The 144,179-nt window shown below is 50.6% G+C and overlaps 1 protein-coding gene across 1 annotated transcript; it reads left to right on the forward strand.

Annotated features, from left to right (window-relative positions):
- Positions 1-6,511: 6,511 nt before the first annotated feature.
- On the forward strand, positions 6,512-7,018 carry PRR23E (PRR23 family member E). The gene has a single exon (XM_057312008.1). It carries the CDS (start codon positions 6,512-6,514, stop codon positions 7,016-7,018), a length of 507 nt encoding a protein of 168 aa, XP_057167991.1.
- Positions 7,019-144,179: the final 137,161 nt, after the last annotated feature.

Genomic DNA, 144,179 nt, shown 5'->3' on the forward strand with positions numbered 1-144,179 from the left:
GGTCCTATCATGTCTTTCAGAGTCAAATCAGGTGGCCTGGCCCCGCGCTCCTCACATGACAGGCCGTGGCCCACCTGCCTTTTATAAGCATACCAGATGTAGGGCCAGCTCGCGGGCCGCTGGGAAACCACGAGCTGCAGGTGGGTGTGGCCCCTCCCTCCCTCCTGGTCTGTGAGGAGGTTGGTGCGTTGCCTGGCCTGGGAGGACGGCACCGCCTGGGGGCTCCCAAGACCGCAGGCTTCTCCTCGGAGAGCGGAGAGCGTTTCAGCACTAAATAAACCGGGTGTGTGTGGGTTCTGAGGCTTATGCAGGGGAGAGAGAGAGCAGCTTTTGTCTGGTGGAAGTGGGTCCTTTCCCCTTTGTCTTGTCTGCTGGCCACGGCTAACCTTGTGCGTCCCACCCCCCTCCCCAGCACCGAGGCGCTCTCATCAGTCCCGCCTATTCCCACACCCTCTTGCTCCCTCCCTGCTAATTGGCTCTTTATCTCTGTCACAACCCTCCTCCTCATTCTTCAAACAAAACTCTCCCTCACCCTCCCCGGCTGCCAGCCTACCTGACTGCCCCCTCGGTGTTTCTGAATTGCTCACAGTTAGAGCCCACGGTGGTTTCTCCGTCAGGGAGGAGATCCATCTGGAGCCCAAGACTCTCTTATCCCAGAAGGCTACCGCCTTTCCGTCAGTCTGCCTGCAGATGCCAGCCCCAAATCTCTGTCCCCCCACATCCCTGGAGTGCCTTTCAGGGGTCCCCTTCCTCACACAGCTTCCTCTTCCCTATTCATAATGTACGATTAAGGGAGGGAAGCAATTTGCCTGGGGGTGTGTGTGTGTCACATGTTAAGCTCTGATCACTTGCTGTTAAATGGCCCTGTAAAGAGATCCTGTCCATTTTGCTCCCACTAGGAAAGAATTAGACCAGTTTTCCCACCTTCTCCCCAACACTCAGTACTATCTTTGTACTTTGAAATCAATCTTTTAAACCGTGTCCAGTCTGATGGTGAAAAATGAGAGCCTCCTCTTTTGTTTGGCTCTGCCTGATAATCAATTTCCTACATTTAAGCAAATAGTCTTAAGGAGTTGATGTGGAAAGGAATCTTCCCCATCATTCCCTCTTTCCCAGGGACAATTCCTTGCACCTCTGTTAGCTAATTACTTTGGTACCTACCTCTGTAGTTGCACAGAGCAAGCCAGTACTTGGATTTTCAGTTCTAGGCACTACAGCTGTAGCGGTTTCACGGCCCTGCCCCTCCCACCGCGTCTCCTCAATATGTTCACGCACATCAGGGCTTCTCCCGGTCTCACCTTCCTGAAGCGTTTTCTCCAGGAATCTTCTAGACTGGCTTGGCTCATAGCTGTCCCCCGGGGACCTCTCTGTTTTCCTGGTCTTCCTCTTTCTCAGCAGACTCCCTCATTCTGCTGTAGCGTATCCTCCAGCAGCTTTCTGAGAAAGGCGGCCTCGGAGGTGACCTTTGACCTCTTGCGTGGCTTAGAGTATCATGACTGCATCCTCACCACCTACATTTTACCTAGGTTTAGAACTCTGGGCTAGAACACAACGTTCCGTTAGAATTTTGAAAGCCCTCTTTCCTTCCAGCTTTCAGGACAGGTATGGGAGTGTGAAGCCATTCCAGTTCCAAACCTTGGTATTTGTTTCCTCTGGGGACTGCAGGGTTTCCTTTGTCCCCAGTGTCCCCAAATTTCCCGATCGTATACTTGGCGTAGGTCTGTTTCCACCTACCTGCTGGGCCCTGGGTGGGTCCCGTGCCCTCTAGAAAACCGCCCTTCAGGTCGGGGAAGTTGTCTTGATCCGTGTCCTTGATGACGTCTCCTCCAGTTTTTATTCTGTTTCGAGAATCCCTGTCATTCAGATGTTAGACCTCTAGTGACACTTTCATTTCCTTATTTTCTCTCCCGTTCTGCACTTTAATACTTCTGTTCAGTTTTCTGGGGAGACACCTCCCACTTTATCTTCCAACGCTTACGCTTTTCATCTTAGCTATCCTAGTTAATTTGCAAGCTTCTTGCTCTGAGAGGTTTTTAAAATAGTATCCTGTTTATATTTTAAGAAAACAGTCTTACCTCTCTGAGGATATTAATTTTCTGTGTTTTTTCCCGTCTACATTGTCTTTGTCGTCCAAGTCGCCTTAGTTCTTGATCTTTGAGGTAGCAGAGATATCTGATATTATAGTGTGTAATACATAATATCTCGTGTGTGACAGGCTTTCCTCCGAAGTCTAGTGAAACTTGGCTGCTGGCTCACAGTTAGGAGTGGGCGGCAAAGAGCGGCTTGGAAGTCCTCAGCCTGTGAGTGTGGCTTCCAGTGACGGCTGGGCCTGTCTTTGAGGGACCACCAAAGTTACCACCTCTGGATCCTTCCTTTTGGCCTGGTCATGCTTTCCAGAGAAGGCCCTGCCATTCTCCTGCCCCAAGGGGAAAGGGTGGCATGCAGGGAACTGAGAGAAGGCGAGAACTGGAGTCTGGGCAGAATGCGAGCATCTGTTCACTCCCCGACCTCTGCCTCCATTTTCAGTGCAGAGAAGAAAAGTCTAGTCTCCTTTGCTGGGAGCAGGGGAAATGTCTCCATTCCAACTGCTTGTCAGAGAGTCTTTGAAAACTCAACCAATCTTCTGCTTTTATCCCCTACCTTATCCCACTTCCACACCACCTCCAACCTCACCTGATGCCAGAAACTTGAGGTGCTCTCAGAGGTTCTCCGGTGGCCTTGTGGCTTAGGACTCAGCTCCTTGTCTTCCTCCCCCAGCTGGGGTTCAGTTACTGTGTGGCCCCCTGCTTTCTCACTTCCCAAATCTCATTCCTGCTTCCTCTCTCACGATCATTGTTCTTGCAGGCTGATGCCTTTCCGAAACTCCCTTTATCCTTGTCTGAGTGGGGTGGGGAGAGGGCACTAGCAACTGTATCCATTCAGCCTGCTGTCCAGCTCATTCCTTTCAGTTGCATTATTTCATTACTTATACATTCGAACACCTTTTCAGATGCTATTGTCCTCTTGTCTCCCATCCCACCTCTGCAACTTTTTTTTTAAATACAGCAGTATTAAATCTAGTCACCATGCTGTATATTTCATCCCTAAGACTTACTTATTTTACAACTGGAGATGTGTAACTTTTGACCCCCTTCACCCATTTTACACTCCCCCCCACTCTGCCTCTGGCAACCACCAATCTGTCCCCTGTTTCTGTGAGCTTAGTTTTGTTTGGTGTGGTTTTTATTTTATTTTATTTTTAAAGATTTTATTTATTTATTCGACAGAGATAGAGACAGCCAGCGAGAGAGGGAACACAAGCAGGGGGAGTGGGAGAGGAAGAAGCAGGCTCATAGCAGAGGAGCCTGATGTGGGGCTCGATCCCATAACGCCGGGATCACGCCCTGAGCCGAAGGCAGACGCTTAACCGCTGTGCCACCCAAGTGCCCCTGGTGTGGTTTTTAGATTCCCACATAGAAGTGAGATCATATGGTATTTTTTCTTCCTCTGGCTTATTTCACTTAGCATCATGGCCTCAAAGTCCATCCATGTTGTTGCAAATGGCAAGATTTTATTCTTTTTTTATGGCTGAATAAGGTTCCGTTGTGCATGTATGTGTGTGTGTATATACACACACCACATCTTCTTTGTCCATTCATCCATCAGTGGCCACTTCTAGATCTTGACTATTATAAACAATGCCGCAGTGAACATGGGGGTGCATATGTCTTTTTGAGTCAATGTCTCTGTTTTCCTCAGATGCGCACCCAGAAGTGGAATTGCTGGATCATACAGTAGTTCAAGTTTATAATCCATTTGGAGTTAATTTTTGTGTATGATGTAAGATAGTGGTTTAGTTTCATTCTTTTTATGTGACTGTCCAGTATTCCCAACACTATTTATTGAAGAGACTGTCCCTTCCCCCATTGTATATTCTTGACTCCTTTGCTGTAAATTAATTGATCATTAATGCACAGGCTTATTTCTGGGCTCTCTATTCCATGGATTTATGTGTCTGTTTTTATTCTAATACTGCACTATTTTGATTACTATAGCTTGGTAATACTGTTTGAAATCAGGGAGTGTGATGTCTCCAGCTGTGTTCTTTCTCAAATTTGCTTTGTCTATTTGTCTTTTTTGTGTTTCCATGAAAATTTAAAATTGTTTGTTCTATGAAAAATGCCATTGTACTTTTGCTAGGGCTTGCACTGAATCTGCAGGTTGCTGTAGGTAGCATGGACATTTTACCAATATCAATTTTCCAACCCACAAGCACTTTTTTCAACCCACAAATGGCTTTTGTTTTAGGTTTCCCCATTTCTCAATGGACTTGAATCTTCTTATTCATTACTAAGAATTTTTATTCCCTCCATCACTGGACATCATGTCTATCTGTCCCCATTTTACTTATTGGGGAAAATTTTTCTTAGGTGGTGCAAGCCTGTTCAGAGGTTCCCCATGCTCTGTGCAGTGAAGGCTGAATCCAGGCCAGGTGGGTAGTGAGGCTCACATGTGCACAGCATGTGTGGGTTCATCTGGTCCATTTGCTGCTGGGGCCTCTTCGTTCTGCGCTTCATCACCAGCCCTTATTGCCTCTGGCATCCATGGAAACACCTATTTAAACATCTGCATTCCCACCTGGATCCTGTTCATAGTCTAATTCTGCTCTGCATCTCAACATCAAGTCCTCAGGTGTGCAGGTCGAATCACAGCACATCTCTGCTACCTAGAGAGCAGCTGACTGCTCCCTCTGCCAGGCCCTCTGCCCATTCCCTCCCATGACTGCCTTCATGTCCTTACCGTTCTACCCACTCGGGGGGCAGGGATGAGCACAGCTGTGCTCTTACCTCCAGTATGGCCTGCTGGCTGGTCCCTCAAAATGTGTCCTGGAGGGAAGGGAACAGGATGGAGCACGCTGCTTCTTTACCCTCTGACTTTTTCTTGCGGTCGCCCTTAGAATTTAGTCTGAGGAAGGTAGGAGGGGGAGAAAGTGTGTCAGTCATCTATTGCAAAACAATGCTGTGTAACAATAACAACAGAAGCTTCTCTGTAGCACACAGTAAATGTCTCCTAGCTTACAAACAGCCGGTTCTGCTCCACTTAGCTCTCCTCCCAGCTGGGCTCCAGCAGGCCCTACAGCTCAGCTAGGCCAGTTCTTCCCAGCAGTTAGTGTGCATGAGAATCGCCTGGAGAGTGTGCTCAGCCCCCCAGATTCCAGGCTACACTGCCCAAGATTCAGTGGGACTGAATCCACCTCTCCGGGGCCCACGCACACCTACCGGTCCACTGGCTCTGGGCTGACCCATAACCAGTGGGGTGCTCAGCTCTGTGCTCATTCTCTTACACTCTCTCAGCATGTTCTCACAGCAATCACAGAGGGTCTGGCCGGATTGAAAGAGCCCCTCTGAAACCCTATGTTCACATCATACTTACCCATGTCCCTTGAGCCTGGAGCCCGAGTGGGTCACCTGGGGTGGGGCTATAGGGAGAAGGAAGAATTGAGGCCTTGAATGCCATCAGCTGCCCTGGGAAATGTGGAAGAAAACTGACTCACACAGAACTGGTTGTCCTCCCCTAGCCCATTGTCTCCCCCTGTTCTCGGTGCGTCTGTGGGTCCATCTCTACCCAGGCTCATTCTGGACTCCTTCTTCAACACCTGCTTGCTAAGGACTCCGGTGTGGTCTCCTAAAAGCTGAAGCCCCCCCCCCCCACTTCTCTCCCTGCCCACTGCATCCCCTTAGTTTGAAGGACTGTCACCTCTCCCTTAAGTTGCTGCTACAACCCTTCCCTTCCTTCCAGGCTGATCTCTACCCATCAGCGGGAGTGCATTTCTGAAATATGGCCCTGACCTTGGCACACTTCTGCTTATCACTGACTTGCTGAGGAAGGCTCCAGGAGGGGGGGCGCCTGGTCTAGGGAGGGTGTTGAAAGGGTGGAGGGGTACCTTCTCCCTCTCCAAGGAGAGCCCCTTATTCTGCCCATTTCCATGATGTTTCTGATTTGGAATTTGTCTCATATTTTTCTTCCTTGTACCAACCAACCCAGGTCTCTCTGGAGCCTGACCATTAATCCTCTCAGGTCCCTGTTTTCCACATTGGGGTGGGGGCAGGGGGTTCATAGGGACAGGAAAGGACAATTAAACTCAAAGAAATGCTACATACCCCCAAGCCCCAACTCTACCCAAAACTAGTTTGTGCTGTTGGCCTTCTCCTGACATCCCCGGCCCCTCCCCAGGCTTGCCACACACCCCTTTCCTGCACCTCTTCTTTCTCCTCCAGCTTCTGTCCACCCCACGGGTGGGGAGCAAGGATGGCAAGCTGGCCACATGTAACCAGGCGTGGGCAAGAACAGAAAGGGTCCTGTCCACAATGGGAGGCTGCCCCCATTCAGGAACAAGCTATGCAGAAACATGTGCCCCGGCCTCCCAGCCCTCAAAGGAAATCCACGTACCTCCAGCTGCCTCCGGGGCAGACATGAATCTTCCGTGCCTGTGTGGCACAAACACACAAACCCCCTGTGCTGTTCAGCCTTCATGAGGTACCCAGCCCCTTGGAGTTACAAGTGGGTGCCCTTTGTCAGTCCTTTCTGGATGGGGCTTCCCCCCGCCCCAGTGCCTTCAGTCTGGCCTTGGGGCTTCTCCAGCTTTGATCCCCAAGTGGGGAGCCAGTACCTGGCCACCGTGGCCTCCAGTGTATTTCCTTACCCCATGGAACCCCCACCCCCGTACTCCTCAGTCCCTCCAGCTCTGAGTGGGGACGCCTCTGGCCACTGTCCCCAGGTGGAATGGCAGATTCACACCAGCTCAGCCTTCCCAGCTGCAGCGGGGGGACCGTCCAGAGGAGCTCCTCATTTGGAGAGGTGCCAAGCCCCTCCATCAGAATGGGCCTCCAGGTTTAGCCCTGGGGCACTTGCTCTACCCTGCAGCCCAGAACTCTGCCCTCTGCCCCCTTCCCCCATTGCAGACCCTCAGCCCGATCCCCGCTGTCCCCGCTCCCCTCGGCCACACTGCAGAACCTGCCATCACGTCTTCCAGTGCTAATCAGTCAATCCCCTTGCCACCTGCCCCAACCATGGGAGATGAATTGCATGATGGCTAGTGAGCTGTGGGTCTGCCCAGACTCTTAGATCTGACTTCTAATTTTTTAAAGAATCTCAGATGTAAGTTGTTCACTGTTCTTCAATATATAGCACACTCTTGGTGGCTCCAGCAAGGCCTCTATTTATCATCTCTTTTCACTTCTATTTTCTTTCTCCTTTGCCCTTCAACCTTATTATCTGCACCCTTTCCTCTCCCTGCCTTTGTCATGGGCCCGCACCATCGCGTGTTAGCTGCAGGTCCTCAAATACGTGAGCATGCAGCCTGGTAAAGTGAGTGTTGCTTGCTTGTGTTTAGAAATTGCACAAATGACCTATTATAGTAATTCAAGTTTCTTTGCTCTTTCTCAGTTGACACAATGTTTACAATCCTCCCACCAAGCTATATGCACATTTAGTTCGTGGCTCAAAACTGCTCTGCCGAAGGTCCTAGCAGGGCCCATCGCCCTTGACTGAAAAAATGACCTGGAAAGATGGGAGTTACTAGTTGGAAAAGGAAACGCTCTCCATTTATTGAGGAATGGGTATACTCACGGAAATGATGGGATCTGGGTTTGGCCATGGGAGTGGGTGATTGGGGTAAGGAAGAGATGACTGGCACTGAGAAGGAAAAGAACAGAGAGCTGGCTGGAAGGTCCATCCATGTGGATGTGGGAATTACAAAGAAGTAGAGCAGGAGAGGTGATGAAGAAAGCTGCTCGGTCAGCTGCTGAATCCTAAGACATGAGGAGAGAGGACCGTGGCCAGAGGGAGTAGCAACAGCGTAGTCTGACGTGAACTTCAGAGGACTGTGGCGTGAACTAGCTGTGAGAAGCAAGAAACACCTGAGGACGCACGAAAGAAGATGCTGGAGAGAAGCCAGGTGTCCTTTCCAGTGGGGGTGTGTGCAGGGTCTCAGAAGCATCTGGGGCCTTTCTGATATGTTGGAAGAGTGTTCCTGACTTCCCATGGGCGGGACTCCGGAAGCTAAGTGATTTATACTGTGCGGGGGTCCCTCCCATCAGAGGACTGCCCTTGATCTCCCCACCCTTCACTTGTCCCCCTGGGGGCTCATAGACGTGAGAAACTGAGGGTAGTTATTGACGCCTAGAAACGAACTCATTCTACAGACACGAAGTATGTTTGCACCGTTTTAATGTGCACTCCACACTAGTGACTGTGACCTCCCCTCTCATTTTCCTGTGTTGTTTTAAATGGAGATGGCTCTGATATTATTGCTCAGATCCTGGCTTCTTGATCGTAGTTCGACATCTGATGCCGTCACGTCTTGTAGGAAGGCGTACCCAAGTATCGACATGGTGAGAGACAGATTATTCCTCCTTCATTTACAAGTGTATTGACCATTTAAAATATGTGTAAGTTATAATCTGTGATTTTTTTTTTAATCATGAAATTACAGGTTTCCAGGGAGTTGCAAAGGCTGCGTAAGGAGGTCCCGTGCGCCGTTCACCCGTTTCCCCCCATGGCTGCACCTTGCCTTGCTCCAGGGTAACAGCAAACCGGGCGACGGAAGCTGGGGCCACATGGATATAGTTCTGTGTGATCGTGTCACACGTGTAGCTTTCTGAAACCACCACCTCAATCAAGACACAGAACTACTGTCACGACAAGGATCTCTCTCGTACTAGCCCTTCCCCCGCACCATCCCTGACTCCTGGCAACTGTTTGTACGCTCTCTGTCTCTGTACTTCCAGCATTTCAAGAATGTTGTATAAATAGAATCATACCGTATGTGAGACTATTAGCATTAATGTAATTATTTCTATGTTATGGCTTTAATCTGCTATTTCATTTTTAGTTTTCTACTTGTTCCCTCTGTTTTTCGTTTCTGTTTTCTTTTATCTGCCTTCCCAAGGGTTGCGTGAACATTTATCTATAGTGTCTTGAATCTCTCTCTCTCTCTCTCTCTTTTTTTTTTTTGAGAGAGAGAGAGAGAAAGAGAGAGCACCTGACAGCAGGGGCTGGGGAGAGGGGCAGAGGGAGAGGGAGAGAGAATCTCAAGCAGACCCCACGCCCAGTGAGGAGCCCAACACGGGGCTCGATCTCATGACCCTATCATGACCTGAGCCAAAATCAAGAGTTGGACACTTAACCGACTGAGCTAAATGTATCTCTTTATATAGATTTTTAATGAAGTACATACACATCGTTCGAAGTGTTTTCCTCTTACAGAGTAGATGTCATTTCTCTTTCACCACTTTTAAGACTTCTTTTATCTTTAGTTTTCAGTAGTTGGACTATGATGTATCTTGCTGTAGATTTTTTTAACTTAATTCGTTTGGGATTGCTCAGTTTCTTGAATCTGTAGGTTTCTGTCTTCTGCCAAATTTGGGGAGTTTCCTGCTATTATCTCATTGACTACTTTTTCAGCTCCACCCTCTCTCTCCTTTCCTGGGCCTTCAGTGACCCAAATGTTAGATCTTTTGTTACAGACCCACCTGTCCCTAAGGTTCTGTACATTTTTTTTTCTCACCGTTCAGACCAGGTCATTTTTATCATTCTATCTTGGAGTTTATTAACTCTTCCCGCTGTTCTCTCCACTCTACTTTGAGTCTATCCATTGAGGTTTCTTTTTTTTAATTTCAGTTATTTTTGAGTTCTAAAATTCCCACTTGGTTCTGTTTTATATCTTCCATTTCTTTGCTGATACTTTCTATTTTTGTTCCAAGTGTGTTTTTAATTGCTTTAATTGCAACAAGGTACATTAAATGGAAACCAGAAACAGCAATGACAGGATTGAGCCCTAACAATAATAAAAGATTTCTTATGACGGTGGCTTCAAAGGGTCAGGTAATTTCCACATCCATGTCCTCTTGTGTTTAGTCTGTTGGCTAAATTTTTTCATTGAGATTGAGATTCTTGTTCTTAGCATGACAAGTGATTTTGAGTTGTATCCTGGACATTTTGGGTATTATGCTGAGACTCTGGTCTTCTTTAAAGCTTCTGTTTCAGTGGGCCGCCCCTGACACCAGGCTCCTGGGGGAAAAGGGGGATCGCTTTGTCATGGCCAGGTGTGGAAGGAGGTCCAGGTTCCCCACTTGGCCACTCTTGATGAGCAGGGGTGCCTTGCTCCCCCCAGGGTGGGAACAGGTTAGCATCCTCTAGGCCTCCACAGATATGCCCTTGCTGGGCCCAGGAGGGGCACCTCCTTATAGCTAGGCAAAGGTGGAAGTCCGGGTTTCCCACCTGGCCTTTGCTGATGAGGTGGTGCCATGTTTCTCCCCCATGGTGCTCTGCCGGGGGAGGGCAGTTCTTCACATTTGCAGTCTTCTGAGGCACACCTGTGTTCATTACCTTTGTACGTCCTTGCTCTGTTATGTCTTTCACCTGGATGTAATCCCCCCCTTTCTCCTGTATGAGTTCTCCTTGTATATATCCGATCTGGTTTAGGTGCGGTCACCTCAAGTTCGGTTTTATTTTGCATTTGCCTAGTGCACAGTTGTATGGCTTCATGCTCTTCCTGTCCGAATCCTTTTGTTTTGAATATCCCCCCTTTAGAGGTGTTGCTGAATCGGGGCTTTTTAATGACTTGAAGTCAGTTTACGTTTCTTGTCATTATGTCAGGCCTCAGTCCTGTCGTTGCTCTCCCTGGTTTCCATTTAATGTATCTTGTTGCTTCCTTGTTCTCCTGCTCGCTTTCCCCTGGTTGCATCTACTTTCCTTCTGCTGGTTTGCATGTTATTCTCAGTGTCCAAGGGATAACCAGTAACTCTGAAGACCTAGGTTACGGCGTCTCTCTCCCTGCTAATTTCCTAAGCTTATCAGCAGCTTCTTCACCTGCCCGACGAGACGGTTACTTGAGCGAGCTCTCACCCCCACAGACCGGTAGGCATCTAGACCGCATTGTAGATCTTTATGGATTCAGTGCGGTCTCTCCCTCCCTCTCCGTTTACTCTTTTAGATAAAAGTAAGTGTTACCACGTCATTGACTCACTCCTACCCTGCCCCTGTCTCAGTACTGTCTTGCTTCATTTTTATCTTGCTCTATTCCACCCGTGTGCTTCCCGAGGCGGTCCTTGTGGGGCGGGCCCTCTGCAGCCATGGGCTGCCCTCACGGTCAATAACACTCAGCTGAAAACTCTCAGCCCTTCGAGAATGCAGTGGACCCCTGAGCAACACGGGTTTGAACGGCACGGGTCCACTGAGGCCTGAATTTGGTACAGTATGATGCCGTAAATGTAGTTTCCCTTCCTTGTGATTTTCTTATTTCTTTTCTCTACCTTACTGTATTGTGAATACAGTGTATAATGCATACAACATGCAAACTATGTGTTAATTGACTATCTGGGCTATTGGTGAGGCTTCCTGCAAGGGGGGTTGGTGCCCCTCACCTCACATTATTCAGGGGTCAACTGTGTTTGTCTTTCGTCCCCGTGCCTGCTGGGGTGGTGGTGGAGCCTGGCAGTGCCCCTGTCCTGCTTCTTGTGGGTGGGAGAGTGTTTCTTCCAGGAGCCTCTCGGAGGTGTCTTCCTACTTGAGGGTATTAAATTGCATCACGTATCTGCAGGGTGGGTGTTTCCATTCTCCATTCTTCTGTTTTTCAATCTTTAATTCTAGAAAATTTTGGTCATTGTTTCTTCGAACATTTTTTCTGCTGCATTAACTGTGTGTCTTCTGCTGAGATCCTAACTCTCGGGTGTCGGGGCGTCTACCCTCCACGCCTCTGAACCTCTCTTGGATTTTCCAGCTCTCTTCCTCCCGCCCTTTGAGCGTCTCCCTCTACCTCATCTTCCGGCTCATTAAGTCTGTTTTTCCGATCTATTAAGATCTTCATTGTTTCCATTTATTATATTTCCATTCCGGTATTTTCTTAAGGTCTTCTTTTAAATGCTTGCTCCTGCTTCAGGATAACAACATTCTCTTGTCCCTGGAGGATATTTGTCACAACTCCTTTCATTCCTGATGTGACTGTGGCCAATCCTGGTCCCCATACTCTGGGTTTCCTGCGTTGCTTTTCTTTCATGACCTGCACTTGGCACCTCAACTCTTTCCCTTTGAGCTCCTTACCTCTGGGGACAGTGGCCACCTTCATGGTAGCCCAGGTACTAGCTCATGTCATTCTATGTCACCTCCTCCAACTTGGATCGCAGGGTTCACCACCCCCCATGTGCTGGCCTGTCCCCCAGTATACTTCCCTGGCTGTGATTCCATCCTTCAGGGTCGTTGGGTCTGGGAGGAAATCTCTCTGCACTGGGGTCTTCTTCCCTCCGCAGCAGGGCTCTGGCCTTTTGGGAGGGGACCAGGTCTGCTGTTTCACTGTTGCTCAGAGCAGAGGAACTCTCCTGGAGTTTTGTGATGGTGAATGGCCAAGGCTTTGCCTGGGGCTGGGGAGCCTCCTGGGGACATCCTTAGTAGGAAGTGAGATCATTAGGGAAATCAATGAGAGAGTATGTCAGCCTATGTATAGCGCTGTCGGCCTGCTGCTGTGCCGTATGAGGATGGCGGGATTGACTGGAACATTGGAGGCGTGTTCAGCACTGCCTTGCCTGGGATGTTGGCTCTGTGGCACACGCACTGTTCACAGCCGGCCCTGTGTGGGGTGCCTCGGAGAAGGCGGCACCCTCCAGACCAGCCCACCTTTGGCATAACAGTAATTCAAGACCTAACTGAAAGTCACAGGGATGCCCTGGGCATGATGGAGGCCGGCCTGGTGCTGAGTCCATCCTCCCAGGCTCTGCTCCTCCACGCTGCATCCCCTGGCCTCTCCTGACCCTCTGAGATCCTGGGACACCACATGATGATTACCTGGCATATGCACGTGTCCCTTGTATCCTGCTTTGCTTGCTTATATTCGCGTTTTTTCACTTAAGGTGTTCTTTCAAGAAATAGCTGTGTCATTTGGAGAAACAGAGCTTGTGTCAATTAGCATCACTCATCCTCAATAGAAGATAGTTGCAAAAATGAGCATACTAGAAAACTCTTGTTAAATCCAGATAGAAGCTCTCTCTGGAAGCCCAGCACAGGCTGCAGAGGGCAAAGAAGCCTGTGGCTCACTGAGCTCGCCCCTCAAGCAGGAGGATGGGGAGTCAATGGGGAGTCTGTGGCCGTGTGAGTCAGTGACTTCTAGCACGTGTCTGCACACCACCGAGATGCCTGATGCCCTGGCCTCCCACCCCTGCCAGAGATCAGTCCTGACCTCAACCAGGAAAGTGTCCCCTTTTCGACAAATCAGGGCCCTGGGCTGGGATGGTGGCAGAGGGGTTTGAAGCCCAGATCCGGCACTTGCTGGCTGTGTGACTTGAGCAGATTGTCAACTCTTTCCTGGCCTCCATTTCCTTGTCTGTAGGTTGGGGAAGCTGGTGTGGATTTTATTAGGACCTCCTTTCAGGGCTGGAATAACCCATGTGAAACTCTTACACTGTGTGCCTGATCAAAGCTAGCTGTGACTCTCATTTTCCCAGCTCCTGCCCCCTCCAACACCCACCCCACCCCCACCCACAACTCAGTACCTCGGAGGCAAGTCAGACCTGTGGAGAGCATCCGCCCCCCTCAGCAGAGCCCTGGAGCCATCCCCCCCTTGTTAGTGTTCTCTGTTGCTGAGTTAGCCCACACTGCAGCCACCACCACACAGAGAACCCCCAGCAGGGACTGCATCACTGTGCCCAGCTCTGGACCTGCATCGACCCGTTCAATCCCCCCCACCCCGAGAGCCCTGTCATGTGGATACTGGAGTGAGCCCACTTCCAGATGAGGAGACACCACTAAAGTCACGTGGCGACACCGAGCCTGGGGTTGGACCCCAGGAGCCTGCAGCCAGGTTCCCACCATCCACCACAGACTTCTCCACGTCTCCCCGTGGGTGACCGCCCTGCTCTTTCTGCGGGTGGGAAAGGTGAGGCACACGTGGAAACTGGACCTCACAGGCAAAGAGCCGACTGGGTGCACTGGGTACCTTATCACATTCTGGCCCAAAGTCCTGTCTGCTCATATACAGAGAGCTCTGCACCGGGCCTGCAGGGGCCTGAGCGTGTGGTGGAGGCAGGGCGCCAGGGGCCGTGGTGCAGCCCACCTGGTGCATGCAGATGGTAGCGGGAAGCCCAAGGAGGCACGGCTCCCTCCTGCTGCTCTGGCCAAGCATGGCGCCCAGCAGGATGCCTTAGGCTCAGGCTCTCAGCTCCAGCCTCCCTTATACCAGGTGACAGCAGGCTTTTGACAATTCCCAACCGCAAGTGTTAAGACACAGTGACATCCGAGCTCTCAAAATCCTCACTCACCAGCCCCACCAGCCCAAAGCATTTCACTAATGAATCTTCTTTGGGCTCAAGCCCGGTGGGCAGTACAGTCCTCCATCTGCCCATCCCCCCATCTGACCGGCCCCTCATGCAGTCACTACCAGGCCACCTGCCACCCTAGAAGTGCTGCCTGGGGGAGAGGTGGCCACAGCTAGTTCTCAGCTCCTGGTAGGGCCCCATTCAGCGCTTCTGGGGCCAACCACCTCATGCCTGTCCAGGCTGAGGGGCTCCAGGCAGACCCCCTCAGCTGGTTAGGGGCAGGGGAGCCTCACGAGCATAGTCCAAAGCTCCAGCTGTGTGGACAGGCTGATGGATAGGCTGAGCTCCAGCTGGCCGCTTCCCAGCAGGGGACACCAACTTGTCAACTCTCCCACGGACTCCTGCTCTTGAGACAGCCCTGGGCGCCCTCATGGTGGCCAGCATGAGGGATGCCATGGCGTTGGAACCTGCCTGCTGCCCTGAATCCCCCCTCAGCCCGGCGCACTCCGGCCTATCTTGCAAAGACAGTGTGGTCCTGCCAGCAATCGGATTCTTTTTGGCGACGAACCTGCCTACGTTTGCACAAGCACTGGCAGGCACGCTGACATCCAGCCTCATCACCTGGGTATCCTGAGATACACCAGATTCCTCCTTGCATCCCGAAGCTTAGCAAACAAATATTCTTGAGGAAGACAGCTCCCATGCCCATCTGTGAGCTAGATACAGTGTCTGTGGTGCCGTGGCCGACATCTGGCAGCCAGCATCCTTCCCGTTAGGGCTGGACAGAGAGCGGCTTAAGGGAGGAGAGGGGAAGGGGTCTTTGATATTTGGGGCAATCCACAGACCTTGAGCCCCTGATGCCTTCCCCAGGGACGGGGAGAGCCTGCTTTCAGCATGTTATACAGACTAGGGAGTCACCAGCTCCAACACTGACCACTCACGGCTAACCCTCAGGAAGCCGGTGGAGGAGGCGTAAGTGGCAGCCATTCCGCAGTGCGGCTTTTCTCACAGAAGGATGGCTGCCGGCCAGACCTGAATTCTTAAATAGGCCAACAAGTGCCCCTGAGTCTGGGCTCAGTGTCAGACCATCACCAGCAGTCACCCAGCCCTCCTGTCTCTTAAGGATGCGGCTGTAAGTTGGAGGCCACTGCCTACTGCTTCTGACCCTTCAGCCCAGGCTGGTGCCTGGGAGCGAGACCCCGACGATCTGTCTGGCTGTCCAGCTCAAACTGGCCATCAGAGTCTATGAAGTTACAGCCCTTGTCCCTGCACCTGCTCCCTGCTTCCTGCTCTCACCCCAGCCCGAGGCTGTGGCCTCCAGCAGGCCCTTTTCCTACTCCCATAAACCCCGCCCCTAACAACCTGTCACCTACACTCTGCTCACACCCCGCATGGGGCCCTTGCCTACCCCAGAAACTGCCAGAGCAGCCGGGGAGGTCGACCCAGGAACAGCAGCAGGAGGGTAGGAATCGTGGGGTCGGGGGCAAGGGGACTGCACTTGGGTGAGTGATCAGCACGAGGGCCTCTCTGTGGTGACAACGAAGCCTGTCCTGCAGCGGGAGTGGACTGCAGGCTGCTGGGCCAAGGGGACTTCAAGCATGTAACCACCTTGCGATTTGGCGTCCTCATCTGTGAAATGGCGGTGGAACCCCCACCTCCCCGGCTGGGGTGCAGCCTGCAAGGGCTGATTTGTGCCAACTCAGCACCTGGCACACAGTAGGTTCTCAGCTGATGCCACCATCACCGCTGTTATCACCGTAAAGCTAAGGCGTTCAAGGCAGTGGACACAACACACAGAAGCACAGAACTGAAGAAAGTGGTGCGTCTCAGGGACAGGAGAGTCTGGGGCACCAGGGGTGGGGGGCATGTGACGGTCAGGAGCACAGAATGTGGAGCCAGCCAGCCTGTCACAGAGGCCCAGCTCTGCCACTTTCTAGAGCATGGCCCTGGCTCAGGCCTTAACGTCCTTGTGCCTCAGTTTCTTCATCTGGAAAATGGGGATAATAGTACCAGCCACACGACCAGGGCTGCAGCGAAGGTTAAGTTAGCTGGCACAGATGCTGGCGTTGCTGCCGTCGGTCTGTGGGCCTGGAGAAGGGGCGCCTGAGCTGGGTCCAGCTGGCCATGCAGGGCCTTACCGGGGCTTGAGCAGGGGAAGCCATACTCAGAAATGTCTTATACGATCCCTCTTGAGAGAGGAAAAGGGGCAGCCCCGCCTTCCGGAAGCTGGTCTGGTGCAGCCAGCTGGGCAGTGCTGTTGTCTGTGGGACAAAAACCTCACAGAACACCAACCTCGGTTGAGATCCCTCTGAGACCACCCTTGGACTGAGAAGGCCAAGTCACCCCACAGTCACATCTCCGCCCAGAATAAACACCCACGCCCCCTTCTCTCGGCTAACGTGGATTTCTGTCTCCGTGCTGGTTTCCCCTCCATGTAGATACGATTTATCCAGAAGCCCATCACGGAATTGTCTCTGTGTTCCGGCAATAACCATGCAGTGACCCCTGCTTCCTGAACTCCCCCTCCCAACTACCCAGCCAAAGCCCGAATCCAGTCATGGTTTCTCTCTGATCTCCCCCACTGAGACACCCCGTGGTCTCTGTAACTGGAGATGAGTAAGAAGCCCACCTGTCAGTGGCAGCTGTGCCCCTGGTGGCCTCTGGCAGGATGGTGGCCACACCCTCCAGAGGCTGGCTGTGCAGCTCAGCCCAGTTGTGCTGACTTCTCACTTCCTTGCACGACTTTTTCCCACCCTGACACTCCACGTGCCATAAATACTAACTAGCCACGTAATACTGGGAGAGCAGGAAGGTTCTGGGATTCCCGACCCGGAGTCCCGTACTGCAGCGGGGCTGCCCTGTCCTCCCCCAGTCGGCATCCTGTCTAGGGTGCAGGTCCTCACCCTCCTGCCTCCCCCTTTGCATTTCCATGCAGGGCAGCCGTCTGCCAGGGAATAAGCCCCTGGAAGTCTTATAAACGAAGGGAATGTGTTTCAGAGAACTGGTTTCACAGGTGATGGAAGAGCTGAGAAGACTTATGGGACAGCAAGGCAACAGCCAGAAGCCCCCACTCTCAGGGGAATGATGAGGGGAGCAAGGATGCTACCAGAACCCGGAGCTCGGGGCATCAGAATGGCCTCAGAAGGGGCTGCCCGGGGGAGCTAGAACCTGGGAAGCAGACCGAGCAGGAACAATCCTGGCTTTGTCCCTTCTTCCCTCCCTCTAAGGTCTCCCCAGTGCCTCCCATCAGCTGACCCTGTCAGGGAGCCCTAGTTCTTCGGTGCAGAGCAGAGCAAAAGGACCGGTGCATAAGCCCAGCGTGAGGTTTGCCCACCCTAGCCCCTGCCCCTCCGAGTTGTCCTCACTCGGCCCTTGGGAGATGTGTCATAGGGGAGATGGGGCAGCACAGGCTGGCAGTGACCGTGGGGGAAGCCAGCTTCCCCAGGACTGGCGGGCCAGCACGTCCAAGAAGAAGTAGCTACCAATGAAGGAGGGCATCCTGTTTGCAGGGCTGGGGCCCAGGGCCAGCAGGTAGTGGAGCAGGGCCGGGGAAACCAAGTCAGAAACCTAAGAGGAGGGGAAATAGGGTGAGGAGCTTGTGGCTCCTTTTACAGGCCTGGGAATGCAGCAGAGACTTCCGTTCAACCCCTGCGCCATACCCTGGGCAAAACTGAAACTTTCATGGCGAGTTTGGGGACGCAGAGGCAGATGTGGTCAAGTCCAGATGTCCCCAGTGCAGACTGTCAAAGAATAGTTGGGGATCAGGGACCCACGTGTGACACTGGGAACGCTGTCTACTCTTGAGGGAGAAATCGCTTCCCAGGCCGAGGACCGCACAGGGTGAAGAAACGCTCGCAGCACGTGGATCTTCCACTGAGGAAGAGGCCCGACCATGCTCACCCTGCCACCCCAGCTCAGGTGCTCCGGCCCCGGACCCCCTCCCCTCCACACCCTTCGGAAGCCTGCTCGGTCACCCCACCACAGGCTGGATTTTCCAGGCACCTGCAGATCCCGAGAATAGAGGCACATTCTTCAAGGTGAAGTCCACCTTCTACCCAATCAATTATTTCAAATTCCAGAAACATATTTTTAATGATCTCTCTTTCAGGGTCTGTATAAAAAAACACCGCTACTTATGAGATTTTTAAGTTTTGTTCAAAGTGCTGCTCGATGAAACTAGTTTTCAGGGGAGCCCCCATGCTGTTCGTGGATGAACAACAGGAGCGAACCACGTCCACGTTAATGCGCGAGCTTTCACTGTACTTAGTAGTCTACTGGGACAGCGGCAGGAAACGGAATCGTGATTGGGGTATTCTAGAGACCTGCAAGGGGCATTTAAACCACAGAGAGGATTCTGGTTTGTCTGGAACAACAAGAACAACTTAGTGGTGATTGTTTAAAAAGATACAAAAATACGCATACCACGTATCACTACCGCAGGGTGCACTTAACGTGGTGCATTTAAAGGGACATTTATAGCAGTAAAAATGCATATCAGAAAAGAATGAAAGTGAAAAATGAATTGGGTGTCATCTTTGAGAAACTGCAAAACAAACAAGAAGCTCACGATAAATAAAGACGTGAAGAGACGCTTCGGAAGACACAAGAAGAGAATCGACGAGTCAACAGTAGCTTCTAATAAAACAGACAAACCTGCGGCAAGATTTCCTTCCTTTAGTGGAGGCAATACTGGGAAAGAAAAGTGGGACACAGCAGATAATACAAATTTGAAAACATAAATGAACTGTACTTACACATATACAGGTAAGGCTAGATCTTCAAATATACTAATGTATGAAAAATAAGATACACACTAACATTCATTTACAGTTTAAGAACATAGTCACCATTCAGTAACTTGTACGGTTGGATGCTTTCCTCTATCCGTTACAGCAGGGCAGACGTACAGGCAGAGCACACCATGGCACTCACTGGATCCCACGGGTCCCTAAGTGTTGCAGTGGGTGGCACCCAAGAACACCTGGGAGCTAGAAGAGGCGGCGGCAGGCCTTGCAGTGTGGCCGAGGGGAGCGGGGACAGCGGGGATCGGGCTGAGGGTCTGCAATGGGGGAAGGGGGCAGAGGGCAGAGTTCTGGGCTGCAGGGTAGAGCAGGTGCCCCAGGGCTAAACCTGGAGGCCCATTCTGATGGAGGGGCTTGGCACCTCTCCAAATGAGGAGCTCCTCTGGACGGTCCCCCCGCTGCAGCCGGGGAGGCTGAGCTGGCGTGAATTTGCCATTCCACCTGGGGATAGTGGCCAGAGGCGTCCCCACTCAGAGCTGGAGGGACTGAGGAGTACGGGGGTGGGGGTCCCATGGGGTAAGGAAATACACTGGAGGTCATGGTGGCCAGGGACTGGCTCCCCACTTGGGGATCAAAGCTGGAGAAGCCCCACGGCCAGACTGAAGGCACTGGTGCAGCTGGAGGGGCAAGCCCCATCCAGAAAGGACTGACAAAAGGTGCCCACGTGTAACTCCAAAGGGCTGTATACCTCATCCAGGAGTGGACAGCACAGGGGGCTCCCATGACAGTCCAGAAGGTTGGGTCAGTTGCAGGCTGGACTCCCAGACAGGCACAGAAGCCACAGACAGGGTACACAGGTGCCCAGGGGGTTGGGACAGCTGGAGTCACGCGGTCTTCCTCGGGGATCTGGAATGTGGGGTGGATGCTCTGGTTGGCTGGTTCCGTAGATGCACTCGCTCCCATCTTGGATGAGAACTGCGCTCCAAAGCCAGCCAGCCGGGCGTTTCTCTCCTGGGCTGATAGCACACGGCACCTCCAGGTGGCTCCTTGGTGTCTGTGGGGTGAACAGAGTTAGAGATGGGGCAGGGAGAAGGGTTTGAGGGGGATCGGAGGAGAGGAAAAGTTCCAGGTGAGGGGGTCACAGAGCCATGTTCATCTTGGAGGATGAGGAGAGAGGGACTATCGTGACAGCACTGAGTGACCCTGTGCGAGAGGAGGTGTCTGTGACATCTGCATGGGGCTAGAACTCATGACATCCAATCAGAAGTTCCCAATTCAGTCTTTCATAACCCCCCTCTGTACAGGTCACAGAGAGCAAAGACCGAAAAATACCAATGGCCAAGCTCACTGAGTACCTGGCATGGAGTAAGAATTAGAAAATTAGGTATAGTCTCCAAATTGATTCATAACAGAACAGAAAAATCCGAAATACACAGTAAGCCACCAGACAGTGGGGTCTGCTTAGCAAGTTCCTGAAGAATTCCATCCTTGTCCCCTCTCCCTGCACCTCCTCTCCACAAACCAGGGTCTTCCCCAAACAGTTTCCTCCGAAGGGTGCAAAACATGAGGCCATACTCCCAGTTTTCTGCTGGAATGTTCTGGAATGTTCTGAATGGCACAATCAGCAGCCACATGCAGCACAATGAGGAATTAGTATAAAGGAAGTAAAGAGATAGTCCAGGGGCCCAGCAGGGCCAGGAGAGGACACACTAGCAGTCTCAGCTACTTCTCCATGTAACAAAGTTCCCCCCCCCCCCATGCCCCGAGGAATTTCCTTACAATTTGGAGAAGTTTCTGAAGTAATAACTGGTGCCCAGTCGTTGCTGTGGCCGTCCAGAGTGGCATACAGTGCACAGATGGTCGAGAGGCTGGTAGCTAGGAGGAAACAGCCAGCCCCCAGCACCTCAAGGAGCAAAGGCTGGTGTGGTCCAAGCTCCTGGGGTCCCGAGGGGCCAGAGCAGCTGTAAAGGTGGGTTTAAACACAGCAGAGGAGCGGCACCCAACACACACGAGCTGGCTGCACATGATCCCGCACAAGAAAGAAGCCAGTCAGGTCTCCCCTGCGCTCTCAGCGATGGTGGGAGCCAGCAGCTGAGCACAGCCCAGAGCAGGTGAGGGCTCTGGAAAAGAGGGTGGGCAGACCATGAGGGTCCCCGTGAATGCCTGCCGAGACCCTCCTGCACACAGGACAGCAGGAAAACATGCAGTCTAGAGAGGCGGTATAACCAGCTTCACGTTCCAGAAGCCTCTGTAAATCAGAGAGTGGACCCCAGGCAGGACCTCCAGGCCCAAAGAAGGAAGACAAGCTAGGACAGATTGAGGGATGGTAGTGTTGGAGCTGGAGGAGAGAAGGCAGATGGAGAGAAGCAGGCCCGTCCAAGATGTGTTTGGGAGGCTGGGATGACAGAGCTGGTGGCTTGATGGGGCTAAGGGAGCACCGCTGGGAGGATTCCAGGCTGACGCTCCCGTTCTGGCCCGAGCAACGGTGGACCAAGAACCAGGTCACTGGCACAGGGACACTGGGGTGTTTAGGGAGAAAGGCCGAGTTCAGTTTGGGTGGGCACCATGTGATCAGAGTTACTCCTTCTCTCCCCCACCCGGGGAAGGAGAAGAGTCACTGGGGAAACGAGGTCTGAGAGCTGCCTTCCTCCTCCTTCCTGGTGCCCAGGCTGAAGGACAGATCGGAGGGAAGCAAGGGTCAGTGCTCTTTCCCGGTGGGGCCTGGGAAGCAGGTGTGGCCCTGATGTTATGAGCTGGAATTGCTGGGGAGGGCACGGGGTAGGCTTGTCTCATCATCCCTACTATGTGTGGCTGGGGACGCCTGGGTGGCTCAGTCAGTTGGGCGTCTGCCTTCAGCTCGGGTCATGATCCTGGGGTCCCGGGATGGAGTACCGCATCGGGCTCCCCTCTCAGCAAGGAGTCTGCTTCTCCCTCTGACCCTTCCCCTGCTTTTGCACTCTCTCTCTCAAATAAATAAAATCTTTAAAAGAAAATGTGTGGCTGAAGAAACAACTCATCCCCTCCTGACAAGAAGGGGGTGAGGGGGCCTGGGGCTGAATAGGGGCAGCAGCCCCACAGAGGGTCCTCTTTAGGGATTTAAAGGAGGCAGAGGGACAGCCAGAGACAAGAAGGGAGGTTGATGTGTCCTCCATGCCAGCAGGGACCAGAGGGGGAGGGGCCCAGCCAACGCCAGCTAGGGACCAGCAGACCCGAGCTCCCAGGGCCTTGATGCAAAGCCACCCCCACTCCGGGCCTGAGACGCAGGAGCACCTCCCAGAAAGGGGCCTGAGGAAGCCTGGACTATGTTGGGAAAGTCCCAAGTAACTGGCCAGCCAGCCCTGAGGAGGAGCCCGTTTCTGCAGCTGCCCAATAGAGGGCTCTAGAAGGAAAACAGGTTCGATTCCAGGAAACCATACCGGCTCGTATCCCTGAACTTGTGGGCTCTGACACTGGCATCCCATGCGGGTTCAGAGCAACCTCCATAGAATTAATGCTCAGAAATTCCCAGGAGTGTTCTCAAAAACGGAATATGATGGAGGAGCCATTTCGCATGATACTAAAACCAGAAAATATTTAGATTTGAAAACTAAATATCTAGTTCAAAAATAAAAATCCAAAATTGGTGTGCTCAGAATCAAAATGAACGGGATATTTCCAACATATGGCAGAAAAGGGCCAATAATCTGTCTAACAAAATGCCTCCTAGTCAAGAGTGAGAACATGAAGAACCATCAATAAAAACGGGCAACGGGCAGCTACAAGCCAAGTCACAGAGTAAGTCCCTGCTCGTCATTTATGATGTAAAAATGTCCAGCTTTGCCGGATGTTTAGATGTTTGAAAAGTCAAATTTTGAAAAGAATGAAACTTTGACTTTTATAACTAATTTGATAAAGAATAAAGCCTTGTGATGGTATTTTAAAGGCTATGGAGAAAAGCTCATGCAGTTTTGTTGTCAAAGGAGCACACACTACTCTTCGTGGCGCGATTTGGCGATAACTATCAAAACATAAAACCTGGCTTGCGAGTTCCCCTTCTGTGATCCAGACACACGGGGCGTCCCTCAGGTGGCATTTCCGATTGACCTGATCCAAGCCCACCCCCAGGGTGGGCTGGGGGCAAAGTTCTTAGGATCAAGGTCTCCAGGGAAGAATCTTCAGGGAATCACACCCATTTGGGACTCAACCCCCTTCTCCGAGGCCCAGACTGCAGGAACGATTGACCCTCCTGTACCCCATACCCATCAGGCTAAATTTGCTCTTTATCACAGCACACTCACTTGATTTTCCTAGACTATTTCCTTCCAGCGAAGTCCCTGGAACCCTGATGCTTTGGCAGTAGCAGCTGAAATGGTCTCTGAAGAGGATTTAGGTTCTGCAGGCAGCACTGCGGCCCCAGGTCCCAGGTCCCAGGTCCCAGGTCAGGCTTCCTGTGCTCCGCGGATGTATGGATGCCCTGCCCCAGCTGAGGGCAGGCGGCCCTTCCTGAGCGTTCTCACTCCTGCACACTCTTCTGCTCTTTTATAGAAACATGTGCCATTTGGGGGTGGGCCTGGGCTTCAGGAGATCCTATGAAATGGACTCTCCCCCTGGGATTCAGTCAGGGGAGTGTGAATGCAGTCAAGGGTGGGTTGATTGGATCATTTGCTTACCCCAGAAAGGAAGGCAGAGCTAAACTGAATTAGGGGCAGGGTGTTACCAGGGTGTGAAAATGCCCTCGTCCTAGAGCAGTGATCAGGGGGGTTGTAGCTTTTAGCTGAGTGCGGCGAGCCTCAGCTGCATTGGGGGAGGAAGAGCTGCAGGGACAGGGAACAGAGGATGTGAAGGTCCAGAGGGCCTGCTACAAAGGCTGGAGCAGGCTGGAGCAGGGCCTGCCTTCTGGGGGAAGATGGAGCCAGACAGCAAGCGGCCGCAACTTCCAGGGCCTCGTTCTCGTGGCTGGAGATGTGGGTCTCTCCATGCAACAGCAGTGGGAGCCATTGCAGATTTTTAGTCAGAAGCCATTGTGTGTGGAGCAGGTCCAGTCCTGCCTTTGACCATTTGAATGTTCTGAGTGTGCATGCCTGGTGAGGTATAGTCATTCAAATATATACATCCTAATCCCAAATTTCCAAATTTCCATAATTTCCAAAGTTTAATGAAACCACACTCTGGCAGGCTCTGTTCTAAGCACTTCAAGTGTATTAACTATTGTTAAAAGAAAACCACAGGCCCCAAAATGGCATCACTTAGGCCAAGTCAGCAAACTAAGACTTAAAACGTAACCAAACCGCCGTTTCAACCCCCCAGGAATGTAATCTCTAACTAGTCAGCCAGGGATTTTCTGGTCAGGACCAAAAAGGTAATCTGTCACTTGGGCTCTCCTCATCCCCCAAAGGAAGATGAGGTAGCCCACCTGGGAAAACCCTTTTGTTCACAACCGACGCCGTCCTCACCTGAAATAATCCCTTTTCTGTTTACGGCTTCCTGTTCTACCTTTAAAAAACTTTTCCTTCCTGTAGCTCCTCAGAGCTCACCACTACTCGCTAGATGGGATACTGCTCAATTCAGGAAACATTTAGTAGAGCCCATTAGATCTTCCAATTTACTTGTCCAAATCTTGTGGTTTTTTAAAACGCTCTTTTCATCTTATGTCACCCTGTGAGACCCACCACCGTACAACCATTAGGATCCAGAAAATCCAATTGTTTAAAATGTGAGGCTGCATTTTCTTCTGGGGTTAATATAAATTCCAGAACATCATGAGAAACCCCAAAATAAACATGGCAAAACGTATATAGGACACAAATGATCATCCCAAGTGATCAGAAGCAGTCACTACCTATACTCACCGCACCCACGACTGAGGAGGAGGGCTGGGCATAGCCCAAGTGTACTCTGTTAGGATTGGTGCTAACGCCGGGGTGCTGGCTCCAGCACTTTCCCCATTTTGCAGAGGAGGCCACATCACTAGTAATGGGGTAGAACTGCTCCAACTTCTGTGCTTCTAGTTGCAACAATCCCAGGGCTAGCATGCACACAAAAACTTATATATAAAGCTGAGCTTTTCACATGTCCTATCAAAACCCTTTATATCCTGCACAAAATGTCACAGCTCATATCAGGCAGCCCTCCCTCAGAGCCCTGGCTCCCTGTGGGTACTCATGTCGATGCCCCTTCCCTGCCCTTTCAGACTCAGAAATGGCAAGGACTCCCCACTGTCCATAGTCCCTGGGCACTTTACCATCCCTTCTTGGCTTCCTTACCTCCTCCCAGGCTGCTGAAAATAGTGCACTCATGAAACATTAAATGTTCCTTAATGAACCATTCAAATGTTTCACACCAGAACCTTGACTGATACACTTCCCTTAATTCTTCAGAATGGTTTTTACTTTCATTTTTATTTTGTCTGATACCTCCATTATCATACATGCTTTCACTGTGTCATCAGTATTACCAGCTAGTATTTATCTTTCAATAAATTATCTTATCCATTCATAATTGTTACATTAAATTAGCAAATCAATAACTATGTTCTCCAGCCAAGGATATAAGATTATTTGTACCATTTTTGTATTATTCTTTCATATATCCTAACGTCCTGTATTGATGTTTGGAATCTTAGTTTGATCCTGATATTTAATTTTTTAAATCAATGCTATTTACATTTAACTTTCATCAGCTTTCACCAACAACTCTGTTCACTCCTGCTTTATGACTTCCACAAGTTCTTTCTGGATTCATTTCCTTTTACATTTTTATTTTATAACTTCTATAATATATAATTCACTTAACTGTATGATTTCTGTTCTGTTATTCATTCTATAAGGACCCATACATGGTAAAATTTGGGAAGTTTTTATGTATGAAAGTTTATCTTATTCTCAGTTTTTCTTTAATTTATAGTTTGGCTGGGTATAAAATTCTAGGTCCAGAGTTACTTGGTCTTAGCAATTTGAAAATATTGTTTAATTAACCTCTTGCCTCCACTTTTGCTGCTGAGATTTGCGATTTTTATCAGACTCTCTTTCTTTATAAATAGTGCCTTTCCCCTGCTAATTAATTGTATTGTTTATTCATCTCTTCATGTTTTGGCATGTCATTAGAATGTAATTATGATTCATTTTTGTTTCATGGTGGTTTGCTCGGCTACACACTTGGTGCGATCTTTCTATTTGAAGTTTATTTCTTCAATTTTAAACATCTTTAGCATTCATGATGTTGATTAATGAGCCACCAGTATCACCAAGAAAATCTATTTCTGACACTTCTAGTGGGATTATGCTGGAAATAGCCAAGACAAACTCACATAAGAATAAAGTAGGAGAACTTACACTATCAGGTTTTAAAACCTACTATAAATCTATAGCAAAAAAAAGCCAGCATGGTATTTATGTAAGACTAGACATATAGGTTAATGAAACAAAATATTGAGTCCATAAACAAAACCTCTCATGATTTTCAACAAAAATGCCAATGATTCAATATATACATGAAATACTTTTCAATAAATGGTGCTGGGGCACATGGATATTCATATCAGAAATAGATAATCCATGTATCACACCATACACAAAATTAGTTTGAAAGGAGTCATAGACCTAATCTCAAACATAAAATAATAAAGTTTCTAAAAGAAAAAAAAAAAAGAATGCTTATTTCTTAGTTTTGATAAAGTTACTGTAGTTATATAAGATATTAAAATTAGAGAAAGCTGAGTGAAGAGTTTAGGCAAACTATGTTTTTTGCAACTTTTCTGTAAGTATAAAATTATTTTAAAATAAAAAGTAAAAAACAGGGCATAACTTCATAACTTTGGGGTAGGCAAAGATTACTTAAGTAATAAACAAAAATTACTATTTGAAAAAGAAAGATTGTTAAACTTGACTCCATTGAAATTAAGAACTTATCATCAGAAGACATCATAAAGAGAATGAAGAGACATATTACAGACTGGAGGAAGATGTTCATAATATATATATCCAACCAACAATATGTATGCAGAATTCACAAAAAAACTTCTACAAATCAATAGGAAAAAGACATACAGCTTAATTTAGAAATGGGTTTGACTTGACGAAGAGAATATTCAACTGACCGTTGGGAACACGAATGTGTGATCAACATCATTAGTCATCAGGGAAATGCAACTTAAATAAGATACCACTATACACCCACTGGAATGGCTAACATCAAAAAGACTGACATTATTTGGTGCTGATAGGCACGTGGAGGAACTGGAACTTTAAAAATTGATGGTGGGACTTTAAATTGAAATAACACTTTGGAAAACTTTCTGCCAGTACTCTATAATCCAGAAATCAAAAAATGACTGCATGAGTCCACAAAAGATATCTACAAGAATGTTTATAGTTTATGTTTACAGTTTAAGAATAGTTTATAATTAAGTTTATGGTTTAAGAATATTTACCCACAAAAGATAAAATTGAAAAAACTCAAATATCTATCAATAGTAAAATGCATAAATAAAGCCAGACATAAAGAAGTTCATGCTATATTATTGCAACTATATAAAATTCAAGAACAGGCAAAAGATAATTTATAGTGATAGAAATTAGGATAGAAGTTACTCTCTGTGTGAGGGTGGGTAATTTGATAGGAAGGGGCACATGGGAACCTTCCTAAGGCTGGGGATAATTTACATATTGGTCTGAGCTGTGATTATATGTACATCTAAATATATAAAATTCATTGACATAGGAGTTACTGAGAGAGAGGAGAGCAAAAAAGAAGTAGAAAAAATATCTGAATAATGGTTGAAAACTTAACAAATCTGATGAAAAATAACTTCACATTCAAAAAGTTCAATGAAGGGGTGCCTGAGTGGCACAGCGGTTAAGCGTCTGCCTTCGGCTCAGGGCGTGATCCCGGTGTTACGGGATCGAGCCCCACATCAGGCTCCTCCGCTAGGAGCCTGCTTCTTCCTCTCCTACTCCCCCTGCTTGTGTTCCCTCTCTCGCTGGCTGTCTCTCTCTCTGTCAAATAAATAAATAAAATCTTTAAAAAAAAAAAAGAGTTTCCGGGGAAAATGTGAAAAATGCTTTAAAAAAAAAAAAAAGTTCAATGAAGCCCAAGTAGAATAAATTCAAAGAGATCCACACTTAGCCAGATCATAATCAAACTATTAAAAGCCAAAACCAAAGAGAAAATCTTGAAAGTGGCAAAAGAGAAGTAACGCATTATATACAAGAGATCCTCAATAAGATTAACAGAAATCATGAAAACAATGAGACGGGATATTTAAAGTTCTAGGGTGAAAAAGGACTATAAATCAAGAATTCCATGTCCAGCAAAACTATCCTTCAAAAATGAAGAATAAATTAACAAATGCCGAAATAAAACAACTAATTCATTGCTAGAAGACCTACCCTACAAGAAATACTAAGGAGAGTCCTTCAGGCTGAAATGAAAGGACACTAGATGGTAACTCAAATATGCACAAAGAAATAAATAGCACCAGTAAATATAACTATGTGGGTAAATATAAAAGATAGTACAAATATATTTTTTGTTTATAGCTCTTTCTTTCTGTCATCCATTTTGAAAAACAACTACAGAAAGCAATGCTTATAAATCTCTGTTGATGGGGACATATAAATGTATAATTTCTATGGCAATAATAGCATAAGGGAGGGGGGAGGGAATAGAGCTTTATAGGAGCAAAGTTTTATATATTATTGAAATGACGTCCATATGAATCCAAACTAGATTATTATAATTAAAGGTGTTAATTGTAACCCCTGGGTAACCACTAAGAAAATCACTCCAAAAAAATAGTAAAAGAAATGACAAGGAAATTAAAATGGTACAGTGGAGGATATATATTTAACACAAAGGAAGGCAGTAAGGGAGGACTAGAGGAACAAATAAAACATAAGACATAGAGCAAAATAGCAGACATAAATCCTACCACAATACTGGTTACAATGAATATAAATGGATTAATCATTTCAATTAAAAGGGGAAGGTTGGCAGAATCGATTTTTAAAATTTAAAAACATGATCCAACTATATTCTGTGTACAAGAGATATACTTTAGATTCAGAGACGCAAATAACTTGAAAGTAAATGGGTGGAAAAATATATACCATACAAACAGTAACAAAAGATCGTTGGAACAGCTATACTAATACCAGACAAAAGCCCTTTAAGACATAAATGTTTACTAGAGACAAAGAAGGACATATTATAATGATAGAAGACTCAATCCCTCAAGAAGATACAACAATTATAAACATATATGCCCATAACAACAGAGCCCCAAAATATAGGAAGCAAAACGCGATGGAATTAAAGGGAGAAGTAAACAGTTCAACCATAATAGGAGGCTTTGATACCTCACTTTTAATAATAGAATAACTAGACAGAAGACCAATAAGAGAACAGAAGATGTGAACAAAACTCGTAATCAAGCAGATTTAACAGAAATCTGTAGAACACTCTACACAACAGTAGCAGAGCACACTTTCCTCTCAAGTTCTCCAGGATCAGTCGGTTGTTACACCATGAAACAGATCTCGATTAATTTAAAAAGACTGAAATCATACAGTGCATGTTCTTCAACCACATTGGGCTAAAAGTGGAAATCAACAGCAAAAGGAAATTTGGAAAATTCACAAATATGTGGATATTAAGCAACACACTTCTAAATAACCAGTGAGTCAAAGAAGAAATCACAAGGGAAATTAGAAAATACTTTGAGATGAATGAAAACAAAATGGGTTTTAGTGAAAGCGGTGCTCAGAAGAAAATTTTTACCTGTATGTAGGAGCCAAACTATTAAACTGTTAGAAGAACATATAAGTGTAAATCTGGATGACTTTGGAATTAGACAATGATTTCTGGGATATGACACCTAACACACAAGCAAGCAACGAACAAAAGATAGATTGGACTTCATCAAAATTAAATTGTTTTGTGCTTCAAAGAACACCATCAAGAAAACGAAAAGATCCACAGAGAGAACATATTTATAAATCATGTATCTGCTGAGGGACATTTATCTAGAATAGATTCTTTAAAACTCCTACAGCTCAACGATAAGAAGCAAAAAAACCCAATTTAATAATGGACAAAGGATTTGAATAGACAACCCTTCAAAAAAGATATAAAAGTGGCCAATCACCTTCTAAAAAGATGTTCAACATCATTGGTCCTTCGGGAAATGCAAATGAACCAAAAGCATGTCATAGCCACTCAGGATGGCTATACTAAAAAGACACTAACTAGGGCTGCTAAGGGTGTGGAGAAAGTGGGACCCCCACACATTGCTGGTAGGAATGTAAAATGGTGCAGCTGCTGTGGAAGACAGTTCCCCACTTCCTCACTGAGTTAATTATAGAGTTACCATATGACCCACTAATTCCTCTCCTAGGTTTATACCCAAGAGAAACAAAAACATCTGGCCACACAAAAGCTTGTACATGAATGTTCATTGCAGCATTATTCATAGTAGCTAAAAAGTGAACAACCTAAATGTCTACCAATCATGAGTGGATAAACAAAATACGTCCATACGATAAAATATTGTGCAACCACAAAAAGGAATGAAATCTAATACATGCTACAACATGGACAAACCTTGAAAGTATTACCCTACGTGGAAGAAGCCATGCATTTATATGAAATGTCCAGAGCAGGCAAATCCATAGAAGACAAATTAAATCAGTGGTTTCCAGGGGCTGGGGGCGGGGGGGAAGGGAGAGGGACTGCTAGTGGGTATGCAATTTCTTTTTGTGGTGATGAAAATGTTATGAAATTAGGTAGTGGTGATTCACAAGCACAAGCTTTGAATATAATAAAAAACCATTGAATGGTATAGTCTACAAAGGTGAATTACATGGCATATGAATTAAATCTCAATAAAATGTATTCATTGAGGGGTACACTTAACATTAATGCACTTTATATATGCTATTTTGCAGTAGAAAGTAAAAAGGGGGATATATTTAGACTAATCTAAATTAAAAGAGAATTTAAAAATGCATCTTAGTCCATAGGTATAACAATCAACTGCAATGCATCATTATTGATCGATCCTAGGGTGTTTTTTAATCTGTAAAATGTACTCTGAGGTGATTTATGCAGATCTGAATATGGAGTAAAACAAGTATCGGTGCTGTGATGGAACTGATCACTGTTGCAGGTAAGACAATGGTATGTGTGAATGTGAGAGAGCATCCTGATTTCTTAGAGATGCCTCCTGGTGTATCCCAATATTTTTGTATTTTTCAGTAGTTTAGCGGTGTGTACGTGGATAGAGGGACAGAGAGAGAGAAAGGGAAGGCAAATACGGCAAAACATCAATGCTTGTTGAATTCAGACAATGAAGCACGGATGTTCTTTCTACTTATTCTCATGTTTAGAGGCTCTGTTTTGTTTTGTTTTGTTTTTAAGAGAGAGAGCCCATGTGAGCAGGGGGGAGACGCAAAGGGAGAGGGAGAGAGAGAATCTTAAGCAGAGCCCAGTGTGGAGCCTGATGCAGGGCTCAATCTCAAGACCCTGAGATCATGACCTGCGCTGAAACCAAGAGTTGGACGCTTAACCAACTGAGCCACCCAGACATCCCGTTGAAAGTTTTTTCCTGGTAAAAAATGTTAAAAAGAGAGAGAATAGCTGTGAATGTTTGAGTTCTCCTCCATGACCAGCCCCACAGAGGGTCCCAGTTGTCGTGTGTGGGTTGGATAACAGGCAGAGCACCGGCAGCCTCTCCACCCCGATGGTGCCCGATGGAGCCATGGCTCCACCCTGACCCCTGGGAAGCAGTGGAAGTGTTGGTGAGGCTGCCCCAGACCTGAGGCCTGGGGCTGGGGAGCGGTTATCCTCCTGCCCGCAGCTTTCATCCCTCACGGTCCGCACGTTCACTCAGATGGGCACAGTTGGTTGAAAGCTGACTCCATAAGAGAAAATGCAGTTTTTCTAAAACCTTGTGTCTCTCATTCAGAAATCCTGAATGAACCTGGTGTCTGTTCAAAAATAATATGCCAAACTGGAGTCATCTCTAGCAAATACCGCCCTGGAGAAAGACTCACCAGGAGAATGAAGCTTGGAAGAAAATTATGAGGAGCTGGAGGAGAAACTCAACCCCAATAGAGGAATCCCTCCCCAAGAATGAGAAGTGAGGGGCGCCTGGGTGGCGCAGTCGTTAAGCGTCTGCCTTTGGCTCAGGGCGTGATCCCAGCATTCTGGGCTTCCGCTGGGAGCCTGCTTCTTCCTCTCCCACTCCCCTGCTTCTGTTCCCGTTCTTGCTGACTGTCTGTCCCTCTCTCTCAGATAAATAAATAAATAAAATCTTAAAAAAAAAAAAAAAAGAATGAGAAGTGAGTAGAGATAGCCCAATACTCAGCACGCGCGGAGGGAATGGCCCAAACCGCAAGGATGATCCAGCCACGAAAAGTGACTCGGGGTCCTGTCAGCACAATCATCTCCTCCCCATGGAGCATCGGGCCCCAGGGCCGTCCCCAGCATGGCCCCTCACCAACAGTTTTACTTCCATCTGAAGCAAGAGCTGTCCTCATCCCTCCGCCCCCTCTTCCTGTGGATTTGAGGGAACAGCTCATAAGAAGAGCTTCTGCTCTCTGCCTCCTCCTTAAGAAGGGCCTACAGACCCTGCCTTAAAACCCCCTTTTCAGGCTGGCTGCCCAGCCTCCTTCCTTCATACCCTTAAAATGAAGGTGAGTTCCTTCAGCTTAATTTAAACTTCAGAACCCGGAAGTACACTCACAACACTTTGGGCTCCACTTTTGTTTTATCCTTGTTTTTACAAGGAATCTTGAGCTGTCATTAGTAGTTTAAGATGCAGTCTGGATGTAGTGGCTCAGAGCTGGAGGCACTGAAGAGTATGGGGGTGGGGTCCTATGGGGTAAGGAAATACACCAGAGGCCAAGGGGCCAGGTGCTGGTTTCCCATTCGAGGATCAAAGCTGGAGAAGTCCCAAGGCCAGATTGAAGATACTGGGGCAGCTGGAGGGAGATGCCCCATTAAGAGAAGACTGCCAAAGGGCACCTACATGTGAGTGAGTGGGTATGAGGTGGGCACCTCATGTGGGGTCAGTGACTCAGAAAGCAGCTCCATGACAAAGCTGGTTACATGTTGAATTCCCTGGCAGACCAGAGGTTCGCCATGGCGGCTGGGGCTGCTGCATGCCTGCGGGGTTTTTTCTTTTTTTTTTTTTTTAAGATTTTATTTGTTTATTTGACAGAGAGAGACACAGCCAGCGAGAGAGGGAACACAAGCAGGTGGAGTGGGAGAGGAAGAAGCAGGCTCCCAGCAGAGCAGGGAGCCTGATGCGGGGCTCGATCCCAGGACCCTGGGATCACGCCCTGGGCTGAAGGCAGACACTTAACAACTGAGCCACCCAGGTGCCCCATGCGAGGTTTGTTTGAGGGCTGAGAGGCCATCTAACATATGAAAAGATGTTCTGTTCACTAATAAAGAAAATAAAAGTTTAAGAAGGAGTGGAAGATCGGCTTTAACCAATTAATTTGGTAAATCATAAAAAGTTTGATCTCACTTGTTGTTTCACGAGCTATGGAGATAAATGCTTTTCAGTGCATTGTTGGGGCATAAAGGGGAGCTTGGAGAAAACTTGGCAAAACACCCCAACCCTCAAATTTGTAGACCAGGGTAGAAGGTAGAGAGGCAAGTAGCCAGGATACCAGACCTACCTACACAAGGGCCCCTGAGGGCGTTGAGGACCATTTGTAGGATGGGGTCTCTAGGAAAGGAGTCTTTGTTGTCCTGGTAGAAGCCTGGGTGGGGGCAGATGCAGGGGGGAGAGCTGAGCAGGTAGCCAAGAGGGGGAGGGAATAGAGGGAAGTCTTGTAAGGGGCATGTGGAGAGGGAACTGCTGAGCAAAGGGGAGACACAGCAGGGGATCAGGGCTATGGGAGGGAAAGGTCAGTGGCCCTCTGTCCAGACTAGATTACCCCTTCATCCAAAAAGGATCCCACATCTGAACCCATCAGACAAGATCTGCTCACTACCTGTCTGATGCCTGATGTCCTAGGATGTCCTTTTTGGGCTCTGTGTTTGGAAGGATTGGCCTTGAACATTCCAGGACAGGGAGGTGACCACCACTGGGGCATTGTGAGCTCCGAAGAGTGATGGCCTCTGCCCTACACTGCTGCTCTCACCTAGGGATAGAGGGGCCCAGACATACCAGGCAGGATTGAGACAGGTTGGGGGCCAGGGGGTGGGAAAGGTGCTTTGACCAGGTGTGACTCGAAGGAGAATATAGTTTCAGAGTCCACTATCAAATGGTGCACCTCCCCTAACTTAATCATAACCAGGAAGCTGGTTGGATTGATCCAATAATCTGTTTATCTCAGAAACAGAGGTACAAACAGAATTGTGTTGGATGCTGGCAAGGGGAGGGTCCAGGGTATGTAATTGATCTAGGTACCAGAGGTTAGGGAAAGGTGACCAGCCAGGGAGCTTTGATCTGGGTCTGAAGGGAAGTGGGAATTACCCTCACTAGGAGAAGGGGTCGGGGGGCGAGGGCCTTATGGGCAGAGGGAAGCCTATCTAACAAGGCCCTAGGGGAGGAGCAGACCTCTTTTTTTGTTTTGTTTTTTTAAGATTTTTTTATTTATTTGAGAGAGAGAGAAAGAGAGAGAAGAGAACATGAGTGGGGGAGGGGCAGAGCGAGAGACTCTCAGGCAGACTCCCCGCTGAGCACAGAGTCCCTGTGGCGTCTCCATCTCACAACACTGAGATCATGACCTGAGTGGAAACCAAGAGTCAGATTCTTAACTGACTGCGCCACCCACCTGCCCCAGAAGACCCTTTACAGGACCCCACGGGCCCAGTGCGAATGGAGCAGGAAGTAGGTGGGGTGTGGAGCTTGTCCAGCAGGATGCTCACCTCCCAGGCCCTCTGGCTGGTCTCTGTCCTGCAAGGGGCAGTCACTGCAGAGTTTTAAGAAGGGCATGATGTGCTCAGCAGGCATCTGTCAGGCCTGAAGTTTCTACAATTTGGGGGTAACTTCCCTAAAAATCATTCCGATTTAGGAATGTAAAATTGCTAGCCACACCCGCTGACCCTGGACTTGGGAAGGGGCTCTGCCCTGACCTAGGACCCCATCTCATGCCCACTCTCCCTGGGAGGCAAGTGCTGCTGTGACAATCCACTCTCCCACCATGACTAAACCAGTGGGATCCAGGAAATAACCTCGTTATTTGTTAGAACACGTGGGCTGCCACTATTGTGAGGCTAATTCCTAAAGTATATATTTTCAGACCTCTCTTAGGTCCCCAAAGCCCAAAAGGAAAGAGCTGGTTGCACCGTGAGAAAGGTGAAAGGTACAAAGTGTAGGGACAGTCCCTTCTTGCCCCAGTTCCCCCCGCAGAGGTCCACCAGGTAGCCTCCATGTTGGGGAGACAGATGAGGCTGGCAGAGGCAGGAGCCCATCTCCCATCTCCCTAGCGCTACACGTACGTTTGAGCTGGCTCTGGGGTTACTGCCCCCATTTCAGAATGGGGATTACAGCCTTTGGCTCAGACCTCCCTGGGGCACCACTGGTCCGCAGGGCGTGTGCATGTGCTAATACTGCCAGTCTCTGCAGAACGGACACTTTCCTCCTTTCTCTCATTTTTCTCCTTGATCTGTCATTTCCTGAGAAGTATGTGTTGTTAAATCCCCCATATTTATGGATTTATTTAAATATTTTGAAGCTTCTTTTTTAGGCCAGTGGAGGTGATTTATTCTCAGTGGAATGTGTCTTTTATCAAAATTAAGTATGCTTCTTTGTTCTTTTTAACACTATTACCCTCAATTACATCTTCCCACATAACTTGGTTACACTTTTCTTTTTGTCTACATTTGTCTGGTCTATCTTTTGTATTATTGTCTTTTTCCCATTTCTCTTTATTCCATTTTGGGTACGTCTTTTGTAAACAAAGTGTAGCTGAATTTTGTGTTTTAATCCAATTTAAGAGGGCCCTATCCTTTAATAGATTAATATAATCCTTTTGCATTTATTCTTCCCAGTTTGATTTTTCTATTTATTACTTTTGCTGCTTTTCCCATTCTGACATTTCTCATTTAATTCTTTTTGTTCCATTTTTCCTCTCTACCTTCTTGAAAGTTATATCTTTTATTTCTGTTCTTCTAGTCATTATCTTTAAATTAACACATACACACATATAATTGAAATTCTAGTGTTAACTAACATCTGTATTCTTTCTCCCAAAATATACTAGTCTCTCAAAATCCTTTCATTCACCCCTTCTCACCAGCTCCACTGTTATCATTAGAAACTCCCATCTAATTAGTAACATCTTGCTTTATTGTTTTCATTGATACTATTCGATCATATCATGAAGATTTCCGATGTTCTCACCATCTCAGTGGGATCCTTTATGAGAGAGCCATGTGTATTGTCCCACTTTCCCTCATAGTTCTGTCTGTTTTGCTTTATAGATTTTCAAGTTTGTTACTGCGTATACTAAGAGCTGCGCTCATGATATTTCTTCAGTGGTTGTTCCTTTCATGTATGAAATGTACATCTCGGTGATGATTTTCTAATTGCATGGCATGCCCCCTTTTCTACCCTGCTTGGTGCCCCAGAGCCTGGCCTTGGATGGAGTGCATTTTTTGACCCCTGCTCTCTCTGGCTTCCAGGAGATCAGAGGGTGGGAGGGGAGTGAGCTCAAGTTCCAGGTTCACTCACCACCCAGTCTCTCCCTGCAGGGCTGTGGGATATCCATAACTGCGTTGCTCATCAAAGACTGCAGCCACTGCCCCCTCTTCCAGCCACACCTGCCCTGGGTCCTGAGAACATCACCCTCTCCCCATCCTCTGGAGACCTAGGCTAGTCCTTGGGTGCTGTGCCATCTCTTGGTTACTTCAGCCCGCCAATACCTCTGTAAATAAACTTTCATTTCACTGGTCACTCTTCTGTTAACCCTTCAGGTGTTCCCTTCTAGAACATGACCGATTCATTATCTTTGCTTCTTTAAAATGGTTTTTGCCTTGTGTTTTATTTTGTCCTGTACTACTACCATACCCTCCTTCTTGTGTGTTAATGTTTACCTGTCAGTCTTTGCCTTTTAATAGACATGTTTAATCCATTCACATTTGCTACCCTTAATTGAGTGAATCAATACCATTATTCTTCCTCAACAGAGACTATTTTCTTAGCATCATTTTACCCCTCTCTGCTTTTCTCACATATCCCAAACTATTTTCGATCAATATTTCTTTTTTTTTTTAAGATTTTATTTATTTATTTGACAGAGAGAGACAGCCAGCGAGAGAGGGAACACAGCAGGGGGAGTGGGAGAGGAAGAAGCAGGCTCCCAGCAGAGAAGCCTGATGTGGGGCTCGATCCCAGAACTCCGGGATCACACCCTGAGCCGAAGGCAGACGCTTAACGACTGTGCCACCCAGGCGCCCCATCGATCAATATTTCTGTAAATCAAATACCTTTAATGTATGTGTCTGCTCAGCACTGCTTCTTATCTTTCACAACTTCCTCCTGGATTTTTTGTCATTACTCCAGTACCTGCTTTATTAATTTTTTCAGAGATCTGTGAGAGTGGCAAACTTCTTAGAATACTTGTATATGTGAAAACACCTTCACCTCATTTTCAGCCTTTGCTGACAGTGTGGCTAGGTATAGAAAGCTGGGTTCAGAGTTACTTTGTCTTGGTGCTTGAAAGACACCATTCTTTAATTTCTTCTCTTCATTTTTGCTGATTTCATCTGAATCTCGTTCTCTGTAGATACTCCATGTATTTTGCTGGCAACTATCAGGATTGGGTTGTCATCCTTGGTGTAATGAAATTTTACCATTATGTGTCTAATTCCTTGTTTTACAGTGGTCTGCTCTTCTCTACACTGGTGTGTCTTCAATTTGAAGATTAATTTATTTCTTTGGTTCAACAGGTTCTCCATCTTATTTTTTGAATATATTGCTTCTTATCTAGTCCTTCTATCCTTCCATTCAGGAATCCCTACTAGATAGATATTAAAACTTCTAGAGTCAATGTCCCCTAGTAACTGTTCTTTCAAACTTTCCATCAATTTCATTCTGTTGTGCTGCATTGTTCTGCGTTGTGCCCCATCTATTAGTCTTTCACATGAAATAGTACATACTTCATTTCCACAATCTCTATTTTTTCATAACCCTCTGCCTTTGTTTTATAGATAAAGTGGTAGTCCTTATCTCCCCAGTGGTATTACTGATAGTGTTTGTTTGGTGTTTTTTAATGACAGCTTTTAGAAATTCCTGAAAATTAGTCTCCTAGCCCCTCCCTCCTCAAGTGGGGGTTAAGGATGGCATCGGCATCCCCCAACAGCTGCTGACCCCTGCTTGTGTTCCTCCATTCTGGCACAAACCCCTTACCCTGTCTGGGTGTCAGTTTTGTCCGTTTGGGAGATTCCTCACAGTTTCAGGTCCATCACGGAGTCTCCTGCTTATTTGCAAAGGGGGTGGTCCTTTTTCTTCTAAATTGTTGAATATTTTCATTATCAGTATGGATATAGCACAAGAAGAGGCAAGTCTAGCCTTTGGCAGTCCATTGTCCTGAACCAGGACTATCTGCCCTGCTTTTAATTTTTTCTATGAAAGTCTCTATGAAATCCTTTGTTATTTTATGCTTTCTGTTGCTACTGGGAATGGGACATTTCTCCATAGCATCATTGTTACATGTTGGATTCTCTAGGAAGCTGGCTTCTGGGACCACTTCCATAGAAGAGAGGGGAATGAAGCAAGACTGGGCAGACAGAGGGCAAGCTGTGATGCTGGCCCACAGGGAGCCCATCAGAGCTGTCTCGGTGATTTTGAACCCTGCGTCCCCCAGTCATTGGATGTGTATAGCCTTGGGTAGGGTCTGTTCTTGATTGGATGGCTCTTTGCCTCTGATGCCATCCCTGAGGGGCTCTCATCTGAAGGCTATCTGCTGACTGCGCTCCCAGCAGATGGACCAACGGTCCTTCTATGAAGGAAGCTCTGGCTGGCACATCTCCATGCCTATCACAGTTTTTTAACTGGCTCTTTATATTTGTAGGGGGGTTATTTACATGTATATATTTATCCTTCATTCAGCTACCTTACAGAAGTCCCTTAAACTGTAATGAATTTTTTATTTATTCAGGGAGATGTAATTGTACACACATTAATTAATGATAATTTTGTCTGCTTGTTTTACAAGAGTTATACCTCTCATTGCAGTTTCTTATGTTATTGCATTAGCCAGAATTTACCCCAAAGTAACTGTTTATAAAAGTGGTCATATAGAAGCATGGGAGACTATGGACTATGAGAAACAAACTGAGGGCTTCAGAGGGGAGGGGGGTGGGGGAATGGGATAGACCGGTGATGGGTAGTAAGGAGGGCACGTATTGCATGGTGCACTGGGTGTTATACGCAACTAATGAATCATCAAACTTTACATCGGAAACCAGGGATGTGCTGTATGGTGACTAACATAATAGAATAAAAAACATTATTATAAAAAAATGGTCATATAGAGACAGGAGGTGGGGTGGGAGAAGTGGATGAAGGCTGTCAAAAGGTACTAACCTCCAGTTATAAAATAAGTAATTCATGGGGATGTAATGGTCAGCATGGTGGAAATAGTTAATAATACTGTATTTTAGTTAAATGAAATTTTAAAATTGAAGCAATGTAAATGTTTTCTCATTAAACATAACTTATTTTGGATATATTGGGTTAAATAAAATATTAAAATTAAAAAATAATAATAATAGGGGCGCCTGGGTGGCTCAGTCGTTAAGCGTCTGCCTTTGGCTCAGGCGTGATCCCAGGGTTCTGGGATCAAGCCCCACATCAGGCTCCCTGCTCCGCTGGGAGCCTGCTTCTTCCTCTCCCACTCCCCCTGCTTGTGTTCCCTTTCTCGCTGGCTGTCTCTCTCTCTGTCAAATAAATAAATAAAATCTTTAAAAAATAATAATAATAATACTGTATTGTGTACTTGAATGTTGCTAAGGGAGTAAATCTGAAAAGTTCTCATCATGAGAAAAAAAATTTTTGGAACTATTTAAGGTGATGGATGGTGATCATTTTGAAATGTATACGAATATTGAATCATGTTGCACACCTGCAACTAATATAATGTTATATGTCAATTATACCTCAATAAAAATAAATTAAAAAATAAATGGTCATAACTGAGAGCTCTGTTTTACTCTTGATTGCCCATGAGAATCTTGAGCGATATTAGCTGTTGCCTTGAAATGTTTCTTCTCTCCATTTAAGGAAAACTCCTTTTAAGCCACATAAAAATGCAGTAGATGGAGACTGACAGAAGCTAGGGCAATATCTAGTAAGCAGCGTTGTTTTGTTCTCCTGTATTTACTTGGTGGGTACCGTCTACTTGTGGCAAATGACACTGGTTTCCCATTGACACGTTCCTTAGTGAAGCCGTGAACTCCTGATGATTGCTCTTTGGCTTCTAAGTGTTCTCGAACTGTGCATGTGATGATCTATGCTAGAATTTTTCCTGGGGCTGATCTCCTCCAGCTCATGGGGCCCCAGTCCCTCCAATCTACCCTTTGAAGATGGAAGCATCTTTTGTCCATCTCCATCCTGGTAGCAACTCTGTCCTTGCTTCCCTCACATGGGAAGATTGGAAGAACATCGGTACCGGGAGACGTTGTTCCAAGGACACGATCCAAGGATTGGAAATTCTGGGATCTGGCCTGTGCTCTCTCCCCATCTCAGTCTGCATTTCTGTGACCCAGGTATGGGCCCCTCCTTCCCATTTGAGGATAACGCCCACCAAGGAAGAAGGAGAATCAGAGCAGGAACAGACTCCCGTAGCCTCGGCTGTACTGACTGGCAGGGCAGAGCCAGACCCTCCAGGCAGCAGAAGAAGATGGAGAAAATGCCTTGGAGGTGTCCCTTCCCCCCGTGGCTGCCCTCCCACAGGGTCTTCTTCCTCTTCTGAAGGCTCTCACATCTCCATTTGCTCTCCATGAGTCGGATCATCCCTCCCCCAGTAACGCACTCACTGGTTATATTTTCTTCTTGCTCACAACCCCGCAGTGGCCTCGCTGTCCTCAGAGGCTCTGCCATCAGTCCTGCATCGATCAGACATTAAATCAGGCATCACGTCATGGGGATGTAAAGACCTTAATTCTCACCCAATCCTACTTATTACCTTCCTCAGAAAGTCTCAGTTTGCTTCTAAACTGCCTTTAACATCTCTCTAACACACTTTAATCTCCTTTTTGACAGAGCGGGAGAGTAGGCAGCGGGCCCAGGGCCTTGGCAGGGTGCAAGAGCTGGCTAGAATTGATCACTCCTGTAGGCATTTCTTGTGTTTGCTTCACACTCACCTTCAGTGTGGTGAAGTTTCGAGGTTTTGGTGACGATCCACAGACACATTTGTTTAGGGTGTTTAAAGGGAATGAAATTAAAGAGAACTTATGAAGTAAACAAAAGCGTGGGTGTTCCAACGCCATGACCAGATGCACAGTGACAGAGGTTTGGGGGATGCTGGTTTGTAGACTGAAGCCTGACCAAGGATGGTCCCACCCAGACTGATCTTCCCACAGCCCCACCATGGCCCCAGGTGCCAGGTAAGAGGAGTCACTGCCTTGGGCCTCCCCGCCTAGAGGCCCCTTATCTGGACGGCTTGTCCGTCTCGTTTTCTCATGACAAACCCATGCCCCTTGCCTGGGTCAGCTGGAAGGCCCAACAAAACTTCTCCAAGTTGAGCTGCAGATGACTCCTGCTGAGACCACAGAGTGTTCTGCTCTCCCTCTCCCAGAGTGTCTCCCATGCCCTCCCACTGCTGGGCTCTGGCCCAGTCCCGGAAGGCAAGCTATGGCTGGGGGCACATTCCATGGGCAGTTCTGAAAGAGTGGAGCCTCACCAGGCCGGTCAGTAGATCGGTGAGCCAGGCTGGTGTGAGCAGACGCGTGTTTATTGAGCACCTGCTCTGTGCAAGGAGCAGGCGTGGGGGCTGTGTGCCTCGTGTGCGGTGACATCACTTCATCCGCGTGGAATGCACTGGCTCTAAGAAACGGAGGACCCTAATTTCAGAAGCTTAAGCCAGCAGAGGGTAGTTGTCATACGGTGAGGAGTCCAGAGGCAGCAGTGCAGGCTTTGGCTTGCGCTCTGTGGGGTGGACAGGAGGCTAGCTCTTTCTGTCTCTCCGCCCTTCCATCCTTAGCACTCTGGCTTTGGTTTCCACACCCACCCCCTTGGACATCACCTTCCAGTTGGGGGCAGGAAGTGGGAAAGAGGGAACAATACCAGGCTTGACTTCCCAGAACCCCCAGAAGACTCGGCTGACATTTCATTGTTGGTCAGGGTCCCGTGACCACCCCCAGCTGCAAGAGACCTTGGAAAAGAGGCTTTTTCAGCTGTGCTAATACCCATTCGTTCCCCAAAATAAGAGAAAGAAGAGAAGAATGGATATTGAGCAGGTAACCAAGGGTGCCTGTGTGGTGCCCATTTTGCAGATGAGAGCACTGAGGCTCCGAGATGTAAATTGAAACTCTACCTGGATCTGCCTGATGCCGGGCCTGGCAACTGTCTCAAACGACATGCCTTTTTATCTTCCTCTCTGGGGCCCAAAGAAGTCCAAGAGGGAAGAATTCACATCATCCATCCATCCATCCGTCCGTCCATCCATCCATCCAAGAAACCTGCAGTCCCTGTGCCTATGTGAGGGCTTGTGCTGGGCACAGAAGACAGGAGGGTGAATCAGGCCAGGCTCTGTCCTCGGACCTCCCAGTCCAGAGGGTAAGCCGGACCCAGCATGTCACGCGCGGTCTAGAGGCTGAGGGCTGGCTGCAATGCACTGTCAATGCAGGGGCGGCAGGCACAGTAGGAGGCAGCAGAGCATTCCAGTTACAAGTACAAAGAAGATGTGTACTTTCTGGGCTCCCACCCAAGTGTTCTGTGAGCATTAACTCACCGAATCCTCAGAATAACCCTACACACAGATACTATTCCTGTCCTTCCACATAGAGGCAGAGAAACTGAGGCACAGAGAGGGTAAGAATTGGTTACACAGCCAAGTAGTCTGACCCCAGCAGCTGGCTCCGGAGGCCACGCTCCTGTGCCGCCCTGTCTGGCCCACCTGAGTCAGCAGAGGGAAGGAGGTGGTGAGCTGCACGTCACAGGCAGCATGCAAGCGGGAGCCCCCATCGGAGACTCTGCGTCCTGGGCGGGAAAAGGGGCAGTGTGACTTCCCAGTTGCCTCGTGGCCTGGCAGGCGCCTGACACGGGGGGGCAGGGGGCGGCTGCAGCGGCTGCGAGGCCCCGGGTGTCCAGCCCCTCTCGCGGACGGGCAGGGTGATGTTTTATGTCTTAATTAAACGGAGAGGAGTTTAATTGATGAGCAGCCGGCTGGCCGCACCAGCTTCCTGGCTCCCTACCCAGTGACTCATGCACGCAGCGGCCCCAGATGCCGAGAGCAAGCTAATAGATTTGCAACGCTGATCACTGCTCCAGACCCACTTAGCGAGGCTCCAGGAAGCCTCTTGCCACCCTGGGATTTCATTGAATTGCTTTTCATTTCGAGCATTGTCCCATAAATCCCTCACACATCAGCCCACCCCGCAGAGGAGCGGCCGCACTCGGGCCTCCTCCCGCCCCGGCGCAGAGGCCCCCAGCTCCGTCAGAAGGGCAGCTGCCACAGGCTGGGAAGAGCCACCCTTGAAGGGGGGCTGGGGACATCTGCGGCCTGGCCCCATGCAGGGCATTCCCACCGCGGTTGTCCAGCTCACCCTCGTGTGACCCACATGCTTTCCTGTGTTTCAGAGGTGACCAAGGAGAGGCCCAAAGGCGGCAGCTGACCTGTGCAGAGCTGCTTGGCTAGGAAGCGTCTACCTGGTAGTTTCCACCAGGCTGTCAAAACCACAGCCCCTCCCCACCGTGTCACTGGGTGGTGACTCTCTGCTTCCTCACGGAGGACTAAGTGGGCCAATACCCCACCCTCACGTTGTAGGGATTTACAGGCACCATGGATTCGCTCTGGGGCTACAGTCTTGAACCAGACAGATAAAATCCCCACCCTCTAGGAGCTGACAGACCCGTGGGAAGAGGCAGATGATAAACAAGCAAACCAAAAACACGAATCGTGTAATTAGAGGTTGTGGTGTCATGAAGACAGCCAGGCAGGTGATGTAGTCACGAGTGACTGTGGGTGGGTGTCTGAGAAGCAGGGACCAGAGAGGCCTTTTCGGGGAAGGGGCATCTGGCCTGGCAAGGATGAGCAGGGGCTCTCACGGGAAAAGTGCTCTGGGCAGGGGGAAGGGCCAGTGCAAAGGCTCTGAGCCCTCAGGAAGGGTGAGACCTGCGGGGCTGCAGCAAAGTGGACCAGGGCCAGTCCAAGGTGAGTCAGAGGCCACTGGGGCACATCACAAGAGAAAGGAATTCTGTTATTTCCAATGCCCGCCCACAGTAGGCACAGTGTCGTTGAGGCTCTCCCCGAATTCCTGAGTAACTCCCCACCTCCTGAGTGCTCTGTGTTCCACTCTCTGGCTCTGCCCTCCCACCAAGTGCTGGACACACACTTGCTCATGTGGTCCCTTTCTCCAGTGTCCTGTCTCACATTCCTCTGCTTCCTCCTCTCCAAATTCTCCCCACCATCCACAGCCCGGCTCTCAGCCCAGGCCTCCAGGGAACCTCCCTTCCCCTGGCCCCCTCTAGAAGCCCCTCCAAGTGGGCACACAGCACCTCCTCCGCACCCTCGCTTGCACAGCCCCACTGGCACACACCTAGAGGGCCTCGTGCCCCAGCCTCTCCAGCACCACCCCGGGGCCCTCCATCACGGTGGGGTCCTGGGAGCCATCAGTGTGGTCCCCAGCATCTCCCTGAATAGTACTGGAGCCTGGGGCTTGGCATGGAGAGGTGGGAGCATCAGGAGGCATGACAGCCTTCCCTGGGCTTGGCCCTAATGGGATGACTCTCTGGGGCCACCTCCCCCACACCCCACCGTCTCAACACCCAAGGGGCGGGGCAGGGGCCCCGGAAGTCCACACAGTTAGTGAGGGATGGCTGCAAGGGACAACGTCTGCTCCCTTCTGGAGAGAGTCCTCTGGGAGGAAAGCGGTTGGCTGACAGCCACCAGCTCCTGTGCCTCAAGGATCCAGTGCAGCTTTGGCGGAGGCTGAGGACCAGCACAACAGGTCCCGGAGGCAGCTGCTGCTGCCCAACCTGGCCTCCCTCATGGGCCGCCTGAGCTCTGAGGCTGCCCACCCAGCGTGAAGCTGCCCAGCAGTCTGCGGCTGTCCCTCCCCGCCGTCCTCCCTCCTTCCCCCTCTCCTTTCATTGGTGCCACCCCGGACCGGACCTAAGGCTCTTCCCTGCTAATTCCCACTCCTCCCTCCTTCCCCTCATCCTTCACAGGCACTTCCCCCCAAGCTGCTTGCTCTTCTCATTCCATCTCCATGTCTGCTCCTTGGACAGCAGGACCGACACACTCCATGACCCCGCCTGAACAAGCTTGGTCCTCTGGCTCAGCTCAATGACATCCCCCACCTGTGGCTTGTGGCCCACCTCTGCTGTCCAAGAGAGACATACAGCCCAGCCCTCCCCGCCCTGTGGGCAGTCACACCTCCTGTCACCTCCTTGGCAGAGCGCCTGGGTGTTCCCCACCTCTGGCCCCATTCTGAGGTGGTATCCATAGAAACAGGGCCATCAGCAACTATGGCTCATTCAGGTACCTGAGCTGCCACCCACCCCCGAGCTCTGCAGGCTGACAGGGAGCCCCTCACTGGGGTGTTCCTAGCACTGCCAAGAGGGACGGAGGAGATGCCCTTGACTCCTTCTAAGCCCATCCAAGTCGCAGGCTCAGTTACCCCCAGGGTCCGCTTTCAAACCCCAAAGTGCTGAGTACTTATTAAGTGCAGGCATTTTCTGTTGGTGACAAGTCACACGTTGCCTCTTTTTACAGGCGAGCCTCAGAGAGCCTATGGGACTGGTCCAAGCACACCGCTGGTGGCAGAACTGGGATTCAACCAAAGTCTCCTCATTCTGGGACAGGGCACTGGGGATGGCGGGGAGGTGCAGAGCTATTCTGGAGCCTGACAGACCTGGGTACGAGCCCCAGGACTGCCAGAGATCAGGACGTAGTAACGTAGCAGTAACTGAAACAGGGTGTGGTACTGGCCCCCAAATTGAGATGAGGCTGGAGGAAAGAATTCGGAGCCCTGAAATAGACCCCCATCAGATACAGGAGGAGTTCGTCATTCATGAAATAATCAAGACTAAATGATGGCAAAGGGAAAAATAATTTACAAAATGATGCTGAGATATATGGAGATTCAACCTGGGGGAAAGGATCTAGACACCAAAGACTCAATTAAATTAGAGATAAATGGAAGATCGGACCATAAATAATCCAATCGTAGAAAACCCAGTGGAAACATAGTTGACGCTTTGGCAGGTATTCACAAGGGTTAACACCTGTCTTGCAATCAAAGAAATCCAAGAAGGAGATAATAGAATTAGTAATATCAACATGAAAATTCTGGGAACATCAGAAGCTAAAAAAGATTAGGAGGCGTTTGTGTCAAAAAGGTAGAGGGCCAAGATTATCTGTAGGTCACAAGCATTTGTCCAAACAAAAGATCCTCCAGGTAAAGGCGCATGGGGCCAGGGACTGGGGCCAGGAGCCAAAGCAGCTACGGGCTCTCACCAAGCGCAAATGCTGCACCCACCCCTTAGCCAAAGGACTGGAAATGAAACAAACACCCGTCGAATTAATTAGTGACAGTGGACAATTGAAATTACAGCCAGCAAGGCTGCCCAGCAAGCGAGCGCCCCCCGCCCCCCATGCTCACCGCTGTGCAAACCACACTGTCCTATGGAAGAGTGACTCGACGGCCCCGTCCAGAGCCAGAGGAAGTGTCCTGCCCTGGATCTGGAAATCCCACCCTTGGGGACTCATCCTCAGGAAACAGCGCAGAAGGAGTGCAAAACGCCATGAGCAAGAATATATTGCTTGAAGCACTTTTTAACATTTTATTATGGAAAACGTCCAACCTACACAAAAGTAGAGAGAATACGATAATGAGCCCGTGTGTCATCCCCGGCTTCAACCGTTATCAGCTCACAGCCAATATTGTTTCATCTCCCCCCAACACGCACACACACACACACGCACGCACACACGCACACACACACGCACATACAGAAGCACACACACATACACACACAAGCACGCACACACTCACGCACGCACACGCACACACACGCACACACACGCATACACATACACAAGCGCACACACAGAAGCGCACACACACACATACACACACATACACACACAAGCGCACACACACATACACACACGCACATACACACACACACACACACACTTTTTTTTGGTATTTAAAGCAAATCCCAGACATCATTTTATTTTATCCATACGTAATTCAATTTGTGTCTCTAGCAGATAAGGACTCTAAAAATCTAATCATAATATCATAATACCCAGCAAAATTAATAATTCTTTAATATCTTTTAATTCACAGCCCATGTTCAAATTTTCCCAAATGTCTCGAGAGTACTTGCGAGAGTTGGTTTGGTGGAAGCAGGATGCAAACAAGGGCGACACGCTGTGTTTGTCGCTGTGCTTCTTTGAAGTCTCTTTTATTCTGTAACAGCTTCCCCCCCTTCTTTTTTCTTTATTGAGGCACTTTAAAAATAATGCCTCCACATGGGAACCCATCAACCTGCCCAATGCCAGGATCGCTTAGGCAGCGTATGGTGCATCTGCCTGGGACTCCCCAGTGCCCCTGCTGTCCTGGGCAGAGCCGCTAAATATCAACTTGGAGCAGCTGGCCATCGGCTCCTGCCAGCCTGGCCACGACTCACCCAGCCCTGCCACCCGCAGTGACTTGGCTCTTGGACTTGGCTGCGCCCTCAGACACCCTCCCTCGGATCTGGCAGCCCAGCCACAGCACGTTCACTCACGGCATGTTTGGACCTGGCCCTGTTTCGGGATGTCCTTCCTTGGCTGTGGCCATCCTATCATACTCAACAGCTGTAGGTAAGAAGCACCCACCCTGTTCCCCTCTATGACAGCACTCAGCCATCAAAAACCACCAACCAGGAGACCAAGGAGCATCACAGGAATGGTCATGATGGGGGTGCTAGGTGGAAGGTCACCACGCCACCCTGCACACGGCCAGCACTCACAACCCTATACGTGGTGGCTGTGGTGGACAGAATTGAAATGTCCACTAAACCAATAAATAAGAACAAAGGAAATAAATAAATGGACAAAATGGAAATGCCCATTGGAAGGATAAATAAAAGCAAAATTTAGAAAAAGGAAGGAATGGGTGAGGCAGGGTAAACAAGCTTGGGTTGGCAGGTTTGAATAATCTCAGAGCTCTGGGGCAGAGGGGGTCCTGCATCCAGGAGAAAAGAAAACAGTGGTTGTGTTAGATTGGGAAAATGAGGAATATTTCCGATTTCTCCTGGAAGAGAATTTAATGTAGAGGGAACTATAGCTGTATACTGCCTAATTAAGAAAAACAGCCCATTCATCCACTCTCCACCCCTCCATTCTCAGTCAAGCCCACCTGTTGGAGAAGGGGATTGGCCATTGTCACTTGGTTGCCATGGGAACACTCCCACCAGGGAAATGGTCAGTGCAGGGGGGAGGGGATGGGTGGACTCAACACCACAGCATGGGCGTTCTCTGCCCTTTCTCTTCCAGCCTGGGGTGCCAAAGTAAGCAGCCAGCCAGCGAAAGGAGAAGGCTGCCCTCCCCTGATGCAAACACCTGGGGCGCCTTGATGTCAGTGACTATTGTAAAACGTAGATTTTATTATTATTCAAGTATTATCGTGAGGCCAACAGATCAGAAGATGATTGCCATTGAAAAGATAGCTTGTTATACTCCCTGATACCAAGAGGAGGGGCAGGCCACACCACACGGGGTCCCAGGGCAGCCCCAGGGCAGTCAGGAGGCTGCAGCTGAGGGAAGATGGACAAGAACAGTTACTGTCATGTCTTCCGGGAAGGAACAGGGGAAGAGGGTAATGGTTTGCAAAATTTCAGGGCCCTGGGGCAGAGGGCTATTCGGAGTTGTCAGTACCTAGCCCTGGTGATTATGGCAGGTGGCTAGAAGCCCCCAAGTGTGAGAGCCTGATAGAGGAGGCGCGGCTGTGTGGACTCTGGATTGATTGTCTTGTATGGGAAAAGACACGTTCAAAAATGGTCTTTTACTGTCTAGTACTTGGCTAAGCCTGGAAGGGGCAGTCCCTCTGGGGTCAGCACAGCCCCGAGATGTCAAAGCATCAGAAAATAAAGGCATAGTTAACACAGTGACTTGAGCCACAACCTTGGGAGTCTTTCTTAACCTCTTCCTCTCCCTCACCCCTTCTACTCAATCACCAAATCCGTGGGTGCTGCCTCCCACATCTCCCTAACCTGTTCACCGCCCCTCTTCCCAAGGCCACCAGCCTAGCCCCACACCCTCAGCTCTCCCTGGACTAACAACCTCCCGGTAATCCTCATTGTCACCTAGCATCCATTCACTGCCCCTGCTCTTCTGCAGTGCGGCTCTGCTGTCCCACCCCCGGGAAGAGTGACCTGTTCCTGCACCCCCTTGAATCCAGGCGGCCCCCTGAGTGCTTCAGCAGATGGAATGTGGCAGAAGTGAAGCCATGCCAGTTCGGGATGTAGCTCTTACGGCTTCTACTTCTGCTATGTGAGAAGTACAACCCCTCCTCCAACCCCCAGGGCCGAGCCCACCATATGTGAGAAGCTCAGGTGACATAGGGGTGGCCTGGAGGGTGAGACCCTCCCTGGAGGAGAGGGAAAGGCCACCAGGGCACCAGATGCGAGATGAAGAACCTGGCACCCACCCCCACGACAGGCAGCCCAGACGAACCATCCAGCCTTCCCAGATTTCTGACCCACAGAACTGTGAGCAAAATAAAATGGCAGTTTAAGAGCTCTCGGTTTGGGGGTACTTTGTTAGACAGCAGTAGATTGCTGGAACGTGACCCAACTGCCAGCAACATCTTTTTAAAATGGAAACCGGATATACCACTGCCCAACTTAAAGTTCTCCAACGGCTTCTTATAAAATCTAAACATCTCACCATGCTGCAAGGCTCTGAGGAGTCGGCCCCCTGCCCCCCCCCAACCCCGTCTCCTGGGGGCTCCAGCCACATAGGCCTCCTCCAGTTCATACAGCACATTCCTGTTCACCTGCCCTGCGGTGGCGTGCCACCCCCCATCCTGGTCTCCGCTCAGATGTCAATCCTTCTACCCCGCTAGGATGGCTTCTATCAAAACAACAGACAACAGCAAGTGTTGGAAGGATGTGGGGAAATTGGAACCCTTGTGCCCTGTTGGTGAGAATGTAAAATGGTGCAGCTGCTGCTGACCACAGCATTGTGGTTCCTCAAAAAATTAAAATATAGTTACCATATGGCCCACCACCAATTCCACCTCTGGGTAAATACGCAAAAGAACTGAAAGCAGGAACGTGAAGAGGCATTTGTACCCCCGGGTTCAGAGCAGCGTTGTTTGCAGCAGTCAAGAGGTGAAAGCAACCCAGGTGTCCATCGACAGATGCATGGATAAACGAGATGTGGTTACCCACACAAAGGAACGGTATTCAGTTTTTAAAAGGGAGGAAATTCTGGGGCGCCTGGGTGGCACAGCGGTTAAGCGTCTGCCTTCGGCTCAGGGCGTGATCCCGGCGGTCTGGGATTGAGCCCCACATCAGGCTCCTCCGCTATGAGCCTGCTTCTTCCTCTCCCACTCCCCCTGCTTGTGTTCCCTCTCTCACTGGCTGTCTCTATCTCTGTCAAATAAATAAATAAAATCTTTAAAAAAAAAATAAAAAAATAAAAAAAAATAAAAGGGAGGAAATTCTGACACGGGCTACAGCGCGGATGAACCTTGAAGACGTTATGCTCAGTGAAAGAAGCCAGTCAAATACTGTCTGATTCCACGTCCACGAGGTGCCTAGAGGAGTTAAACTCACTGGGACGGAAAGTAGAGTGGTGGCTGCCAGGGGCTCCAGGGAGGGCAATGGGAAGTCAGCGTGCAGCAGGCACAGAATTCCAGTTTGGGAAGATGAAGAGTTCTGAAGATGGATAGTGGGGATGGCTGCACAACAGGGTGAATGTGCTTAATGCCACTGAACTATACACCTAAAAATGACTAAAATGGTAAATATTATGTTCTATATATTTTATCACGATAAAAAAATGCCAAAAAAAATGTCATTTTCTCAGAGAGGTCTTCCATGGCCACCCGATCTAGATTCCGCCCTTTCCAGATCTTCATAACTGTTTATTGAGCACACAGTCTACGCCAGGCACTTTGTCAAGTGAGGGAGATCAAACACATGAGGACCTGCTCTTGGGGCCAACATTCTCATGGAGGAAAACAGGCAACAGGCAAGTAACCTGGGTAATTACTGGCTTTGACCGATGTCGTTGAGACAATAAAAACAGTGATGTGTTACTGAATTGCACGCCCGGCGTGACCCTTGCTCCACTTTTCACGACCTGTGTATCTTGGGCAAGTTGCTGAATCTCCCTGTGCCTCAGCCTCCCCCCTTGAACACGGAGATGATCATGCCCTCCTCATGGCATGGAAGGAAGAGTTGAATGAGATTGCACCTACTCCTCCCCGAATGAGTAATTCCAACAATGTGCTGCATTGAACTTGCTGGCTAAATGCCCAGTGAACTGGCCTCACCATCTCTCTCTCAAAGGGTCAAGCCCATCAACTCACTGCTTCATTGCCCAAACCACGGGGAGGGGGTGCACAGCTGGAAGGTCAGCAGGATGGCTGAGACCACCATGGTGGGTGGTGGGGACACGGCGGGGGAACAGGGAGCCCTGCTGGGTGGCAGGGATGGCTCCACACAGGTGAGTGCTGGAGGAAGGCTGGAGGAGGGCTCTCCGGGCAGGCAGGGAGAACCGGGCAGGGCCCTGTTTCAGCGGATTTGGGGCTTTGAGGGCAGAACTGAGACCCAGGGAAACAAGCTTCCTGCTGTCTTCAGTTTGTGCTCCTGCATCTGGGAAACAAAACAGAAGGTACATAAATTCGATCTATTGGTGCTATCTGTAGTTGGTGAAACAAAAAGTAGAAGTGTACAGTTACCCCTCAGCGTTAGGAAGAGAAGCAAGATAGGGACCAACAACAGTGGCACACACAGGTGGATGGGGAAGGTAGCTGCCGGGAGAGAGCCGAATCCTCCTCCGACTGCGGGACACAGCCAGGGATGTAATGTAATGTAATTAAGCCTGCTTAGGACATTTCCACAGCTTAGGGAGTTAAGAGGATTCCTTCAAGGGAGAGAAAAGGTGGGTCAGAGTGGGGACCAATTGCTCCTAAATCCTCTATCCAATTTGAATTTGTAATTGTTTCACTCTGATAAAAAAAAAATAATCCAAAGTTGTTTTAAAATATTTTAGCAGCTCATGATAAACAAAGGTTGGAAGTTTTGTTTGGAGTGTTGTATCTATGGAGCCCTGCCCCACACCTGGTACCTCACCTTCCTTCTTGTTCACCCCTCAGAAACCCCGGGGTTTGAAGAGACCCTATCAGAGGCAAGGGAATAGGCAGTGTTCTGGAGTCCTGGAGTGACTTACCAAGGCTGGGAAGGGATGGAGCTGGGGTTGGACCCAGGCAAGAAGGGAGGCCATTCTTAGCCTGAAATGGGACCAGTGGTCTTCCCTGATGGCAGTGCCAAGGGGAAGGGCCTCATGTGTCTCATCCCCTGCTGTGTTCAAGGCCTTCCAGTGCTCTAGAAAGATAAACGTACTGACCCTGCCAGCCTGTTGAGAGCCTCCTGTTTACCACCTTCTCCCACACCTGCCGGCAGGGTCACACAATTTACTGTTCTAATTACAGGCTGTTTCCCTTCCGAAAGCCTTGCCCCTTTCGGGGAGAGAAGCTGCCTTTAGGACAGGAGGCCTCCTCTCTTCTGCTCATGTGTCTGGCATAAAGCATAAGGGCAGGACTCAGAATGGACTTCCTGACAGGGTCCTGCGGCCACTCAACAAGTCATTGGCCCACAAGGTCACTGCCTGGCTGCAGGATTGGGCCCTTTTTAGCACCATGGAGTGAATAGCTCCACGGCTGCTTTCTCCCTCCTCTACCTCCAGGCCCAGGGCAGGGGTCAGCTCCCTAGAAATAGGGAGCCAGGACCCCTGCAAGGGAAACACAAGACAAAGAAAATCCAAGCCTTGTTACATTCCATTCTCTGAAGCAGATGTGTTCAATAGAAATAAGATTTTCTAGCAGCCACATTAAAAAAAGAAACATAGGGGTGCCTGGGCAGCTCAGTCGGTTAAGCGTCTGCCTTCGGCTCAGGTCATGATCTCAGGGTCCTGGGATTGAGTCCCACATTGGGCTCCCTGCTCGGCGGGGAGTCTGCTTCTCCCTCTGCCTGTTGCTCCCCCTGTTCATGCTCTCTCTCTCTGTAAAATAAATAAAATAGCTAAAAAAAAAAAAAAAAAGAAAGAAAAAGAAAGAAAGAAACATGGAACAGGTAAGATTTATTTTAATAGTATGCATACATGCGAAACATTATCATCTTAACATATAGTTAGTATAAAAATTACCAGAAAACTGTTTTATATTCTTTCTGTGTGTGTGCTAAGTCTTCAAAATCTGGTGTGTATTTTACACACTGACAGCACATTCTCAGTTCAGACGAACCAGACGAAGCATTTACACTCGATGCTGTATCACAGAACAAAATAGACAGCATCTCACAAAATGTATATTCTAGTGGGGGAGAAAGAACGTAGATGCAGGTATAGGCATACGTGTACATATAGATGACAGATATAGATACATATATGGTTCAGTGGATGATTCCTGCTATGAAGAAAAATTGACTAGAATAGCCAAATAGTGAGTGAGGAGGACGTGAGAGGTGGCATTTGAGCATAATCTGAAGGGAACAAAAGGAATAGCAGGTGCAAAGGCCCCGAGACAGGAAAGTCCATGGTGTACTCAAGGTGGTCAGTTGGCGGAAACAGAACAAGTAAGTGGAGTAGGCAGGAGATAAATCTGTGGAGGTCAGGGCCAGGTCAGTTAGGGTCTTGTAGGCTAGGGGAGGAACCTTGGCTCTATTTTGAATGAGACTGGAAACCACTGCAGGGTTTTGAGCAGGGGCGTGATGTGGTCTAGACTACATTTTGCAGCAGGCACTATGGTTGCTGAGTAGACAGTAGACTGAAAAGGATAAGGACGAGGCAGGAAACGAGTGCAGAGGGCATGACTGTAATGATCAGATGGGACACTCTGGTGGCTTGGACCAGGATGATGGCAGCAGAAGGGGTGAGAACTGGCGGGTGGTTAGAAGATGGAGCCATAGGACTTTTGGATGAACTGGATGTAATGTGTGTGAGAAAGAGCAAAGGATGTCTCCAAGATTTTTAGCCCAGCCTCAGAAAGGAGGGAATAGGTCCTCACTGATATGGGAAGACTGGGAAGAGCAGATTTGGAAGAGGGAGAGGGTGCATCACCAGGAAGGAGCTCAGTTTAGGCCATGTTGAGTTTGCAATGCCTACTGGACACCCAGGTGAAGGTGTCAGAGAGCTGATATAACTCTGGAGGTTGGGGAGAAATGAGAGTTAGAGAAGTTCATCTGTGAGTCATCAGGTTACAGTTGGCATTGAGTCCTGAGGTTTTCTCTGGGTAGGTTCTGTATGATTCTTGTAGGAACCTCAATGGAATAGAAGTTCCACAAGGGAGAGCAAAGGACCAACAAAGCCTGGCTTACCCGTAGGGAATGTAAGGTGAATGTGGCCAGCCAGATGATTCCTTGTTGGGCTGAAATAGCTAAGCCTTTCTGCAAAGTCCCTGAGACAGAAAAGGTCACTCAGCCACTGGATACAGACTGCTCTGAGAAGGGCAAGATTTTGGGTGAGCTCTCTGTGACTTAGGCCAACCTCAAAGGAGTTGACAGCCAAAGGTCATGTGCTGTCCATCCTCAGAGTGGGGAGGACTACTGGCCATTGTCATTAGGCAGAGCAGTGCCTTGGAAACAATGAGTCAATTCTGCAGGTGGGAACACAGACACAGAGAGGTGAAGTGACATGGGCAAAGTCACTATGGGCAGCACCTTACTCTGCTCCAGTGCCAGGCACCAGAGGCTGGAAAGTCTGCCAGGAAGCTCCCAGCCTTGGGCTTGGCACTGGTCAGGCATGAATAAATCCTCATAGCCCCCAGGAGAATGGAATTTTGTCTGTGCCTTTTCAAATAAAAAAATGTCTTTTCATAGCTAATATACAAACCAGGTAAGAATTCAAATCACAGCAATAACAATTATGATTACAGCTAGTATTTATCGAGGAAGCAGCTAAGTGCTTTACCAACATTATTGCATGCAATCCTTGTAACAGCCCTAGGAGCAGACCATTACTCTTATTCCTGTTTTATAGTTGAGGATGCTGAGGTGAGAGTGGGAAGACCCTTGCCCAGGCTTCCTTGGCTAAGTGTTGAGCCCTGGCAGCCTGGAACAAAGCCCAGTCACTACAAAGGGGTACATGGTGGACAGCTTATCTCCCCTGTGAGTCTCTTCTGCAGAGACCATCAGCTGCTGACTTCCTGCTCTCTGTGCACATTGCAGCACATCCCACACCTTTTTCCCTGGACTTTGTCCCACTCAGAGGGAGCACGAGTTCACACCAGCTTGTCCTTTGTTTCTCTTACCAGCACCCACCCCACTTGAGAGAAAACCAAGCTTCAGACAGCGAGGCTAGTCACTCAGGGTTACAGAGCGGAGGCTGGGGGCTGAGCTCCTGGAGCTGCATTCTCTGCTTTCCCCATTTCCCCCAGCAGCCTCCAGAGCCGCCAGACCCCCTCACCCTTCCCCCACCAGCCAGCCCCGTGCTCCCAGTCCCTTCCCCCTCCCCAGTCCCCGGTTCATTTTTCCCTTTTAGGGCATTAAGCACAGAAGTATTAAAAGGGATTGTTCAGGCCAGTTAATTAGCTTGGAAGAGGCCTCTGCGGCAGCCCAGGTCACGGCCATCCACCTCTCTTTATTAGCCGAATTGATGGAGACAGCAGGGCCCAGATGGGAATAAATTGAATCCAATGGCAAAGAGGCTCTTGTGCAAGCTATTAACGGGGAGAGAGCAGGCCTCACACTTTACTCACCAGCTTTTTTATAACACTTTTCTTCTGCCACTGCCAGACACTTCCAGATGCCCACTCAGCAAGGCCCCCAATGGGGGGAGCAGCTGGGTTCCAGGAGAGCTCCACCTGTGCCCTAAAGTCCAGCCATGGGTTGCAGGGCAGCAAGGGGTGCCAACCCCAACGAATGAGTGAGGGACCTGCTAACCCCCAAGTATAGAGGCCTCACCACAAAGCCAGAGTTCCTGGACCCCACCTGACTGAGATTGCAAAGGCCCAGGGAGCCAGCATCCCTTGCCTTTGGGGGAGAGGCGCAGCTTTGGCACACACATACACTCACTTGTCCTCCTGGCACCATGCTTAGGAGGCGTCTATTTCTCCCCCCTCCATGATGGGCAACAGAATTGGGGCCCAGAGAGGGTGAGATACTTGTCCGGGTGGCACAGCCAGGAGAGATGGAGCAAGGCACTGACAGTAGCCACTGGCATGTCATGTGTGCCTGCTGTGGGTCAGGACTTCCTCTTCCCTAACAGCTTTGGGAGGGAGTGCTAACTGTCACCCCCACGCTGCAGAGGAGAAAAATGCTCACGGAGAAGCTTGAGGACTTGAACAAAGTCACTCAGCGATAGGGGTAGAGCTGGTTCAGTGGCCAGTGCCTGGGCCAGAGTGCTACGCTGGTCTTTCAGCACCCTGGACAGGGCTCAGCTTTGCCCGGGGACTGAGACACTGCCAAGCCCAGGTGGAACTTGCCTTTCAGGATGACAAGCTTCAGATGATAGCCGCTCCCTGGCGCGCGTGTGCACACACACACACACACACACACACACACACAGGCACGCACTACTCCTGCTACGTCCACTTCCTCCTCACTTTTCTAGAATGTGCCAGCCTGTTCCTGCCTCAGAAGCAGGAAGGAGGGTCTTCCTTTTGTAGCCCCCGCTGCCAAGTGCACCCACTCCCCTCCCCCTACTGTCAGACAACCCCTCCCCCAGGTGAGAGAGAACAGAGGAGAGGGTCACATCCAGGGATTCTGGACTTTCTCCCAGGAAAGCAGCTGGGGGTGCTCCTCTTGGGCACTGGGCCAGCAGGGTTAATTGCTCATACAATTTCAGCTTGCACAGGGGCCTCATTCATTACCGAGAAGCATTTCCTTGGGAGTGTTTACAAACCACCTGGAAAACCAGCGACAAAGAACCGACTCCCCACATTTTCCAACCAGCTTCCCACAGAAGACAGAACCAGTGATTGAGGGCAGATGGAGTCCAGAGCTGATGAGGGACTGGGGGGAGGGAGGGAGATTTCTGCTCCAAAGACAGCTGACCCCAGCAGGGACAGGGGGCTGCCTTAAGAACAAGAGCATCTTGATTTCCTCAACCAGGGGCTGTATTTTGGATAATGGTTTGGATGAGACAGAAGAATGGTGCTTGTCCAGTTCAGCTGTGGTGGGGGAGGGGGCAGAAAAATAGCAGGGAGGCAAGGAGGGGGCAGACATGAGCCTCAGGAAATGGACTACGTACATATTAGAGGTCACTGAGGCACATAGGACACTCCCCTCCCACCAGACCTTGTCATGGCCACTCTCCATAGGACATCACCCTGTCCTCAGACTGCTGATCAAACTCAGTAGGTATACCAACACCTGTCTGAATTCCACTGGATCAGGAAACGGGAAAAGAAAAGGGACATGGAGGGAGGGGAGAGACAAGGAGAGTGTGGAAAGGAATGGAGGAAAGCCTCTGTCCCTGCTAGTGAAGGGCATACTGTGGAACCACTCTGAATCATGATTGACCGTTCTCATCCCTGAAGCTCACTCCCACAGCCCCCAGAATCATGTGCCCCAGGAAATATGTCTACGGAAGCTCACAGCAGCATCGTTTTTAGACAGAAAAAAAAAATCTTGGAAGCAATCCATATGTCCACCCTCATTAGAATGGACAAATAAATAATGGTATATTCAACCAATGGAATTCCATACAATACTGAAAGGTGATGATTGCTGATTGATCTGTGGGTGCACACACCAGTGTGAAAGAATCTCAGAAACAATGTCACCCAAGGGAATGAAGTCACAGAAGAATGCACAAGTCTGATTTCATTTATACAAAGTTTTTTTTTTTTTTAAGGAAAACCTAAACAATATGTTGTTCGGGGTGTATTCATAGGTGCTACAATACACAGGGGTGATTAATACAAACTCGACAATAGTGGTTATGGGTTGGAGAGTAGGAGGCATGAGCAGGGAGGGCGCACAGAGGATGCTAAAATCTGGGCATATTCTATACATTATACACTCACTTTAGTATTCTTTAAACCACACATATACATTTTACACACTTGAATGTGTGATATAGTCCATAATAAAAAAAATTTAATAAGAAAAAATATAAAACCGGGGGTGGTTTGAAGAAGAGTCACTACCAGAAGGGAAAGGAGCAGCGGAGAGGAAATGACAGAGACAGAGCCCAAGAACCACAAGCTGCACACACACACACACACACACACACACACACACACACACACACACACGGTATAAGCAGGCAACCTTAGAGGCTGAGACATGGTCTGGTCCCTCTTCTCTTTCACCTGCCCTCAACCTGCTTCCTGCCAGCATTGGTATCTCAAGATCTACCAACACTGCTCACCATCTCCAAGCCAGTCCTCAGTGTGTAGTGGCCAGATATTCCTACCTCCCCCAACCATGATGCAGTGGCTTCGACTCTGTGTCAACCCCTAGCTCCATAATCACCTTCCTCCTTCCCCTGCTTGCTTGCTTTCTCAGCCCACCTCCCAGCAGGGACCCTGTCTGAGGACTCCTGCTATGCCCTGCACCTTCTTTTGCGTGAAACCCCTTTAACTATAGATGTCTACTCTGGCTGGGCCAGCAATCCACTCATACCTGCTCAGCATCCCAATATTGGCACACATAACAATATTTAAGGAATGCCTTCCTTGTAGCCCTTCACTGATGGATGGTGTCACTAAAAAAGAGAAACAGCTTTCCCCACACAGTGAGTACAGGTAGCACTCCTAAAGCCACATGACTCCATGGACAATGCACCATAGCAGGTGGGACTAGAGCCTCCCACTGTGCCCTCTTCAGCATCAGAACCCCAGCAAGGAAGGGAAACCACAAGATCTTCAGAAGGCCAGGCTGAAGGGCAGGAGGCCCAGAGCAATCTTCCTGCCCCCACACTTGCTCAGCCAGTGACCCTTGGGCTTCTGGGATCTAGGGTCACTCCTGATATTGCCCTCCCCTGTGCCAGTGGCTGCCTGTTGTCCTTTGAGCTATGGCACAGAACCTGATCTAGCATAGTGTGGGTCACAGCCTTGTAGTGACATAAGACAGTACAGTCTAGCCAGCTTTGGCCTGCCTCTGCTCTGCACCAAACATGCACCTTGGCTGGCCAGCATGTGCCCCATGCAGGGATCCCAGGAAACAGGCAAGAAGAGCACACTGGATGGTGCACACCCCCAGGGAGCCTGAGGCATCCCTACTCTACTTAGCCGCCAGCTTCTCCCCATGTGGCCTGAAGCTCCTGTCTAGACTTCCCACACAGGTGGGTCGCCACCAGTCTCAAGCTGCCAGCAATGTCCAGCCTCAGGTCTACAATCTGGGAGGACTGTTGATTGGTCTAGGTGGTTCTCAGGACAACCTTCACCCAGTATTCAGGATGCATGGTGTCAGGCTAGACCTGACTACGTAAAACAGAGCCCTTCATTTCTCAAGGATAGCCAGGGGCTCTCCTAGCTATCCACCTCCACCCCACTCCCCAAGATAGATGGCTGCAGTTGCAGAGGAAGTCTGGACCTTCTCCCTACCTGTTTGTTTCTGCAAGGAACTGCCTGGTACCCCAGGGGCCCTGACACTTGAAAATTTATCAAGATACAACATGCATTAGTGCACAAATCTTAAGGCTTTTCTTAAATAGAAACTTACATGTGTGTACACTTGCATAACGATTGCCCAGATCGATATTTAGAATCCTTCTGGGCCTTACGAGCTGCCCGTTCTTACTTTTCCATATCTTACCTGTTTCTGAACATGATATAAGTGGATTCATGCTGAGTATGCTTTTGTATCTGGATTATTGTTGCCCATCATTCCTTCTGAGACTTTCTGTATCCCCTGCAACAGCAAGTCAATCTCTGTCACTGCTGTGCAGCAGGCATTGCATTATTCCATCACAATCAACTTCCCCATCTTGCTGTTTATGAACATTGTTTCTATTTGGTGGCTCTTATGAATAATGCTGCTAAGAATATTTTTGTTCATATTGCTGGTGAAGAAATACATTCATGTCTTTTGGGTATATTCCTGTGGGTAGAATTGGTATGTCATATAACCATGTATTTAATTTTAGAAAGAAATGCCAAACAGCTTTGCAAAGTGGTTGCATCATTTTACACCTTCACCAGCAATGGAAGAGTTCCAGTTGCTCCACATTCTTGTGGACACTTGGTATTGTCATTTCTTTTTTTAAATTGAGATATAATTCATGTACCATGCAATTCACCCTTTTAAAATATACAATTCAGTGGTTTTTAGAATATTCATAAAGCCGTTAAATTATCACTACCATCTAATTGGAAAACATTTCATCACCCCAAAAAGAAACTCTGTACCTATTAGCAGTCACAGAATTGCCCCCTTCCCTAGCCCTTAATATAGCTAATTTCCTTTCTGACTCAATCCTGGATATTTTATATAAATGAAATCATATTATAAATGACCCTTTTTGACTGACTTCTTTCAGTTAACGTTTTTGAGTTTAATCCATGTCATAGCATGTATCAGTACTTCATTCCTTTTTATGGCTGCATAATATTCCACTGTGTAGACGAACCACTCTTTGTTTCTCCGTTCATAAGGTAATGAACATTTGGGCTGTTTCCACTGTTAGGCAAGTGAATGATGCTGCTGTAAATATTTATACACAAGTCTTTGTGTGGACATATGGACATACATTTTTTATTCTCTCCAGTATATACCTAGGAATCAAAATGCCTGATCATATGGTAACAATATGTTTAACTTTTTGAAGAATCTCCAAACTGTTTTCCCTAGCGGCTGCACCATTTTATTCCCACCAGCATTATATGAACTTTCCAATTTTTCCCCATCTTCACCAACATTTGTTGTCTGTCTTTTGAACTATAGCCATCCTGTTGGGTGTGAGGAAATATTTCATTGTAGTTTTTATTTGCATTTCCCTTATGCATAATGGTGTTGAGCATCCTTTCATGTGCTTACTGGCTATTTGTACGTCTTCTTTGGAGAAATGTCTATTCAAGCCCTTTGTCCATTTTTAAACTGAGTTATTTGTCTTTTCTCTTGCTGAGTTATGTCTTTTATTTTTTTATTTTATTTTATTTTTTTAAAGATTTTATTTATTTATTTGACAGATATAGAGACAGCCAGCGAGAGAGGGAACACAAGCAGGGGGAGTGGGAGAGGAAGAAACAGGCTCATAGTGGAGGAGCCTGATGTGGGGCTCGATCCCATAACGCCAGGATCACGCCCTGAGCCGAAGGCAGACGCTTAAACCGCTGTGCCACCCAGGCGCCCCTGAGTTATGTCTTTTAAAATATATTCTAGATACATGGCACCTATCAGATATGATTTGTAAATATCGTCTCCCATTATGCAGATTGTCCTTCCGCTTTCTTCATAATGTCATTTGAAGCACAAAAGTTCTAAATTTCAGTGAAATCCAATTTACCTATTTTTTCATTGGTTAAAGGCAACCAAAGCAAAGGCACTTTAGTTGTCATTGCCAAATCTAAGATCACAAATATTTACATCTATGTTTTCTTGTAACAGGCTTCTAGTTTTAGCTCCCACATGTAATCTTTGGTCCATTTTGAGATAATTTTTGCATGTGCTGTGAGGTAGGGATCCAATTTTATTGTTTTGCATGTACGCATTCAGTTGTCCCAGGATGGTTTGTTGAAAAAATGGACTTGTCATCTTTGTTGAAAATCAATTAGTCTTAGACGTAAGAACGCATTTCTGGACTCTCACTTCTAATCCAGCGGTCTCTATGTCTGCACTTATGCCAGAACCACACTATCTTGACTACTGTAGCTTTGTAGAGAGTTTCATAATTGGGATGTTGTGAGTCTTCTGAATTTGTTCTGCTTTTCCAAGATTGTTTTGGCTATTGCGGTTTCCTTGCATTTCTATACAAATTTGTGGTGACTAATTTTATGTGTAAACTTGACTAGGCTGTGATACCCAGAGTACCCAGTTTTTGTCAAACACCAGACTAGGTGTTGCTGTAAAGGTACTTTTTAGATGTGATCAACATTCAGATCAGTACACTTTGAGTAAAGCAAACTATTTTCCATTATGTGGATGGGTCTCATCCAGTAAGATTTAGGCCTTAAGAAAAAAAGACCAAGGTCCTCCAAGGAAAAAGGAATTCTGCTTCCCGACTGCCTTTGGTCTCTAGGTACAACATCAACTCTTCCCTGAGTCTGCAGCCTTTGGTCTGCCCTGAAGAATTCAGACTTGTCAGTTCACACAATCACATGAGCCATTTCCTTAAAATGAATCTCTGTTTCAGTAGATAGGTTGGTAGATAGATAGATAAATAAATAGGTATCAGTCCTATTGGTTCTGTTTCTTGGAGAAGCCCGACTAATACACTTTTTGGATCAGGTTGCTAATATCCTTCAAAAAGGATAGCTAGGATTTTCATTGAGGGATTACGTGGAATCTGTTGGATCTGTAGGACAATTTAAGAAATATTCCTATCTTAACAATATTAGGTCTTCCAATCCATGAACATGGGATGCCTTTCCATTTATTTCGATCTCTTTTAAATTTTTTCAACAGTGTTTTATAGTTTTTAATGTACAACCCTTGCACTTTTGTTGTTGCATTTATTCCTAAGTATTTTATTCTTTTTAATGCTGTTGTAAATGGAATTGTTTTCTTAATTTTATTTTTGAATTGTTTATTGCTAGTGTATAAAATATGTTTAATCTTTGTATATTGATCTTATATTCTATAATCTTGATGAAATTGTTTATTAGCTCTAATCGTCATTTCGTGAATTCCTTAAGGTTTTCTATATGACATATCATGTTGTCTCTACATAAGAATAGTTTTACTTCTTCTTTTATGAACTAGATTTTCTTTCTTTCTTTCTTTCTTTCTTTCTTTCTTTCTTTCTTTCTTTCTTTCTTTCTTTCTTATTTCCTTGGCTAGAACCTCCAACACAATGCTGAGTAGACGTGGTGAGTGTAGATACACCCTTTTAGTTCTAACCATTGTTCTGGCTGTGGCAGTTTCTCATTATAGTTTTAATTTACATTTCCCTGTTGGCTATCACATTTTATCTCACATCCCTTTTAGATAAAAGAGTTGAACATGCACATCAATATATCTTCTAATGTCTACCTAAAGCTTAATTTATGTCATTTTATGAGAAAATTCTAATATTATCTTTGTGCACCTTCACAGATCGTGGAGGCACTCCTAGGCACGCCCCTCTCTGAGGCCTCTAGGTAATACTGTGCTAATAGCATGATCCATGAGGGCTTCCCTGAGGGAAGCTGAGTGCTCTGCTGTGGAGACGGACTGTGGAATCATCCCAACTCTCTCATCTGAGCTTTCCTTTGTGAGGTGGATCGCTGTATGGATTTGGGTTGCTCGAGTGAGGATCCAGCGCCAGCCCAACCCCAGACATACACCTCATCAAATTTCAGTCTCCTTATATGAAAGACAGGACGAAGATGCTGCCCACCTCTGGAGATTAGCAGGGAGGATTGGAAGTTTGGATTGGAAGTTTTGTAGCACAGCTGCTTGCCAACTGGCACTCAGCTGTTGGCTGTGCCCTACAAACCAGCCACAACAGGATCTCCAACCCCACACACTCTTGCAGTGGGATACCAGCTCTCCTCCCTTCAGGGGGTGGAGTCTGTGTTCCCTCACCTTGATCGGGGAGATCTGTGACTACAGGAGAAATGGCACTATGTGGTATCTGAGGCTGGTTTCTAAGAGGCAGTTCAGTATTCAATGGGTCCTCTTAAGACATTCACTCTGAAAACCCAGCCACCTTGCCAGGAGAAAGCAAGAACTACACAGAGCCTCACCAAGGTCCCAGATGACAGCCAGTGTCAACCACCCAACACAGGAGGAAATGAGCCTAAGAAGACTCCACCCCAGCCCCCATATGACTGCAACTGTGTGAGAGACCCTGAACTTGGGCAACAACATTTCAGAACAAGGAGCGATCGTGATTACGTGATCTTGTTCTTTTTTTTAAAGATTTTATTTATTTATTTATTTATTTGAGACAGAGCACAAGAGAGCGCGCTCTCATGAGTGGGGGTGGGGGGTGGGGGTGGGGGTAGAGGGAGAGAAACAGACTCCTCACTGAGCAGGGAGCCTGATATGGGGCTCGATCCCAGGACCCTGGGATCATGACCTGAGCATGATCAGACGCTTCATCGACTGAGCCCCCCCAGGCGCTCCTGATTTTGTTCTTTTAAGCTATTATAGACTGAATGTTTATGTACCCTCCCATTCACATGTTGAAGCCCAAACCCCTGTTATGGTGGTATTTGGAAGTGGGGCCTTTGGGAGGTGACTAGTTCAGGGGAGATCATGAAGGTGGTCCTCTGTGATAGGATTAGTGTTCTTATAAGAAGAGGAAGAGACTGGAGCTCTGTTTCTCCATCTTTGCTGTGTGATGACCCAGGGAGAAGGCAGCTGTCTACAAGACAGGAAGAGAATCCTCTCCAGCAACCAAGTCTGACTGCACCTTGATCTTGGATCCACTGTGCAGAATAAATTTCTGTTGTGTGAGTCACCCAGTCTAGGCAATTTATTACAGCAGCCTGAGCTGACTAAGACGTAAGCCATTAAACACTGGGGTGGTTCGCAGAAAGCCAGAATATTAAGGGCTAGATATTGGAATATTGGAGTCTGACAAATGGCTAGGGTTTATAATTTTAGCTGTACCACTTGCAAACACCAATTGGGCAAGAGACTGAGCCTCGGTTTTCTCATCTGTAAAAGGGGGTAATAATCGTTCCTCTCACATCACTGGTGGGAGGATAAAATGAGTGAATATGTGTCAAGTGCTCAGAATGGCACCAGGTACATAGTAAATATGCTAATAAAAGTTAGGTTGTGATGGCCCATGATAGAGGGGGTGGTATGAGCAGTAGCTACCTCATACGGATTAAAACTGATGCGTGGAAGTTCTTTGAAATCAGTGAGAGCCTGCCATGCTGAGGGAGCCAAGCATGAGTGATGGGGTGAGCGCTGGGTAGGCAGCTCATCACGGAGAAGGGAGGTGGAAGGACGCAGCCTCAGCTCAGAGAGGAGGCCGGATGGCCCAGCCTGGCCCAGGGAGGTGGGAGTAGGGGGCTGTCAGGCCAATCTGAGCCCCGGACTGACTGCCCATCCCCTTGGCTGCCTCCTAGCCTTCCTACTGGCATTGGGAAGGGGCACGCCTGCCCCAGCCTGAGGCACGAAACAGGGCAAGGGGCCTATAGCTGGCCCCTGCTCTGCCCAGGCCCCCACCCTGACTTGTGCCCCCCAAAATCAGAGGCCTGGGCCAATCGGACAGCCTCTGCAGCAGGGGCTTGGACAGAAATCTTTCCTGGGACTTCCTGTCAAAACCTCGGTGACACAGGTGGTCCCGGCAGGAGACTCGGAGGAGCAGAGAATATTTCCAAACCTGCAAGTAATTTACTATGTTTATTAAGTGGTTATTGTAGGTTAAATAACCAACACTGCCTTATTAAAAATACTTGAAGATGATAATCACCCAAGTCTACTGTTTGCTCCCGGCAGCAAGAAGCGAGCTGTCCTGCTGGGAGCGTCTTTAATAATGACTCGGCACGGAGCAGCATTCAGCAAGCGACTTCAGGAATCTCTGTCTCCGTCTGCCTGACAGCTTTATGCTCCATAAATACTCGGAGATTATTAAAAACATATTTATTTAAGATGAACAGCTCTCCTGCAGATACAAATCTAAGCCGATAAGGCTCATAAGCCCACTTACAATAATCAATGATAGTATTTAAACACTGAACAGCTTTGCTTAAACTTGAGGCCCCAGGCTCCGTGGGGCAAGGGGAAGCCAGGCTACGAGCAGGGATTACCCAGAGGCCAGCAGACCCGGGGACACCAAGCACAGCTCCTAAAGGCCTCCTCCCTTGCCCCCTGACCATCCCATCTCTCAGGGCCTCGGTTCCCTCATCTGAAACGAGGCCCTTCAGCTCTCAAACCCTCTCAGTGGGAAATAAAGGCCACCCAACAAAACAGTGATGGGGTTAAATGAGGACACAGGGGATGAAGGCCTTCAGGGGCTCTCCAGACTCCTCCCTAAGGTTGGGTCCCACTGCACCTCCCCTTATTCTTCCCACCCTCTTGCCTCCAGGCAAGACTGGACACACATATACCTCTCCTCCCTAGAACAACCCCACCACCACACTACACACCTTGCCCAGTGTACACGAGTCATCCTTCAGATCCCCAGCAAAAACCGCCTCTCCCAAGAAGCCTTCCTGGACACCTCACCCTACCACCCCCTTCCTGTGCCCCGTGCCCACCCCATTTTCTCATCATGGCTCATTATTACCATTTGAAAGTGGCCATACAATTATTTTGTCTCCTGTACTGGGAGCCCCGGGAGCACAGGTGGGGTCTGCTGTGTTCACCACTGCATGTGAGCCCCAGGCCCATGGCTGGGCAGAGTCGTCACTCAAGCAATGCTCCCTGCATGAATGTAGGGCCGTGGCTGCCTAGCACACGGAAAAGCAGCTTTGCTAGACGGGGACACCCGACGCCTGCCTGTGCCAGGCCTGGGAGGATTTTTAACTCGTGCTCTGTTCCTGTGCTTGTCGCTCTGTGTTCATGACCATGGCTTTGCAAGATGCACCCAAACCTGCCAGGGCGGGTCGGCCCTCTTTTCTCAGCCTTTTGAAAATAGGCTTCATTATGTAAACAATTTGATTCTTGTATCAAATTTGAGAATAATTTTGTTATGTTCATTAAAAATTTTGCTGCAATTTTTATTGTGTTTGGTTGTTTTTTTGGTGTTTTGTTTTTGTCTTTGTTTTAGAAGTTGGACCTCAGATGTGGAGACTTGTATTAATCACAGTCCTTGATTAATAGCTAATTCGTATTGTTGGGCCCTAAAACATGCCTCTCTTTCAGGTTATTAATCATTATTCCCTTCCCCCTTTTCCTGCTTCACTACCCAAAGGTGACCAGCTCATGTTCAAGGGGTGTTGTACGTGTGCTTTCGAAATGAGCATCGCTCTTTTGTGTGTATTTCTAATTTACATAAATAGTACTATGTTTAGACCTCATGCTGTCTTTTCCCCCACTCAGCACTATTTTTAAGACTATTCCATGTTGTCAGGGGGCCAGCTCATCTGTTGTGACTTTCCCCCACGCCCCTGCCTACCGCCTGCCTGCACACACGCCCCGTAGGTATGGTAGGAGGCTCTCTGAGATGTGTACTGGGAACGGCTTGCTGGCTCAAGTTCCAGGTGCATGTTCAACCCGACCAAGTACTGTGAGATCTCCTTCCCCAGAGGCTGCACATGCCTGCGTTTCCACCTGAGGTCCCTGGAGCCCGCAGCCCCGCCACACTCAGCAGGATCCAGTGTTCCCGTTTTTGCCAGTTTCGTAGGCAAAGGTGAACTCTTCCCGTTTTAAGTTACGTTTCTCTGAGTCGTGGTATGAGCCTGCTTGTGTGTGACTTTCCTGTAATTCTGGGTCACCGTCTTTGGCTATTTTCCTCTTGTTCTTGTTGCTTTGCAGGGGTTTCCCTTGTAGATACTAGACAGTCAGTATGGACTCAGACCAGTGTGGATTCCAGCCTCTTGTCAGTTTCAGACGCTGCAAATATCTTCTCCTGGTTCACTACCTGTCCATGAACTTTCTTCAGTGTCTTTCAATGAACAAAGTGTCTTTTAATGCTGAGGTTAATAGAGTCACTTGTTTTTAAAAATCTTAGCCTGTGCTTTTGGAATTGTGTTTAAGACCTCACCCTCGGGCGCCTGGGTGGCTCAGTCGTTCAGCGTCTGCCTTCGGCTCAGGGTGTGATCCCGGCGTTCTGCGATCGAGCCCCACATCGGGCTCCTCCGCTATGAGCCTGCTTCTTCCTCTCCCACTCCCCCTGCTGTGTTCCCTCTCTCGCTGGCTGTCTCTCTCTCTCTCTGTCAAATAAATAAATAAAATCTTTAAAAAGAAAAAAAAGACCTCACCCTGCCCTCAGATGCACCTAGATGTGTCTGAACTTACAGATTTGAGGATAACTGATATTTTTTCAGTGTTAAGTGATGCCACCCAGGCCTAAAGTCCAGACAAAGGAAAACAGTGTTTTCAGGTGAAGTTATTGAAGAAATAAAGGGTCCCACAGCTACCCCACCTGCAACCACAGGCCCTGTCCATCCCCTGCCCTGGACAGCCCAGCCGAAGCCAGGAGACTGACCCTGTCCCCGAGGTAGCCCCTCACACCTTTGCTCAAACAGAATACAGTAAGTGCCCCATGGTGATGGGGACATCGTGGGGACCAAGAGCTATCTTGGCCATTAACAAGGAGACAGACACTGTTTAAAAATAACAAACACAAGAAGTATAATTTCAAATTGTGTTCTCCATCGTGACCGAGGCATATATAGCCGTCTACCTATGTAAAAAGTCCCTGAGCTGTACACTTAAAAATGTGTGCCCTCTCCTACATGTATATACTTCTTCCATTAAAAAAAGTTTAAGAGCTTTCTCCCACCAAAGGGGTCAGCAACAGGGAAGACACGTCAACAGAGACTTCCAGAAGCAAACAGAATGAGAGACTCTCAGATGCCAGAGCGGCAGATGGCCTGGACCCCAAAAGGTCTAAGGCGTCCTAAGCAGAGGTGGCTGATACAGGGGCGGGGGAGGCAGGCTGGGAAATCAGGCCCACCCAGAATCCAGTCCCAACTCTGCCACTCACACAAGTGCGATCTCAGGGAAGCTGTGTAACTCCCAGAGCCTTGATGTCCCCATCCACACAATGGGCTGGCACCATCTCCATTACGGGTGGCTGGTCTGAGAGTCTTCCATGGGAGCAAGATGAGCTGGGGATTCCTTCTTAAACTGTGACATTTCTGCCACACGGGCTCTCCTCGTTCCCTGGACACCCAGTATCACTGGCAGCCCTGCCTCACCATAGGGAACAGCTGCTGGTGTTAAGAAAGGTGTTAAGAAACATAGCACATCAGCTTCATCTACGGAGGAAGCACTCAATAAACATCTGCTCAGTCCCTTTCCAGAAATAGCCTCCCCAGACGCACAGACTTTGGAGCAGGGTCCTGCTTGCATGCTGGGCCAGGCATGACTGGGGATTGCTGACACAAGCTGTGAGCTGGAGCTGGAGTGGGAAGCCCCACCAGCAGAGGCAGCTCCCCTCACTTAAATATTGCCCCAGGCAACACAAAGCAGTTCCCAGAGCAAAAGACCAGAAGACTTGTGAAAACAAGTAGCTGAAATATGGCTTTTTATGAGAAATCTCCCTATTTTAAAATTTTGGCAAGTCATTGAAATTGTTTATAACACTGTGGACCAAACAAAACTCATGTCTGGGCTGCCAGATTGCCATGTTAACGCATGTCTCCACTGCCCCTATGTTGTAAGGGGCACACAGAGAGGATGGCCAACTGGGCCAGGGTTACACAGTGAGCCAGTTAGTAGACAACTGGGACTTAAAAGCTATCCCTCCATCCATCCCTCCATGCATCATCCATCCATCCATCATCCACCACCCACCTATCCACCAGCCACCATCTATCCATCATCCGTCATCCATCTATCATTTATACATCATTCACTCATCATTCATCCCTCCCTCTCTCCCTCCCTTCTTCCCTTCCTCCCTCCCTCCCTCCATCTACCCATTCATCCATCCATCCATCATCCATCCATCCATCCATCATACATCAACCATTTCATTCATTCAGATATTTGTTGAGTGTCTACTGCATGCCAGGCTCCTTAGGATAGAGGCAGAGAACACAACAATGAACAGATAAAATAAACCGGTGAAAACAGGCAAATCCTTGTACCTGTGCTATTGTATTCTGGGGGAAGCTGACACACAAAATATTAGTGGTAGGGTGGAGTTGCAATTTTAAATAGAGTGGCCAAGGAAAGCCTTAATGAGAGGTTGCATCGGAGGGCAAACTACAGGAAGTGAGAGAGAGGCTGGCAGGGGAAACACTGAGGGTGAGTCTTAGGACTGCACTGGGGGGGAATGGTAGGGAGGTCAGGTAGGGAGAGATAGCAGGGGTGGGGATGGAGGGTGAAGGTAGGTGCACACAGATCACACACAGGCATTGTGAACATGGCTTTCAGTAGAGGCGGAACCTGCTCTAACGTGTGGCCAGGACATCTGTGCAAGGGGAGATAGGATGGAAGGGAGCAGAGGAGAGGAGAAACCCGGGGAGGAAGAAGGATATCATGGGACAGCTGGTGAGAGATGGCAGTGGCTGAGAAGACGGTAGAGCAGCAGAGGTGGGGGAATTAGTCGGAGTCTAGGTACACCGACAAGGCGAATGTGGCCAGCTGCAGAGTAGAGGAGACATAGGTGGCGTCAGGATGGCACCAGACCTTCAATCCTGAGCATCTGGGAGCCGGGGGTAGAGCAGGGTGGGCACTCAGCCCTGCCATATGAAGGTGGAGATGCCAACCTGGTGTCCCAAGTAGAACTGTGCGGGCAGCAAGTGGCGCTCAGAGAGGGGTTATGTCAGATTCCCTGGTGCTGAAGCCAGCCATCTCCGCTGGAGGCTGGAGCTGGGCCCCAGCTCATCCTTCTTCTCCAGGCCAGCCAGCATCAACCGTTTCCCCTGCTCAGCCTCCCTCACCAGGGAGCTTCTTGCTGGAGCCACTCGGAAGAGGAGCCATCACGGGATGGAGGCTCTTCAGGCAGCTCTTGGGAAGCCGGGGTGGGGGAAGCTCTCACTTCCCACCCTGGGGTGGCCAGTTCAGCAAATAAAAACACAGACACCCAGTTACATTCAAATTTCACATAAACAATAAATAACTGGATAGGATATTCTTCTACTAAAAAAATTGCTCTTTGTTGATCTGAAATTCAAATTTAACTCAGAGTCCCTTGTCTGGCAACCCTCTCCATAACCCCCAAGGGACAGGCCACACAGATGCCAGAGGGTGGTGTCTTGGAAGCCTCCCTGTGCTCCGTCCCTCCCCAGGGTCCTCACAAGGACCTGGGGTGGGGGCAACATTTTTCTCCCTTGAAGATGAGTTGAGGCTCAGAGAGAGGGAAAATCTGTGAGGGATTCACAGAGGTGAGGAAGAGGAGAGGGACCTGGGTGCAGGATACCTAGCTCCAAACTCCAGGTTGGGCTGCTTGCTTGGGCTTAGGGATCCCAGGTCCTGGCATGGCCCTTTCCCCAGTGTTGGAGGTGAATGGATGTGCAGTCATGCACAGAGAATACAGACTTACAGGTCACTGGCAAGTGCCCAGGGGTCGGTCAGCACCAGGAAGGATCAGTAGGGACAGTGAGGAGGCATTTGGGAACTGTGGGTGTATCCCCTAGAAGCATGACATGGAGAAGACAAGCGTGGCTCTCTGAAGATCTCTGAAGCTGCATTTGTTACTTCCCCTTTAGGTCTCATCAACAGTTCCAATGCGATTGTGCTCTTAACTGAGTTCTCACCTGCCTGCAGACTGTTACCATTGTGCATGACCTTCAGAGTAGATTGTAAAAATGGCCCCAATCCTCACCCCTACTTTTTACCCCGCCCTCTGCAATGGGATTGTGTATCGTCTCCCATTAGTTTTCCCCACCCCTTTAACTAATAGAATATACTGGAAAAAATACTGGACCTGTTCTAAGGCAAAGCCTCAAGAGGCCTTGCATGTTTCTGATCTCAGTCTTGGAAGTCTGCAACCAGCATGGGATGAAGCCCAGGACAGCCCACTGGAAAGTAAGAGGCCCCCTGAGGAAAGTCCCCACCATTACAGCTGAGGCCCCAGACATGTGAGGGAGCCTGGCAAGAACAGATTGGCCCAAATTGTCAAGCCACAGAGCTGTGAGCTAAATAAATGATGGCTGTTCGAAGCCAGAAGGTTGTGGGGTAGTTTGTTATGCAGCAGAAGCTAGCTGATACAGCCTCACCTTCTATCTGGTCCTCAGGCTCCAAACTTTAGACTCCTCTTTGACTGCCAAGAGCCCCCACTGCAGCTCTCTGCTACCAGGCCTCTTCTCCCCACGCCAGACTGAGGGCACTGCTTTCCCTGGGCCAGACGAGATCACACAGTGGGCCCTGAGCCGACTGGGATTCGACGACCCCCACCCTGTCTTCAGAGCTACCCTCCTGAGTGTTCTCCAAAGCCCTCCACAAAGCAGTGCTGTCAGGTTGATGCGCCCTTAGGTTCCCCAGGAGACCTTGAGCTCCGCCAGTCAGGGGGAGGGCTTGTCTTGGTCATCTCCGCTGCCCCAGGAGCAAGACTGGGGCCGGCTGTGTGTGGAGGGGGAGGGGCTTTAAGGAATTATCGTACTAATGATACATCCGATAGAGTAGTGGTTAAGGGCAGGACTCTGCAACCGGCAGCCCACGCTCAGATCCTGCTTCTGTGCTTCAAAACTGGGTGCCTTGGGCAAGTCACTAAATCCCAGTGCCTCGGTTTCCCTCTCTGTAAAGTGGGGAGACTAGCGCCTTCATCACAGAGTTGTTTGTAAGGAATAAATACAGTGAATACTCAGAACAGTGTCTTGCATACAGCGGGGTAGTGCCGACGGTTGGTGTCTCACAGACAGCCCTGCGGATGGTGAAGAGCCTTGTCCAAGTTCACTCAGCAGTGGCAGAGACACAGGGCTCTTCGTAGCCCTGACTCAATCTCATTTCATCCTCAGAGACACCCTGAAATATGGGTCCTGCTTTTGGATCCCAGCTGGTGGGTCCTGAGTCAGATCTCTGTGTCAAGGGCCATCTCCTTTCTCCTGGGGGTGGCAGCCCTAGCCCCCCTTCCGGTCCACTGCTGGGCCTGGGCAGTCCTCCCCTGCTCCCTCAGCCTGTCAGCTCCCCTCTGACATCTTTCCTCCCCTCCTGTTCTCACCTCCTCCCAGGAAATGTCACTGCGACAACATTGATAAATATTTATAAAGGCGGCCGAGGAGATAGGGCGCCAACAAGCCAAATAAATAAGCACATTTTAAAATACTGTGCTTGACAGTTGACTTCCCCCGACTGAGGATGTGTGTGTGTGTGTGTGCGTGCGCGCTCGCGTCCACGCGCAGGAGTGCACGCATTCACACACAAGCTGCACGTCCTCACGCATCAATTCACAGAATGCTAGCTCCTACTAGGTCATCCGTGGGGACCAATGAGGACTGCTCCCTCCACAGATGGGGAAACTGAGGCCCCAAGAGCGGGGGCTTGCCCAGGATGGCTCAGCTGGACAGTGGCAGGTGGGGATCCACGCCAGCCTCAGGCATGCTGAGGCCCCTGCTTGGCCTGGTGTCTATAAACAGAGAACAGCTGTTAGCAAACGCATTAAGGGGTTTCATGTTTGCTCTGCTCTTATCTGCGGCAATAACTGTGGGTTTAGGGGAGCTAGCCCAAGTCTGTTCTGCAGGCCTGCCTGGCAGCGGGGCGGCCGTGCTGGCTTCTGCACACATGCTTGAGTCACCTGCAGCTTCCCGGTGGGGTTTTCTCAAGGAAGAACAGTTCCCAGTAGGGCTCAAGGCCGGATTATCCTTCTCATGGGACCTGCACGCAGGCTTCCCTGTGCTTGGGAGGAGGCCTGGAGCCTTGAAGAAGTCCTTCCACCTGGGCCTACGTTTCCCCATTAGCCTGTGAGGTTTCTAAAAAGGCCCGAAAGCTAATCCGTGTGGATTCCCTAATTACCATTCTACACCCCCCTTCCCCCAGGAAGAGGAAACCCAGGCCCATCTACACCTAGTTCACATAAGATACTAGTCTTTCGGCTCCCCCCCACCCCCCAACCCCTGGCTGCCCAGACCATGCCCCACGGCTCAGGGAGAGGCAGGGCAGGGAAGGAGGGGTCACATGGCTGATCCTGATGGGCGCCAAGTGCCAAGCCCTTCACAGGACACTCATTTACAAAAACCCTGCAACCCGGGCCTCATTATAACCCCCCTCCCCAATTAACAGGGAGAAGCCAGGGACTCAGAGAGCCCCAGGTACCCAGCCGTCAGCAGCAGGGACCCAGCAGGGATGCCAGGCATTACTGCCCTGTGCTCAGGGGGCGCCTCTGAGTGCCAGACCCGCACGCTGGCCCGCTTCCCAACCTGACTGAATGGGGCAGAGCGGCACTACTGCCCTTGGATCAGGTTTCACCGAAGAGAGCCCAGCCCGCAGGAGTCTGGGGCCCTGGACAGGCGGGGTGGGGACACCAGCGCTCAGGCTTCCTGGGCAGGAGCAGCCGCCCTTTGCTCTTGGGCAGGAGGGCCAGAGCCTGAGATGGGCTGTGTGGGCCTCGGCCAGGTCCCGAGGGTCCTGAGGTGCCAGCATGGCTGTGGGGACCCGACAGGCAGGGGGTGGGGCAGGGCGGCAGCCCCACACCGCCAGCTCGCTCCAGTCTCTGCTGGACACTCTGGTGCCTTCACCCCAGATGCCACTGGGGCACCAGCTCTCATAGCACCTCTCCCTAGACTCCGCTCCCTCCGGCCCCATCCCCGCCCATGGCACCTGCACCAGGTCCCGGTGACAGGGAGGGGCATCTGGCACTGTAGAGTCTGTAGCCCACACAGCGCCCAGCTCGCCCACCCTCATGCCTGGAAGCCGCGCCTGCACACCCCAGTCCCCCACCCACCACCGGGGAACCCCAGGTCTGACCCCCATTATCTTTATTTTTTTTTTCATTTTTTTCTTTATATTTCTTCTTTCGTGTTTTATTTAAATTCAAGTGAGTTAACATATAGTGTAGTATTAGTTTCAGGGGCAGAATTTAGTGATTCATCACAGATGTGGAAACAGTTTCAGGGAAGCGAAGTGACCTGTTCTCAGCCAGCGGCCCCAGGGAGCTGGGGTGGGGATGTGCTGGGAGCAGGCCGGGCCAGGCATGGACCGGTGCTGCAGAACCCTCCGAGCCAGGACACTTCGGAGGTCCCTGCAGGGGCAGCGGGCTGACCGTGGGCACAGCATTACGTGTCATTTGGATCCTGTGGCTGGGATGTCCCCAAACAGCTGCCCTGGCAGAGGCAGCCTGAACCAGGAGAGAGGAGAACAGGGAAGGGGAGGGAGGGGAGAGTGGAGAAGGGGAGAAGGGAGGAAAGGGAGGAGGACGTATGCCCTGGGGACTAGTCGCAGGGCCATTTTTCAGTCCTGGCTCTGCTGGCTCTTGCCAGACTCCTTTTGCCTCTCCCTCCCCCAGCACCCCCCTCACGGCACCCTGAAGTCCTTCCCCAGGGGTGCCCCCCTTCTGCCCTTCACCAGGTTGGGCTCCAAAATGGCCCACCTCTCCTCACAAGGACCCACCTCCAGGCCGCTGGGCTTGGCTCCCTGTGGTGAGATGCGAGGCCCACCCATCCATCCATTGACTGCACACTGAGGCCTGCCCTGGGCTGAACCTGGGGGTGGGAGGTGGGGGGATGGGGCCTGAGACATAGGAGAGGCATAGGGGGACACACATGGCTCCTGGGTCTTCTCCGTTCTCAGGATGAGGGAGGGCGGGTGGTGGAAGAACTGCCCAGAGCTTCCCCTCATTGCCCCTGTCCCGGCCCCCAGGGGACGCACCCCCACCCCTGGGCACTAGTTACCACGGGTTCCTGCCCGGTAGCTCCGAGGGGCCCACAGAGCCTACGAGCCCGTGTCCCCAGGCCCAGGAGCCTCAGTGGCCCCATACTTCCAGCTGTGGCGTGCGGCTGCCTCACCGTCCACTGAAGGCCACTTCTCCTAGGTGGAAATAAGATTTTCCTAGACTTCTTTTTTATTCCCTGAACTGGGAAATGATTTTTTTTTATTTTTTAATAAGGAGGTTATTTTAAAAGGACAAACAATGGTGTGAAGACCAGGCTCTGACCTCGCTGGGACCCCCTAGGCAGGCCCCTCACCCTCCCTGGTGTTCCTTGTCTCTGAAGAAGGGCAGTGCCACCAGGGGCTTCCAGAGCCCCTGCGGCCTCAGACAGTCCCCCCCATATGTCCCTTTAGTGTTCCCTTTGTGCAGCAAATGACCTTGGGGCCCTGGGGCAGCTTTCCTAGGAATGAGTCCCGCAGGGGTCTGTGGACGCTTTGCTGAGGGAGGCTCTCTGGAGGGGGGGGAGCGAGGGAAGGAAAAGGGCAGAGGAAGAAGCTGGGAGGGACAGGTTTCAGCTACATCTGCCTTTGCCGGATCCGAGCAGCCCCAGAGCCGTCGCAGGCAGGAAGGTCAGTCCGTCATTGGCTGCACACCATCCACCCGTCAGGGAGGAGGGAGTCAAAACCCCCAGAGGCCTCTCAGCAATGAGGGGGCCCATCACCGTGATTGATGGAGGAAGGGGAGAAGGGGCAGCTGTGAGCTCCCTGGCGGCTGCCGTTCGCACGCCCGGGGGGTGGGCATGGGGCACGACCAGCGTCCACTGCTGAGCCCTGAGCCCCAGGCCTCAGGGAACACATGTGTCTCAAGGACAGAGGTGGCAATGGCGCATGGGAAGAGAGGCGACCCCAGCTGTGACATCAACACAGCCTGGCCAGCTCTGCAGAGCCTGGCCCCAGCCCATATGCTCCTCTTGGCGTGGTCCACACGGATTCCCAGCCCCCTCCGCTCCCCAGAGCTGAGAGACAGCGCGGTGAGAGAAGCAATGCCCAGCTCACCGCCCCCACATGATCCCAGCCACACGATCCGAATGACACGCAATGCTGTGCCCACCACCAGCCTGCTGTCCCTGCAGGGACCTCCGAAGTGTCCTGGCTGTGCCCACCACCAGCCCGCTGCCCCTGCAGGGACCTCCGAAGTGTCCTGGCTGTGCCCACCACCAGCCCGCTGCCCCTGCAGGGACCTCCGAAGTGTCCTGGCTGTGCCCACCACCAGCCCGCTGCCCCTGCAGGGACCTCCGAAGTGTCCTGGCTGTGCCCACCACCAGCCCGCTGCCCCTGCAGGGACCTCCGAAGTGTCCTGGCTGTGCCCACCACCAGCCCGCTGCCCCTGCAGGGACCTCCGAAGTGTCCTGGCTCGGAGGGTTCTGCAGCACCGGTCCATGCCTGGCCCACCCTGCTCCCTGCACATCCCCATTCCAGCTCCCTAGGCTCCCCACAGGCCCTCCCTGGGGCCGCTGGCTGAGAACACACGGGGGCCTGCACCCAGCCCGCCCTGGGGGAGCAAGAATTCCCTGTCACTCATCCAGGACACCTTTGGCAAAAGGAAGACACACAAAGAACTCCCAGAGAGAATGCTGCATAGCTCAACTCTCACTGACCACGTGGCCAGGACTGGGTAGGCCAGACTCAGGGGAGCCGCCTGGGCAGCTGGAGGGCTGTGCCCAGCAGCTGGTGGCCAGCAAGTCTCACCCTTCTGGGTTCCTCTCTGTCTGTTCCCAAACCCAGGCCCCGGGGATGCTACAAACATCTGTGGCTGGATCCTGCACAATGAGCTGGAAGCCCAGGTAGTCTCCCCAGCTCCTCCAGCACCCCACACCAACCTGCCCCACCCCCACCTCCCTTCAGCCCCAGCAAGGGCTCTGCCTCCTGGGTCTCCTCATGCCTGGCCCCTGCCGTTGCCCCGCTTCGCCTCCCCACCTCCCAACAGTTCCCGCTCTAACACAGCTGTAAGAGAAAAGGGGCCCATGCCGAACACAGCTCAGCCCTTCCGAGGAGCCCCCATTTCCTCCCTACTCCCAGGGCCCACCTTCCTCCGCAGCCTTGCTCCCCGCACCAGGCATAGAGCCTGTGCACTTCTCTGGCAGAGAGGAGGGGGCCTAGAGCATGCTGCCCATCCTCCTTTTGGCTTCATGCACTTTGGGAAACCTGCCGAACACCCAGGGCACAGGTCTCCCCTGAAGGTACTCTCCACAGGTGGGATCTTGCATTTGTCTGTGTTGCTGTTTGGCTAGCGGCTGCCTTCTGTCCTTCGACCCCCCAGGAGAACATGAGCTCCAGCAGGCGAGGAGCTTCCCCCATGGCTGCCCCAGTGCCCAGCCTTGCCCCTGATGCAGCGAAGCGGCTACAAAGATGAGGGTGGCTTGAAGCGTCTGCCCTTTGAGGTCAGAGCTCCCCTCCTCCACGCCCCTCTGGTGTGACCCAGTGTGTCATCGGGGTCCACAAAGGAAGCCTCGCCATCCAGTCTCATGAAGCTGTGGGGGTCCCCAGGATGCGGGCCAGGGGCTCCAGGCTTGCCAGGGGGCGAGTCTAGGTGGGCCAGGATGAAGCAGGGGCTCAGAGGAAGGGCTGACTGGTCGGAAGGCCTTGATCTGCATGGGGCTGCCCGTCATCGCAGGATCCAGGGAGCGCAAGCTGCCTTGGGGCCACGGTTGAGAATGACGGGCCTCCCATTCTTAGGATGCTCTGCGCCAGGAAGAACGCCAGTGCTGCACACACACGCACGCACACAAATTCAGGCCATAGACACATACGTGTAGACGCACAATCATCACCCACAGAAATACACGTATACACAGGAGCCAGGGTGCATGTCGTAAAAGCATGTGCTCGGAGACACGCAAATTCAGCACAAACATAGACACACCTAAGGCACAAATGTCCTCGTGCTCACAAAACACACAGAAATAAATAATGTACAGGCACATGCCTGCATGATACCAAAGACAGAAAAACATGCACACATGTGTGCAAATGCACGTGTCACAAACCTAGGCAGATCCACACACACCTGTACCGCGTGGACCTCTGTCTCTTGCTCTCTGTCCGTCTCTCTCTCCCTCCCCCACCCCACACATACACACTGGCTCACCATGGTCATGAGACAGCCCGGGCGCCTCCAGTCTGAGCCCAGAATAGAGTGTCCCCCACCTCTGGCTCCCCCTCCCCTTCCCCAATTAGCCCTGGAAACAGGGGCTGCTGGAACAGCCAATTCAGCCTGGGCCCTGGGCACGCCTGGAGCTAAGAAGCACCTGTCACTTCGAGGATCCGTCTCAGCTCGCTGACATCTCCCGCCCCAGCACAGCCCAGAAATGTTCATGGGGCCAGAGCAGCTTCAGAAAGAGAGGCGGGAACGCTCACTGTGGGAGCCCTTCCCAGCCCTTCCACAGCCCAGAAATCCTCCCTGTCCATCCGTCTAGCAAATATTTACTGGGCACCTACTGTGTGACAGGCACTCACCAGGCTCTGGGGACCAGATGGCGAGCAGAGACAGACCGCCCAGCCCTCACGGAGCTGACGGTTTAGCGTGAGACGGACAAGCTCATCGAACCATCACAAGCGCCACAGTGGGATTGTAGCTCTGCCTGGAGTGATCCCGGCCTGTGAGAGGTCAGGCGAGCTTTCTCTGGGTCTGAAACATCTTGACCTGAGGTATCACCTGGAAGAGGAGGGGTGAAGAGGATTCTGGGAGGAGGTCAGGGTGAGTACACAGGCCTTGACCTGGTCTGGAAGGAGTGAGAAAACTGGGCAGCCACCTCTCTCTCTCCTTGACACTTCTCAGAGCTGCAGGCTAGGCAGGCGCTTTGCACCACAGCCCCATTCTACAAGACCCTCCCCACCGGGCCATACCGCTCTGGTCCGCTGTGACCCCGAAGCTGCACCCCAGCTCTGGGAGCAGGGCCCGAGGCTTTGAGCTGGGAGAGCCATCTCAGAGATGTGGAAACTAAGACCCTGAAACCCAAGCACCAAGGCACCCGGTCACAGTAAGGGGAGGAAGCACCCAGACAACAGAGCCAGTTAGCCGGAGTGCCTTCTAAAGAAGCTGGTCCAGTCTCCTTGTGCAGATGGGGAAACTAAGGCCATGTCCACTCTCCCTACCCGGAGGACAGGTGGGCAGCAGGGACAGAAGTGAGACTAGCTGATCTGGGCCCTGTGAGACTGAAGGGGTCCCAGTGGGGCAAGTATGTGGGTGCATGTATCCACATGTGTGGCAAGTGGTGTGGAGGAGCCGGGGACACGAGCAGGCTGGCCTTGCACATGGACAATGCCTGTTCTGATTGGTCAGGGCTCATTCCACAAACTTGCTCCGTGTTTAGCAAAGCACCCCTGGTCCCGGGTCAGAGAGCGAGGGTCTGGGGAGCCCACTGCCAGGGAATCTGGCAGCTGGACCAGCTGGGGCAGGGAGCCGTGGACCCTCAGCAGTCCAGGCACAGAGCGTGTGTGGGCTGTCACGTTTAGGGTCAGTGCTGAAGCAGACAAGCCCTGCAGAAGTCATGTGTGGGGCGCTTCCTGAGTGGACTTCCAGGGAAGAGCCCTGCTGGGCTTCTGTGCACCCAGAGCAGGTGTGAGAGGCGTGGCAGAGAGGCCCTGATGGTGCATCGTGCAAGTCCCCTCCTGAGTGCACAGTGCTGGTCAGCAGAACCTGTCCTGTAGAATCAGAGGGCCCAGGTCCCCTGGAACAGGCTGGAATTCACCGTGGCATGGGGGCAGGGCTGCTGGACAGTCCCATGGGAGCAGTGCTGGGAGGAGGGGGTGCCACTTGCCTTGTCGGGAAGAACAGAGACTTCTCCTAGGAGCCCCTTCTCCTCTAGGGGCACTGCTTGTTCGCTGGGCACAAATACAATTTAGCAGCTAGCTTTTGCTGCATAACAAATCATCCCAAAACTCTACGTCTTAAAACAACAACCATTTCTTAAGTAGCATTCCACTCTGCGGGTCAGCTGGGTGCTGGTCTCACCCAGATCTGCCGGGCTCTCCCAAGTATGTGTGGTTAGTGCTAAGTTCAGGAGAGCCTCGCTGCCATGTCTGGGTGGTAGCAGTTCTGTGGGCCACTGCGCCTTGGCTCTCCACTTGGCTTCTTAGTCTCTGGCTGCAAGAGTAGCTCAGACTTATCCCCATGACAGTCTTGGGTTCAAGGGCAGCAAGAGCAAGCCAGCTCCAGCAGCAGGCGGTTTTCCAGTCTCTGCCAACAGCATATCTGCTGACGTCCCAACGGCCAGGCAAGTGATGCGATGTGCCGCATTGCAGAGGAGAAGCAGAGCCTGGCTGGACAAGAGGAACCGCAGAGTCCCGCTGGGAATAGGCGAAAGGGGGCGGGCCTTGTGGTCCTTGCTGCAATCAGTCAATCAGGGGACCGCACTAGAGGAGATAGATGGATGAGATGGCCCCTTTCAGACCTCCTAGGGGTGGCAGCCAGATGCCCAGAAGGGCATGTCTCCTTGGGGGAGACATGCCAGGTGTGGCACAGGAGGAAGCAGCAGGAACAGTGGCTCAGCCGGGTGGCAGCCCTACTGAGCGCCACCACACACCGTCACCTGAGAACACGGGCCCAGGGCTGCCTGAGCTCCCAATGTTTCAAGAGAACTCAGATACCTGTATTTTTATGTGAAATCTACTGAATTGTTGTCAAGCAATTAAAATTTTTCAGTATATGGCAGAGTGTGTTCCTACATTGAAATCCTTACATAGCAACATGGAGCAAAGGACTGATAGGCCAGCCCCCCGAGTGGAGCTCACAGACGAGATGTTTAGTGAACACCTGCACCGAGCATCTCCGGCCAGAGAGATCAGGCTAGTGGCCGGCTCCGGGGCGGGCGTGTCCCTGGGGCCCTCCAGGAGTGGGCAGCGTCCCCTCTCCTGAGCTGGGTGGGCGTCCCCAGGGGCGGGCATGTGGAGCATCAGTGCGCTTGCTGCGTGGAACTTACATCCTAAAAAAATTTAAAAAGCAAAGCCCATTCTACCTGGGAGGCTAAGCAAGCCCGCAGACTGGCTGTGACGCAGGGAGCAGCCTGCCCTTCTGCTCTAAGTTCGTGGCAGGACGGAGGGCTTGCTGCAGCCACGGAGTGGCGTCACATGGGGTGGCGCCTGGTAAGGAGAGGTGTGAACAGAGCAACCGTGACGGGAGGGTTACCATGTGCCGGCAGCCTTCTTGCAAGTGCCATTTATTAACTCATTTAAGTTGGACTTTGAAACACCCTGGGGAGGAAGAATCTATTATTATCATCATTATCCCATTTTACAGAGGAGGAAATCGAGGAGAGGAGCGGGGAGGTGAGGTCATGGGACCTGGGCTATGGCTGGAGCCCTGTTGCACTCTGCCTCTCTAGTTAGGAGCTGACAAAGCCGTCTCAGCAGGGCAGGGGGGACGGGCACTGATGTGGCCTAAAGGGGACAGCTCCACAGTGACGCCCTCTGTGAGGGGTGCAGGGCATTGGGGGGCACAGACGGAGGGTGGTGTTGGGCAGGCACAGGTGCAGGACGCCCCCACCGTCTGACTCCGGTGTTTGGCGGGCTGCCGGGCTGTCAGAGTGGCCGGGTGGGGAGGGTGGGGAGCGTTCTGCTCATTGCAGGTGGTCTTCAGCGAGGCTCCATGCTGTAGTGATGCCAGGTGGGTTCCTCACACACCTGGCCGCTGTGACCCAGGCAAGGTTTCTGGGCTAGGGGCACCTGAGGGATTCAGACGTCACTAATCTGAGAAAGCTGGCTCCCAGCTAGGCCATGGTGGCCCCGGGTCTGGGGGGCGTAAGAAGGAACACTCAGGCCTGGCAGGAGGAGAGGGCCCAGACTCTGCTCCCACCTAGAGTGACCAAGTTCAGGGGCACCAGAGGGACACAAGTGATGGTGGACTTGGCCAGAGCTGGTCCCCCTTGCAGTTGCACTCCCAGCGGGTTGGGAGCATTGTTCCAGTGGTGTTAGGGGTATAGGGATAGGACGAGGCGGGGTGTGGAGGCCCCCAAGGCAGGCACAAGGCCAAGGTCAGGGGCTGGGAAAAGCTGAGTTAAATACCGAGAAAGTCCCCAAATCACTGGCAACCTGCACTTGGAGTCTGGCCCAAGGGCCTCCGGGGAGATGGGCATCATGGTGTGGCCTGAGCTCCGTCCAGCTCCGTTTCCCGTACCAGGTGTCCATGCACCAGGAAGCAGGGCGGCTGAAGCCATCCCCACTGCTCTCCTGCGACAAGGCCATGCACAGTGTGGCTTTCCCTGGTCTCTGGGTCCCAGGCAGCACTGAGCAGGCACCGCCCTTCTCATGGCTCCCACAGGTATTCTAGGGTTCCCAGAACCCTGCCCCATCCAGGACAAAGCCTGGTCCCCGTGTCTTGCAGGGAGGCAAGTGCTCGCTGCCCTGGGGCATTTCAGGGTATAGTGGGTCCTAAGCAAGGGAGAGAGTCCTCCTGGGGAAGTAAGAGGCTCCGAGGCCATGGTGGGGGGTGGGGAGCCCGGGGTTGCAGCAGGATGCCAGGGAGACTAAAGGGCCAATGTCAGGCCCCCGGCAGGAATAGAGATAGCCTCTGGCCAGGCCATCCTCCGGGAGCTAGTAAGGATCCAAGCACCCCCACATCCTCTCCCCCGGGGAGGGAGCAGCCATGCAGAGAAAGACAAAGTGCTTTTGTTTCTGATCATGGTCATCAGGAAGCCAAAGTGACCCCCGTTCCACCGGAACAGAGCAGAGACGGCCTGGAACCTCACACAGGGAGTCCCCCTGGGTGCCACCACTGTGCCTGGAGCTCTCCATTTGTCACCTGCACCATCTCAGGACAGCTCACCAAGCTCAGGCAGGGACGGGGGGTTCAGGGGCCGCGCATCCTGCAGGCACAAGGCTGAGAAGTGGACCTGGGGCCCCTGATCTGCCCGCAGGACAGCTGGCTTGCCGTCCCAGACCCCATCCCGGAGCGGGGAGCGGCCCTCCCTACGACCACCTCTCGCAGCGGCCTGGGGGGAGCGAGGTCTCAGAGCCAGTCTACTTCGAGTTTGGGAGAAAATGACGAACAGTGGAAATTAGGTCAGCTTCTTAAGGAGGAGGAAAAGAAACCGGAATCCGCGGGACTGCGAAGGGGCGAGAGGCGGGCGCCGCGTTGCAGAGACAGCGGGTAATGGGAAAACTTTCTTCAATTATGTGAAGAAGAGCGAGCGTGCGTCAGCCGGGCTACAGGCGAGCATGGAACCGATAACAGATGACTGGGAGAGGCAGCCGCTTAATGGGTTTTTCCCTCCATCAGTTAACCCGAGCCAGTGGCCCTGGTGACAGCGAGGGGCGAGGCGCTGGGGGAAGGGCACGGGCTCAAGGGCCCCTCTGTCCTAGCTGTGTTCCTGTCCTGCGCCTGGTGACAAGGATCTCGGGGACAGGGTTGAGGGCTCTGGTGTTCAGCACACCCGCTGGGGGGGGGGGCACAGGGCTCAGCAGGAGGGGGCTGCCAGGTAACCCAGGCTCCCTACCTGAGCGCACCTCCCCAGGCCACGCACAGACGTGACCACTCACATGCAAGTCACACGTGCGCCAACCCTCACACACGGATGCCCAGACCCACACACGTAGACACACAGCTGGGCAGGCAAAGCACACCCGCTCACACTCTCTCGTGGACACGCGCTCACTCCTGGATACCCGCTCAACACACCCAGACATGCTCAGGTATACACATAGGCCCACGGAGACACACACTCAGATGTGCACGCACACACGTAGACACACGGCTGGTCATGCGGACCTGCGTTCACTCTCACACTCCCAGACAGTCACGCGGCACGCCGAGACACCACACACGCACGCTCACAGAACACTCTCTGAGCCGCCCACAGAGACGCACGTGAACACACGACGACACAAATCACACACGTGCACACGTACACAGACGCTCACACTCAGAAGCACACGGATACGCTTACCCACTCACATAGCTCACCGCACACTCAACATTCATAAATACACAGAACATACCCCAGACACACACTCCTGATGTTCCCAGTCCTGTGGACACGGTGACCAAACCCCCCTCCTCACGGGCAGGTCCACAAAGGCACATACGCTGGACCCCCTGCTCACATCCACCCTGCACCACAGCCTTCTAGCGCGCTTCTCCCTCAGCGCCTGCCCCCGCCTGGCCCTCTTGTCTGGGATAGGCTCCCTTCCCCCAACCTCATCTCATCCCCAGCTGTCCAAGACTCACCGTGAGGGGAGGAAAGACCTCCTCAGCACAGCTCTGACCCTAGCAGGCCACCCTTTCACTCACTATACTGGGGAGCCTCGATCTCGGGGCATCCCACCGGCCCTGAGCCCACAGTGGCTTCCATTCCTCGGTCACCCGTTTAGCGCATGTGTCCTGAGGACCTGCCAGGTTGCAGGACTGTATTGCGTTCGGGATGTATTGCAAACAGCATGGGCCAAGACCCCACCTCATGAGACTTGCATTCTAATGGGAAGACAGACAGTGTGCGGGAGCCGAGATATTGAAGCGGAGCCTAAGCCTGTGAGAGGATCCAGGTTTACTGCCAAAGCAAAGCAGGGCCTGTGAGGGAGGGCCCCGCAGGGTGGGGTTAACAGATGCTCCTGAAAGGCATCCCTGAGAAAGGGGCAAGAGGCTCCAGGCAGATGGAGCACCAGTGCAGAGAGCAACGGGGCCACCCTGGGAACACTGGGGGGTCAGCCAGAAATAAGGCCAGAAGGAGCAGGCCACACGCCAGGGGAGGCTGAACGGGCCGCTCTGAGGGTCTGGCGCCAGGAGACCAGCCAGACACTTTGGCATTAACCAGTGCGGGTGACAGAAGTGGCTGGGTCCTGGGTAGACTTCCGTGGCGGAGCCAAGAGGTTTCCCTGCAGGCCGGGTGTGACAGCAGGAGGAGCAAGTGGAGGGAACCTGGCTGTGGCCATCGTCTGAGACGAGGAAGCCTGGGGACAGAGGACAGGGGTTCCCCTAGGACACTGTGGCAGGTGGCACGATGCCCCCTGCAAAGCTGTCCTGATCCCCACAATACGTCACCCCACAGGGCGAAAGGGACGTGGCGGGTGTGATCAAGTTAAGGGTGTGGAGATGAGGAGATTATTCTAGGTTATCCGGGTGGGCTCAGTGTCATCACTGGGTCCTTGAAAGGAGGCATAAGGAGGAAAGAGGGTCAGAGTCACAGAAGGACTAGGGAGAGGTGGATTGGAAGCTGCTTCACTGGCTTTGAAGGAAGGAGGCCAACAGCCAGGAAACACAGAGGCCTCTAGAAGCTGGAAAGGCAAAGAAACAGATTTTCTCCTAGAGCCCCCAGAAGGGACGGCCGTCCTACTGACACCTGGATGCTAGGACTTCTGACCCCCCAGAGCTGTAAGAGGATAACGTATCGCTTAAGCCACTACGTCCGTGGTTGGTTGTCACAGCAGCAGGAGCAGACAAGGGCGGACGTGCTCAGCAGAAGATGGTAAGCAGGACCTGTACGCACAAGGGTGGGGTTCCAGGGAGGAGGCCAGGCCGAAGTCATAAATCTGGGGGAAAGACCCCGTCAGCACGGCGGGAGGGGGTGATGGAAGCCCGGACACTGGGTGAGGCTGCGGGAAGCTGGGTAACAGGCACAGGAAGGGAACCCAGCCTGAGCATGGGAGAGGAGAGAAATCAGAGGAGGAGGCGGAGAAGGAGGGTTTCTCCTGTAAGCCAAGGGGAGAAAGTACTGCAAAAAGGAAGAGGAGATTAGAGGAAGTGTGGTTCGTCTGTCTGTGAGCAGAAACCACTCAGCAGCAGGAAGGAATTCACCACTGATACAGGCCACGGCGTGGGTGAGCCTCAAAACCTCGGCGCTGAGCGAGAGAGGCCCTATGCTGGGGAACGTGCGCCGTATGGTCCCACTCACACGCTGTTCTGGCAAGTGCAAAGCACCCTCGAGTGGCAGAGTTGCCTGGGGCTGTGGTTGGGGGCGGGCGAGGGGACATTGGGGGCCGATGCGGGCGTTCTGCGGCTCGAGTGTGGCAGTGGTCACACGGGTGAAAGCCTCTGTAAACACTCATTGACTCACACACTTCCGTTGGTGCAATTGATTACATGTAAATTACACCTCTATAAAGTTAACTTAAAAAAAATCAGCAGAGGACAGGATCTCCTTCAGCTTCTGCCGGTGGATGAAGTAGGATGAGGCGAAGAATCCCTGACCCTGTGCCGCCCTTTGGTGGATACAAGCCAGAGGAAGGTGGATTGTGATTGCCCAAGGCCATCAGGACAGTCTGTCACGGGGACCAGCCATTGGCCGAAGCATGGGCATGGGACCCAGCAAGGGGCACTGCTCTGTGGAGACGTCGTCCAGGGGTTTCTGGAAGAGCGTCTCCCGTAGCATAAGACTTGGCAATGCAGGAAGGCCTTTTGTTCCCACCCTTCTCTGCCCTGGTGGGGTGCTGTCAGACGAGCATGGGGTGCCTATTGCTGCAGCAGGCACCTTCTGACCACAATGAGAAGGCAGGAGAATTTCAGGGGCTCTGACACACACTCTGGTTTTGTGGATCCCCAGAACAACCCCAGACTGGCTACCTTCCACTCCCTGACCCCTACCCACCCTTTTTGTGCCCAAGAGGCCCACCCTACACACTCCAATCAGCTCAGCTCTCTCCCAGTGACACTGGCCAGTGGGAGGTATGGAAAGAGGTCATAGAGAGATACAGAGGTCAGGATGTTTCTTCCCCTCCCTCCATTCTCTGGGCTCCCTTGCCTGGAGTAGCTCTCCCAGAGCACATCTTCTGTTGAGGACTTCTCACATCCTCCCCCTCCTTTGGTTTCTGGCAACATGATTTCCTTCCCTGGCCTTTCGGGCCTGGAGGAAGGAACAGCTCCCAGCTACTGCTAATTTTTCAATGACACTGTGAGTTCCTTTGAACCTGTCCATCCTGCAAAAAGTCCTTTCATTCAAATCCACACAACTGGCTATCTCCGGACTTACTGTTAGCTAAGATCATCAAATATGCGTATGCCTTAAAGCACACTGGTCAGCCAGAAGCCTTCCTAACAGACTCACCCAGTTAGGTCCCTAGCTAGTGGGGAGACAGGCCCTCAAGCAGATGATTATAACATAACACGTTATAATGGGCTGAGGACGTCAACCCGAGCCCCCCAGACCTGGCCTCATCAGAAGCCACCGCATCCCTGCAACGGCGATTAAGAGAGCCAGCGCACTCCACTTGGAATGAAGGCACTTCGATTTGGATTTCTGTCTCTTGAAACAAAAAAAAAAAAACAAAAAAAGTTCTGATAGTTGTCTTAAATGGGGGGACCCCAAAAGTGCTGTGTTTGACTACTGCATCTGGCAACTAGAAAAAGAAGGGCAAAAGAACATGCCAGAAAAGCTGAAAATAGGTACGCTAAAAACAGAACACATAAACTTCCCCAAACCTTGAAATACATAAAAAGCAAATAAAATGGCAATGAAATGTTAAGGAGAACAAAAAGCAGAAACCAGAGAAGAAGGTGACAGAAGCAAGCCTGAAATGACTAATTACAATCATACACGTTTAACTTCTTGTTGTACAGTAACCCTAAAGCGAAGCCGATCGTAGAGCCCACCTTTGCATATCGAGTAAAACAAAATCAAACCGAACACTGCTCATGAGAGACACTTCCAAAGCAAAGTTACAAGAGAGAAATACATACCAGGGTCTACAATCAGGAGGAGAGCGTGGGTCAAATATGAATTTCAGATGTAGCTGCAGATAAGACAAAAATCGTTACACGGACAGGGAGCACCAAACTGTCAGGAAATTTATGCACCAAATTACATCGCGTTTAAATATAGAAAGTAAAAACTCGTGGAAATATGAGGGAGTTTGGTGAATATACTCTACTAATTGAGGACTATACTTCATTTCTCACAATCTTGATAGACGAAGAAGGCAGAAAGAAAGAGGGCAATAAAGACTCTGAACAATATTATTAACAATGTGTGTGGGTGTGTATGTGGGGAGGGAGGGGTATGTATTATAAAACTTGAACCTCACGAACAGAAAACAAGGCTTCCTTTGCAACACCCCTGGAATAAACTGGCCAGATATTTCACCATCAGAATATCTAAATAAGTCCTGCTAACGGCAACAACAACAACCAAAAAACCCAAAAACAAACACAGAGGAACCATAGGAACCACATTCTCCGGCCTCGATGCAAGACAGCTGAAGATTTCATTTTTAACTACAAAAGTTTCCAGAAAGATCTTTCAGAAATTTTAAGGAAGACTTGAAAAAATAGAGACATGTGCCTTATCCTTGTGTGGCAAGATTTAATCTTCATGTGGTATTTACATAAATTCTGCCCAGACTGACCTCTCAAGATGATACAATTCAACTTGAAATCCAAATGAGATTTTTTACTTTTTGACTTTGAAGAAATCATTATAACATGGACGGGGAAGATTTAGTTCATGAATGGACAGGGAAATGTTGAAAAGAAGTCAACTGAGGAGATGCTTGCTCTCCCAGATACTAAAACCCGCCATAAAGCCATAATCTCTAAACGTGTGCCGTTGACGCGGAGCCATTAGGCCCGTGGAGCCGGCCAGAGCTTGAGGAGACTGCAGGGTGCCCACACGATACTCCCGGTGACAAGGGGCCTTTCTAGGCGGTGAGACATGGTGGGTCTAGGCAATAAGCAAACGAAAGCAAACAAAAAGAATTCCAGTAAAAAAAAGACAAATTAACTTAAAGACAAACCATAAAATATCAATGAGTGTCTATAAATCTTGGGATGGAAAATGCTGTCCTACGTATGACACCAAAAGGAAAAAATCACAAAAGATTCACAGATTTGACTACAAAAATCTTTAACTTCTGTATGTTCTAGTTTAAGCAGATGAAATGAATAAAATGAAAAATAAAACAAAATGTAAAGGAGGTGACGAATTTGGGGAAAGAATTGTGATCTATGTATCCAGGTAAGGGGTTAATATTCTTAACATATAAATAATCAAGGAAATATTAACATACAAATAGAAAAATGAGCAAAGCGTATGAACAGTTCTCAATAGGAAAAATACAAATACCAAAAGGCATTTGAAAAAATTGTTCAGCCTCATTAGTATTCAAGTACATGCAAATTAAAGCAACCAGCTATCATTTTTCACCTATAAAATTGGCACTTTATTATTACTATCATTATATTCGGTGTTAGCAAGGGTATGGAAGTATGGGTGTTTGTACTTTCTTGGTGGAAACATAAAGTGGTAGAGTTTTTTAGATGGCAATTTTACTTTCCACATCCGAGCCCATTTTGCGTACCTTTTGACCCACCCATTCTTCTTGGAGAAATTCGTCCTGAAAAAATAATTAGCTACAAGGCTGTTGATTGCAGTGTTTTTTGAATGGCAAAATAAGGAGCCTAAATGTCAACTAATAGGCAATCATCGGTTATATAAAATCGTGTATTTTCTTACAATGGAATTCTCTGCCACCATCAATAATGGTTTCATACAAGTATGGACACGATTGTGAAGTGAAAAGAGTGAGTAATAAAATAGCACGTACCAACAATTTTCTCATTTTTGTAAGGAAAGTAAGACAGGATGTACACTAAAATAGTAACACTGATTATCCATGGCTGGTGAGATTGCAGGCGATGTATACTTGCTACATTGTGGTTATTTTAATTTTAATGTCTTCCTACAATACACATACATTAATTGCTAAATAAAAATAAATGTTTAAGGAGCGATAGGGGATTGGGTAAATTATAATAGAGTCACACAGTCACAGTCAACAGCCAGGAATATTTGTGCGGCAGAATTATACTCGTTGATATGAAAAGATGGTCATCATACAACGTTCAATGAAAATAGTACATGACAAAACAGTGTGTGCACTGTAATCTCATTTCGTTTAAAAATAGAATATGTGCCGGGGCGCCTGGGGGCACAGCAGTTGAGCGTCTGCCTTCGGCTCAGGGCGTGATCCCAGCGTTGTGGGATCGAGCCCCGCATCAGGCTCCTCCGCTAGGAGCCTGCTTCTTCCTCTCCCACTCCCCCTGCTTGTGTTCCCTCTCTTGCTGGCTGTCTCTATCTCTGTCAAATAAATAAATTTAAAAAAAAATCTTTAAAAAAAATAGAATATGTGTCTATTTATATACATAGAAAATGGCAGAAGATTATAAAATGAAATATTAGGAGTAGTAATCTCTGGTGGGTGCAGTGGGCTGAGTCTTTTTTTGGCTTTGTGGATTTCTGCATTTTCTAAATTCTCTGCAGCTACAATGTATTAATTTTATTATTAGAAATTACACTTATTTTTAAGAAAATGTTTACACCCTCACATCCCATCATTCTATTTCTAAGATTTTTGTCCCGAGCAACTAGCCCCCTCTTATACTGTTTCCTCGAGCCAGCGGTTCTGACTCAGGAGGACAGCGCCCCCCAGGATTGTTGGCAGTGCCTCGGGCATTTCTGGTTTCCACACTGGGGGATGGGGACGCTAGTGGCACTTAGTGGATAGAGGCCAGGGGTGCGACTAAACATCCTTCAATGCACTGGACGGTCCCTACAGCAAAGAATGACCCGGCTCCTGGTGTCAATCGTGCTGAGGTTGAGAAACCTGCTTTATACCATTATTTCTACTTTTGCTACTTAAAAGACAAAACATTCCTCACCACCTCACCTCGAATCTTTCAAGAGGGTCACATTCAGAAAAGTGCAGAAGCTAAAGGCATCTACAACGTCTGCCCAAACTTGGCCTCCATCCACAAAGAAGCTTCAAAGGCCTCTGGTTCACAACCCAGGGACACTTCTCCGAATCGCCACACTTTCCATCCTGCACAGAGGGCAAAGCCCCCACAGCCAGCCCCCCACACCCTCCCAGCGGTGCTCCAGGTCTCACCCAGCCCTCCCCAGCTCTCTGCCAAAGCGGCCCACTTTCCCCAGCATCTCAGGCTCTACTCCCTTCTGTTCATGCCCTGGATCCTTCACCACACAGGACAGGGAAGCACAGCGACACTTTTTTTTTTTTTACTGGAGGGCAGGAGGCACCAACTGTGCCTGCCAAATAAAACATCTGGAGACCATTACCCAATGAATAAGAAAGAAACTAAGCTTTGCTAATATTTATTATATGGATTGACTTTAGAATACGTATATAATTATACATAAACGTACAGTGTTGGGCGTGCTGCACTCAAAAAAATAGTGTCTGGAGAGTTGTGCAATTCAAATTATTTGAAGGTGACTGGCATGGAGGAACAGGGAAAGGAGGGCCTCTGTTCTTTTGGGGGTAGACTAAGATAGAAGGCAAGAATACAAAACAACAATAACTCTTGTCCCCATCACAGTGTGAGTCTCAGAGTAGTTCTGAAATGTCTACCACCTAGCAACAGCTAGTACGCATCAATTCGATCCGCTTTGTCATTCAGAAATTCCTTCCTCTTACCCCAAAGCTATCCTGGAACTGAGACCATAACTCTGGGATGTTCATCTTTGGTTCTGGGCCATGGCTTGTCCCTTCTCTAGGCTGTGTATGGGATGAGGGAAAGTGGCTTCTGAATGTAGCCATGGCCAAATCTACTTTTTGCTCATCATTGTATCCCTAGTGCCTAACACCACAACAGCCACTTTGGCATTCAATACGTATTTGTTGATTGGATGGATAGGTGAATGGACATACAGGTGGGTGGATAGATGGAACAATGGATAGAGACACAAAGGGACAAATGGGTGGATGGGGAGTGGATGGGCAAATGAATGGATGTATGGACAGATGGGTGGATGTATGGACAGATGGATGGATGTATGGACAGATGGATGGATGAACAGGCAGGTGAATGGGTGAGTGGGTAAATGGATGGATGGATGGGCAGACAGAGAAACGGACAGATGATGGATGGATGGATGGATGGATGACGGATGGACAGATAAGCAAGCAAACAGATGGGCAGATGGGTGGGTGATTGTATAGACGGATGCAAGGACTTATGGAAGCCAGTTACTGTCCTGAGATCTGATTCAGACTACAGTGCAATCAGGAGTGCACCCCTGGGTCAGAGAAAAGTCGGGGTTTCTGTCGGAAGCACCCCAAGTCCTTAGTGGCTAGCGTAGCCAACAACAGCTGCTGCAAGAAACCAGAGCATGAGATTATGAGATGAGCAATTAAATGCTCTCACGTTGAGCCTCAGTATTTCTGCCTATAAAATGGCAATAGTACTATTAGTTCTAGGATTGTCATGAGCATTCAGTGATATTAATACAGCCCCGAACACAGAACTGGACACATAGTAGGCCCACAGTAAATAGTACCTATAAGGACAAGCTGTGAGAAAATAGAGGAGGCCTCTAGCTGGGTCGAGGTCTCCTGGAGGAAGTGACACCTGAAGGATAAGAGGATTTTCCAGGAACATGGGGTATGTGGTGGAGGCTGCCCCAGGCAGAAGGAGAGCCTTTGGGAGAGGGGGAGAGAGCACAGGGGAAGATGCTGCCAGAGAGATCTGTGGGGGTCCTTCCCAGGTGCCAAGGTTAGGAGGTTAACTTCCACATCTAGTCTACCCTTATGAATAATCTAATCCAATCACAGAGTCCCATTCCCTTGCCAGTGACTGGTTTAGAATGAGATATGTGACCCCAATCTGACCAGTGAGACTTGAAAAATCTGTGGAAGGACAGAGGTATTGCTGGAAAATGCTTCGCCGGTCCTAAGGCGTACCTGCGTGTGAAATGGTATCTTCCTCCTCAGGTCATTCTTGGGTCTGGCCATCAACCTGGGGCCATGGCAGACCCACCCAGAGGGAGGGCACAGCAGAGAAATCCTCAATGGCTTCGCTGGGCTGCTGAGTTAACCAGCCTGAAACTAGTCCAACCCCTAGATTTCTTTCCACCTACACTAATTTCCAACATTGTTTAAGCCACAGGGAGCTTGCAGCCTGAGACATGTGCTCTGCTACGCCAGACTCAGGAGTCAGGACTGAACCCGAGTACAGCTTCCTGCAACCTTCTTGTCGCCAGTCCTGACAACAGTCTTGTTCTTCCCAAACCCCAAAGCATTAGCTGCGGCCTGTGAATAAGTGTGCAGTCATAACTCTGGCCATCCCTCCTTCCAGCCGCAATGGACTCATGGGTTCTGTGCAGAGCTGAAGCCCTCCCCGCTCGCATGCAGAAGTATCTGTAACCTGTGACCGAGTTTTCTCTTTGTCTATCATCTTCATCATAGGAGAATCCCCATGCAGACATAAATTATCTTCTCCTGGGTCAAATTTTGGACTTGTTTCCTGGAGCCTACCGGGCTCTGAGGACAGCAAGAGGCACAGGGTAATTCTTGCGCTCTTGCAAGGAGACCGGCTCAGGTGAGGTTGTGGTAGGGCTTCTAAGAAGGGAAGAATGGGTCTGTTTAGACAAGAAGTGGCTGTTTTCAGGAACTTCTGAGTTCAGTAAGATGCCCGTTCCAATTCTCAGTGTTCCTGTCCTTTCCGATCTGTGCCCCAACATTCATGTAACAGATCTGTCATGGCTGTTAATTCAATTTATACTGTGATTCTGCAACCCCATGATCAAATCTGGAGTCCTATTTTCAGCTATCTCAGCCCTTTGGCTACGAAGGAAAAGAGATTGTTTCAGGGATGTTGTTGAAGCTCTCTAATTCTTTGACTCTGTCTTGAGCTGAGATTTTAAAGCCCTGATCTCATAGATTTCTTTCTGTAAACCTCGCTGAGCAGCCAGGGGCAGCCAGCCAGTTGCAGAATTCTTGTGGCTGTCACTCCCACACTCCAGGCCCAACACCACGTGGTCCCCACAGCAGTGCCCTGACTTGGGACCTCATCCCAGGAAGCCACATCCATTACCTGCAGGTGACTTGATGGCCCATTTGTTGACTTCAAGATTGCTTTCTCCACCTCCGACAGAAGGTAAGTTCCCTAAAAGCAGACACCCTCTGTCATGTCTCCCCTAAAATAGTACCAGCTACAGAGGGGACTCTAAATCAGGGCAGAAACCCACGCCCAGCCCGCCTGTGAAGGAAGGGGAAGCACGGGCTCGTGCATCCGGGAGAGCACAGAGGAGCTGGCTGGGAGCACAACCAGATCGTGACCCCAAGAAGTACAGCGTGTGCTCTCTGCCCCTTAGCTCGCCTCTGGGGCTGACACAAGGACAGTGCAGCCTGAGGTGCCCTGGCCCTCCTGACAGGTGGTGCCCTTGCTTTTACATGTAGTAAGGGTTCAGAGGGACTCAGATTGGCCCAGCCTGGACCCCACGGTGAAGTGGGGTCATGTTCGAGCCAGACCCCCACCCTGAGGCCAGGGCCGTGGTCCCACAGAACCTCAAGGGATGCAGTGGGGGTGGCTCCCAAGGAAGGGCTCCTGTTTGAGTAGTAGAGGAGAGGGGGTACTGAGCACGCACATACGAACACACACACACACACACACACACACGTACTCACACGCACACGTGTGCAGATACCAAAAAACAGATAATCTTTTACTCAAAAGAAAGAATCAGAAATAATTTAACTATTCCTCAGTTAGGGAATTGTTAGAAAATTATAGCACACTCTTAAAAAAATGTGGGAAAGAGACATTGAGATTTAGAAAGATCTCGGAAGCATATTGTCGATTGAAAAAAAAATCAAATTATAGAATAATAATATAATGGGATCCCGTTTACTTTTTAAACTACAATTATATATGTATATATATGTGCATTTAAAAAAAGGTCAGGACAAAAACAGACATTTTAAAAAAACGATTAAGCTAGGGAGAGGAATACAAACCGGCAGAGGGAGGGATAAGAGGACTTTCGTCTTTTATTCTAAAACTTCTCTGTTGCTTGATTTGGCACAATGAGTGGGATTCAGGTATTGTTTTTAACCACAGAAGAATTTCCCAGGCGCGCGTGGTGCGTCTGAGCCTCTCCTTGCGCCCGGCTTCCCTCTGTCTCCGCCTCTCCTTGCCCATCTTCCCCCATGGCCCACGTCGCTCAGCAGAGATTGGCCACATCAAGGGAGCAGAGCCTATTTCTCCTGTCACTGCACTGCCTGCAGAGAGCTCTGGGTTTGCTGTTCTTCCTGCTGAAAGCAAACAATTGGGCCTTTTCCTGGCTTTTAAAATCAACAAGAAGACAGGATTGCCGCTTTTGCCCGGTGTGGCCCCGGGGGCATATGTCCCCACCTCTGGTTTCCTGGGCCTGGGGGAGGAGAGACCCTGCAGTGACCCGCAGTGCGTCCAGCCTCAGTGCCCCGGTGCCCACTGCGCGCAACGGGAGGAGGGTCTGTGGGAGCCACCGCTCAGGGGAGGGGACACCGAGGGAGACCAGGCTGCCTTTCTGAAGGTGTGGCAGCACACGGGACTAAGCGGAGACTAGAGGCTCTGCCCCCCCCCCCCTTGACCACAGGATGAGGGCCTGGCCCTGCTGAACATACACAGAAACCGATGACGGGGAGGGAAGAGACTTGCCCCAGTCACAGGCCGGGTGCAAACAAAGCCCTTGAGTGATCTTTTTAAAGCCTCCCTAGACCCTGCACGCTCTGCAGCCTCCCCTGCTGGTCTGGCTTCCATCTGACCTGCTCCATGCCCCCACCCCCAGCTCCAGCCGCAGCGGCCTCTCACACAGGTACTGCCAGGACCCCCCTCCCCATGCCTTCCTGGGTTCTCCTCGGCCTTCCGGGTCCCAGCCCCCAACAGCCTCCCTGATCAGCTGACCTGGCGCACCTCCTTCTGGCTCTATGGCAGTGCTACCAACTTCCCTCCCAGCACTCACTTCTCGGACGTCTTCTTGCTCATGCGGTTGCTGTTGGCTCCCCGAGGACAGGGCCCTCCTGTCTTACCCACTGCTCGCGGCTCCTGCACCCGGAGCAGGGGCCAGCACACAGTCGGTGCCGCATCACTGCTGGTGGGGCTAAGGAGTGACCTCGGTCCACTGCAGCTCATCAACCGTGCTGACTGACCACGATCGGGTGCCTGGCTTGCTGCACCTTGCACAGAAAGCCGAGGCTCCGAGAGATGAGCAATGCGTCCAAGGTTCCGAGTCCCACGCTGTCATGAGCACATGGAGCAGTCAGTGGTTCCTCTTCTGAGCGTGGCACCTGGGCCCAGGCTGCCTGGGTCTGCTTCTCAGCTCTGCTTCCGGCTGGCAACTCACTCAGCTTCTCATCTGTGAAATGGGGCTGGGGACAGCACTCACCTCAGAGGGCTGATGCAGCAAAGGTTGATGTACGTTAAGCGCCTGGTACCTAGGACGTGCCATGGTTACGACTGGCTCTGTGTAGACATGGTGCGGTGGACGAGAGTGGGAGCTCGCTGGGTTTGACTACAAGGTCTTTGCTCTTCTCCAGGTGGGGGGACAGCAAGGACTTGGTATGGAGTTGTGCATGGTGGGATGAAAACTCTTGTGGAGAGAGTTATCCAGCAAGGCCGCCAAAGGGGGGCTAGGCCAGGTCACTGAGGGCTTGACTTTTACCCTGAGACCGGTGGTGATGGGCAGCCACTAGTGGAGTTAAATAGATCAGCTGTGCGCTTTTCAGAGATTCCTCAAGGGGGCAAATTTGAGGGGACACCCTGGAGGCAGGAGGTGCAGTCAGATGGACAGCCTGGTGCCCCACTTCCTGGGTTGCCCTTTTCTCCATTCAGGAAACCCTCTCCAACATTCAACAGAGCATTCTTCTTCTCTGAACTTATCTGCTTAACCACATACTGCACCCTATCCTTCCTCCCTTCCTACTCAACAGGGATGGACATAACATAAGACCAAACCAGGATGTCCGGGAGCCCTAGGAGAGGATACTTGTCATTTCCATCTGCCCAGTATCCTTCCTCCTTCCCCAACAGCAGCTTCCATTCCCCTTGGAGGACCCCCTTTTCCACTCCCAGCCAGTGACCCAGGTGCAGCTGAACTTTGGCTCCTTCTGTCCTGTTGGTCAGCAGCTTGTTTGAGGATGGGCACAAGACCCAAACTCATTTCCAGGAATGTTTCTCAGTTAGTTGTGTAGGAGAACCTCTTTCTCCTGCTCTGTCGTGTGTCTGGAATGGCCAACAGCCAACTTGGCCCTGAGCCAGGAGGGGATGAACAGGGCTGAGCTGTGGACGGAGACAGAAGACCAACACCTTTTGTACATCAGAGCATCTTTGCAGCCTGAGGCCTGACAAGATCTACCCTTGGACTTTAAGTAACTCAGACTGATATAAAATAATTCTTTCTTCTTAAGTAGTTTTGAGTTTTGTTTCAGTTGCTTGTCACCAAATACATCTGATCAGTAATGTTCTGAAGTGGTTGCTCTGCACCAAGCTCCTGAAGCTTGAAGTTCCAGACTGTCCAAATGTGTCTACGGGGTCCTGAGGGTGCTTCGGTCTTCCCAGATCACTTATAAGAGAGTAGAGATGCCTAGGTCCCCACCAACCAAAGCTTTGGTTGGGGATCTCTATGCAATGCAGGGGCTGCACATAAGGAGTGGCTATCAGCCACCTGGAAGCAGGTTTCTCAGAACCAGGTCATAGTGGAGAAGGAAAAAGTCCAGCAGAGAAGAAGGGAAGAAAAAGGACAAGTGTGCCTGGGTTCTCGACCAAAGATCACACCAGGCCTGAGCTGGGCAGCCTTAGAATGCAGGATACCCACCTCAGAAGGTGCCCCTCTGGCCGTTGCACTTTCTGGGCCTCACGGGAGCATCCTACCTCCCTTTGTTGTCAGGTGAGAAAAGTTAGGCTCAGAGAGGAGCTAGGACTTCTTACATCATATAGCACAAGGTCTGAGTGGGACACAAGAGGCCACAGATTGCAAACTCAGACACAGTAGGTAGACAAGTGTCCTGGGTCAGCTAGCTTTTGTCACACAATAAGCCACCAAAAACTGAGTGGCTTAAAACAACCGCCATTTATTTAGCTCATGATTTATGGGTCAGCAATTTGGGCCAGGCTTGGCCAATGGGTCTTTGGTCTAGGCTGGGTTTGGTGGGCCATGGCTGGGCTTGCTCATTCACCTGCAGTAATAGGATACTGGCCCAGAGCAACTGGCCAACGATGGCTTCTGCTTCACCTGTGCCTCATCCTCCGGCAGGGAAGCCTGGGCTTGGTCACATGGCAGCTGGGCTGCTCCAAGAGCCACGTTGGAAATCTACAGAGTCTCCTGAGACCCAGGCTGGGAACAAGAACACCGTTATTTCCTCCACATTCTACTGACCAAAGCAGGTCCCAGGCCAGCCCAGAGTCCAGGGTGGAGAAATGAACTCATTCTACCTGCATCACATCACAAAGGTGCAAGGGTCTAGAGAAGGGAATAATTGTGGATATTTTTGTAAGCAATCTACCACAAACTCTAAATATTTGGTGAACATCAAGGACATGCTCTCTATAAAGCGTTTACATCAGGACTTTAACAAACCATTTCCATTTCATTTTGAACAAAAACACAACTGACAGCCAGATCCTGCTCGGGGCTGCCAGCTTGAGCCCTCTGCAAGACACAGTTAATGAATGTTTTTGAGCAAAAAAAAAAAAAATGAATGAAAGCACTTCCCACTTTAAGGGCGGCTTGGAGACTTCTGGTACCAGCAACTTGGCAGACAGTAAAACCTGAAAATCCCCCTGCTGCAAACACACAGAAATAGTAGATAAAATATAACAAATATTTCTTTAAAGGCAAAGGAAACTGGTAGAAAAGGGGACAAGATCTAGAAAACTGAAAGCCAGCACTCCAAGCAAAGGAGGAGAAAAAGCAGACACAGAAATTATGTCAGTGGGGAGGCTCAGGTGTGTGAGGGGCGATTTGGTGTCGGAGGAGAAGGGGCCCCAAATTCTGATTCTCCTGCAGCAAGAGTAAGAGTCTTGACCTGTGGGGTTGACACCGGGACCCCTCAAAGTAAAGCGCTGAATATAAAAGCAGACAATAGCCAGAAGTATATATGGAACTCAGGCCCACAATCAGCAGCTGCCAGCCCAGAAAGCTGACCCATCATCTAGACACCAGCCCAGGTGGCTGGGTTCCTCTCTATAAATCTCTACAAGTCAGATTCGTGGGAAGTCAGACCAGAATCTCTCACAAACAGTCCGGGAAGCTAAACAATAAGTCCTGTAATAATCAGCCCCAAACAGGCAGCACTTGACTAATAACTGACAATTTCCCTAATTTTGTCCCCACTTCCAACTTAGGACCAACCACAGAAAGCCAAACACTCCCCTAAACAATCACAAGGATGCCTCAGTCCAGTGAGCTTGCCTACAGTTTTCTTAGGCCCGCAGCCTCCAGCAGGGCATGCCTGAAGCCCTCCCTTCTTCCACGAGAAAGCTTTCCCACTCCTCTGCCTGCCCTTGCGTCTCCACCAAAACACAAGTGATGGTGGCTGACTCCCCTGATCGAGGAAGCTCTGAATAAATAGCTCTTGCTTTTTCTCATTTGGTTGGACTTCATTTATTTCCATGGAAGAAAAAATAAAACCTTCATAAAGGCGAAACAACTTACAGATACTTTTTCCAAATACGTGACCCAAGTAACTCTCTTCAGCAATGTAAGATGTTTATATTCGAAACAGCTATTAACATATTTATTCTCAATAGATGAAATGAAAAACCATAAGATCATCTGAATATATGTGGAATTAATGTCCACTCACAGCAAAGACACTTAACAAAACAAGAATAAAATGGAAATCCTTAGCATGATACAAGTGTGTGTGGAAAGCCCACTATAAATTCATGATTAATGATAAAATGTTAGAAGCATCCAATAAAAGTCAGGAACATGACAAGGACTCCTACTATCACCGCATCTATTCAACATGGACTAAAAGTCCTAGCTTGTGCAGTAAGACAAGAAAAAGAAATGCAGCATATAAGGATTGAAAAGGAAGAAGCAAAAATTTTATCATGCACAAATTGTAAGATTATCTACGCCAAAAGTCCTACAGAACCCACAAACAGCCTAATACAACTAACAAAGAGTTGAGCAAAACTGCTGGATACAAGTTAAAATACAAAAACAGATTGCATCTCTAGACCACAGCAACTAACAATCAGAAATTTTAATTTTAAAAAGACACCAATGACTCTAACAATACATTTATAGAATTCAAAAGAAACCTAAAAAGAAGATGTGCATAATCTTTGTGGAGAAAATTATAAGATTTTATTGAAAAACATAAAAGAACACCAAAGTAAATTAGAGAGATATGCTGTGTGCATGGGCGAGAAGACTCAGTGTCATAAAAATGACAGCTCTCCCAAATTGATCTATAAATTTCATCTCAAATCCCAATAGAAAATTTTATAGAACATGACAAACTAATCTGAAAATTTATGTGGATGAGGAAAGGACTAAGAATAGCTAAGACACTCCTGAGCAAAAAGGTGGGGGAACCCATCAAGATAGTTATTAAGATCGACCACAAGGCTTTAGTAACTCAAACAGTGTGACGCTGGCACAGGAAGAGAAATACACCAAAGGGGAAGGATAGGGAGCCCAGACACAGACTCAGACACAGAAGGAAAGACCTAGCCCTGCAGAGCAGTGAGGAAGGTGACCGAAAACAAAAACCGTTGTCCCTACCAAAAAAAAAAAAAAAAAAAGTTAATCCTTAATTCAAATCATACAATATAAAAAAAAAAGACAGATACATTACAGAATTAAATAGTGACTAAAACTATAAGGCTTATTAAAAAATAGAAAAAAATCTTTATGACTTCTGGTGGGGAAAGATTTATTGAATAAGACACAAAATCACAAACTACAAAGGGAAAGATTGAGAACTTTGCATACATTAAAATTTAAAGCCTGCTGTAAGACAAAAGACACAATAAACAAAATTAAAAAAAAAAAACAAGCTACCAACTGGGAAAGATATTTGCTACGCACAGAACTGACAAAAGATTATTTTTCGGGGTATGTAAAGAGCTGCTACAAATCAGAAGAAAATGCCAAACACCCCAGCAAAAGAATGGGCGAAAGGCAGAAACGAAGAATTCACAGGAGGAGCAAGTGGGGTGGCCAGTTAACATATGGAAAGCTGCCCCATGTCAGCAGCAAGGACTTGGAAACCAAACAGAATTTCCTTTCATTCCGTGCATATTTATTGAGCACCTATTACAGACCAGACATTATTCTTCCATTTAAAAGTCTGGAATTCCCAGACAGGACTGTCTTCTACGCAAGCCTAGACCAGATGTTAGAATAGATCCGCTGCATGTGTAAGCTTCAAGGTCAAAAATTTGCGGCACGCAAGTAAGATCAGGGGCAAATACCACACCCCAAATCTTTGAGTGTGAGATTGGGGCTTCTTTGCGTGAAGGGATAAGACAGGTGGTGCTGGGACCTTAACAAATCTTTGCATTATGAGTCCAGCACACAGACTTCAGTAACTGGGACTGTTGAGGTCAGGTAGGAGCTTAGACTTCTGGAGTTGGGGCCACAGTACTGAGCTCAGCCAAGTCCTGCAGGGGTTTAGCAGGTGACCCTGCCGAGACTGCTGCTCTCCCTGAGTAACATGGAGAGTGACCTCCTTAATGTTCAAGGACCTCCCTCCTTGGAAGTGGGAAGCCTGTCCCTGTACTTAGCTGGGCAGTGTGGCAGACTCTACCAAATCATTCACTTAGTGGGAGTATAGCTGGGATAAAGGTCCCTGTGGGTCTAGGCCTGAAGGTCCTACCCCCATTAAAATACGTGTAGACAGACAGACAGACATACATACATACATACATACATACATACATATGTCTGGAAGCATCAATTGTTGGTGATGGAGAGAAAATGGAACTCTCCTACAGTGCAGATAGGAGCATAAATTGGTGCCTACTTTTTGGCAATACCCAGGTAGAGTTACTGATACCCTTACCCCAAGATCCAGCAATTCATCCCTAATTCTCATACATGGAACAAGAAGACAAGCACAAAGATTGTCACCGCAGCTTTGTTTATTATGAGAAAAATGAGGAGCATCCTGGCGATGTTTATCCACCAACCAGATAATGGAGCATGGACTGTAGTCTATTCACCCAATGGGACACTATGCAATACTTAAAATTAAGGAACCACAGTTAAATCTAAAACATATGTTTAGCAAAAGAAAGAAAGATGCAGAATTTTACATAGAGTATATTATCATTTATGAAATTTTAAAACATGCAAGACAATACTATATATTATTTAGAGCTATAAGAATGTATGCAGTAAAAGAATAAAGATGTGCCTGGAAAGGAGAAACACCAAATTCCGAATAGTGGTTTCTGCTAAGGAGAAAGAGGCAGTAGGATGGGGAAGAGACACTCAGGAAGCTTAATCTATATTGATGAGGTTTTACTCCTTTAAATCACACACACGGACACAGACACACAAACTGAAACAGAAGGCTGACAAACTGTATGTTGTTTACCAGTGTTTGTTGTATTATTCTCAATGCTTTTCTATGTGCAAGCAGTACCTATAAATTAAAACATCATAAGTCAATTGTGAATGCATATGAGACCCAATAGGTGAAGTGTCCACACACTGGGGTGACATATCTGAGAGTGGACACGTGTCCCTTGTGTGCTGGCAGCACTGTGGCCCAGAGCCAGGCTCCTCCAACTGCTTCTACGCGAGATCTGCAGTCATCACTAGGACAAAAGAGGGCAGAAGTTGTATGTCCAAACTAGCTCATCAGACACTGGATTTTCCTTACTGCAGGACTTCTCAGAGCCTTTACCAAGCTAATAAAGATGATGAATCTCTAAGAATGGGGAGGATTTTCCAAACCTTTCAACATCAAACCTATTTCTTACAGAACACAGTGTGGAAAATGCTGGTCAATGGATGAGCACATTCTCACGTTTTCCAAACACCCAGCCCTAGGGCCTTCTGTGTGCTGGGATCCAGAACTCTGCAGTCACCAATCACAAAGCCGTCAGGTTTCCATCCTATCCCTTCACAATCCTGACCTGCATATGAGTATTCCCAGCAAATTCAAACCCTCCAGAGGCGAATGGGTAAACAAACTGTGGTACAATGGAACGCCAATCAGCAACCAAAGGCTGAGCTGCCAGTGTGAGTGGCAACATGGGTGAATCTTAAGATAACCGTGCTAAGTGAAAACACCAGACAAAACGGGGTTCATGCTGTCTTGTTATACGTCTATAAAATGTTAGGAAATTCAAGCAAATCTATAGTGGTCCAAAGCAGATCAACGTTTGCCTGTGGGTGGGGGCAGGGGCAGAGGGAAGAATGACAAAATAACAAAGGGGCATACGGAAACTTTGAGGGTGACAGATATGCTTATTATCCTGATAGGGGTGATAGTTTCGCAGATATATATTGTGTCAAAACTAATCAAATTGTACACTTTAATTATGCACAGTTCTTATATGGCAATTATACTTCAATAAAGCTGTTTTTAAATGGATTCATTTAGGGCCTGGCAAGGAGAAGGGAGTCCCTTTGATTCGGGCCATGGGAAACGGATTCGTCTGCACTTCTGCATTTCCTGGGACGGCGCGTTACTCCTCTTAGTTACTCAGTGAATAGATGTTGGATGGATGAATGCATAAGCAGGAGAATAAAGGAATGAATAGATCAATGGATTGGCCAAGATCTGAACAGGAAACAGCAGACTGACTGTCAGTTGAGGGCCTGCTTTGGGCCTAGATGGGACAGGGGTGAGGGTGGGGTGCAAGAATTCTGCTGCTGAGACCTGCCCTGGAGAGCCGTGGTTCAGGGTGGAGGGAGGTCTGGCTGGCAGGGAGCCGTGGGTGAAGAGGATAAGCACAGACCCCCAAGCAAAGCCAAGAGCAGGACTACAGACAAGAAGGATGTAAAGCTGCCCCAGATGTAGCCCAAATGGTAGGACCTGGTTGTGCCACTCTGTGGGGACCTGTTAGGGACTGTTTGTGCCCCCTAAATTCGTATGTGAAGCCCCAACCTCCAATTTGGTGGTATTTGGAGATGGAGCCTTTTGGAGGTAATTAGGATTGATGAGGCATGAGAGTCAGGGCCCCACGAAGGGATTAGTGTCCTTATAAGAAGTGACAGCACAGAGCTTGCTCACTCTCTCCACCACGTGAGGACAGAACTAGAAGGTGGACTTCTATAAGCCAGGAAGAGAGTCCTCGCCAGGAAACAAATCTGCCAGCACCTTGATCTTGGACTCCCAGCCTCCAGAATGGTGAGGAATCCATGTCTGTTGTTGAAGCCCCCACCCTATGAAATTTGTTATGACAGCCCAAGCAGATGGATACAGCACCTGATGGCTTTGCCTACCCAGCATCCTGCTGATAACAGCACCCTGAGCCCCTGGGGGAAAGCATCCCGCTGGTTTCATTTCATGTAGTATGAAGGAAGCAGAGCCTTCCTTGCCCAGCCCTGTCCCACTCCCTCTCCAAGGACAGGGACGTGGTCTAGGCCTGAACTTTCACACTCACACAGCTGGTTCAGTGATGAACATAGGACACAGTGTTGACCATGAAAGTTAGGCTGGGACTGGAGGGCCTGCTTTTCTTTGGGTTTGGTAAGTTGGTAGAATGGAAGCTGTGGCCATCAGGACCCAAAGCGAGGTGAGCCTGTTTGAGAATGAAGCTACACAGAGGGAAGGACAAAGAAAGAATATGGAGACACTCATTTCTGTAGGTCCCAACCTGGGCCAAACACACCTGACCAGATCTCTAGACACTTTCCAGCTATATGTGCTAATCACATCTGCCCTTTGCTTAAGCCAAGTCAGATTTCTTCCCCTTGAAGCCAGAGGAGTCCTGTCTGACACAGGACCCCTAGCCAGAACAGGCAGTGTGGTATAGTCAAGTCACCTTGGAGAGCAAGGTCATTCCCCACAGCATCTCACCTGCACTTGCTTCCTGTGTGCAGAGTCCAACCCCTCTCCGACTCTGGGCTTCATCAAAGTAAAGAATCACTAGTCCCATTTCAGAGATGAGAAAGTTAACGCCCAGAGAAACAACAGGTGTTCTAATTTCTCTATCTTGCTCCCATTCAAGGCAGCATGTACCCTCCAGGAAATGTCTTCCATGACTTGATCTGCTGATTCATTTCCTAAGGGTTCAGCCTCCTGTACCCCTCTAAGAACCTCTTTCCTCCTTGACTCTGTAAATTCCCCTCTGTCCTACCCGACAGCACTCAGGAGTGTGGTCCCTACATGAGTTCCTATCCTAGACCCCTCCCAGACCATGAATGCTGACTGATGCCAAGACCCCAGACCCCGCCAGTCTCAGAGGTGGGGCCTACCCCACACAGGTAGGCAGAACCTACATAGCTCACTCAGCTGTATGCGGAGGATGATGGCCTCCATCCAGGGTTAGCCTCAGGCCCACAGAATCAGGTGGTCCTGAAGAGCAACCCATGTGCATCTTCCCTGGACCCCCATCCAGGTTTGGACAGATGAGACTAAACCAGCTGTGTGGCTGCTGGTGGCAGATTTAGTCTTTCCTAATGGACTGACATCCTTGGGGAATTAAGTGCAGGATGCGCTTAATAAAGTCATTATTCTGCCATCCAGCTGTGCAGGATAGGAAGATGACAGGGAGAAGTGGGGGCTTACTCTGAGAGGTCTCCAGAGCGGGGACAGAAAACCGAGTCGGCTAATTGCCAGAGCCACATACTCTTCAAACCTCCAAATGGGATGGGGCCCAGGCCTACAGAAGGGGGCCTGCAGAGCACAGGACTCATTAAATGGAACAGGGACAGACAATGAGGAGCCGGGAAGCAGGTCTTTCCCAACTTTCCCTGCTCAATACAGCTAGATTCCTGTTCTGATATCCATGCAGGTCTCTGTGGCTTGAAAAGAAATGGGGGGAAGGAATACTCACTGTGGTAAAGAATGCATAACTATAGCACCCACTTTCTGTCCTTCCAATTGCTGCTGTCTAACCACTTTGGGTGGGAAACCAAACTGTTTACAATTGTATGTAAAGTAAGAGTCAAAAATCACTCGGAGAGGTGACAGCAGTGAAAATGGCTAAGTAAGGACATCCAACATTTCTCTCCTGCATAAAAACAATGAGAAATCTGGCAAAAATGGTCAGAATCAACACTTTGGAACTTGAAATTAACCAAAGACATGCAGCAATCTGAAGAGGTTTAATCAAGAAAAAAGGCTGACTCTCAGTAAAAACGATGAGCTTTGTGCTATTTTAGCTTATCCTAGCCCATCTTTCCCTCCCCATAGCTCCATGATACCTTAAAAGCCCACAATCATGGTTAAAACCAGCAGCCTGGCAGCCACGGAGGCAGCAGGATAAGATGGGGGCTCATTTAAAGCCCCAGTGCCAGAGAACTGACATTCTGGCCATTCCCTGAAAGACCCCACTTGCAAAACAGTCTTTATTTGAACTGACTTGGAACTCACCCAGTGCAAATAGGCTGTCTCCTGGAGTTATTTGTCAAAAACTATCAATGGCGATTGTCAAGCGTTGTGGATGCCTGGATAACAATTAGGGGGAATGATATATTCACCAAAGAGCTTAAAAGAAAAAGCTGAGGGGTGCCTGGGTGGCTTAGTTAATTGAGTGTCAGACTCTTGATTTCAGCTCAGGTCAGGGCTCAGGGTCATGAGATCGATCTCTGAGTTTGGCTCCATACTCAGTGGGGAGTCTGCTTGAGAATCTCTCTCTCCCTCTCCCTCTGCCCCTCCCCCCACTCACACTGTTACTCTAAAATGAATAAATAAATCTTAAAAAAAAATATAAGCTGAGGAATGAAATATCCGTATGAACACCGAACCTACAGAGTACTGGGATTCTAGGAGGCCACAGAGGGGTGTAGGACTGTGTGGATATTCAAGGCTAAAAAATTGCTCAGAAGGGGCGCCTGGGTGGCACAGCGGTTGGGCGTCTGCCTTTGGCTCAGGGCGTGATCCCCTTGATCTGGGATCGAGCCCCACATCAGGCTCCTCCGCTATGAGCCTGCTGCTTCCTCTTCCACTCCCCCTGCTTGTTTCCCTCTCTCGCTGGCTGTCTCTATCTCTGTCGAATAAATAAAATCAAATCTTTAAAAAAAAAATTGCTCAGAAAAAACTCTGAGGAGGCCTTAAACTCTTACCTCTGGCTAACTTTGAGAATCTGCACAAGCAGGCAGTGAAGGCTAAGATGGAGTTGTAAACTGCCTGGGTAAGCATTGAAATAAAGGCATGCCCCAACACACACACACACACACACACACACACACAACCCCTCAGCAAAAAGTGGAGGACATGTTGCTTCCAGGAATTTAGAGAATCTCTGTCCAAACATTAGCTGACCTTTAAGCTAACACAACAGACAAATCAGTGACCACACATGACAAAGAATACAAACATTACAGAATTAGTCCAGAAAAGTCAGAGACAACAGTTTTTAAAAGCCACCAGAAAGAAAGAAAGAAAAAGAAAACTGTGGTGAAGGGAGAATATGATTTCCAAAGTTGCTATATATATGAATATATATATATATGAATATATATATACACACTCAATATATATTCATATATATAGCTGCCATAACTATGTATATATAATACAAAGAGCAAAATGGTAGACATAAATCCCACCTTATCATGAATTACATTAAATGTAAATGGATTAAACACTCCAATTAAGGGGCAGAGTTTGACAGAATGAATTTTTTAAAAAACATGATTCAACTATATGCTATCTACAAGAAACACACTTTAGATTCAAAGACACAAATAGGTTGAAAGAATGACAGAGCACCATGGTGGCTCAGTAGGTTAAGTGTCTGACTTAACAGGGCTCCTTGCTCAGCGGAGACCCTGCTTCTCTCTCTCCCTCTACCTGATGCTCCCACTGCTTGTGCTCTTGCTCTCTCTCTCTGTCAAATAAACAAATAAAATCTTTTTAAAAAATGACAACCCCTACCTCACACCATATACAAAAGATTAATTCAAAATAGAAAAGACCTAAATGTAAGAGCCAAAACTATAAAACTACTAGAAGAGAACATAGGGATAAATTTTTGTGACCTTGGATTAGCCAATGCTTTCTTAGATATTATAGCTATGACACAAGCAATCAAAGAAAAATAGATGAATTGGACTTCATCAAAATTTAAAAGTTTTTGCTTCAGAGGAAAAAAGTGAAAAGACAACCCATAAAATTGGAAAAAATATTTGCAAATCATATATCTGATAGGTTCTAGTATCCAGAATATATAAAGAACTATTACAATTTAACAATAAAGAGACAAATAGCTCAATTTAAAGTGGGCAAAGGATTTGAATAGAAATTTCTTCAAAGAAGATATACACCCGGCAGGTTTCTCCTTAGGTCTCATGGCACTCAGGTGTGTGGGCCACAAGCTACCCAGGTGCAAAGAAGACTGGGAAATGAACAGCTCCTCTTTGTAGCCCCTACTGTAGACCACTAAGAAGGTGATTGGGAATGGGCATTGAGTGGACCCATGTCTAAGGGAAAACCTACTTAGTTTTCCACCTATGTGTCTTCCTTACTACTCATAAAGAACACTTCACTTCTACTCACCAAAAGTGTGGGGGATTTTCCCCACACTAAGCAGTTCTCTGTGACACCAGCTGGGTGTCTGACAATTTAACTCAATTCTGACACTATCTGCCTGGAGATAGCATCACATCTCTCAGGTTAAGGGTTCAGTCCTACAAGACTGCAACCCCCACTTCAGATGCCAGTCACAAACCGAGACTATCACCTGTGTTCCAACCACCCCCTACTTGGGTTTGAGTAATATGCTAGTGTGGTTCACAAAACTCAGGGAAACATGTACTTACATTTATCAGTTTATTAAAAGATATAATAAAGTATACAGATAAACAGCCAGATAAAGAGATACATAAGTTGAGGTCTGGGAGGGTCCTAGCACAGGAGTTTCTCTGAATCCCATACTATTAGGGTTTTTTATAGGGGTTTTCTCACATAGGCATTATCAAATATTAACTCTATTTCTAGCCCTTCTCCCCTCTCTGAAGGGTAGAAAATGGGACTGAAAATGCCAAGCTTCTAATCATGGCTTGGTCTTTCTGATGACCAGCCCCAGTTGAAAAGCCATTCAGGAACCCACCCAGAATCACTTCAGTAGAACAAAAGATGCTCCTGGTGCTGTTATCACTTAGGAATTCACAAGAGCTTTAGGATTCCTGTGTCCAGGATGGGGTCAAAGACCAAATACTAGGGGCACCTGGATGGCCCAGTGGTTAAGCGTCTGCCTTCGGCTCAGGGCGTGATCCCGGCGTTGTGGGATTGAGCCCCGCATCGGGCTCCTCTGCTATGAGCCTGCTTCTTCCTCTCCCACTCCCCCTGCTTGTGTTCCCTCTCTCGCTGGCTGTCTCTATCTCTGTCAAATAAATAAATAAAATCTTAAAAAAAAAAAAAAAGACCAATACTAGAACAAGATATACTCCTAATGTTTTTTTCACATAGGAAATTACAAGGGTTTTAGGAGACCTGTGCCAGGATCCAGGGACAGAAACCAATATCTATTTTTTGCTATGCTCTCAGCCAATTTAGAGTGTCTGTCTGCAAGCATAAGTGAAAATCTAGAAGACTAGCCACCAAAACGTCCACAGGGCTTATTTCTAGGCATTGAATTTTATCTTTTTGTGCTCTCTGTCTTTTCTAAAAGTAACTTGGATAACAGATGATCTCTGCTGGCTTTGTAAATATAGATAAGACTGACCTGAACACCTATTCTGTGTTCTATGGAAACCCACAGCTCCATCAACATTACTGCCAAGACGTCTGTAATTACTGAGGAGCTTATGTTCTTGTGCTCACCTCTGGGCCCAACTTCTTGTTCCCACTGAATTAGTTCTATTTGTGAATTGTCTCTACCCATGTATATTGTCGCTATGTTGTGTTTCATGGAGCAGAGGAAGGACCTAGCCCTTTCTTCAGTTTGCACACTCACATGTACACACAAACATACAAATACACATGCTGCTCACTATCGTGTGTTTTACTGAATTCTAGGGAGAATTCAACTCCAAATTAAATGCCTATTCTGAAACAGAGACGTGGAGGGTGGAGGACGGTCACTGTCTCTACCCTGATCGACTCTGACTGTATACATCCTGGTATCTATCTCAGGCTTTGACCACACCTACACTGCCTCATGACCTGAAAGGTGCTCTCTTTCTGACCATTCATAGCAGCAAGAGTTGTGACAACTTTCTGACTCAAATCCAAGGACAAAGGCCACAAGAGCTGACCACATAGGTTGTTCATTAGAGGGAAGATCCAGACTCACCCCCGTTAGCCAGACCAGCTAACTCTTTATCCTTCCCAGGAAACCAAAGAGAGACCCCTTGGGGAGTGAAACCAATGTCCACAACCCCACTGACAATACATTCTGGAAATAGTCATCAATGCCATTTGCCCAAGGGCTAAAGCCACCAAGAAGTCACCCACAAAATACAGCATCAAAACACCCCCATAAAATGCAATATCTCCCTTCTGCCAAGATTTCTGCATCCTTCTCAGGACACTGGTGCCCATGAGGTCTGCCCTTGCGGCCAGACACCCATGATCCTCACTTTCTGAAATGTGGACCTTGCTTTTGTTCTCCTAAGGTTGGCAAGTTCAGTAGAATTTTGGTCAAATCCAAGTTTGGCCTAGAAATTCAGGGATGGTCCAATATTAATAGCATCACATCAATAATTCAAAAAACATAAAAATCTGTGCAATCATCCAGATCAAGAGTTGGCAAACTCATTTTGTAAAGGCCCAGATAATAAATATCTTAGGCTTTATAAGCCCATATGACCATTATTGCATATTATGTTTTAGTTTTGTTTTTCATGAGAAAATAGACCTATTTTAAATTAAAAGCAAATGTCATTCTTAATGTTCAAACACACTACATGTCCACTGTACATGCTATTACTAGTATTATTTTAAACTGATCTGGAAGGTCTAGCCAGTTAAATAAAACAAGAAAAATAAATTTTAACAATTAGAAAAGAGGTAACGAAGTTATTTTCTGATAGTATCAACTGGATAACTACTGGAAATATCACAAAGTTTCAGTGGCATAGTCATACAAAATAAACATATAATAAAGTTACAAAACACAATAGAAAAAAATTCTAAAACCATGAATTATCTAGGAATAACTTTTTCACAAAATGTACATGAGGTAGGGGTGCCTGGGTGGCTCAGTTGGTTAAGCATCTGCCTTCAGCTCAGGTCATGGTCTCAGGGTCCTAGGATCAAATCCTGCATCAGGCTCCCTGCTCAGCAGGGAGTCTGCTTCTCCCTCTGCCCCTTCCCCCACTCATGTATGCTTTCTGTCTCTCTCTCTCTCTCAAATAAATAAAATTTCTTAAAAACGCACAAGAGCTATAACAATAAAATCACAGAGCTATAAGGCCCATATACAAGAAGTCATCCAACATTCCACAAGGGGAAGGGCAAATATTCTATAGTTGTCAGTACCACCACAAATTAATTTCTAGAATAAATTCCATTTCTATTAAAACCAAATTTTTAACAAAGTAATCTGCAACTATATTTTTTGGAATAAGTAAATTAGGAGAGCCAAAATATTTTAGATTTAAAAAAAAACTGCAATGAGGGGATTCCTATTATGAAATAAAAGAGTGTGACACATAGAAAGAATATGAGGAACAATGAAAGAACACAGAAGAGCATAATAAAAGTCTTAAAAAAGGGGGGGAACTTGTTAATGATAAAAATTTACTATATGCTAAATATGACACTCGAATTCAGCAGGGAAAGAACAAATTATTGAGCAAATGGCACCGAACAACTGGCTAATAATTTGAAGGAAAAAAATAAATGACCCGTTCACCTCTTGCTATACAGCAACATAAATTCTAGACGGATAAAGGCGTTAGTTGCATACTGGTTCAACAAGGGGGACGGATGTAATTCACCCCTCATCTTCCCTCACCAATTTCTATGAATAGGATCAAAAGAATATGGGCCCAGGGAAGTAAGTGTCCACTCTGGAATCTTCCCACATGCTAGGAACAACCACCAGGTTAAAATCACACCTTCCGGTTTCCACTGTCTCTTCTTAAAAGGGACTGTAGCTTTCCTCAGGGAAGCACAGTTCCATCCACCCTCCCAGAGGGTCACACTGCCTCATACACTAGATACCACTTCTTAGCATGTAAGATAAGCCCTAGCTAGCCCCACCCCATACTCCGGTTCCAACCAATCTCTCCAACTATATTCACTACTGCTTTCTCATGCAGACCCCACAGGTACTCTATGCTTGACCCAAATTAAGCTTCTCTCCGTTATCCAAATGTGCCCATTTTTCCTGCCTCCAAGCTTTGGCTCATGCTATGAGCTCTGTTCTCCTTGAAATTCTCTCCTCCCTCCCATTGGCCATCAAAATATGGCTTGTGTGCTTGCTCCATGCTATCTTTTCCATGAAATCTTTTCTGGATCCTCACACCTGGGGAGCCTACTCCCAAATTCCCCCTATGGTATTTGTTTTGGACAGGATTCTGTAGGATGTAAGTGAGAATCTCAGCTCAAAGTGGCTTCAGCAAAACAAGGAATTTATTGGCTCAAGACGTTGAAAACTTCAGCCATAGCTTGATCTAAGTGTTTGAACAACATCATCAGGGGTCTCACAATCTCTTTTCTGAGTTGGCTGCATTCTCAGGTGAGCCCTGCATTTGTGGTGGCAAATGTGACATTTCCCAATCCTACATTCTTACCAACAAAGAGAGAACTTCTCTTTCTTGACAATAAATATTCCCAAATTGCATCTCATCAGCCTAGCTTAAGTCACACGTCCACAACCCATCACCATGGGAATGGAGGGGAATAGAAGGTTCTGATTGTCTACGCCCATGTGATGTGCTCCCATCTGGACACTTGGAGGGTGGAGACAACACTACCTGTACCACAAAAACTGAGAGTAGAGAGCTTGTGATTCTCTACAGGAAAATCAAGATGCTGTGCCCAGGGGTGCCTGGGTGGCTCAGTCGTTAAGCGTCTGCCTTCAGCTCAGGCCATGATCCCAGCGTTCTGGGATCGAGCCCCACATCAGGCTCCTCCGCTATGAGCCTGCTTCTTCCTCTCCCACTCCCCCTGCTTGTGTTCCCTCTCTCGCTGGCTGTCTCTCTCTGCCAAATAAATAAATAAAATCTTAAAAAAAAAAAATGCTGTGCCCAAGAAAAAAGGAAAATCAGTCCAAAACAGGAAAAAACAAGAGAACACAATCCAACATGGGGGTCATTCCTCTCATACGACACACTGTATTTTGTTTAATCATCAAGACCTTAATTGTATCCTGTCTTTACTGCCTGCCAGACTGGGAACTTGCTTAGGGCAGAGAATGCTTGACACTTCTGTGTCACTCATTGCCTAACAGTTTCTTCTCAGAGGAAATAATCAGTGGATGGGAATCAGACTAAACCAGACCAGAGCAGATCAGACTGGATCAGACCAGACTAGACTAGGACAGACCAGACTAGAATAGACCAGACTGGAGTCGATAGACCAGACTAGACCAGACCAGACCAGATCAGATCAAACCAGACCCGATCAGACCAAACTAGAATAGACCTGACCAGAGTCGATAGACCAGACTAGACCAGATCAGACCAGACCAGACTGGAATAGACCAGACCAGACTAGACCAGACCAGATCAGACTAGAACTCCCTCCACTCAGCCCTTAGGGCCTGTGCTAGGATGCAGGATCCCAGGACCAGATTGGACCCTGAAAACATACTCAAGAGGTCAGAGGTAGTCCAAAGGTCATAGAGGAATCCAACTCATAGGTTTTTTTTTTTATTTGGCCCACATAAGTCTGTTGTCCTCCTCATCATCATTGAACTACTGCTAATATTGAGAAATTAGAAATTACCCAGAAGTCTAGATTTCCAACTTCTCAATAAAAAGGAAGGTCTGGCAGAACTGAGCCCACATTGCCCTTTGACAAGCAGGGGCCTTAGCTGCCCCTTGAATGTGATGAGGGAATAGAAGGCTGGCTGAAGACAAAGCAGAAACTGAAACCCTGCAAACTGCACCCCCCCCCCCCCATGTATGTAACATTCCTCGGCACTCCTGGCTGCCCTAAAACTAAGGAAAGGACCTGCAGCTCCTTGATAGGGACACAGTGATAGTGTAAACAGCCTTGGCTTGACAATAGCGGGGCCTCCAATATCCTGCGAGTCTTCTTTGACATATGAAGGTACCTGCAGCTCATTGATAAGGACACAGTGAGAGTGTGGACAGTATTGGCTTGAAGATGGTGGGGCCTCCAATGTCCTGGGAGTCTTCTTAGAAATATGAAAAGTGCTTTCTCGGCCTCCCTTTTTCCTCACCTCCCCCAACCCCATAGTATATAACCAGCCACCCCTCACGACTGCACTGCAGCTCTTTCTGCCCACGGGTCCTGTCCCCGAGCTTTAATAAACCATTTTGCACCAAAGACGCCTCAAGAATTCTTTCTTGGTCGTGGGCTCCGGACTGAACCTCACCTATATTCTACGACTTCATCAAATGGGCCCCACTCTCCATTTCACTGCTCCCAGCTGTCTCAGAATGTCAGACTTTCTCTGGATCCCTGCCCCCCATGGGCCTGTGAGAGGGTGTTTTCTGTTGAAATCAGAAGATGTCCTGGTCACTCCACTTTGGCCTTTCCCACTGTGATGTATAGACCGGTGCAGATGCAACATAAGAGAGAAAAGCAAAAGTGTACCTTGCAGAGCAATGTGAGCCCAGATTCCAGGCCAAGGCCCCAGGAAAGGCTAGGGTCCAGGGCAAGCCCAGGGCCCTAGATTCCACTTGCCCGTGCCCAGATGGGCCTCAGGAATGCCCTTACTCCATCAAAGATGCAAGGCCAAGGTCATCCTCACATGTATGCCCACATGTCCAGTCCCTTCACTGCTCAGAAACACTGATTCTCTGCTTCTCACAGAGCAATACCGGGAGATGGGGAGGGTGTTGGACAAAATGGGGCTCTCACCAGCTAGCCCACTCCTTGCAGAAAGGACCATGATCGGCCAGCTGTCATTTCATCAAATGCCCCTCACCAATCCTCCCATGAAGCCAAGCCCATTTTCTCCCACGAAGGGGCACCTGCTTGCTCACCCAAGACCCAGGGCCGTGGAGGCACAGGACCCCTCCCCTCCCTGACGGGGGTCAGTTGCCACATATGCAACGGGGACTTTTCTGTCAGGAAACGTGCCAAAGGCCGCCTGCAGCCAAAGCCCCTTCACTGGACCTGCTGACAGCCGTCCCTGTTCCTTACACTCAAGAACTGTCACCTGTCCCATGGCTTTCAGCGTCACAACCACCAGGCATGCGGCCACCAGGAGAACCTCTGTTCTTTCTATCTCTTCTTTCCAGCCTTGTCGGTGACGGCATCCCAGAGGGCAGGCGCTACCACTGCCCCGTGAGCGGGTGTGAAAACAGCCTGAGAGGAGCTAAGGATCCAGAGCACAGAGCTGAGAAGGTGCAGGGCTGTGGCCTTTTTCCGGACCGTTAGGCAGGGTTGCTCCACAGGCCCAAGAGAGACCCCAGTCCCACAGGGCCCTGCCCCCTTGGAGACGCTAGCTCATCGCCCCTTGAAGGCAGCCATTCGGTCGAGCATCGGAATGTGAGAGCCGCGCGCATGATTTCAAATTTTTAGTAGCCACGGTTTTAAAAAATAGGTGAAACTAATTTTTGATTTTACTGAATATATCTAAAATACCATCACTTCAATATGCAATCCCTACCAAAATGACTAAGATATTTTACATTCTTTTCGTGGTACTAAGTCTTTGAATCCTGGCACGTATGGATGCTTACGGCACCTCTCACTTCGGACTGGCTGCGTCTCCAGCGCTGGTGGCTGACCCAGCAGGTGCTCCGCGGGCCCGCGCTGCAGGGCGCGTGGCGGGGGAGGGGGGGGACACGACGACTCGCATTCATTCCCTGCAGCCTGGCCCCCCGCCGGACAAAGTGAGCGCTCGCTCCATGACTACAAGGTTCTCCCGTTCGGCCTTCCCTTTCTGCCACTCTCCTGGGGCTCTGTGATGGTAAGCACGAATTATTCTGAGGCTGGAGGATTCTGGGTTCTGAGAGGCTGGGATCCAGCACCACGTTTTCTCTGGGTTTCCTCAGGCAGCGCCCTTCCCCCTCCCAACAGGTACATACATTTGCATACAATTGAGCTGCTTTACTACCTGGGCTCAGGCTTCCACCACCAGCGCTCTGCTGGCTGGAGCTATTGCTTTTTCTTAAAGAAGCAATACAGATTTCTTTCTTCTGAATTATCTGGATGCCTTTTGGTGCTTTTGTTTGCAGAAGGGCAGGGTAATTTCCTCCGGGGCATGGAGCAGCTATGAAAGTGACCAAGAATCTGGGCCACTCCTGGTCTTTTATTTCTAAACTGCCCCATCAAGAAAGTGAGGGACCCTGATGAGGAAACTGAAGGCTGGCTGAGGACAAAGCAGAAACTGACACCCTGCAATCCCCCCAACCGCCCCCATGGGATGTGTGTGACATTCCTCAGGCACTCCTGGCTGCCCTAAAGGACAAAGAAATAGTTAACTTATAGACACCACAATCGTGTAAGGCTTGAGTCTCCCTCAGTGTACAAATGTCTTAGCAATCTACAAGAACGAAGCATTTCTATCAATGACCGAGCTTCCAGAAGGAAATGCAGATACAATTAAAAGTCCTTAGAATCTGCAGCCTCCAGGACGTTCCCAACTATCTTCATGTTAATGCCTTACCAGAGGGGTCAACAACCTTAACTTGACAAGAGCAAGGCCCCCGGTATCCTGTGAGTCTTTAGCATATGGAAGTACTCTCTTGAAACCTCTTTTTCCTTACCTCCCCCAACCCCATAGTATATAATCAGCCGCCCCTCACAACCCGGGGCAGCAGCTCCTTCTGCCCACGGGTCCTGTCCCCGTGCTTGAATAAACCACCATTTTGCACCAAAGACGTCTCAAGAATTCTTTCTTGGTCGTGGGCTCCGGACTCCACCCCACTGAACCTCACCTGTATTCCACAACCTCATCAACCCTGCCTACCTGGGGTCACGCCTGCAGGACCTGCAGAACACATTTCCAATGGGCCAGCAGAGCCCCATAAGCAGCCAGGCCTCACAGGGCCAGGCCAGCCCCTTTATCTGTGCAGACCAGAGACTGGAGGCAAGGTCGCCTGCTTGTGTAGCAGGGAAGTTGCAGTCCCAGGCTTTGAATCCCACCTCCTCACCCCACACCATCCCCCTCACCAGGGCTCCCCAAACTTCTGTCCCCAAGCCACTAGGCACAAGACAGGAGGCACGCAGGGGCCCTACACCTCTGTCAGTTCCTTTGTTCTTGTTCTCATTCTTGTGTACTGACCACAACTCTGCCCCACCGAAGAGCCAGGCTCCTGAACCTTCACTAGGCCTGTCCATGCACTTCCTTGTAAAATTCCATTTTAGAAAAACCCTGCTGAGTCAGCCTCATCAGAACCCTCCCTCACTCCCCCAGCCCCCAGAGATGATCCGGTTCCTCTTCCAGACCGCCCCCCTCCCCACCGCCCCGCCAGGCTCTGTCTGCCACCCCGGGCCCTGACTTCAGCAAGAATCCCCACTTCTCCTGATGCTTCCTCTTCTTCATTTCCCATCCGAGGACCCGCCCCGCTCCTTGGCAGCAAAACCCCACCGGCCTGCGCTCTCTCCCTGCTGCAAAAGCTCCCTGCAGCAGCCCCCACACCTATCTCCGTGCTCCTGAGTAAACTCTGGCTTACCGTCTTTCACAAGCAGCACTCAATATTTCTGCTCTAACATGACCTCAATACTCTAAGGAATAAGAGCCCTGAAATCCTACTCTGCGTGTGGGTCCTGGATTGCTAAAATCTAGGAGCAGGAAGGCACTGCTGTTGAAAGATGTTTGGTACCCCAAACTTCCCTGAGTGTCAAGACTGGGCCCGGGGACCAGGAGAAGGGGCTCCTGGGGCAGCCGGGCACGCAGTCCTGGGCCGCCCCTCTGCAGAGAGCCTTGCCAGCATTTCCTGCCCTGCTCTGACCTCACCCATGCCCCAGCCCCTTTCCCGTCCGTCCTGGCCCCTCTCAGACTCACAGCTGCTAACTGCTGGCCTGTTGACTGCCTTCCCCCATCCCAATCCAACCCATCCAGGGTGTCCTAGAAGCAAGGCTTAGGGGGGACCAAGGGACATGACTTGAGGAAGGGCTCTTACAAGAAAGGAAGGGAGACACACGGGACAGGCAGTGATCATCCGGAGCACCCTCCCCGCGGAGATCCGGGGAAGAACGCAGCACAAAGCTCTTCCTACACTTAGGGCCGGCCTTCTGCTCCCCCGCAGTGGTCCAAATCGTTGGCCAGGGGACTGCTGAGTGGGGGGAATGTGACATAACCCCTCAACAAGCAGCTGCCACTAGCCTCAAGGCCATTCTCCTGAAGTGGGGGAGCTGCTATGAACGAGGGGCAACACCCTATGCCACCTCATCAACCACCCCTACCTGGTCCCCTGCACCGGCGGACCCCATGGAGCCCCGGCCTTGACTCCCCCACCCACACAGAATCCAAATGTGACCTTGGCCTCAGGTGTCCTCCAAACACAACCTGGACGCTGGGCCTGATGTGTGGTCCATTGAACACTGACTTCTGTTTTCGACCGAGTAAGGACAGGCTGGGGACAAGGCTCGGATGGACAAGAGGACTCGGGACAGGATAACGCAGGGGCCAGGCCGGCCCGGGACAGGCAGCAGTCACTGGGATCGCCAAGCACACGGTGAAGCATTGGACCCCGCTGGCTCCTGAGTCCGTGAGTCGGCAGAAAGCCAGGTGGCACAAACCGTGGAGGTGACAGAGATGTAGCAGAGATGTTGGTGTGGAGAAGAGCCAAGGGCAGGGAGGAAAAGCTACAACCTGCCTGAGGATGGTCCCAGCGTTGTCTGACCTGCACCGGAGGAACGCATTACAAGCAGTGTCAGACTCGAGACCGTGTCGCACACTCGGGGTCCCCACCACACCTCTGGGGGGACGTCACAGCTGGCCAGCGTCTGTGGGCCAGAGCAGAGGGACGCTCGGCACCGTAGCAGGCAAGGCCGTGTGCAAGATGAGACTGGTGACAACCGGAAGAAGAAAAAAATGGAAGAAAAGTCAACATTTCTGTCAGGCAGTGACTGAACCAGTTGGATTTTGTGGAAAAAAGGTACTGACCTTATACGGAGGTGTTTCTCTCAACAATGTTCTATATTACCGTTTGAATTCAGTAGCTAGAAAGAAGTCGTAATGACTGAATTAGTCATCAGTGTCCTTTTGGTCGCAAGCAACAAAATCCCCACTCGAACTTGCTGGGGCAAACTGCGGTTGTGAAATTGAGGGCTCTGTCGTAAGCAAAGTCAGCCAGTCACTAAGGACACGCGCTGCGTGATTCCACTTACGTGAGGTCCCTGGAGTAAGATTCCTGGAGACGGAAAGTAGAAGGGGGGGGGGTGCCAGGGGCAGGGGGAGGGGAACGGGGAGTTTGTGTTTCATGCGCACAGAGTTTCAGTTTGGGGAGGATGAAGAGTCTGGAGGTGGATGCTGGGGATGGCTGCACAGCATAAATGTGACGTCACTGAACTGGACACTCAAAAATGGTTAAAATGTTCAATTTTATCTCATGTATCTTTTTATCGCAATTTTTAAAATTAAATTTTAAAATAATTTAAAATTTTTTCTTTAATTTGAAAGATGGTTATTAGAAAGATCTAGGTATCTCATAAAAAGGGGGATGGGGACACATCACGAACTGTGGCTCCCTGCTACCGGGACACCCCCTCTATTCCCATGTGGGTGCCTCTCTGATGGGTGGGCCCCCGCTCCCTCGCTCCCTCGCTGCAAGCTGGCTTCTTCTGCAATGTAAGAAGCACGCCAGCCCCTGGCCATTTGTGCTGTTCCTGTTGAGTTCCGGTTGAAAAACTTCCCAGGGCAGCTCTGATTGGTCAGGCTCAGGCCGACAACCCATAGCGGCACCCACATGGCCAGTGCAGTGAGCTCATATAAAAGCATGGCTGCCCCTTTACAGCAGAGGGTGCAGTGACAAGACCAGTCGGGGCTCATGGGAACAGGTGCACAGCGAGTACAGAGGATCTGCGTTTCTTTCAGTCTTGCTCCCGGCACACGTCGAACTAGGTGTTCAGCGTGAAGGACATAGGAGTATCTGTTCAATGAGGCTGGAGCTGAGGGTCTGCTCATCCTCACCTGGTTGTGGGAAGCCCACCCCGAGCTGAGGGTCATGTGTGGAGTGCTGGTGCCACGGCGGGCACAGATGTCACGGCACAGTCCACGCTCTCCCTTCCTGTTCTCTGTCTCTAGAGTTGCAAAGAAAGTCTACCAGCAGGTGTCAGCTCACCTTTCCCGAGGGTTGGGGGGGGGACTGCAGGGCCTCTGGGGCTCATGAAACCAGGGTGAGACATCCCCCAGCACCACGTCTGGCTCCTTTGGACCTGTACCCTGTAGTTAAATAACGACCAGCGTGCTTATTTGTGCCACCACAGCAAGCTCCCCACTAGAACACAAGGCCTGGGTTTGTGCAGCTTGTCTCTGTACCCCACTGCCTCCAGGAGCTTACTAAGGAACTGCCAGGCGCTAAAATGTTTCTGCCCCCCTCCTCCTCCACTCAGTATTTTTATCACCAACATAGTCCCTTTCTCAGGGGAAGGGCACCCCAGCACAAGTCCAGCCTGCAAACCCACTTAAGGTCTTATAGAAAGGTGAACAAGTTGCCGACATTCAGAAATGTGAGGTCTTTGTTTAAAATCGGAATCATCAATTCTTTTGAAATATCCAAGCATTTGTCCCCCTGGGGTAGCATTCTGGCGTGGCAACAGTTGCCTGGAAACAGCATGGGTTTCCCCATTTAGTCAGGTATTTACCACAGTCTCCACTATTCCCTATAGTCTCCCCCACCCACGTCCTTCATCTGCGTCACCTACGGGCCCCTGTAGGCAATTGAGTTTGTAAGTTCTGAATTCAGGCGTCATCCACTATTAAACCCAGGGCCTGTGTGCCTGTGTGTGTGTGTGTGTGTGTGCGTGCGTGCCCACATGTCGGTGGGTAGGTGAAGCATTCACACGTCAAGCTGTTATCCCCACTGAGCCCAGTGTACTGAGCTTGTGATTTCATTTTGCAACTTAGCTCTCATCTGAGAAGGGGGGGTGTGCTGGTGGGTGAGAACAAAAGCCAGGAGCCAGAGGGGCCGGCATGAACCAGGGGCTTGTTTCCATGACCTTGCAAGAGGGCATGACATCTTCACTCTCGACTGCTCCCCACCCCCACCTTCCCGTGCAGGCGTGGTGCTCTCCCAAGTGGCCGAGGCCCCTGATCTCATCTCCTGCAGGGCCATCCTTTGCTCTGCAATTACTGTATCTGTTTCCTCCATTCGCCTCCCCCAGCGCCGGAGCTCTGAGCACCCCCTCTCGGGCCTCAGTTTCCCATCTATAGCATGAGAGGAGTGACTGGCTGGTTCCTGGGTGAGCCATCCATCTGGAAAACATCCGCGGGCATGGGAAGACTTTGGGGAGAAAAGACTTAACCAGCACATTTAAAGCCTGCGGCTCCGGAGAGCCGGGAGCAGGAGCAGATGGCTCCCCTCTCAACAATTCTCTGCCCCCGCCCCAGGATTCCCAGCCCCGGGCTCTGATGCGCCAGGGGGCCTCCAATTATCTCGAGAGAGTTTGCAAAATCGGAAGAGGAGAATTCCCGTGCAATATGACCTCTAATTCACTCTGATCAAAAAACACACGCGTCTGCCCATCCTCTGAGGGTGCTTTGGGGTCTCAGCTGAGGTGGCCTGCCCCCCTCAGGCCCACCCAGGCACCGGGCGCCGAGTGGGAATGGGAGTCAGGGGCACGGGGGCAACCCTGCCTTCTCGTCTCGGACTGGCACGGGTCTGACCCTGGGATGCTAAAGTCTTCCTCGAGTGCTGCAGCCCCACCCCACATCTTAGGGATTCTTGGCTCATGTAGAGTCAAAGTCATCTGCTCAGCCGGCCCCTGTCCCCAGAGTTCTTTCAGTACTCTTTTAGGGATCACTGTCTCCGCAGAGAGAATCACTCGAGTTCCCTGCCTGCTTATCTGTCTTCCTCAGCACAGTGCAGCCCCTCGGGGTGTCTGGGTGTCTCTGGGTATCTCTGCAACCTGAGTCCAACACGGATTCTCTTGAAGGCCCCGCAGCCCAGCCTTGAGAGCCGGTCCTGGAAGCTCTTCAGGGTCTCCACAGGCCTCTTCCAGACTCCACCCACCTCCCATTACCCCCAGCTGCCAGCTAGGGTCCTGGCTCAAACGGCCATCTGCCCCCTGCTTTGCACATGGCTGGCCCTGCACTCAGCCCCTCCTGTGGGCAGATGCTAACTCCCCACACCTGCTTAGTCACCTGCCAAACCCATGTCCTCTGCCACCAATGGCCTCCTCTCAGTTCCCAGAATCTGGACAGCAGCTGCCGAGCTGCCGGGACAGGAGGATGGGGTCAGGAGGACAGGTGACTATGTGCTCAGGAACAGGGAACCAGCACGAGGCGAAGGCTGCATGGCAAGGCAGGAACCCCAGCAAAGCAGCCAAAGAGAGGGCAGTGCCAGCTTGAGGCCCGCAGTAGACACCTGCTCTGGGGCCCAGTCTCGGTGCTCATGGCCCAAGTGGAACTGACCCAGCCAGGTCCTGGCCATGCCTGTTCAGTCAGACTGTTCCATACCCCTGATCTCGGTGACCAGTTGAGGGTTTTCACACTTAGCCCACTGGACACCCTCTTTAGGACGCTTATGGTAGCTATTGGGAGTGAGACACCTTTTCTCTTTTGGAAGAGTATCACCCTGAAGGTACCCATCATTCCCTTGGCTACTACGTGGGGAGCCTGCCTGAGAATGAATTCGACACAGAAGAAAGCAGAGCCAAGAGGTGGAGAGACATCATTTGAACACCTGGATCCAGCCAAGCCTGAAGCCAAAATCATCCTGGACTTTTAGTTACATGAACCGATAAGGTTTCATTTTTGTTAGAGCTAGTTTAAACGTTCTGTCACAATCCAAACAGCCCTGAAAAAAATACAGGTTTTATTCCAGAAACCGATCAGTAGGTAAATGCAAATAAAACTATGTAGAATGGTGGTGAACATAGAAATAGCGTATGATCCTGCAGCTCTGGTCCCCCCAGTCAGACGGAAAGTAGAGTGGTGGTTGCCTCGGGCTGGAGGAGGGGGGTTGGGGAGTTGATGTTTATGGGGACCGAGTTTCAGTTTTGCAAGAAGAATAAAGTTCTGGAATTGGTTACACAACAGTGTGAATGTACTTAACTATACACTTAAAAATGGTTAAGATGGTAATTTTATGTTTATGTACATTTTACCACAATTAAAAATTCTGAAAAAACAATAATTAGACAATATATCTCTTTTGAGATAAACCTAAAGATAAAAAGAAAAGAACTACACAAGATAAGACAAAAATAATTTGAACAAATTTACGGAAAAAAAATTGCCCGCCGTGGGGCTGCAGGCTGGCAAAGCTGGAGTATTCATCGATCGTCTCCGGTCTTTGGTGATGGAAGGCTACTCCGGGGCACAGAATCGGTGAACCTCCAGGCCGCCAGGCTCCTCTGGCACAGGAGAGGGCCTCAGGCAGAGCAGCAGAGAGACGCAGGCCCCGGAGGGGGTGAGCAGTCAGTGGGCACAGGTGCAGGACCGGGCACCCCAGCCCTAGGTCCACACAGCCGGTGGGGCGAGGACAGGAGCTGGGTCCACACCCGGCACGGTGCTCTCTCAGGCATTCTCTAGAAGCTTCGGCACCTCTCCCGGCTGCTCGGGGAGGTTGAATGACTTTCCCCGGGTCACACAGTCAGGAAGTCATAGGCTCGGGGTCTGAGCTCAGCCTCCATGCTGTGCTGCCCCAATAGATAAAGGCTCTGGTTTCAGGAAGAAGGACCAAGGATGCCCCTCCAGCCTGGGTCTCGCGTTGTTTTGCCTACAGCCTCGTGGCACAGCCCCGGAGGTACCCCAGCACCGACCAGCTCGGTTCACAGGCGTGCCAACCAGAAAGAGACCTGGAGTGCCGCAAGGAGGTGGGTTTCAAGAAAGGGCAACTCTGGGACTCATGTTGTTCTCTTCACAGCCAAAGGATCAGAAAATAACAACGCAGCCACCAGAGTGCAAACCCACCCTCTGTGCAGGCACAGACCCCACACCCACCTGCGGAGGGTCCGCTGGCCGTCCCGTGGTGGCCATGCCAACCTAGCCCTGCTCACCAGGCTGACGGGGCTCCTCGGAGCAGTGCTTTGCTTTTAATTAAAGCGTGCCAAGCTTGGGGTGTGGCCAGGGAGGTCAGTGCCTCTGAGGTTCCCAGGCAGGCTGCAATTAAATCTCTCTCCTGCTGTCTCTCAAGGCTCTTTGAGACAAGCAGAGCCACGCAGCAGCACTAGGAGGTGACCTTCCCTCTCACAGAATTGGGCAGTGACATGAGGGACAGGGAGGGGGCAGCTCATTGTCACCCACTCCCACCCATGGCAGGGCTGAGCTGTTGTGCCCCAGCCCCCAGGGGAACGGTAGGGCCAACCCCACTCGGGGGTGCTAAGGTCTTGGGGTCCGGCAGGAGTTCAGACTGCCTTAACCCGAAGCCCAAGCCAAGAGCTCACTCTCAGAGCTGGGGTGGTGAGCGCCTGTCCTGGAGTGAAGACTAGGGTCTGCTCAGTTGAGAGGGGGGGGATCCACTCTCCTCGGCCTCAGGCTCGGGTATTCAGGGTGGGTGGGGACCATAGTGCTGGGCAGGGTCCTTGGGTCAGAGGCCGTGCTTGGGGCACCTGCCCCTACCCGCTGCCCCCTTAACCTTGTGGGAGCAGGTGCACTGAGGCTTCACTCGCTGCCCCCCACACTGACTCCCTGGCCAGCCTCACGCCCCTGCTGCGGCTGAAAACATGGTCGGGTCCTCCTCACTCTGAAATGAGACAAGACTTCACTTCTTCATTTAGTCCTAAAAAAAACAGTCCCTGAGCACACATTTCTTTTCAGTTCATTACACACACACACATACACACAACTCAACACACACAAAACACACACACTGGCCTCAGGGCCTTTGCATATGCCATTCCCTCTGCCTGGAGCTCCTTACCCTCACACTTTGCCTCAGATCTCTGCCGAAATGTTACCTCCTTTAGAAAATCTTCCATGACCATCCTTGCCCAAGACAAGGAAAGGTGTCCCTTAATAAGCTCCAGCAGCGCCAGGCAGCAATCCTTCCAGCACTTAATAATAAGAGTGAACATTTTTTAGGCACTGACAGCTTCTCAGGCACTGGTTTAAGTTCCTTACAAGGATCATCTAACTAATTAACTCCTCACAATGGACATTACGGTAGCAGATTGTGTCTTCCAAAGGCGGTCACGCCAACATAGCCCATATGACAACGTGACATCGATATGCAACCGCCCGCACGGTCAAGCGGTAGAATGCAACAGAAGTGACTCTGTGCGTCTTCCAAAGCTGGGTCCTGAGCGGCAGTGTGGCTTGTGTGGCTTCCACCTGGCACTCTCTTCCTCCCTCAGACTCTCACCCTTGGAATCCGGCCACCTTGTCACCAGGAAGCCCACGCCATATGGAGGAGGAGAAGTGGCAGGTAGGCATTCTGGCTGAAAGCCCCTGCTAGGCCGGCACCAAGCACCCACTGGGTTCTACAAATTATTTTGGCTCAGATAGCGGGCACTGTGCCCCCAGAGCGCACACACTTTGGGAGCCAGTGGTTGACAGGGACCAAGCTGGGGGAATGAGCAAAATGGCAAAAGGGTGCCTAGAACAGGGAGGGACTGCACCTGCCCGAGGGATGCTGGGTCTCAAGAGAGGTTTTCCAGGTACAGAAAGGGACAGGGTCCAAGTCCTGGCAGTGGAGAGGGTACAGTCTGTGTGAGGAGAGGAGAAGGAGGAAGAAAGTACGGGAGAGATGAATGGGCTTGACTGCCCGACTTTTATCCTGAGGATGTTGGAATCTGTCGGGCGTTGATGCAAGATCTTTCACCAGGAAGATCTGAGCCCATCGTGATGAAGAAGGCTGAAGGTGAGACTTTTATTGGGCTGTAATATTTTTAACAGGGATCAAACCATCAAGTCAAAGAAATGAAGCACTAATTGTAGAATGTCAAGCATCCATTTGAGGAGCTTCCGGGCAGGGAGTTCTGCCAAGAATCCTAGCAAGCACATCATGTTCTGATTCACACCATGTGCCCCTCAAACATGTCTGCAGATTGCACATGGGGCCCTGTGTCCCCACTCTGGATGGGCTTGGGACCGGCTCAACTAATAGAGCATAGGAAGGGTGGTGTTGCACGGCTTCTGAGTCCGGGTCAGGAGAGGCTTGGAGGGCTTGCTTTCGGAGCCCCGAGGCTCTATGTAAGAGTCTGAGTCCCTGCGGCCACCATGCAGTGGGGGACTCCGGGCCCCATAAAGCAGCCCCACAGGCAGCCCTGGTCTGAAAGCGTCCCCCTGTCAAGACATGCGTGTGAAGAAGCCTCCAGATGAGTCCCCCCGGGTTCAAACTCTTCAGCTGAGGCCAGACACCATGAAGCACGTAGCCCGTATGCTTTCCCACGTTCAGATCCTGACTCGGAGCAGGATAAGATGGATTTACACCTTCAAGCTTGGGGTGGTTCGTTACGCGGTAACAGCAACCCCAAAAGGAGCAGTTACTGTCCTCAATCAGATACTAGAACTGCTTAAGAAGAGACACCTCGAGCCCCAGTCCCCCCCTACCCCTCTGACCTCTTCCTATGGTACTGACCGTCCCTGGGGAGGGGGACAGAGCTGGGCTGACCTGCGTCTGGGGACAGAGAAGGAAGCTATTAACATCTTCCTTCTTCCTCCTGGGGGCACCAAGGGGAGCAGACCTGCCAGGGATCTCCCCAGGCAGCACCCTGAGCTACGTCCCCAGAGGACGGGAACAAACTCAGCCTGCTGTGGCACTCCATCAGAGTCTTCTGGGAGCTCCTGTGGTGGCCCCTGCATGGACAGTCCCTGACACAAGCTCTCACTGGCCCCATTTCACAGATGAGGAGGCTGAGGCTCAGAGAGGGATGTGACATGCCCAAGGCCACCTGGCTGGACATGGTGGGGCTGAGATAAGAGCCCTGGTCCCACCCCTACTGGCCTTGGCCTGTGGTGGCACCATTGGCGCCCTCAGAAGAAGAGCTGCCTGTGCGTGTGGCCCTGCCCAACCATGGCCCCTTCACTTCCTGCCCACCTGCAGCCCCTCCCTCCCTTCCTTCTTCCCTGCTGCCCCAAACTCATCACCTTCACAGCTGCTACTCCTGCGGCCCGGAGCTCTCCCCCTCACCTGCAGAGCACATCTTCCAAGACTGTCCAGGGAGCTTTCTTGGCCTGCAGGCTGGGTCAGGCCATAGCAGGGACCACCTCCCAGTCTGGGTTCTAATAGTTTGTGTACATTGTGTCCCCCAACCCACCCCCCTAGGCCAGGCATTCCTCAAAGGCAGGGGTGGAACACTGTGTCCTGGAGCTTGGCACAGAGCAGGCAATAGGGAGAATGAGCCAGAGGCCCCAGTGGACCACTGGCCAGACACTGGGGTCAGACACTGCCTACAGGACTTAGCAGAAGCTAATGCCCATCACAGATGTAGTTTGCAGGACCTCCCGAGGCACAGTGGAGATATCCAAGTGAGACAGAAACTCGGGGGCTTCTGGGGTGTCATTGATCAATGTAAATGATGCCACCCAGATGCCCAGAGTGGTGACAATAGGTGGACGTGCAGAAGGACCACATAGAAACAAGGAGGGAGGGTGTCGGCTGCGAGAGGCCATGGGAGCTGTCGGGGGAGGGTGCTGGCAGCCAGCGGGTAGGGGACATGGGCTCAAGGAGGTGGGGCTTAGCCTGTCACCTCTGGGCCAGGATTAAGGCCAGCAGGAAGGGGCAGCCACTTGGGGCATCTGCGGGGCATGCTGAGCTCCAGCTTCCAGCCCGCCACCTGCCAGCCTGAGGGCTACCGAGCAAGGGATTGTGTCCCCTGGGCCTGGAGGTCACGCGGACCTCCGTCGCCTGCCACATGACCTGGAGGTGGGTGCTCTGACACGCACTAGGGCCACTCCCAGCGGCAGCCCCGTCACTGCTCCAGCTCAGCACACAGGTCTACACACCTGGGACTTGGGAGGAAAAACAAGACACCGACGGGGTGATAGAGAGTGAGTTTCGAGGCCACCCTTTCTCCAGCGCCTTGCCGCCCTCGGGGAAGGTGGGAGGACAGGAACTGGCCCTTTCCTGAGCCCGGCTGGCCAGCACCTGGTGTGCTGCAGGACGGCCTCCCCAGGGACCCAGGGCTTAGGAGAAATGGGGACCTGTGAGCTGTCTGTGCCTCCCCTCCTCAGTTCTGGATGCCCCGCAGCCACAGAAGCATCGAGAGGCCTCTGTTCTCAGAAGGCCAGTCAGGTTAAGGTCTGCAGGTCCCACGCCCACAGGGCTGGCCCCCCAGACCCTAGCTGCATCCCGGGGCCAAGCCCAGCCCAGCCCCTTGGCTCCCGTGGTTCAAATGAAGCCAGAAATTAAGACTTGTGTGGAATACACAGATGTCTAAATGTTAGCCTCAAATTACAGACAAACAAAACACCAGGGCTGTGGGTAAAGAGGGGAGAATGGTGTCCAGCTGCCAGTTAACAGCCTGGAGCTCGGGGAGGATGACCGTCCAGGTGTGGGAGGCTCCGGGGCTAAACCAAGGACAGTGATCCCAATGGGGGTAGGAGACTCCTGGATTCAGAGGGCCTGTCCCAGGTCAGAGAACGGGCCTGGTCACATCTGTAACGACCATCAGTGCTGGCACAGTCCTGAGCTCGGCCCCTGCGTTGCCTCAATGGGGTAAGTGCTGGGAGTGGCCCCATTTCACAGATGAGAAAGCAAAGTCAATTGCTCAGAGTTCCAGCCCCCGAGGACAGGCAACTTCTCCTGAATATTTAGCAAGCGACTCTCGGGAATCGGAATGAGAACCTCAGGCGCGCAGAGAGGCCGCCTTTTGCCTGCGTGTGGGTGTGTGTGTCAGCACGCACACGCGCTTCGGGAACGACTGCTTTCTGAGTCCCCGTCAGAGATGCCTGGTCTGAAAGGAGGGCCCGGGCGTGGGCACAGAGAAGCAACAGAGAACCCACCGCACCCCCTTGGGCTACTCATGAGACCCTCCCAGCTTCTCCCGGGATTCCTACGACACAGAGAAGGGGGAGCCCGCCCCCGGAATGACTGAAATAGGATCTCCCATCCTCCTTGGCCCAAGCCTGATTCAATTTGACTTTTTAAAAATTAACATTTGTTTCTTTAGTCCTGTGGCAGCACACATGCGTCACTGTGTTTAACAGTCCGGACAAGGTGACGGGGCAGGGAGGTCTGTCGTCGCCCCCACTCGGCTGCCCCAGGGCTCAGGGCGCAGCAGGGGGCTGAGTGGCAGCTGGAGAAGGAGCCCGCACGTCCTCCAGCTCGGAGGGGAGAGGGGGCCAGGACCCCCAGCAGGCCAGTGTGGGGCAGGGTGCTCAGAGGCTGCAGAAGCCACAGACGGACGCTGGCAGGGCTCTGGCAGACCCCAGGCCAGCAGCAAGAGGGGTAGGACCCACCCAGATTCTGGGCCGACCGATTTGCCTGGCTTCAGCTCTTCTAATAAAATCAAGATCTGGGGGGTGGATTATAAAAAGAACTCATATTCAACATGGCAAATTTGAAAAGCATAGGGAGAAAAATAAAGAAAATGGTAATTGCCCAAAATAACATCAACCAAAACACAGTGTCCAGGGTTTGGCATATTTCCCACCAGTTTTCTGTTTTGCTAATTTTTACAGTCAAGATAAGACTGGATATATAATTATATAATCAGCTTTTTTTCAGGTAAACTCTCGTTAGTAGTCTCCCTGTCATACTAAGTAATTTGTAGGCCTCCATTTGGAAGGATGGTGTACTACTCCACCAGATGGGTACCGTGCTTTATCTCAACAATCCCCTTTAATTGGACAGTTACGTTGCTTCTTATTTTTTCACTCATGAACAGCACTGAGATGAACACAATTTTCAAAAGATGGCAGTTTTTTTAAATTTTTTTATTGTCTTTCAAATAAAAAACCCCTGAATATGGTAAATACTTCCAAGACTGTACTAGAGTATACAGAAGACGGTAAATGCCGTCCCGTCCTTGAGCCCCACCTCCTTAGCCTCCAAGGCAACCGCTGGCACCCAAGTGTTCTGCTTCTGCCAGGCTATCCCACACACCGGTAAACACAGACACGACAACACCCCCTCTGTTTTCCCCACAAATGGCAGCACGCCGCTGGCTTTGTCTGCTCAACAACACACACCACAGACCGTTCCTTACTGGCGCAAAGAGGAGCCCCATTTGTCACAGGGCTGCGGGCCGTCCAGGAGCCAGGGGCAAGCCGCTACACCAGCTCTCCAGAAAAGACAGAAGGCTCTGACTGGCAGCATCTGCCGATTCCGGGGGTGTAAACACCCCTCCTGCGACCATGTCAGGCGACCCACAGTTTAACAGGTGGCTGGCAAATTTTCCCAAATACCTAACCACTGCCTCTCAAGAGCCAAAATAGGCTCACGCCACGAACATCCAGCCATTTTTCGGTATTGGGAAAGTATTGCCTTATGATCGATCCCCAGATGTGGAATTTCCGGGTCCAGAGGAGTCAAGGTTCTTACGGTACCAAAGTAACCCCCAGAACAGTGAGCCCATTTTCCTGCCTCCCGGCCATCGTGGCACACGTCCGCTTGCGGGCACCTGCGCCCCCGGCTCGTCTCCGGCTTTCATCCTTGCTAAGTGGATGTGCGGTAGCAGCGTCCACTGTGCCTTCGTTTTGCTGGTGGTGGCAAGAAGGCCTGTGTGCAGGGTGGCCCTCAGCCCTGCAGCCCGCCCTGGAAGGGGCAGCGGGACGGTCTCTGCAGAGACTGGGGAGCCAGGTTCAAATGACTGACAGGTGGGCCTGCGCTCGAGCCATAAACAGGACAGTCGAGCCCCCCGCTGGGGTCTCCGATGAACACGGGAGGACGGGGGAAGGGCGCCAGGCCGGAGGAGCGGCGGGGGCCCCAGCACCCAGGTGGAGCCCTGAGTGACAAGAGAAGTCAGGGGGCACGAGGTCTCCAGAATGTCTCCTCACCGGTGCCTCAGTCGGCCTTCCTGGTTGCCAGTGGCAGGATGCCAGCTCGAGCCTCCTTCATCCAATGAGAGAACAGCCCGGCTCGTAGACCCGGAGCCAAAATAACGCCAGGAACTGGCTGCTCTCCTTTTCTCGGCGGTTTGTCTTCACTCTGGGCGAAGGAAGGGCTCTCCTCCCTCAGGGGTAAGACGGGTCAGAGCTCCAGGAATGAGCCAGTGAAAGACAGCCTCTCTGTCCCAATAGTTCCACAGAAATGTAGATGCAGTGTCGTGGGCCTGGCCTGGGTCCTGATATCACCCCAAAACTAACGACGGTAGCCAGACGGATGGATGGGCTGACTCCAGCCCTGAACCACAGAGCCGCACTCAGCATCATCCTGCCTGAGCCCCGGCACTGGCGGGGGAAGGACGGCGTCCCGGCTGTGAGCACCGGCATGGGGAGATGCTGTTCCAGAGTAAAGTCGGCTTCAGTCTGGAGGAAAGCCAGGCCCCAGTGCGGGGTGTCCGGGACCATCCCCTTTTGCCGTTGGGGGGCCTCTCCACCGCACTCGGGCTGGGGGCTGTCAGAGGCCGCATCAGCAGGCTCCCACCCAGGCAGGAGGGGGGGCTGTGTCTGCAGGAGGCTCTGTGTTCTGGAGACCTTCCCCACAGCCCCTGGCAAACTTCCCTAGGCCTCAGAACTGGGCCCATGCCCGTCCTGACCCCTCCCCTGCAAAGTGATGGCGACTGGAGTCGCCAACCAGGAGAGAATGCTCTGCCACTGAGGCAGGAGGCCCATGGGCCCAAGAGATGCAGAGCTGGATTCTCTGCGGAGCCCCCATGGAGGGCCACCCCTGGCTCTGGGAGAGCAGGGGAGTTTGGAGCCATCTGCAGCTGGGGTGACACGGAGGACACCCACCGACAGCCCCAGCAGCTGGGACAGCACACCCTTCAAGGAGGGAGCCTGTCTTCACTTTGAGTGGCTGACTTGTAGCTTTGCCCCACTCCTGAGGGTCAAGGTGCCTGTATGGCATCCTGGACACGGAAGTGCTACTGTGAAGCTTCCAGGAAATTTCCAGCACCCCCAAGACATCTGCACCAGCCCGTTCCTTCTGCCAATGTACCCCGCAGCCCATAGGCTCCCAGAAACCAGAGGGCCTGTCGATGCCCCCACCTCCAGGGAGCCCCCAGGGCCCACCTCTCTCTGGCCCGGCCTTTCTGGGCAGACAGGGACTTTGTACTCACACAAAGCAAAGTTCGCACCCCAGCAGGGCTAGTGCCTCCTCCCCACTCTGAGTCCGGTCCCTCCCCTATGGCAGGATAGGACAGCGTTGGCTCCCCAGGGCTGTACCAGTTGGCCCAGTGCTGTCTGCCAACTCTGGCACTGTTATGCTGGCCCGGTGCCCGGGTCACCGGTGATCACATACAGGGGCCAGCTCACTGCCCTGGCCCACAACAGATGGTCCACTCGGGTCCGCAGCCTCTGCAGGTGGACATGACCCACAGTTCTGGGGGCCCCAAGAAGCCGCGTCGGCATCACCCACTTGACCAGGGGATCCTGGCATGGGAGATGCCGCAGTGCCTTTGATAAACTGGCTTTCAGATCAGAAAGCAGGCTGACCGAGGGCAGCTGCCTGTGGGCTGGTTGCTAGGGAAACCATCAGAGGAGAATTTCTAGGCGTATTGATCAGTGGAGAGGAAAGGCCCCAGGAGAGCCCTGTCTGGAGTGAGGGGAGCAGGGAGGGGCGCAAGGAAAGGCTGCTCCAGAGCGAGTAGGGGTCCGGCCGAGCTTCAGGCCAGAGCAGTTCTTCCTGGGCGAAGCTGGCTGGGAGGCTGCCCCTCTGTGAGCCTGGCGTCTTCTGGGGACGGCTCCCTGGGCTGCAGGGGGGACAGCAGGAGCCGGGGAAAGGCACGGGCTTAGAGTGGGGCCCTAACTTGGGCATTGGTCATGGTCATCGCTAAGCCAGGCTCAGTGCTGAGCGTGTTTGAAGACTGCGCCACAGACCCCCACATGAGGGAGACGTACGGTCTAAGTGAACAGTGCACGCACACGCACACACGTGCACACGCATAACAACCGTGCAGGGGCGTTACCGTACCCGCCCTACAGGAGGGAGCTAGAAGGCTGTCTTGGGGACTGAATCACGGGCAGGGCCTGTGGAAGGACGGCAAGGAGATACGCATTACTGAGCACTTGACACCGGGCCTCCTCCCGGCCATGTGTGCACTCTGGCCCGGGAGGCTAGGGCAGGGGGTCCCGGCTCCTCTGTTATTGGTGCATGTGTCTGGGGGCCCTAGGGGGCATGAATTCCAGCAGTGTCCTCAGCAGCTGCACCCTCTGCCTGTCTCGACCTCCCCTGTTGCGGGGCAGCCACATCCTTCACGATGTCTAATGGCCGAGGAAATGCCACCAACAGCCCCCAGACCCTTGGTATCCGCTAACACACCTGGAAAGAGTCTTCCCCACCTCTGACTGCCCACCTCCTAACCAACTCAAATTTGGGGAAGCAGGCAAGGCTGTACCTGGCAGACAGGGACAACCCCTGGGCACTTACCCTTCCCCCAGGGGGTATCCTAACTGCGGTTTGCAGAGGACTTTACAGTTTGCAGAGTGCTGTCGCCCCCATGATCAGCGGGTCCTCAGACTCAGTACCTGCCGCCCGCCAGCCCCCAGGGCACCCCGCCTTTGCCTCCCACTTCTCTCTCAGCTGCAAAGGGCCCCCCCACCCCCCGCTCCGGTGTGGTTCTTCTTCCTGCTCGTGGCTCCAGCTTCCTGCCCATGCTCCCACAGTCTCTGCCTGCCTGGCACGCAGAGTAACGGCCCTGTGTTCATGATGACCCCCCAGCTCCCAGGCCATGGAGCTGTCTCGGAGCTGCCTTCAGCCCCAGTTCCCAGGTGTGATTCAGCCTAGCCGGGCAGGGCATTGCGTTTCCTTGACCAGAGTTAGTCATTGGGCACGCGACCCTGCCAAAGCCAAATGCCGAACGAGGCACGATTCTGGGGCTTGTGGCAGCTGCTCTCTCTCTCTTTGCAGCGTCACGTGTCATGGCCTGGAGAGAGCTGCTCAGGAGGAGACCCAACAACACACAGGCAAGCAGAACAGAGGGATGGAGAGGAGGCCTGCAGACCCCACCCCCCAGCCACACCCAAGCCTACCTACTCCGCTTCTGCCGTGGGAGCCCATAGACGCTGTGTTCTTGGGCCGGCGTGAGTTAGCTCGCTGTCCCTCCTGTCCCTGAAACAATTGTCCTCTCTTCGATGAAGCCTCCACCGCTCAAGGTGTCCCTCGTGCCCCCTGCAGCGTTTTCCCTCTCTTGTTTATGTCCACCTGCCCCGATGGGTCATAGGCTTCTGGGGCAGGGGCCATGCCCTCGTCATCTGTGAAGCCACCCGGCCTGGGGGAGGCGGAGCTACGCTCCGAGTGGCACACACCGGCCTCATTCTGCCCTGGCGCCCCCCAGCTGTGCCACCTTGGGAAGTGGCTGTGCCTCTCTGAGCCTCCTCCTCTGCAAGAGTCATAGTAAGGCTGTGCTGAGCGTTTATGGAGAACACGCAGCCTGGGGCTGGATTTAGTTTCACGTGTACGTTTAACAAGCTACAGCTTGGCACCCTGTGTGTGACAGGCGCGGCTCTCTGGGGGAGAGCAAAACCTCACAGGTCCTCCCTTCGTGGAGCACACAGTTTGGAGGAGGCCAGAGAAAACAAGCAAGTGCGCACACAGACGAAGATGGATGCAGACAGTGCTGCTCAGACAAGAGCGCGGGGAATGTTCCAGAGCCGCCGAGTCCCGTAGAACCTTCCGTGAAGATGGAAATGTTCTGCCTGCTAAACGTGACTATTGACCGCTGGTGATGTGGCCAGTGAGACCGGGGAACTGCGTTTTTCATCCTACTGAATTTTAAGTAATTTAAATCTGTAAAGAGATGCTTTAACCAGTTAAAATATTTTGGAAAACCTTGGGTATGTAAATCTACCTTTTCAACAGCACATTTTGTCAAATCTAAGTGCAGATCAAGTACTTCCAAAGAAAATGTAGCTTCTGAAGTGACACGCGCAAAAAGCATAAATCACACACCAGATTTCTAAGGCTTAGTACAATAAAAAGAATGTAAGAATATCTCATTAATATTTCTATATTGATTACATATTGAATGGTAATATTTTGGACATATCGGATTAAATAAAATACATCAAAGATAAATATAAATAAAATATATAGGTAAATATATAAATAAACTTAATTTTTTTAATGTAGCTATGGTAAAATGTTCAAATAATACGTGGCTTGCATGAGCTTTCTCTTGATGGTGCTTTCCTAGAGCATTCTTAGACAGAGGAACTGGTTAGATTGATGGTCACAGAAGGCCTCTCTAAGGAGGTGACAACTGAGCTGAGAACTGTGGGAGTGGAAGGAGCCAGCCATGTGTAGACAGCAAAAACAGCAAGTACAAAGGCCCTGAGGCAGCATGCACTCAGCGCGTTTGAGGGATTGTTGCCTGGAAACAAGTGAGGGAGAGGGAGATCCTAGAGATAGAGGGGGACTTGGGTTCTGAGTGTAGCTCCCTCAGATGCATGGGTCGGGGCCAGACTCGTATTTTCCAAAGGCAGCCACCCCACTGTCCCATGGCATATGCTCTTCTGCAGTGTGGCACTGCCACTCCTCCATAGGTCTCCTCCCCTCCACACTGAGTGTGCCTGTGCCTTCTTCAACCAACAGAGGACACTGGAAGTCCTCCATCCTGTACCTCCCGGGGCCAGGTCAGGGAAGGTCCTGGAGCTTCCAGCTGGTCCCACGCCTGGTTCTCCGCACCCAGCCGCCATGCTGTGAGGAAGGCCAAGCCCCACAGAGAAGCCACGTGTAGGCCCTCCTGCCGCCAGTCCCAGCGGAGCCCAGACCCGACTGAGCGGAAATGAACTGTGTCCCCCAGGACCTGCCCAGAGTCCTGACATGCAGAATCCAGGATTACAACAAAATGGTGGTCGTGTTCCTCCATTGGGTTCTGGTGGTGTGCTGCCCATCTGGGTTCTCCAGAACATAGGACACAGCGAGATATTTCAGCGGCATGGTAAGCTTCTTGGGAAGCTTTTAAGCATACGAGAAACATGACCGGACTTCCAACGTGGAAAAGGCTACTCGGGCTGCTGTGCTGAGAATGGCAGGGTGGGTAAGCCCAGAGGCAGAGAGGTCAGATAGGAGGTGTGGGCCCGGGTATGGCCAGAAGAAGGCAGCACTCAGGAGCTCTGCGCTCCGCCAGCATCACTTCCTTTAACCCTGCCGGGCGGGGCCAGACCAGGTGGCTGCACAGCCTTGTATTTTCCAGGGCGATGTGCTTTGGCTCCACCCACTACGAAGACAGAGAATGGGAAGCACAGGGAAGCTCAATGACTAGCCCAAGATCACATGGCTGGTGACTGGAGGGGAGGGATGGGAACCCAGGCGATCTGACTTCAGAGTCCACTCCATTAGCCACTGTGCTGTGCCAACCCCCAGGATGGAGACAGAGCACTGCAAACAGACCGGGGTCAGGGCTCAAATGCCAGCACCAGCTGCGGGAGGCCAGCCACAGTCCCAGGCGGGATGAGCACCATTGGGAACCAAGGGCCAGTGGGGTGGCATCGAGGGGTGCTCTGTCTCCCTCCTACCCTCCAGAAGGTCTTACCTCATCTTCCCTCTGGCTGCCCTCCGCTTCCGGTGAGGGTCCCTGCGACATCCCACCACTACCCTGGCCACCAGATCCCACAGAAGTTTCTCTCCCAGGAAGTAAGACTTAAGCAACCAGAGAGCACCACTGACATCCTCACCAACCTCAGGCTCATTGCCTCCCGTCTCTAGGCCCCAGTTTCCCCATATATAAAACGGGAAAGGGGTAGAAGAAAAGACCTTCTAAGATCCTTCTCAGCTCCAATGCTTCCAGAGGCAGGAGGCCTGAGATCTGAGCTGCGCCTATCAGGACCTTTGTGGCTGCAGTGGGCAGAGACCTGGTTCCACAGGGCCTAAGCAGAAAAGGAGGATTGGACCTGCTTACACAACTGAAAAGTCCAAAGAGAAGCTTCAGGTGTGGCTAGATCCAGACACTTGCCCAATGTCAATAGAAACTCATCCTTCTCTCTGTCTCCATCGTCCTCAGGGATGGCTGGTCTTTCAGGCAGGGTCTGCAGGGCCTGGAAGTTTTAGGCTTACTGTTTAGGGCCTGGGCCCCCCAGATGGCTTTGGCTGGTGCTTCATGGCTCCTATGTCCACTCGGAGACCAACCAACACCCCTCCAAGGAATTAAGATGCTCTTGGTGGCCAGCTTGGTCACGTGGTCTGGTTGACAAGGAGATGAGAGCTTGCCACCCCATCACTTGGGGTGGGGGCACTTTTGAAAGGCAAAGGGGCAAAGAGACAACATCTACATAGGCCCCTCCCCCTCCGTAGTTATCATGGGACTATGGAGGAAGTCGGGATGGCCTGCGGGGCCATGTGACCCAAAGTGGCCTCCTGGCCAGCCAACCCTTGCCACCACAAGCTGGCCTGCGCCCTGGAGCCTGCCACCCCCCAGCCACCAGGGCTCAGGTCTGCACACAGTAGGATCAAAGTCGCCCAGCGTGGTGCCTCCCGTTCCACAGAAGCCGCCCAGATCTGTCTCCCGGGCCCCACTAAAGAGATTATGGGCCTGTCTTTTAGCAGAAACCCCAGGCCTCTGGGCTGGCTCCGCTAATCCCGACAAGGATAACAGGCCCCTAATTAATTCTCCGAATCTGATGGCAGCACGAACACCAGCCAGTCCACCCGCCTTAATGAGTTTAATCGACTGGACTTGATGATTTTATTCGAAACCTAGGGCCGCAAATTAAGCTCTTAAAGATGCACTTGAACTTGATTGGCAGTGGTAATCCCAACAAAGTCTGTTTAATCCTTGGGCTGCCTGGGCAGGGGCAGCCCGTGCCTGACAGTGGGCCACAGTGCCTGTTGCCTGAGCGCCGGCTCCTTCCTAGCTCAACTCTGGGCTGGGCTGGCTCCGCCTTCTACCGCCAGGCCCACAGAGGAGGCCCAGGAGTCAGGAGGACCCCACTCGGCCCGCTGCCTGCAGGTGAGCTCCTACTCACTCTTCAGACTCCAGCCCCACCCTCTCCTACGGAACCCTTCTCCCACCTTCTCCATCAGAGCCCACAGCCCTCCCACTGTCGGGTCTACAGTGGTGTCCTCCACTCCCCTCCCAGACTGCCCGCCCATCACTGTGCCCCAGCCCCAGGTTGGGGGCTGTGTGCTGAGTGCCGGTGGTCAGCTCTGCACAGATGGCCATGCACTCCTGTCCTGCTGTGGGACATGGATTGCACAGCCAGCCACAGGCCCCCTACCCCTCACCCCATGCCCACACCCTGGGCAGTGTGATGTGCAGGGACTCTGGCAAGGGGTGGGATCCATGTGCCCACCCTGTGAATCTGGCCTGGCCTATGACTTGCTGTGGCCGGTAGCATGTTTTGGGCACGACGTTGTGCAAGTGTCAAGCCCAAGCCTTCTGTCTCTCAGAGCTTATCTTTATCCGAGAACCAGCCTGGGCCAGCCCACCAGAGAACTGGAGACCCCGTGGAACAGGGCTTAGTTACCCAGTGGAGGCCATCCTACACCAGCCAGCCCCAGCTGACCCAGCAACTGACCACTGGTGCTTGAGCAAGCTCAGCCCAGGCTAGCCCACCCCAGCTCAGCCCAGCCCACCCCAGTCCATGCCAGCCCCACCCAGCCAGCTCAGCTTGCTGGACTTTGCGGAAATAGTACATGCTATTGTTGAGACCACTGCGATCAGAGGCGGCGGGCCCCACAGCAGCCGCGCACTGGCACACCTCCCTGACTAGCCCGGCTCTCTGCGCAGCTTGGGGGGACTGCCTTTGGCCTCCAAGGCGGCATGTGTTTAGAAGCGCCCCAGCTCGGCATGCCCTCTGCCAGAGCCAGGCCAGCCCCAGCCTTAGGGCTGCCCATGTCCCTGCCCCTGCTCTCAACTTACAGGCATCCTTTCCCTCACCGCCTGCTCTGGAGCTGGCCCTTGGCACGCAGACCTACCCCCAGCCAGGTCACCCTATCTTCAAGTCTTCCCTCCCTCCAGAAGGCACTGGGGCCCCCTTCTCCCCCATGACGGCCCCAAAGATCCAGAGGTGGGGATGCTTTGAATGGGCCACACACACGTGGGCACACACACCCCGACGTGTCGTGCATGCGTACATTCATAGCACCACGCATCCATGCACACGCGATTCAAACCACCATGTACTCCGGTCACGGGACGACTCATCCTGTAGTTGTCTGTTTATATTGTTTCAAGGGTGTTTTTCCTATCGGATTGGCAAGTCGCCAAGTGTTTGCAACACGCTCTGTTGGCGACTACACGGGAAGCAAGCACTACCTACGGAGCCGAGCTGCCAGGAGAGCCCACCGGAGCACCCCCTGCCGAGGGGAGCGTGCCAGTGCCGTCAGAATGGCCCGTGCTTCTGCCCCGCGACCCAGCCATCCCATTGCTGGATTTTACCCGACCAGCCTACCTGCCCACACACACCGCGTCGTCTGGGCCAGGGACCCACACTGCACTGCTCTGACAGCAAAGGGACAGGAGCAGCCCAACGTGTCCATCCTTCTTTTTCAGCCACGTCGCTGTATGATCTGTTTTTTAAAAAATAACACGGTGATGAAAGCTGCAGAGAATGAGCAAGTAAGTGTGAGGTGGTCGAGCAAGGTGGGAATCGTGGTCACTGGGACGCTGGGAACAACCCTCTGCCCACTGTATCTCCATTCCTGCCTGGCCCCACACCGCCCCTCCTGTGGGGGGTCAGCACCTCCTGGTCCCTTCTGTGCACTCACCCCAGGGGCACCCCGGCTCCCTCCCGCCTGGGCAGCTCCTCATCCCAAGGCCTGGGACAACTCAGAGCCTTGTGTCCAGCGCTGACCGATCAGCACCCCCGGCTGTGGCCCGCGGGGCTCCCAGCACCGCCCCTCCGCTGGAGAACCGAGGAAGCAAGCAGCTTTGATGAAATTTTCAAACTCCATGCATCTTTCAGGAGGAGGCTGGGGAGGAGAAGGAGGCATATTAGAGAGGGAAGCTCCCCGGAGGCTTCCATGCAAGGTCTGGGCCCAGAGGCAGGGCTGGGGGCGGGAGCCGCATCAGCCAAAGCAAAGCAACAAGCCCCACCACTCACACCCAGTCCACTGGCCTTTACCCAGTAGGGTTCAAGGGCAAGGCCTCTTCCCCCTGCCCTGTGCACTGGCCCACACAGTGGGCGGTGGGCAGGCAGAGGGGCCAGGGCCTGGTTACCCGTGTCCCGGGAGGCCAAAGGAGTTGGTCCCTGACCCTTTCCAACGGTGTGGGCCTGGCTGAGCTCCCACGCGTCTGTCTGGGACGGGGCAGAACACACACCTCCAGCAGCTGGCCAAGCAGGCAGGCCCAGAACGTGTAGCCGCCCTCCCTCTGCACGTCTGCGTGTCTTCTCTCTGTGTTCACCCTTTCCTACCACCCTCTTGGCTTGGCGTGCGGCCCTGGGTGGGCCACTCCGGGTCCCTCTGCTCTCCAGCACCCAGGGGCCCCAGCACAGGCCTGCAAGGGCCGGACACTTCCCCTGGCTACAGGCGGGCCACCTCACGGGCAGGCACCAACCTCCTCTCCCTCACTCAGACCTGCTGTCTCTGTCTGGCTTCCCTAAGATTAGACGAGGATTGACGAGTTGTTTGCACGGGGCTGAGCCAGGATGCCTCAGAAGGGCAGTGGAGAACTAAGACGGGGAGGGGGAGGCTTGTGCAGAAGGGGGCATGACCGAGGACGTGTCCACTGTGGGCAGCTGGGCTCGGTCCTGCTGGGGACACTGGAGATGTGTGGACATACACAGAGGCCATCTCCTGGCCCTGCCAGCCTGCTGAGGAGGAGAACTGGACAGGCGCCGGTGGCCTTTGAGAGACGAGGGCCGAGCTGACAGGGTGGGGCTCTGACATCACCTGGGTCACCCTCTTCCTACAGCGTTAGGTCGCTGTGCCGCTCAGGACACTCCGGCCATCCATCAGCCTTCTGCTCCTGGCTGCCTCCCGGGCCCTCCCGCCTCAGCCCTCTTGCTGGCGACCTGCTGAGCCACCCCATTGGGCCACCCCAGCCCCGGTCCCCCCAGATGGGGTCTGGGGCTCCCACAAGCCATTGCCTGCTGGGCCCCTTCCAGATCCTACCCCACCGAACCTGTGAGTGGAATCAAAGGCCGAAGCAGACCCGTCGAAGGCAGACAGGCCCCTCAGGCTCCTCCCGCGCGACTGCCAGCCGGAGGGCAGGCCCTTCCTTCCCGCGGCAGCAGCAGAACACCTCTCTGGGAAAGGCTGTTCTTCTCTTTGAGGAAACCGTTTGTGGGGTCTTTTGGGTCAGTGAAGGTCAACCCAGGGCCGCTTCAGGAGGGCAGGAGCCGAGCCGCGTCTCAGGGGACATCTGGCCTCCGCGTGGGGCAGGGACCGTCCTCAGTGATTGGCGGCCTCTGGGTGCTGGGCAAGTGGCAGTCGCGCTGGGCTGAGGGGACCCCGCAGCAGGGTGAGCGGAGCGTCGGAACGGCTGTGAGGATCCCTCTGCGGAGTAGAGCCCCAGCACGCTCCAAGCACGGCCCTGCCGGCAGAGTCGCGGCCCCGCGGGTCACCACAGCCGCACCGCAAGCCTCTCTGCCTCCTGCGCCGCCTTCCCAGCCCGTCTGCCTGTCACAGAAGCGGGACAGCCATGGTTCAGGGCAGTCCGCGGGGTCCACACTCGAGGGAAGGGACGGGGGTCACAGGGATGACGACACGTCCGGGGTACGCGCGCCCCTCACCCGCGTACGCAGGGCCGTGCTGCCAGGGCTGAAACCCGGCCCGTCCAGACCAGACCCCACGCCGGGGCCCTCGCAGCAGGTGGGAAAGAGTGGCGGGCTTTGTTTCCGGAGATCTCCCCCTTTGTGGCGTGGGCTTCGGAAGGAAGAACGTGGGATTTACCACAACTTTGCAGCTCCTTACCTTTATGTCACTACACTGACGAACGGTGTTTGAACTCGCTTCTCCTGCCTTCTTACTTGAGCGGACCGTTTTTCGTCTCTCCTTCCTGGCATATTTGCTTTGAAGACGGGGTTGCTTTTGCATTATTCGGAGGGGAGGGAAGAGTTTCAAGGGATGCTTTTTCTCTGCAGGTCTCATATTCCTTTTCCCTCAGAACGACTTCGCCCAGACTTCTCATTTCCAATCTACGGTTTCGTCTACTTCAAACACTGTTTCCTGGATGTTAACTTTCTCCTTGTTCTGCATCTTTGCTCCTTTGTGCCCCAGCCTCTGCTTGGCGTCTCCTTGGTTTCTTGCCTCTCATCTCTTTGTCCTAAATCTCATTTTCATAGCTTTTATTTTATTATTTTTTACATTCTAAAGTTCTCGTCTTTGAAGTCTTTTGTTTCAAAATCTTCTGTCATCAGTGAGAGCGATCTCCATTCTTTCACGGGTGTGCTTACTTCTGTTCTGCAATCTCCACCAGCCGCCCTGCTGACTTCCCTTCATTTGCACGCCCCCTCTCCTGCACACTGTTGTGCAGACAGGAAGTGCAGGTCACGGGGTCTGCGGTGGTGGGAGGAGCCAGTGCTGTGCGGGAGCGGCCTCTTCACCTCACCCAGGTCTGGCTGCAGGATCCTCTGTGCGATGCGAGGCCCATGACCCCTCTCTCTAGGGAGAGGTCCCATGCTTTTCCAAGAGGGAAAGGCTTCCCACATCACCCCGACTGCACACAGGAGCAGCCGCTCTCAAGCCCAAGCCTGCCAGCCCTTCGTCCTGCAGGTCAGACGTGGTCGTAGAGTGGGGAGCCTGGAGTGCTGAGCTCCTGACACCGCTGTGGATAGGGGTCTGAGCCCAGGAGGGATGCTGGTCCAGCCTCTGCCCACACCCTGTCCTCTGGGTGGATCTTCCATCAAGAAGTCAGAGCGAGATTTTCTCAAAATAGAACATCCTGGGCTTCATTTTCAACCTATTCGAAACAATAAACTAGAAAAGGGGAAGGGCCTAGATACCATTGCTAAAAACAACTTCCAGGAGAGGACAACGTAGCCACGAAGAACGAGCCCATTTGCTCTAATCGGGGGAATGCCTGAGATACATCGCTAAAGCAAGTTGCATGGTAATATCTGTGTGGTCCGTCATGTGTAAAAAAGAAAGTGCGCACATACTCATGCGTGTACACCCATGCATCGAGGGAAGACAGGAGAGAGCTATACCGAGCCATGATCGCTGGGTATCTAGAGTCCTGTTGAGAAGGGCGCATTTTTATGTTGGGTTCTATGTACGTCTTTATTGTTTAAATATTCAAGAATATGTATACATTTATTATTTTGTAATTAAAATTTGTTTTTTAGTAGCATATCAAAGAAAATGTCTAGACTCAAGGTCATCCGAAACCGTTTTCAAA

Source organism: Ursus arctos, unplaced genomic scaffold (assembly GCF_023065955.2).
Source record: "Ursus arctos isolate Adak ecotype North America unplaced genomic scaffold, UrsArc2.0 scaffold_14, whole genome shotgun sequence".
NCBI lineage: Eukaryota > Metazoa > Chordata > Mammalia > Carnivora > Ursidae > Ursus > Ursus arctos.

Coding starts and splice junctions, on each gene's coding strand:
- PRR23E (XM_057312008.1), top strand. CDS start 6,512: ATGAGGTACCCAGCCCCTTGGAGTTACAAGTGGGTGCCCTTTGTCAGT.